At 51.9% G+C, this 136,332-nt stretch overlaps 13 protein-coding genes across 24 annotated transcripts in view; 3 read left to right on the top strand and 10 right to left on the bottom strand.

The window, feature by feature from the left end:
• Positions 1–1,714, bottom strand: part of LOC101403552 (uncharacterized) — a 23,766-nt gene extending 22,052 nt beyond the window's left edge. Inside the window, exons 1-2 of the mRNA XM_087449246.1 lie at positions 1,645–1,714; positions 1,446–1,547 (exon numbers count right to left, since the gene is read on the bottom strand). Coding sequence (XP_087305372.1) covers positions 1,446–1,547; positions 1,645–1,714 — 172 coding nt within the window. The remainder of the gene's footprint in view (positions 1–1,445; positions 1,548–1,644) is intronic.
• Positions 1,715–3,245: 1,531 nt separating this feature from the next.
• LOC101403283 (mucin-3A) lies at positions 3,246–8,744 on the bottom strand. Its single transcript, XM_087417676.1, has 11 exons — positions 8,608–8,744; positions 8,130–8,320; positions 7,042–7,157; positions 6,890–6,948; positions 6,142–6,290; positions 5,651–5,716; positions 5,145–5,307; positions 4,840–5,016; positions 4,662–4,753; positions 4,313–4,365; positions 3,246–4,148 (listed from the first exon to the last, which is right to left on the bottom strand). The coding sequence occupies exons 1-11, from the start codon at positions 8,742–8,744 to the stop codon at positions 4,107–4,109; spliced, it is 1,245 nt and encodes a 414-aa protein (XP_087273802.1). The 3' UTR covers positions 3,246–4,106.
• Positions 8,745–9,720: 976 nt separating this feature from the next.
• On the bottom strand, positions 9,721–12,242 carry LOC147913678 (uncharacterized). Its single transcript, XM_087449245.1, has 2 exons — positions 10,074–12,242; positions 9,721–9,810 (listed from the first exon to the last, which is right to left on the bottom strand). The coding sequence occupies exons 1-2, from the start codon at positions 12,240–12,242 to the stop codon at positions 9,721–9,723; spliced, it is 2,259 nt and encodes a 752-aa protein (XP_087305371.1).
• Positions 12,243–16,235: 3,993 nt separating this feature from the next.
• Positions 16,236–18,655, bottom strand: LOC147913677 (uncharacterized). Its single transcript, XM_087449244.1, is given in 5 exon segments — positions 16,236–16,500; positions 16,673–16,786; positions 17,044–17,048; positions 17,206–18,335; positions 18,562–18,655. Coding segments are annotated over 5 exon segments (1,608 nt in total).
• Positions 18,656–18,755: 100 nt separating this feature from the next.
• LOC147913676 (uncharacterized) lies at positions 18,756–22,051 on the bottom strand. The gene is made up of 3 exons (XM_087449243.1): positions 21,956–22,051; positions 19,392–21,912; positions 18,756–19,162 (listed from the first exon to the last, which is right to left on the bottom strand). The coding sequence occupies exons 1-3, from the start codon at positions 22,049–22,051 to the stop codon at positions 18,756–18,758; spliced, it is 3,024 nt and encodes a 1,007-aa protein (XP_087305369.1).
• Positions 22,052–22,124: 73 nt separating this feature from the next.
• LOC147913675 (uncharacterized) lies at positions 22,125–26,437 on the bottom strand. The gene is given in 9 exon segments (XM_087449242.1): positions 22,125–22,418; positions 22,522–22,526; positions 22,594–22,718; positions 22,812–22,969; positions 23,233–23,339; positions 23,397–24,337; positions 24,339–24,516; positions 24,519–24,911; positions 25,000–26,437. Coding segments are annotated over 9 exon segments (3,639 nt in total).
• A 14-nt stretch (positions 26,438–26,451) lies between these two features.
• LOC147913674 (uncharacterized) lies at positions 26,452–27,601 on the bottom strand. Its single transcript, XM_087449241.1, has 3 exons — positions 27,228–27,601; positions 26,645–27,143; positions 26,452–26,457 (listed from the first exon to the last, which is right to left on the bottom strand). Exons 1-3 carry the CDS (start codon positions 27,599–27,601, stop codon positions 26,452–26,454), a joined length of 879 nt encoding a protein of 292 aa, XP_087305367.1.
• Positions 27,602–76,410: 48,809 nt separating this feature from the next.
• ACHE (acetylcholinesterase (Yt blood group)) lies at positions 76,411–82,042 on the top strand. Of its 2 annotated transcripts, none has more exons than XM_004442892.2 (5): positions 76,411–76,460; positions 77,940–79,029; positions 79,383–79,867; positions 80,611–80,780; positions 81,633–82,042. In XM_004442892.2, exons 2-5 carry the CDS (start codon positions 77,962–77,964, stop codon positions 81,752–81,754), a joined length of 1,845 nt encoding a protein of 614 aa, XP_004442949.1. In that variant the 5' UTR covers positions 76,411–76,460; positions 77,940–77,961; the 3' UTR covers positions 81,755–82,042. The 2 variants fall into 2 exon arrangements, with proteins under 2 accessions (XP_004442949.1, XP_004442948.1); XM_004442891.2 differs by having other exon boundaries at positions 80,887–81,700.
• A 480-nt stretch (positions 82,043–82,522) lies between these two features.
• On the top strand, positions 82,523–83,164 carry UFSP1 (UFM1 specific peptidase 1). The gene has a single exon (XM_004442890.2). The coding sequence runs from the start codon at positions 82,596–82,598 to the stop codon at positions 83,022–83,024; it is 429 nt and encodes a 142-aa protein (XP_004442947.1). The 5' UTR covers positions 82,523–82,595; the 3' UTR covers positions 83,025–83,164.
• A 68-nt stretch (positions 83,165–83,232) lies between these two features.
• Positions 83,233–94,987, bottom strand: SRRT (serrate, RNA effector molecule). Of its 4 annotated transcripts, none has more exons than XM_014797129.2 (20): positions 94,135–94,987; positions 93,755–93,894; positions 90,540–90,668; positions 90,135–90,281; positions 89,690–89,878; positions 87,716–87,885; positions 87,399–87,583; positions 87,087–87,185; positions 86,892–87,009; positions 86,578–86,732; positions 86,166–86,227; positions 85,972–86,050; positions 85,477–85,665; positions 84,965–85,138; positions 84,731–84,884; positions 84,354–84,547; positions 84,007–84,163; positions 83,764–83,865; positions 83,516–83,642; positions 83,233–83,418 (listed from the first exon to the last, which is right to left on the bottom strand). In XM_014797129.2, exons 2-20 carry the CDS (start codon positions 93,874–93,876, stop codon positions 83,343–83,345), a joined length of 2,628 nt encoding a protein of 875 aa, XP_014652615.1. In that variant the 5' UTR covers positions 93,877–93,894; positions 94,135–94,987; the 3' UTR covers positions 83,233–83,342. The 4 variants fall into 4 exon arrangements, with proteins under 4 accessions (XP_014652615.1, XP_014652616.1, XP_014652614.1 ...); XM_014797130.2 differs by having other exon boundaries at positions 83,764–83,853; XM_014797128.2 differs by having other exon boundaries at positions 86,578–86,735; positions 94,135–94,986.
• Positions 94,988–95,341: 354 nt separating this feature from the next.
• TRIP6 (thyroid hormone receptor interactor 6) lies at positions 95,342–99,221 on the bottom strand. Of its 2 annotated transcripts, XM_004442886.3 has the most exons (9): positions 98,733–99,221; positions 98,311–98,438; positions 98,099–98,224; positions 97,431–97,814; positions 97,017–97,110; positions 96,732–96,901; positions 96,126–96,304; positions 95,742–95,862; positions 95,342–95,615 (listed from the first exon to the last, which is right to left on the bottom strand). In XM_004442886.3, exons 1-9 carry the CDS (start codon positions 98,839–98,841, stop codon positions 95,484–95,486), a joined length of 1,443 nt encoding a protein of 480 aa, XP_004442943.1. In that variant the 5' UTR covers positions 98,842–99,221; the 3' UTR covers positions 95,342–95,483. The 2 variants fall into 2 exon arrangements, with proteins under 2 accessions (XP_004442943.1, XP_087273801.1); XM_087417675.1 differs by lacking the exon at positions 98,099–98,224.
• An 85-nt stretch (positions 99,222–99,306) lies between these two features.
• On the bottom strand, positions 99,307–108,528 carry SLC12A9 (solute carrier family 12 member 9). Of its 7 annotated transcripts, XM_087417671.1 has the most exons (15): positions 108,397–108,445; positions 107,770–107,973; positions 107,438–107,659; positions 107,101–107,235; positions 106,456–106,620; positions 105,764–106,072; positions 104,999–105,106; positions 104,758–104,869; positions 104,032–104,189; positions 103,844–103,926; positions 103,546–103,670; positions 103,210–103,402; positions 102,864–103,038; positions 102,513–102,659; positions 99,307–100,571 (listed from the first exon to the last, which is right to left on the bottom strand). In XM_087417671.1, exons 3-15 carry the CDS (start codon positions 107,616–107,618, stop codon positions 99,682–99,684), a joined length of 2,781 nt encoding a protein of 926 aa, XP_087273797.1. In that variant the 5' UTR covers positions 107,619–107,659; positions 107,770–107,973; positions 108,397–108,445; the 3' UTR covers positions 99,307–99,681. The 7 variants fall into 7 exon arrangements, with proteins under 7 accessions (XP_087273797.1, XP_087273793.1, XP_014652630.1 ...); XM_087417667.1 differs by lacking the exon at positions 107,770–107,973 and having other exon boundaries at positions 108,397–108,525; XM_014797144.2 differs by lacking the exon at positions 107,770–107,973 and having other exon boundaries at positions 106,489–106,620; positions 108,397–108,524.
• An 11,013-nt stretch (positions 108,529–119,541) lies between these two features.
• EPHB4 (EPH receptor B4) lies at positions 119,542–135,808 on the top strand. The gene is made up of 17 exons (XM_087417673.1): positions 119,542–120,050; positions 122,840–122,910; positions 123,135–123,422; positions 124,243–124,639; positions 125,624–125,779; positions 125,967–126,299; positions 126,648–126,772; positions 127,175–127,340; positions 128,682–128,784; positions 128,993–129,057; positions 129,172–129,285; positions 129,372–129,619; positions 132,018–132,233; positions 132,539–132,688; positions 133,103–133,296; positions 133,458–133,613; positions 134,711–135,808. Exons 1-17 carry the CDS (start codon positions 119,999–120,001, stop codon positions 134,838–134,840), a joined length of 2,964 nt encoding a protein of 987 aa, XP_087273799.1. The 5' UTR covers positions 119,542–119,998; the 3' UTR covers positions 134,841–135,808.
• The last annotated feature ends 524 nt before the right edge of the window (positions 135,809–136,332 follow it).

Below are 136,332 nucleotides of genomic sequence, written 5' to 3'. Positions count from 1 at the left end.
AGGGGGTGGCGGTGTTGCAGAGGGCTGAGGTCCTCTGGTACAGGGGTGCCACAAACCTAGTGTCAAATGGGTGAGGTCATGTTAATTATTTGACCAGGTAGGTCACTCATCCTCTTGAGCCTCCGTTTCCTGTCTGCCTTCACTTCCTTACACAATCTTCCTTATGAGAGTCATATGGGCTACCTGCTGTGAAATGGCTTTGTACACAACAGAGCCCTCTGAGAGTAGGGGGCAGGCGGCCTCTGGGTATCGCAGAGCTGCTGGAGTCCCCCGGAATGGCCCTGGCCTCCCCCTCCTGACGGCTCTCTGCACTTATCACAGAGAGATGCTTTTTGACTCTTGCATGCTAATGGGTTCGCCTGTGGCAACATTATCTCTTCGTGCAGTTATAAGCGCTTTAGGAACAGGGGTCTTTGCTGGTGTGGGTGGCTGTCTCTAACGCGTGGTGGGGCGCACAGAGTCTTGCTGACTGTTGGGTCCTTCCTCATCGTCATTATCACCACCACCACCCCTCTCCTCAGATAACCTGGCCAAGAGAGGCTGCCTGGGGAGCGGGGACAGGGAGGACCCCTCAGAAGGTTGACCCCTGAAATCTAATAGATCTGTATTATCTGTATTCAGCTATATTACCTGAAAGCTAATAGATCTGTAACTAAGGAACTTTCATAATGTCCCTAAAGCCGCGCGTCATATCCCCAGCCCTGATCCTCTCCCCTCAGCAACTCCAGCCTGCACTGCTGTGCCCCCAAAATGCCTGGATGGGGGAAGGAGGCGTCAGGGCATGGTGGGCTGAGGGGGCCTCTAAGGACCTACGTTCCCTCACGGGTTATCTCTCGGCCCACCCCGCAGAGTGCCAGACACCCCCGCCCCCACCCCCGCGCCCCCTACCCACCCGCCACGCCTCCCTGCACGCCTGCAGCTCCTTCAACTGGGAGCTCCCTCTTCCACCTGGGGCCTGGGGCTCGCTCCCCCACGCCCTCGCCCCAGCGTCCACCCTGCCCTCTCCTTCCCTGGGGCTCTTCCCTGTCTTAGGGGAGAGGATCCAAAAGTCTGTTCTGTATTGTAACCAGTCGCTGCCCAGACAAACGACTGTGACAAAGTTTAACAAGGAGCCCCGAGCCTGTGTCTCCCCGTCAGCCCTCAGCCACTTCTAACTAGGCAGGCTTTCCCCCAAGCAAGTGGGGAAGCTGCCGGACGCCCCTGGACTCCTTCCCTTCCCAGCCAGGGCGGCAGCCTGGACAGTATCTCTATGAGGTGTGGAAAGACCCAGCCCTCCAGGCAGATGCAGCCGGCAGGATGAGGGCAGGCAGAGAGCACCATCCAGGTGAAGAAAAAGTTCCCCTTCATCCCGGGGGAGTCCTGGAAAGAAGAGGGGGTAAATTCCAGCCCCCACTCGGCCCTCAGGCAGGGGCTCAGTATAGGCCGCCAGCTGCACAATCATAGGCCATGCCCCTTCCTCTGCACCTGCAGGTCCAGGGTGACCCCTTTAGCACCCCCAAAGGCAGGGGTCATGGCCTGGGTGTCCAGCCCTTCGGCAGCCCCCTCCTCTGCAAAGTGAGGGAGGGAGAAAATGACAGAGGCCAGCCACCTGCAGCCCTGCCTGAGGCCGGCACACACAGGACTGCGGAGCCAGGTCTCACTCACCTGTCGTTGTCGTCGCTGTGGCAGGCACCCAGAGCCAGAAAGCCAGCGGCAGGATCCGGATCACCAGCATCTCTCAGAGAGCGGGGCCCTGGCTGCAGGGTCTTCCCTCATCAGGAGGGACCAAGAAATGAGCGCCTCCCAGGGAGGGATCAGCTATAAAAAGGACTCTGGAGACCTTTGCCTTGGGGAAGGACAGCGCCTGGCCCAGGGTGGGGATGCGGTGATGCGGCTGGGTGGGTGGCACATGATGACCACAGGGAGTTAGTCAAAGGGCAGCCTGTCAACCTTCCTCCCCTCTAACTCCTGGAGAGCTGACTGCCCTGAGCCAGGGTCACTCCAGCGGAAGCCAGAGCCATGGGTGGGGCCGGGCAAGAGGGAGGGACAGGAGACCAGAGGTGTGAGTGTGTGACGATTACCAAGAAGCCGGGGCCAAGAAATAGCAGGGAGAGGATGATGATGGAGGGAGGGGTGAAAGAGCCCTGGAAAGAGCAGCCAGCCACAGGCCAGGCCCAGTGAAGGACCCTCCACCCCCACCCCCGAGAGGCCCCTCTTTCTTCCACACTGCCTTCCCCGTCATCCACCTCAAGCTGGCCCATGCCAAATTTCCAGCCCCTTGCCCCGGGCCTCCGACCACCAGCCCTTCTCCTGTGTGGGGCTCACATCTGAGGCTTTATGGTCCTGGTCTCTACCCCCAGCCACTGCCAGTCCCTCTCCTGCCCTGGGCAAAGGTCCCAGGGACCTTTCCCAAACTCCCATCCAAAGAACCTCACTCTGTCAGCCCCAACCCTCCTCAGCTCCAGTACGGCAGGCCTGGCTGCCCACAACAGCGGGAACAGGAGAGCCCAAAGCCTGGGCATACCGGCCCTGGTGTGAGTGTGTGTCTGCCACCCGGGCCTGGGGAGGTCAAGGTCTTGGGGAAACCCAGCTTACCCATCAGCGCAAATGGCAGCTGACCTAACCTGGGCCACCCACCTCCCTGACCCTGCCCTGAGCTCCTGACGTCAAAGGGAAAGGGCACGGATGACAAACCTAAGAGGGCCCCACCTGCTGCTGATCAAGAGGCTCCCCTGCCCCCACCCACCCCTAAGAAAATGGGCCCCCCAATCTCTATGTTCCCTACGAAGACAGTTATGGCCCCTGAGAGCTGCCCACAGACCACTTCTTTCCTCGCTAGGAGAAACTGACCCTCCCAGGCCCCCCTACAACATCTTCCCCGGATGTCCCCGTTCTCCAACCAAGTGGAGACACCAGGGAGGGAGAAGGAGAAAGACACAGAGCCGCTTCTTTTACAATAAATGCTATATTGTGTTCACATGGGAGAATTGGAGACTCGCAGACTTCCTGTCCCCAAATAAGACCCTCCTGCAAAGGAGGCTGAGGGCTTCTGGGCTGAGAGGTTACTGCGGGGGTGGGGTGAGACCAGAGAGAGGAAGGCAGAGGAGGAGCTGGGTAGGGGGTGGGAAGGGGGGGGTGAGGCAGTAAGGGAGGGGAGGGAGTTAGGGAATGAGGAGGAGGGGGCCGAGGGAGCTTCCTCGCCTCAGGGCCCCACTTCCCCTCATCCTTGAGGACCTGGGGAAACCCACATCCCACCCCCACCCACATTCCACCCCCACCCACAGGGATCCAGGGCCCTTGGGGGCGAGAGGAAGGGATGGAGCCTCATAAGGGAGGACTAGGGCCTGGGGAGCACCAGCTGGGGGTCCTAAGTTGCCAAGGGCAACTGTACCTAGCTAGGGACAGTGGGGAGGGGGGAGATGATTTAAGACTGGGGCACTGGGATAGAGGTAAGGATTTAGGGTGGAGGGTACAAGGATGGGGAAGGGGAGAAAACAGAAACGGGAGGAGATGTAGGCCTGGGTGCTAGGTGTGGGGAGGAGCGATTTAAGAAGTGGGTTCAAAGAGAAGGGGTAAGGAATGGGGAAAGGGGTGCCACAGGGAGTTTTGTTAGGAGAGGGTAGGAAGCTGGGATGGGCTGCAGGCTGGTACAGGTGCGGGGTAGGGGGAGGCGGGGGTTGGGGAGAGGCAGTAGAGACACACACAGGAAAATAGAGACTGAGGCCTGAGAGGGGCCAAGGACATGGGGATTGGGGATCTGAGAGAGGCCATATAAGCTTGAGGGCTGACACAGGAAGGTGCTTTGGGACAGAGATCTGAGCGAGCACATCTGGTTTTCATAACAGCCGTACGAGGTATCAGGACAAGTATGCTATTCTCATTGTACAACTTCGGAGAAGCTACTGACTTGCCCGAGGTCCCCCAGTGGAAGAGCCCGGATTTCAACTAGGTCTCCAGGTGGGTTTCACCCAAGTTGAAAGAAGGATGACGGTCAGGGGACGGTCTGGTTTTGCCCAAGGAAACCAGGAGACTGAGCTGCACAAGTTCTTGGCCCTCTCTTGAAATGGAAGCAGTGCAGACAGTTCCTTCCTGCTGTCCGGGGCAGGGTGGCGGGGGTAGGGCAGGGCTCACATCGAGGACAAGTCCACTTCGGGCCTCTGGGCGTGCACCTGCCACAGTGCGTGAGAGGCAGTGAGAACAGGAGCCACCCTACTCCGGTTGACTGGGAGGTCACTGGCCCCTGGTGCTAGCCCAGCCCCTGCCCTGGTGGTGGGTGGGGCACCTGGAGCTGGGCCTGGGAGAGCTCCTTACCATCCCCCCTTCACCCTCTCACCTTCACATTGGTATCCACGTTCCCCAAGGCCACCTGGAAGTTTTCATGCTTGACTAGGCAGAGAGAAAAGAGGAGGGGAGAGGGAAAGGGAGAGGGAAGGAAACATGAGGAAGGCAGGGCCTCAGGGGCTCCTGTGTCCCTGCGTTCCCTGTGCCCTGCGGGGATGGCCTGTGCAGAATCTGGCCTTCCCCAGGAGGGGCGCCGGGGTGGGGGGTGGGGAGGAGGAGACACAAGCTCCCTGCCACTAGGTATGTGTCTGTCCCCGGCAAGGGAGGTCCTCCGGTCCTGCCCAGGCTGCAGTGGTGCCCCGGGAAGCCCCTGCCCCCCTTCCCCAGGAGGCAGGACTCACACATTCGGTCGTCCTCAAAGCCCAAGTTTGAAAAAGTCCCCGCCGTGTCCTCATCCCACATCTCGAACCATTTCCCGTCGTCGTCCCAGGACCTGGGTCGGGGCACCGCGCGGTCAGGGCAGGGCCTCCCCGTCTGGGACCCCTGTGCCGCCCTCACTCCCACCCCCAGGGCGCTCACCGGCCTCCGCCTTGGCCGCCCCTTCTCCGCCAGCGCGTGACGAAGACGCTCAGCGCCAGCAGCAGCAGCAGCAGCAGCAGCGCCCCGGCCCCCGCCAGGCCCCCCACCAGCGCCCTCCAGCGGATAGCCACCTCGCAGTGGGGGCCTAAGAACCAGTGCGTGTCCGTGGAGAAGCAGCTGGGGAAGGGGGTCACAGGTCACAGATCCTCACCACCTCCCCAGCCGGGTCAACCAGCCCACCTGGACCCACCCAGTGCTGGCAGGTGGGCGGGGCTCCACCGCAGGGCGTGTGGGCTGGGCCTCACCGGCACACGGGACCGCTCTTCTGCAGAGTGCACTGGCCGTCATTACAGTCTATGGCGCCTTCCACGCCTGGCGTGCAGTTGGTGACACAGCGGAGCTGGTTCTCCTCCAGCAAGGGGAAGTAGAAATCCCCATAGTCCTCGGCTGCAGCGCGACGACAGATGGCTGGGGGGAGGGGAGGGGATTGCAGAGAGACACTACTCAGGAGCCTGGTTACAGTGACTCTGAAAATGGGTGGGAGGACCACATTTGGGAGGGTGGGGTGTCCTGGGGTGGGGTAGACTGTGGGATTAGAAGGGGGAGGAGGGCAGGCCCCCAGGATCTCACCCTCTCCTCACCGTGCCTGCTAGTCCTCAGGTGGAAGCTGTTAACAAGGGCTAGGAAGGGCCACATCACTTGCCTCCCAAAAGGTCTCCCCCTCCTCCGCAGAGAATTTCAGTGGGCAGATGTCCCTGGTGAGAGGGGTCATGGCCTCCTGGGGCCACTCAGCCCTTTGTCCCCCCCTTACCTTCCGGCGTCAGCTCCGTCCTGGTGTCATTGTTCACCTTGATGGAGTCAGGCTTAAAACAGAGGGCTGCGGGGACGCAGGCACAGGGGGAATTGGGGTGGGTCAAGAGGTCGGGGCCAGGGAAGCAGGGCAGGCATGGGAAGGGGCAGAGAAGGCTCTGTCAGTATGGGGGCATTGTGGACAGGCCACAAGGGAAGGCTCCTTTGGCCTGTCTCATCTCCCCCAAATAATCAGAGGTCCTCAGCCATCCTGGAAACCTTGAGCAGAACTGTCAGGGGCCTGTTCCCCAGCACCCAGGTCCTGGCGAGCCCCTCCTTAGCCCCATCCCTGACCCAGTTGGCTGTGGACCTGTGCCCCTTCTCCCAACCTGCCAGAGGTAACACAGGGCTGGTACCTGAGCCCAGGAGGCCCCTGTCTGAGCTGGAGCAGGCTGGGATGTTGGCTGTGACCCTGACCCCTCCCTCCAGCCCAAGGCCCCAGCCTCGGCTCACTCTGGTTATTCTGGCAGCTGTCCCCGTCCTGGGTGACATTCTGGAGCTCGTCTTTCAGGATCGTCTTCACCTTCTCATAGTCGGCCTCCAGCTGGAGGCTGAAGGGCAACTCCAGCAGGACCAGATAGTCTACCACGATGCTGCCATTCCTGTAGGGGTCGAGGGGTTAGGGGGCCTTAAAGGGTTCCCAGGCCTGGGGCACATATGTTCTTAGAAGGGCACCTCCAGGACCAACCACAGGTGCACAGGTGTGGAGGGGAAGGGGGCAAAGGCAATGAGTGGGGATTCCAGGCACATTATTTTCAGAAGGGGCTGCCAGCATCCCTGACGTTGTCAGCCTGGGAAGGTGGGACAAGGAATGATTGACATTCTCTTGCATTGCATCAAGCCGTTACCAAACCAGGCCCTCCTGGGCTCTCTGCCTCGCTCATGCTGACCCACTCAGCAGACCAGGTGCCAGCCAGAAAGAGACCAGCTACAGTCCAGACACTAGGCTTCCCACCAGCCCTCATGCACCACTTCCCTGCATGTTCCATGCAATCTCTCTCCTGCCAACGTGCCTAAAGAGGAGGAGTGGCAGCCTTCTCCAGAGAAATGGCTCCAGAAATTGATTGCTAAAATCCGCATACTCCCTCACCCCTCTATGAAATCTGATGATTCCAAAAGCAAGGGATGGCTTCTCCAGCCTTTCTTTTCACCTCCCTCCCCCACCTAACTCTGCCTCCACAGCCTCAGAAGGGTCTCCTACCTCAGAGACAGGATCTCCACATCCTTGAACCCCTGCACGTTTTGGTAAATCTTCCGCATCTGAAATGCCAAAAATTACTAGGCTCACGTCTGAACCTCCACACCTGAGGGCACCCAGGAGAGGACCTGTGAGTTCCCTCCCCTGCCCCTCACCTGATCCTGGAAGGTGTCGCTGAAATCCTTGTAGGCCTCGGAAGTGTTGTCACTGAGCTCCGGGGAGAAGTCCTGGTCGACAGACACCTGCATACCTACTTCAGCGTCCACAGTTTCTGCACACAGCATGCCCTACTCTGGTCACTTCACCATCCCCTCTTGTCTGACATCACCACCTCCACCCCAACACACAGCCTCCTCCCATGGACCCTCTCCATGTTCCCAGAGGACTGACTGAAGAGCAGGAGAGAGAAAGGTAGGAATTCTGGCATGAGGTGTCCTGAGATGAGGGAAAGAATGGAAGTCAGGATGCACAGCAGTCAGGCCTGTGGTCTCTCCTTGTCTGCTCCAGTGGGAGGCAAATAATGGCCCCCACCGATACCTAGGTCCTACTCCCCAGAACCTGTGAATATGTTATACGACATGCAAGGAGGAATCAAGGTTCAGATGGAATTAAGATCGCTAATCAGCTGACTTTAATATGGGAAAATTAATGTGGACTACCCAGGTGGGCCCCATATAGTCACAGGCATCCTTAGTGGTGGAAAAGGGAGGCAGAAGAGTCAGAATCAGTCAGAAGATGTCACTAGGGGAGAAAGGCACAGAGGTGCAATGCTGCTAGCTTTGAAGATGGAGAGAGGGGGACTTGAGACAAGGAATGTGGGAGGTGCCAGAACCTGGAAAGGACAAAAAAATGGATTCTCTTCTAGAGGCTCTGGAAAGGAGCACAGCCCTGCCAACACCTTGATTTTAGCCCAGCAAGACCCATGTCAGACCTCTAACCTACAGAATTGTAAGATGATAAATTTGTGTTGTTACAGTTGCTAAGTTTGTGGTAATTTGTTACAGCAGCAATTAAAAACTAATACAGCTCCAAGCAGCCCAGACCAGCATGGTCCCAGCCACGCCTAAAGGTGAGGGGGGAGAGGAGGCGTGATATGGGATAGCAGAGGACCTGGGAGAGAAGGCAGGAATGGAGGAATTGGGCAAAACAGCATGGGCACCTCCAGGCTGACCACAGGGCTGGGCCCAAAGAGAGTCAGTGACATCCAGGAGAAAGTGCAGAGGGCAGGGCCCTGGCAACTCACCCACATCAATCTGTTCCACGGCGAACTCACAGTAGGAGCCATAGAAGGTGCTAGGGCAGACACACTTGAGGCCATCCCATTTACCCCCGTGCCAGCATGTGATATCTGTGCGCTCACAGCGGTCTCCAGAGAACCCCAAGGGGCAGCTGCAGTGGTCCTGCATCCAGATGCCATTATTCTCACAGGTGCCTAGGCAGCACAGGAAGAAAGGGAAGTTCAGGACAGGGCCTGACCTTGGTAACACAAGAATTTAGCAGGGGAGGGAGGAGAGGGAACGAGGAGGTAGGAGGTCCAACCTGGGGTGGCGGTCATCTGAGCACTGGTAGAAGTTGTCCTTGGTGACGTACGGGTGGTGGGATTCTGAGGGGTGGCCACCTGAGTAGTGGTCGAAGTTGTGGTCATCTGCGTAGTGGTTGAAGTTGTCCTCGGTGTTGTAAGGGTGCTGGGAGTCTGAGGGGTGGTCACCTGAGTAGTGGTCGAAGTTGTGGTCATCTGAGTAGTGGTTGAAGTTGTCCTTGGTGATGTAAGGGTGGTGGGAGTCTGCGGGGTGGTTGCCTCTGTTCTTGGAGTCTGGCTGGGGGGTGGGGTGGAGCCAGTCAACTTGCTTGAAGTCATCACAGCAGTTGGAACGCTGCTGCTTGGTTTCGTAGTCAGTGAGAGGCTAGTGAAGCCAGGCATATGTGGGGTGGTTACAGAGCTGGTGCTCATCCAAGACCCACTAGTGGGTCTTTGTGTGCTTCTCAAAACTGTGTTAATGGGGACGGTCTCAGAGCTGATAGTACTAGGAGCATCAGTTATGATATTGGTGGGGTCAGGTTCCAGAACTGAAGTAGAAGTGTTCATATGTGTAGGAAGGACAGTTGTCATACTGGTGGAATGAGGAAAGGTGACCATCTCAGTGCTAGAGGGAATGACTGATAATGAGATGGTGGGCATAAAAGTAACTTCACTACTTGGACCCATTTCCACACATGGAGTGGTGGAAGAAGCAGGCACTATTGTAACCGATATAGATTCGGCACAAGGGGTAGTGGAAGAAGCAAAAAAAATGGGGGTGATGGTCGTTTCAGTAGGAATAAGGATTGCAGGAGACTGGGATGTAGAAAATCTTGTAGTAGCAGATAAAGAGGGAGTAGAAGAACCAGTGAAGGAAGAAGGCACTGGATGTTCCATAATGGAGATAGGAGGGGATGGAGGAAGAGAGCTAGTGGTGAGCATTGAACGTACAGTGTGGGAGAATAGAGTAGAGGATGCAACTATTGTGGATGGAGAAGAAAGGACAATAGTGCTAAAGGAGGTAATTATGGCATTTGTACGTGTATAAAATTTAGAGAAGTATGCTAGGGGAGGAACACTTGAAGAAGTCACTGGTGTGGTCCACGTGGCTGTTGTTACCCGGCTTGTGGTAGTGGTGTTGCTTATGTCTAGACTTGAGGCACTGGGGGAAGTGGCTGTGATGGAGAGGGGAAGGCTTGAACTGTCAGTGGGAGTGGTGCTTCCAGTGGTGGCCGCCGTGACACTGCTAGTAGGAGATGCGGTGTTGGACGTGGCGTGGGTTGTAGGCAGTGTGGTAATCAGGGTGGACGGAGGGCTACTGATGGTGGTCAAAGTGGAGACTGGTCCGGTGGTTGGGGCCAGTGAAGAAGACACAAGCACACTTGTGGATGATGTCCCGGTGTTGCTGGTCACTGGGGTAGAGGTGGTGGGTGTGGGAGAGGGAGCTACGTTGGTGGGAGTTATGGATGATGTGATTCGGGGAGGGACTGTGTTCCCAGTCATGGGAGACAATGTAGAAAGGTGAGAAGTAGGGATAAGTGTGGTTTTCCCGGTGGATGTGGCAGGAGAGGTTGTGTCAGTCGTCTTGCCTGTTTGTGTCGTGGCTTCCACGGAGGAGGGAGGTCCCTTGGTTGTGGACATCGTGGATGTATGGGTGGTAGTGGGTACCGGGGAGGACTCTGCGCTTGTGCGCAGTGTATTTGTGCCCGTTGCAGATGAGGTGCTGCTGTCTGGCTCAGTGGTCCTGGCACTGCTGGCAGAGGTGGAAGAGGGGCCTGCGGATGTACCTGGAACACCTGTTGAGGTGGAGGGAGGTGCGGTGCGATGGGAACTTGTGAACGTAGGTGTCGTCGTAGGCGTCGTGGCAGAGGTGGTGGAGACACTGGAGGATGTTGCTGTATATTGGATAGTGGGGGATGAAGGGACGGTAGAAATGGGGGATGCCGACATGCTGGGTTCAGTGAGGGTGGAGGTGAGGTCAGTCGTGGTAGTCAAGGAACCACTGGTATCCACGGAAGTGAGGGTGATGGTCATCGGTGTTGTGGTTGGGATACCGGTACTAATGGAAGACGGGGTGGTGATTGTGGATGGCTGTGTGGTATCAGAGGTAGGGGGGGCTGGCGTTACTGCAGATGTGGTTGTGCTTCCTGTGGAGTGGATGTTTGAAGAAGTGCCCACTGAAGTAGTGTGGAGGGTTGTAAGCATGAGCGTCGTCACCGTGTTTGTGGCAGCAGTCGTGGCAGTGTCCGAAGCTGAGGTAGTAGGGGCAGTGGTTGTGATCAAGGTGGCAGAGCTTGAAGTGTCAGTGGGAGCGGTGCTTCCAGTTGTGGCTGCGGTAACACTGCTAGTAGGAGATGCAGTGTTGGACGTGGCGTGGGTTGTAGACAGTGTGGTAATCAGGGTGGACGGAGGAGTAGTGATGGTGGTCAAAGTGGAGACTGGTCCGGTGGTTGGTACCAGTGGAGAAGACACAAGCACACTCGTGGGTGCTGTCCCGGTGTTGCTGGTCACTGGGGTAGAGGTGGTGGGTGTGGGAGAGGGAGCTATGTTGGTGGGAGTTATGGATGATGTGATTCGGGGAGGGACTGTGGTCCCTGTCGTGGGAGACACTGTAGAAAGGTGAGAAGTAGGCGTAAGTGTGGTTTTCCCGGTGGATGTGGCAGGAGAGGTTGTGTCAGTCGTCTTGCCTGTTTGTGTCGTGGCTTCCACGGAGGAGGGAGGTCCCTTGGTTGTGGACATCGTGGATGTATGGGTGGTAGTGGGTACCGGGGAGGACTCTACGCTTGTGCGCAGTGTATATGTGCCCGTTGCAGACGAGGTGCTGCTGTCTGCCTGAGTGGTCCTGGCACTGCTGGCAGAGGTGGAAGAGGAGCCTGCGGATGTACCTGGAACACCTGTTGAGGGGGAGGGAGGTGGGGTGCGATGGGTACTCGTGAATGTGGGTGTCGTCGTAGGCATCGTGGCAGAGGTGGTGGAGACACTGGAGGATGTTGCTGTATTTTGGATGGTGGGGGATGAAGGGACGGTAGACATGGGGGATGCCGACGTGCTGGGTTCAGTGAGGGTGGAGGTGAGGTCGGTCCTGGTAGTCAAGGAACCAGTGGTACCCGCGGAAGTGAGGGTGATGGTCGTCAGTGTTGTGGTTGGGATACCGGTACTAACGGAAGACGGGGTTGTGATTGTGGATGGCTGTGTGGTATCAGAGGTAGGGGGGGCTGGGGTTACTGCAGATGTGGTTGTGCTTCCTGTGGAGTGGATGTTTGAAAAAGTGCCCAGTGAAGTAGTGTGGAGGGTTGTAAGCGTGAGCGTCGTCACCGTGTTTGTGGCAGCACTCGTAGCAGTGTCTGCAGCTGAGAGAGTCGGGGCAGTGGTTGTGCTCGAGGTGGCAGGGCTTGAAGTGTCAGTGGGAGCAGTGCTTCCAGTTGTGGCCACGGTGACAGTGCTAGTGGAAGATGTAGGGGTGGACGTGGCGTGGGTTGTAGGCAGTGTGGTAATCAGGGTGGACGGAGGGGTAGTGATGGTGGTCAAAGTGGAGACTGGTCCAGTGGTTGGGGCCAGTGGAGATGACACAAGCACACTCGTGGGTGATGTCCAGTTGTTGGTGGTCAATGGGGTAGAGGTGGTGGGTGTTGGAGAGGGGACTACGTTGGTGGGAGTGATTGATGACGTGATTGGCGGAGGTGCAGTGGTCCCTGTCGTGGGAGCCACTGTAGGACGGTGAGTGGTAGGCGTAAGTGTGGTTTTCCCGGTGGATGTGGCAGGAGAGGTTGTGTCAGTAGTCTTGCCTGTTTGTGTCGTGGCTTCCACGGAGGAGGGAGGTCCCTTGGTTGTGGACATCGTGGATGTATGGGTGGTAGTGGGTACCGGGGAGGACTCTACGCTTGTGCGCAGTGTATATGTGCCCGTTGCGGACGAGGAGCTGCTGTCTGCCTGAGTGGTCCTGGCACTGCTGGCAGAGGTGGAAGAGGAGCCTGCGGATGTACCTGGAAGACCTGTTGAGGGGGAGGGAGGTGGGGTGTGATGGGTACTCGTGAACGTGGGTGTCGTCGTAGGCATCGTGGCAGAGGTGGTGGAGACACTGGAGGATGTTGCTGTATTTTGGATGGTGGGGGATGAAGGGACGGTAGACATGGGGGATGCCGACGTGCTGGGTTCAGTGAGGGTGGAGGTGAGGTCGGTCCTGGTAGTCAAGGAACCAGTGGTACCCGCGGAAGTGAGGGTGATGGTCGTCAGTGTTGTGGTTGGGATACCGGTACTAACGGAAGACGGGGTTGTGATTGTGGATGGCTGTGTGGTATCAGAGGTAGCGGGGGCTGGGGTTACTGCAGATGTGGTTGTGCTTCCTGTGGAGTGGATGTTTGAAAAAGTGCCCAGTGAAGTAGTGTGGAGGGTTGTAAGCGTGAGCGTCGTCACCGTGTTTGTGGCAGCACTCGTAGCAGTGTCTGCAGCTGAGAGAGTCGGGGCAGTGGTTGTGCTCGAGGTGGCAGGGCTTGAAGTGTCAGTGGGAGCAGTGCTTCCAGTTGTGGCCACGGTGACAGTGCTAGTGGAAGATGTAGGGGTGGACGTGGCGTGGGTTGTAGGCAGTGTGGTAATCAGGGTGGACGGAGGGGTAGTGATGGTGGTCAAAGTGGAGACTGGTCCAGTGGTTGGGGCCAGTGGAGATGACACAAGCACACTCGTGGGTGATGTCCAGTTGTTGGTGGTCAATGGGGTAGAGGTGGTGGGTGTTGGAGAGGGGACTACGTTGGTGGGAGTGATTGATGACGTGATTGGCGGAGGTGCAGTGGTCCCTGTCGTGGGAGCCACTGTAGGACGGTGAGTGGTAGGCGTAAGTGTGGTTTTCCCGGTGGATGTGGCAGGAGAGGTTGTGTCGGTCATCCCGCCTGTTTCTGTCGTGGCTTCCGTGGAGGAAGGAGGTCCCCTGGTTGTGAATGTCGTGGATGTATGGGTGTTAGTGGGTAGCGGGGAGGTCTCTGTGGTTGTGCATGGCGTATTTGTGCCCATTGCAGATGAGGTGCTGCTGTCTGCCTGAGTGGTCCCGGCACTGCTGGCAGACATGGAAGGGGGGCCAGTGGAAGTAGCTGGGACACCTGTTGAGGGAGAGGGATGTGGGGTGCGATGGGTACTCGTGAGCATGGGTGTCGTCGTAGGCGTCGTGGCAGAGGTGGTGGTGACACTGGAGGCTGTTGCTGTATTTTGGATGGTTGGGGATGAAGGGACAGTAGATGTAGGTGATACCGATATGCTGGGTTCAGTGAGGGTGGAGGTGAGGTCGGTCGTGGTAGTCAAGGAACCAGTGGTACCAGCGGAAGTTGGGGTGATGGTCGTCGGTGTCGTGGTTGGGATACCGGTACTAACGGAAGACGGGGTGGTGATTGTGGATGGCTGTGTGGTATCAGAGGTAGGGGGGGCTGGCGTTACTGCAGATGTGGTTGTGCTTCCTGTGGAGTGGATGTTTGAAGAAGTGCCCACTGAAGTAGTGTGGAGGGTTGTACGCGTGAGCGTCGTCACCGTGTTTGTGGCAGCAGTCGTGGCAGTGTCCGAAGCTGAGGTAGTAGGGGCAGTGGTGGTGATCAAGGTGGCAGGGCTTGAAGTGTCAGTGGGAGCGGTGCTTCCAGTTGTGGCCGCGGTGACACTACTAGTAGGAGATGCAGTGTTGGACGTGGCGTGGGTTGTAGACAGTGTGGTAATCAGGGTGGACGGAGGGGTAGTGATGGTGGTCAAAGTGGAGACTGGTCCGGTGGTTGGTACCAGTGGAGAAGACACAAGCACACTCGTGGGTGCTGTCCCGGTGTTGCTGGTCACAGGGGTAGAGGTGGTGGGTGTGGGAGAGGGAGCTACGTTGGTGGGAGTTATGGATGATGTGATTCGGGGAGGGACTGTGGTCCCTGTCGTGGGAGACACTGTAGAAAGGTGAGAAGTAGGCGTAAGTGTGGTTTTCCCGGTGGATGTGGCAGGAGAGGTTGTGTCAGTCGTCTTGCCTGTTTGTGTCGTGGCTTCCACGGAGGAGGGAGGTCCCTTGGTTGTGGACATCGTGGATGTATGGGTGGTAGTGGGTACCGGGGAGGACTCTACGCTTGTGCGCAGTGTATATGTGCCCGTTGCAGACGAGGTGCTGCTGTCTGCCTGAGTGGTCCTGGCACTGCTGGCAGAGGTGGAAGAGGAGCCTGCGGATGTACCTGGAACACCTGTTGGGGAGGGAGGTGGGGTGCGATGGGTACTCGTGAACGTGGGTGTCGTCGTAGGCATCGTGGCAGAGGTGGTGGAGACACTGGAGGATGTTGCTGTATTTTGGATGGTGGGGGATGAAGGGACGGTAGACATGGGGGATGCCGACGTGCTGGGTTCAGTGAGGGTGGAGGTGAGGTCGGTCCTGGTAGTCAAGGAACCAGTCGTACCCGCGGAAGTGAGGGTGATGGTCGTCAGTGTTGTGGTTGGGATACCGGTACTAACGGAAGACGGGGTTGTGATTGTGGATGGCTGTGTGGTATCAGAGGTAGGGGGGGCTGGGGTTACTGCAGATGTGGTTGTGCTTCCTGTGGAGTGGATGTTTGAAAAAGTGCCCAGTGAAGTAGTGTGGAGGGTTGTAAGCGTGAGCGTCGTCACCGTGTTTGTGGCAGCACTCATAGCAGTGTCTGCAGCTGAGAGAGTCGGGGCAGTGGTTGTGCTCGAGGTGGCAGGGCTTGAAGTGTCAGTGGGAGCAGTGCTTCCAGTTGTGGCCACGGTGACAGTGCTAGTGGAAGATGTAGGGGTGGACGTGGCGTGGGTTGTAGGCAGTGTGGTAATCAGGGTGGACGGAGGGGTAGTGATGGTGGTCAAAGTGGAGACTGGTCCAGTGGTTGGGGCCAGTGGAGATGACACAAGCACACTCGTGGGTGATGTCCAGTTGTTGGTTGTCAATGGGGTAGAGGTGGTGGGTGTTGGAGAGGGGACTACGTTGGTGGGAGTGATTGATGACGTGATTGGCGGAGGTGCAGTGGTCCCTGTCGAGGGAGCCACTGTAGGACGGTGAGTGGTAGGCGTAAGTGTGGTTTTCCCGGTGGATGTGGCAGGAGAGGTTGTGTCGGTCATCCCGCCTGTTTCTGTCGTGGCTTCCGTGGAAGAAGGAGGTCCCCTGGTTGTGAATGTCGTGGATGTATGGGTGTTAGTGGGTAGCGGGGAGGTCTCTGTGGTTGTGCATGGCGTATTTGTGCCCATTGCAGATGAGGTGCTGCTGTCTGCCTGAGTGGTCCCGGCACTGCTGGCAGACATGGAAGGGGGGCCAGTGGAAGTAGCTGGGACACCTGTTGAGGGAGAGGGATGTGGGGTGCGATGGGTACTCGTGAGCATGGGTGTCGTCGTAGGCATCGTGGCAGAGGTGGTGGTGACACTGGAGGCTGTTGCTGTATTTTGGATGGTTGGGGATGAAGGGACGGTAGATGTAGGTGATACCGATATGCTGGGTTCAGTGAGGGTGGAGGTGAGGTCGGTCGTGGTAGTCAAGGAACCAGTGGTACCAGCGGAAGTTGGGGTGATGGTCGTCGGTGTCGTGGTTGGGATACCGGTACTAACGGAAGACGGGGTGGTGATTGTGGATGGCTGTGTGGTATCAGAGGTAGGGGGGGCTGGCGTTACTGCAGATGTGGTTGTGCTTCCTGTGGAGTGGATGTTTGAAGAAGTGCCCACTGAAGTAGTGTGGAGGGTTGTACGCGTGAGCGTCGTCACCGTGTTTGTGGCAGCAGTCGTGGCAGTGTCCGAAGCTGAGGTAGTAGGGGCAGTGGTGGTGATCAAGGTGGCAGGGCTTGAAGTGTCAGTGGGAGCGGTGCTTCCAGTTGTGGCATGGTGACACTACTAGTAGGAGATGCAGTGTTGGACGTGGCGTGGGTTGTAGACAGTGTGGTAATCAGGGTGGACGGAGGGGTAGTGATGGTGGTCAAAGTGGAGACTGGTCCGGTGGTTGGTACCAGTGGAGAAGACACAAGCACACTCGTGGGTGCTGTCCCGGTGTTGCTGGTCACAGGGGTAGAGGTGGTGGGTGTGGGAGAGGGAGCTACGTTGGTGGGAGTTATGGATGATGTCATTCGGGGAGGGACTGTGGTCCCTGTCGTGGGAGACACTGTAGAAAGGTGAGAAGTAGGCGTAAGTGTGGTTTTCCCGGTGGATGTGGCAGGAGAGGTTGTGTCAGTCGTCTTGCCTGTTTGTGTCGTGGCTTCCACGGAGGAGGGAGGTCCCTTGGTTGTGGACATCGTGGATGTATGGGTGGTAGTGGGTACCGGGGAGGACTCTACGGCTTGTGCGCAGTGTATATCTCCCCGTTGCAGACGAGGTGCTGCTGTCTGCCTGAGTGGTCCTGGCACTGCTGGCAGAGGTGGAAGAGGAGCCTGCGGATGTACCTGGAAGACCTGTTGAGGGGGAGGGAGGTGGGGTGTGATGGGTACTCGTGAACGTGGGTGTCGTCGTAGGCATCATGGCAGAGGTGGTGGAGACACTGGAGGATGTTGCTGTATTTTGGACGGTGGGGGATGAAGGGACGGTAGACATGGGGGAGGCCGGCGTGGTGGGTTCAGTGAGGGGGGAGGTGAGGTCGGTCCTGGTAGTCAAGGAACCAGTCGTACCCGCGAAGTGAGGGTGATGGTCGTCAGTGTTGTGGTTGGGATACCGGTACTAACGGAAGACGGGGTTGTGATTGTGGATGGCTGTGTGGTATCAGAGGTAGGGGGGGCTGGGGTTACTGCAGATGTGGTTGTGCTTCCTGTGGAGGGGATATTTGGAAAAGTGCCCAGTGAAGTAGTGTGGAGGGTTGTAGCGTGAGCGTCGTCACCGTGTTTGTGGCAGCACTCGTAGCAGTGTCTGCAGCTGAGAGAGTCGGGGCAGTGGTTGTGCTCGAGGTGGCAGGGCTTGAAGTGTCAGTGGGAGCAGTGCTTCCAGTTGTGGCCACGGTGACAGTGCTAGTGGAAGATGTAGGGGTGGACGTGGCGTGGGTTGTAGGCAGTGTGGTAATCAGGGTGGACGGAGGGGTAGTGATGGTGGTCAAAGTGGAGACTGGTCCAGTGGTTGGGGCCAGTGGAGATGACACAAGCACACTCGTGGGTGATGTCCAGTTGTTGGTGGTCAATGGGGTAGAGGTGGTGGGTGTTGGAGAGGGGACTACGTTGGTGGGAGTGATTGATGACGTGATTGGCGGAGGTGCAGTGGTCCCTGTCGTGGGAGCCACTGTAGGACGGTGAGTGGTAGGCGTAAGTGTGGTTTTCCCGGTGGATGTGGCAGGAGAGGTTGTGTCGGTCATCCCGCCTGTTTCTGTCGTGGCTTCCGTGGAGGAAGGAGGTCCCCTGGTTGTGAATGTCGTGGATGTATGGGTGTTAGTGGGTAGCGGGGAGGTCTCTGTGGTTGTGCATGGCGTATTTGTGCCCATTGCAGATGAGGTGCTGCTGTCTGCCTGAGTGGTCCCGGCACTGCTGGCAGACATGGAAGGGGGGCCAGTGGAAGTAGCTGGGACACCTGTTGAGGGAGAGGGATGTGGGGTGCGATGGGTACTCGTGAGCATGGGTGTCGTCGTAGGCGTCGTGGCAGAGGTGGTGGTGACACTGGAGGCTGTTGCTGTATTTTGGATGGTTGGGGATGAAGGGACAGTAGATGTAGGTGATACCGATATGCTGGGTTCAGTGAGGGTGGAGGTGAGGTCGGTCGTGGTAGTCAAGGAACCAGTGGTACCAGCGGAAGTTGGGGTGATGGTCGTCGGTGTCGTGGTTGGGATACCGGTACTAACGGAAGACGGGTGGTGATTGTGGATGGCTGTGTGGTATCAGAGGTAGGGGGCTGGCGTTACTGCAGATGTGGTTGTGCTTCCTGTGGAGTGGATGTTTGAAGAAGTGCCCACTGAAGTAGTGTGGAGGGTTGTGCAGCGTGGCGTCGTCACCGTGTTTGTGGCAGCAGTCGTGGCAGTGTCCGAAGCTGAGGTAGTAGGGGCAGTGGTGGTGATCAAGGTGGCAGGGCTTGAAGTGTCAGTGGGAGCGGTGCTTCCAGTTGTGGCCGGTGACACTACTAGTAGGAGATGCAGTGTTGGACGTGGCGTGGGTTGTAGACAGTGTGGTAATCAAGGTGGACGGAGGGGTAGTGATGGTGGTCAAAGTGGAGACTGGTCCGGTGGTTGGTAGCAGTGGAGAAGACACAAGCACACTCGTGGGTGCTGTCCCGGTGTTGCTGGTCACAGGGCTAGAGGTGGTGGGTGTGGGAGAGGGAGCTACGTTGGTGGGAGTTATGGATGATGTCATTCGGGGAGGGACTGTGGTCCCTGTCGTGGGAGACACTGTAGAAAGGTGAGAAGTAGGCGTAAGTGTGGTTTTCCCGGTGGATGTGGCAGGAGAGGTTGTGTCAGTCGTCTTGCCTGTTTGTGTCGTGGCTTCCACGGAGGAGGGAGGTCCCTTGGTTGTGGACATCGTGGATGTATGGGTGGTAGTGGGTACCGGGGAGGACTCTACGCTTGTGCGCAGTGTATATGTGCCCGTTGCAGACGAGGTGCTGCTGTCTGCCTGAGTGGTCCTGGCACTGCTGGCAGAGGTGGAAGAGGAGCCTGCGGATGTACCTGGAAGACCTGTTGAGGGGGAGGGAGGTGGGGTGTGATGGGTACTCGTGAACGTGGGTGTCGTCGTAGGCATCGTGGCAGAGGTGGTGGAGACACTGGAGGATGTTGCTGTATTTTGGACGGTGGGGGATGAAGGGACGGTAGACATGGGGATGCCGACGTGCTGGGTTCAGTGAGGGTGGAGGTGAGGTCGGTCCTGGTAGTCAAGGAACCAGTCGTACCCGCGGAAGTGAGGGTGATGGTCGTCAGTGTTGTGGTTGGGATACCGGTACTAACGGAAGACGGGTTGTGATTGTGGATGGCTGTGTGGTATCAGAGGTAGGGGGCTGGGGTTACTGCAGATGTGGTTGTGCTTCCTGTGGAGTGGATGTTTGAAAAAGTGCCCAGTGAAGTAGTGTGGAGGGTTGTAGCGTGAGCGTCGTCACCGTGTTTGTGGCAGCACTCGTGAGCAGTGTCTGCAGCTGAGAGAGTCGGGGCAGTGGGTGTGCTCGAGGTGGTAGGGCTTGAAGTGTCAGTGGGAGCAGTGCTGCCAGTTGTGGCCACGGTGACAGGGCTAGTGGAGGGTGTAGGGGGGGGCGTGGGGTGGGTTGTAGGCAGTGTGGTAATCAGGGTGGACGGAGGGGTAGTGATGGTGGTCAAAGTGGAGACTGGTCCAGTGGTTGGGGCCAGTGGAGATGACACAAGCACACTCGTGGGTGATGTCCAGTTGTTGGTGGTCAATGGGGTAGAGGTGGTGGGTGTTGGAGAGGGGACTACGTTGGTGGGAGTGATTGATGACGTGATTGGCGGAGGTGCAGTGGTCCCTGTCGTGGGAGCCACTGTAGGACGGTGAGTGGTAGGCGTAAGTGTGGTTTTCCCGGTGGATGTGGCAGGAGAGGTTGTGTCGGTCATCCCGCCTGTTTCTGTCGTGGCTTCCGTGGAGGAAGGAGGTCCCCTGGTTGTGAATGTCGTGGATGTATGGGTGTTAGTGGGTAGCGGGGAGGACTCTGTGGTTGTGCATGGCGTATTTGTGCCCATTGCAGATGAGGTGCTGCTGTCTGCCTGAGTGGTCCCGGCACTGCTGGCAGACATGGAAGGGGGGCCAGTGGAAGTAGCTGGGACACCTGTTGAGGGAGAGGGATGTGGGGTGCGATGGGTACTCGTGAGCATGGGTGTCGTCGTAGGCGTCGTGGCAGAGGTGGTGGTGACACTGGAGGCTGTTGCTGTATTTTGGATGGTTGGGGATGAAGGGACAGTAGATGTAGGTGATACCGATATGCTGGGTTCAGTGAGGGTGGAGGTGAGGTCGGTCGTGGTAGTCAAGGAACCAGTGGTACCAGCGGAAGTTGGGGTGATGGTCGTCGGTGTCGTGGTTGGGATACCGGTACTAACGGAAGACGGGGTGGTGATTGTGGATGGCTGTGTGGTATCAGAGGTAGGGGGGGCTGGCGTTACTGCAGATGTGGTTGTGCTTCCTGTGGAGTGGATGTTTGAAGAAGTGCCCACTGAAGTAGTGTGGAGGGTTGTACGCGTGAGCGTCGTCACCGTGTTTGTGGCAGCAGTCGTGGCAGTGTCCGAAGCTGAGGTAGTAGGGGCAGTGGTGGTGATCAAGGTGGCAGGGCTTGAAGTGTCAGTGGGAGCGGTGCTTCCAGTTGTGGCCGCGGTGACACTACTAGTAGGAGATGCAGTGTTGGACGTGGCGTGGGTTGTAGACAGTGTGGTAATCAAGGTGGACGGAGGGGTAGTGATGGTGGTCAAAGTGGAGACTGGTCCGGTGGTTGGTAGCAGTGGAGAAGACACAAGCACACTCGTGGGTGCTGTCCCGGTGTTGCTGGTCACAGGGCTAGAGGTGGTGGGTGTGGGAGAGGGAGCTACGTTGGTGGGAGTTATGGATGATGTCATTCGGGGAGGGACTGTGGTCCCTGTCGTGGGAGACACTGTAGAAAGGTGAGAAGTAGGCGTAAGTGTGGTTTTCCCGGTGGATGTGGCAGGAGAGGTTGTGTCAGTCGTCTTGCCTGTTTGTGTCGTGGCTTCCACGGAGGAGGGAGGTCCCTTGGTTGTGGACATCGTGGATGTATGGGTGGTAGTGGGTACCGGGGAGGACTCTACGCTTGTGCGCAGTGTATATGTGCCCGTTGCAGACGAGGTGCTGCTGTCTGCCTGAGTGGTCCTGGCACTGCTGGCAGAGGTGGAAGAGGAGCCTGCGGATGTACCTGGAAGACCTGTTGAGGGGGAGGGAGGTGGGGTGTGATGGGTACTCGTGAACGTGGGTGTCGTCGTAGGCATCGTGGCAGAGGTGGTGGAGACACTGGAGGATGTTGCTGTATTTTGGACGGTGGGGGATGAAGGGACGGTAGACATGGGGGATGCCGACGTGCTGGGTTCAGTGAGGGTGGAGGTGAGGTCGGTCCTGGTAGTCAAGGAACCAGTCGTACCCGCGGAAGTGAGGGTGATGGTCGTCAGTGTTGTGGTTGGGATACCGGTACTAACGGAAGACGGGGTTGTGATTGTGGATGGCTGTGTGGTATCAGAGGTAGGGGGGGCTGGGGTTACTGCAGATGTGGTTGTGCTTCCTGTGGAGTGGATGTTTGAAAAAGTGCCCAGTGAAGTAGTGTGGAGGGTTGTAAGCGTGAGCGTCGTCACCGTGTTTGTGGCAGCACTCGTAGCAGTGTCTGCAGCTGAGAGAGTCGGGGCAGTGGTTGTGCTCGAGGTGGCAGGGCTTGAAGTGTCAGTGGGAGCAGTGCTTCCAGTTGTGGCCACGGTGACAGTGCTAGTGGAAGATGTAGGGGTGGACGTGGCGTGGGTTGTAGGCAGTGTGGTAATCAGGGTGGACGGAGGGGTAGTGATGGTGGTCAAAGTGGAGACTGGTCCAGTGGTTGGGGCCAGTGGAGATGACACAAGCACACTCGTGGGTGATGTCCAGTTGTTGGTGGTCAATGGGGTAGAGGTGGTGGGTGTTGGAGGGGACTACGTTGGTGGGAGTGATTGATGACGTGATTGGCGGAGGTGCAGTGGTCCCTGTCGTAGGAGCCCCTGTAGGACGGTGAGTGGTAGGCGTAAGTGTGGTTTTCCCGGTGGATGTGGCAGGAGAGGTTGTGTCGGTCATCCCGCCTGTTTCTGTCGTGGCTTCCGTGGAGGAAGGAGGTCCCCTGGTTGTGAATGTCGTGGATGTATGGGTGTTAGTGGGTAGCGGGGAGGACTCTGTGGTTGTGCATGGCGTATTTGTGCCCATTGCAGATGAGGTGCTGCTGTCTGCCTGAGTGGTCCCGGCACTGCTGGCAGACATGGAAGGGGGGCCAGTGGAAGTAGCTGGGACACCTGTTGAGGGAGAGGGATGTGGGGTGCGATGGGTACTCGTGAGCATGGGTGTCGTCGTAGGCGTCGTGGCAGAGGTGGTGGTGACACTGGAGGCTGTTGCTGTATTTTGGATGGTTGGGGATGAAGGGACGGTAGATGTAGGTGATACCGATATGCTGGGTTCAGTGAGGGTGGAGGTGAGGTCGGTCGTGGTAGTCAAGGAACCAGTGGTACCAGCGGAAGTTGGGGTGATGGTCGTCGGTGTCGTGGTTGGGATACCGGTACTAACGGAAGACGGGTGGTGATTGTGGATGGCTGTGTGGTATCAGAGGTAGGGGGGGCTGGCGTTACTGCAGATGTGGTTGTGCTTCCTGTGGAGTGGATGTTTGAAGAAGTGCCCACTGAAGTAGTGTGGAGGGTTGTACGCGTGAGCGTCGTCACCGTGTTTGTGGCAGCAGTCGTGGCAGTGTCCGAAGCTGAGGTAGTAGGGGCAGTGGTGGTGATCAAGGTGGCAGGGCTTGAAGTGTCAGTGGGAGCGGTGCTTCCAGTTGTGGCCGCGGTGACACTACTAGTAGGAGATGCAGTGTTGGACGTGGCGTGGGTTGTAGACAGTGTGGTAATCAGGGTGGACGGAGGGGTAGTGATGGTGGTCAAAGTGGAGACTGGTCCGGTGGTTGGTACCAGTGGAGAAGACACAAGCACACTCGTGGGTGCTGTCCCGGTGTTGCTGGTCACAGGGGTAGAGGTGGTGGGTGTGGGAGAGGGAGCTACGTTGGTGGGAGTTATGGATGATGTGATTCGGGGAGGGACTGTGGTCCCTGTCGTGGGAGACACTGTAGAAAGGTGAGAAGTAGGCGTAAGTGTGGTTTTCCCGGTGGATGTGGCAGGAGAGGTTGTGTCAGTCGTCTTGCCTGTTTGTGTCGTGGCTTCCACGGAGGAGGGAGGTCCCTTGGTTGTGGACATCGTGGATGTATGGGTGGTAGTGGGTACCGGGGAGGACTCTACGCTTGTGCGCAGTGTATATGTGCCCGTTGCAGACGAGGTGCTGCTGTCTGCCTGAGTGGTCCTGGCACTGCTGGCAGAGGTGGAAGAGGAGCCTGCGGATGTACCTGGAAGACCTGTTGAGGGGGAGGGAGGTGGGGTGTGATGGGTACTCGTGAACGTGGGTGTCGTCGTAGGCATCATGGCAGAGGTGGTGGAGACACTGGAGGATGTTGCTGTATTTTGGACGGTGGGGGATGAAGGGACGGTAGACATGGGGGATGCCGACGTGCTGGGTTCAGTGAGGGTGGAGGTGAGGTCGGTCCTGGTAGTCAAGGAACCAGTCGTACCCGCGGAAGTGAGGGTGATGGTCGTCAGTGTTGTGGTTGGGATACCGGTACTAACGGAAGACGGGGTTGTGATTGTGGATGGCTGTGTGGTATCAGAGGTAGGGGGGGCTGGGGTTACTGCAGATGTGGTTGTGCTTCCTGTGGAGTGGATATTTGAAAAAGTGCCCAGTGAAGTAGTGTGGAGGGTTGTAAGCGTGAGCGTCGTCACCGTGTTTGTGGCAGCACTCGTAGCAGTGTCTGCAGCTGAGAGAGTCGGGGCAGTGGTTGTGCTCGAGGTGGCAGGGCTTGAAGTGTCAGTGGGAGCAGTGCTTCCAGTTGTGGCCACGGTGACAGTGCTAGTGGAAGATGTAGGGGTGGACGTGGCGTGGGTTGTAGGCAGTGTGGTAATCAGGGTGGACGGAGGGGTAGTGATGGTGGTCAAAGTGGAGACTGGTCCAGTGGTTGGGGCCAGTGGAGATGACACAAGCACACTCGTGGGTGATGTCCAGTTGTTGGTGGTCAATGGGGTAGAGGTGGTGGGTGTTGGAGAGGGGACTACGTTGGTGGGAGTGATTGATGACGTGATTGGCGGAGGTGCAGTGGTCCCTGTCGTGGGAGCCACTGTAGGACGGTGAGTGGTAGGCGTAAGTGTGGTTTTCCCGGTGGATGTGGCAGGAGAGGTTGTGTCGGTCATCCCGCCTGTTTCTGTCGTGGCTTCCGTGGAGGAAGGAGGTCCCCTGGTTGTGAATGTCGTGGATGTATGGGTGTTAGTGGGTAGCGGGAGGTCTCTGTGGTTGTGCATGGCGATTTGTGCCCATTGCAGATGAGGTGCTGCTGTCTGCCTGAGTGGCCCCGGCACTGCTGGCAGACATGGAAGGGGGGCCAGTGGAAGTAGCTGGGACACCTGTTGAGGGAGAGGGATGTGGGGTGCGATGGGTACTCGTGAGCATGGGTGTCGTCGTGGCGTCGTGGCAGAGGTGGTGGTGACACTGGAGGCTGTTGCTGTATTTTGGATGGTTGGGGATGAAGGGACGGTAGATGTAGGTGATACCGATATGCTGGGTTCAGTGAGGGTGGAGGTGAGGTCGGTCGTGGTAGTCAAGGAACCAGTGGTACCAGCGGAAGTTGGGGTGATGGTCGTCGGTGTCGTGGTTGGGATACCGGTACTAACGGAAGACGGGGTGGTGATTGTGGATGGCTGTGTGGTATCAGAGGTAGGGGGGGCTGGCGTTACTGCAGATGTGGTTGTGCTTCCTGTGGAGTGGATGTTTGAAGAAGTGCCCACTGAAGTAGTGTGGAGGGTTGTACGCGTGAGCGTCGTCACCGTGTTTGTGGCAGCAGTCGTGGCAGTGTCCGAAGCTGAGGTAGTAGCGGCAGTGGTGGTGATCAAGGTGGCAGGGCTTGAAGTGTCAGTGGGAGCGGTGCTTCCAGTTGTGGCTGCGGTAACACTGCTTGTAGGAGATGCAGTGTTGGACGTGGCGTGGGTTGTAGACAGTGTGGTAATCAGGGTGGACGGAGGAGTAGTGATGGTGGTCAAAGTGGAGACTGGTCCGGTGGTTGGTACCAGTGGAGAAGACACAAGCACACTCGTGGGTGCTGTCCCGGTGTTGCTGGTCACAGGGGTAGAGGTGGTGGGTGTGGGAGAGGGAGCTACGTTGGTGGGAGTTATGGATGATGTCATTCGGGGAGGGACTGTGGTCCCTGTCGGGAGACACTGTAGAAAGGTGAGAAGTAGGCGTAAGTGTGGTTTTCCCGGTGGATGTGGCAGGAGAGGTTGTGTCAGTCGTCTTGCCTGTTTGTGTCGTGGCTTCCACGGAGGAGGGAGGTCCCTTGGTTGTGGACATCGTGGATGTATGGGTGGTAGTGGGTACCGGGGAGGACTCTACGCTTGTGCGCAGTGTATATGTGCCCGTTGCAGACGAGGTGCTGCTGTCTGCCTGAGTGGTCCTGGCACTGCTGGCAGAGGTGGAAGAGGAGCCTGCGGATGTACCTGGAAGACCTGTTGAGGGGGAGGGAGGTGGGGTGCGATGGGTACTCGTGAACGTGGGTGTCGTCGTAGGCATCGTGGCAGAGGTGGTGGAGACACTGGAGGATGTTGCTGTATTTTGGATGGTGGGGGATGAAGGGACGGTAGACATGGGGGATGCTGACGTGCTGTGTTCAGTGAGGGTGGAGGTGAGGTCGGTCCTGGTAGTCAAGGAACCAGTGGTACCCGCGGAAGTGAGGGTGATGGTCGTCGGTGTTGTGGTTGGGATACCGGTACTAACGGAAGAAGGGGTGGTGATTGTGGATGGCTGTGTGGTATCAGAGGTAGGGGGGGCTGGGGTTACTGCAGATGTGGTTGTGCTTCCTGTGGAGTGGATGTTTGAAAAAGTGCCCAGTGAAGTAGTGTGGAGGGTTGTAAGCGTGAGCGTCGTCACCGTGTTTGTGGCAGCACTCGTAGCAGTGTCTGCAGCTGAGAGTGTCAGGGCAGTGGTTGTGCTCGAGGTGGCAGGGCTTGAAGTGTCAGTGGGAGCGGTGCTTCCAGTTGTGGCCACGGTGACAGTGCTAGTGGAAGATGTAGGGGTGGACGTGGCGTAGGTTGTAGACAGTGTGGTAATCAGGGTGGATGGAGGGGTAGTGATGGTGGTCAAAGTGGAGACTGGTCCGGTGGTTGGGGCCAGTGGAGACGACACAAGCACACTCGTGGGTGATGTCCAGATGTTGGTGGTCAATGGGGTAGAGGTGGTGGGTGTTGGAGAGGGGACTACGTTGGTGGGAGTGATTGATGACGTTATCGGGGGAGGGGCAGTGTTCCGTGTCGTGTGAGCCACTGTAGGAAGGTCAGTGGTAGGCGTAATTGTGGTTTTCCCGGTGGATGTGGCAGGAGAGGTTGTGTCTGTCATCTTGCCTGTTTGAGTCATACCTGCAGTGGTGGAGGGAGGTCCCCTGGTTGTCAGTGTTTTGTATGTAGCTATAGTAGTGTGTTCTTTAGTGGACTCAGAATTGACAGTTGTGCCACTTATAGTTTTATTTGTTGGAGTTATTGATGTCATTATTGGAAAAGTTGAAGGAAATGCTGTCGTTAAAGTTTCTCTGGGGGTATCACTCACACGAGTAAGTGTCGTTTTCCTCGAGCTCATTGTCGTCCAAGGAGTCATTTGGGGTCTACCTATTTCAGTGTTCGCTTCACTTGTGGTAGATACACCTTGTGTTGTAGCTATTGTGAACATGTTAGTTGAGATCAGAGCATGAGTGGTGGTTGTTGTAAATGTACTATTTGTGTTAGGAAACAAGTTAGTGGTAGGATTCAAGGTACTACTGGCCGTTGGGGAGGTGCTGATACCAGTTACTGTTAAGAAAGTGTTCATAGAAGTTACCGAAGGGGTAACAGCAGAGGTATACATGATTATTGGGGTAGCAGACCTGGTTGTATGGACACTTGCAGTGGTCGGCATAGTCCTTTTTGTGGTACCAGTTGTAGAGGAGATTGGAGTATGGAGGGTTGTGTGTTTAGTTGAGACAGAGGAGGGTGGGGCCATGGTTGTGGGAGTTTTCCCAGGGGTGGCGGTGGGAGAAGAGGTCACAGCTGAGGTGACTCTCTCGGTAGTAATCACGGGATAAGTAGTGGGGATGGTTGTTTCTGACTTCCCTGTCACAGGAATGTCGGTGTAAGAGTTGGTGAAGGACACTTGGGTCACTGTCATGCAGCTGGTGGTGGGGTGAGTGGTGGTGATTATCAGCCTCGTTGGATTGATGCACTCTGTGGTGCTTGTGTAGACAATGATGGTAGGTGGAGTGGTTTCAACCTTGGTGACAAACTTGGAAGTCGGGCTTGTTGAGGTGCTGAAACTGACTGGAGATTCGAGCAATGTTTCAGAAATGGGTTTAAGGTAGGGGGAGGTGGTGAGAGTCATAGATGTGTTTTCCCTCCTGCCAGGAGCAGGGGAAGTGGTTTTGGGGGTGCTGAGTGGCCACCCTGCTGTGCCTTTGGAGCGTGGGGAGCAGCTGAGGGCAGTGTGGGTTGCTTCCACCCTGGGGAAAAGCTCAGTAGAGGCTGATGTGGCCATGGATAAAGTTCCTGTATTGGCTGTAGAGGAGAGGAATTCATTTGTCGTTCATTTTGTCACCGTAACACCACGAAGGTAATTTACCACCCCATTTTCCAGACGTGTATCACAGAAAGTAGGAAGTTCCATCACCTATTCCCCCATCAGAAGCAGTTTGGGGCTGGGCCTTTCAGGTTGTGAAGGCCAAATCTGTCCACTCCTTGAGGCGGCCTCTCTAAGGGGAGTGGGGTGGGGACGCACTTGGTCCCTTGCCCATCTCATCTGAGAGACCAACCTTCCAGCCCCGGGAAGTTCGTTCTGAGCATGCAGGCTCAGCTGAGGCTCCTGCCTCCTCTGCTTACCGCCCCACCCCATCCTCCTCACACACATGCTCTTCCCTTACTCTGCTCCCTCCCCTCTCCTCCACCTGCTGCTCGAAGTCCCTGCCCTGCTGGCTCTCTGCCCCCTCCTTTGGCCCACCTCTGCCCCTCTCCCTGTGACCTTTGCTGTCTGGGCTCACTCTCCTCTGGAAAAAGAACCCAGCCAAGGCCGGGCTGGGGGTGGGGACACATCACGGACTCCAGGAGACGAAGGATCAGATTGGGGAAAGCTGCATAGAGGACAGCAAAGGGGAAAACAGAGATTGAAGCCCAGACTCTACTGAGATTGAGGGACAAGGAGAGAGGACCACACTGACAGGCTGAGGGACAGGACAGACAAGGACACTTCCAGAAAGAGATACTTCAGCAAGCAGGCAGGGGTCCCGGAGGCCTTACAGTTTAGCAGTGAGTGTTAATAATAAAAATAGACATATTTTGGGCCGGCCCCGTGGCTTAGCGGTTAAGTGCGTGCGCTCCGCTACTGGCAGCCCGGGTTTGGATCCCGGGCGCGCACCGACGCACCGCTTCTCCGGCCATGCTGAGGCCACGTCCCACATACAGCAACTAGAAGGATGTGCAACTACGACATACAACTATCTACTGGGGCTTTGGGGAAAAAAAAGGAGGAGGATTGGCAATAGATGTTAGCTCAGAGCCAGTCTTCCTCAGCAAAAAGAGGAGGATTAGCACAGATATTAGCTCAGGGCTGATCTTCCTCACAAAAAAGAAAATAAAATAGACATATTTTCTATCACCTACTCTGTTCCAGCCACTGGGTTAATTAGTTTACAGATATGAACCTCTCACTCTATAGATACTGTCAACCTCATTTTACAGGTGGTGAGAGTGAGGGTCGGAGATCTTGGAATACTGGGAGGGAATGGCAGGGAAGACTCAGGTAGCCATGGCAGTTGCAAGCAGAGAGCCCTGAGACCTCCTGCCCACTCAGTGTTAGCCCCCTCCTCACCTTGGACCCAGCACATCTTTGATCTGAGAGCTGGGGTTTCACTTCTCAGTCTAGCTGGGGGTGTTAGAGAGGTGGAGAGGCGGAGATTATGAAGATTCCTGGGCTAGAACCCTTAGAGCCAGGAGGTGGCCCTGGAGGCAAGTGAGAGGGTGGACCGTGGGCCTCTGGGTTGGGAAGGTCTAGGACTGGGGTTCAGAGAGGCAGAGGGAAAGGGAGTGCAGAGGACCTGTGAGGTTTCTAAGAGGTAGAAGAGAGAAGGCCTGGGAACCCACACCCACTGGATGGTCTCAGACCCACACTTTCGGAGCAATCAGGATCTCCCCACCCCAGCCCTGCCAATGACAGCTGTACCCAGAAACATGGGCCAGGTAGGGGCTGGGAGAGTTAGGGGCAGGGATGGAGGAGGGGGTACCAGGACCAAAGGCGGAGACACCCCAGAGAGAGGAGGGTGCCCCAGGGACAGAGGCTGGGACTCTCGGGAGGGCAGCATTGATGGAAATAAAGGGAGGAATAGAGTCCAGGATAGAGGGAGCACGGGGGCTGGTGGAGGTGGGATGATAGAAGAGGAAGGAGGCTCAGAAAACTGAATCAAACTGGAAAGAGCACCCTTCCGGAAAGAGGTTCTGCCCACCCTCCTGATGCGAGAGCGTCAACCCCTGCAACCAGCTGGGTCCTAGGTGGAGAGCAGCACCAGCTGGACCCAACTTCCCTCTCCTCCCCTGGCCTCAGTTCTCTGTGCACGCAGAGCTCTAAGGAACCCCTCTTCAGTCTCCCGTTAGGCCTCAGAGCCACTCCCCCGACACTCCTGCCCTGGAACATCAGGAGGGTCTCTCCACGTCTCCCCCTACCTCACCCTCTCACCTGTGGCCCCCGGAGAGGTCTTGAGCATCCAGAGGAGGCTGAGGAGCCCGAGCAGCTGCATGGGCCTGGTGCAGTGGCAGCTGGGGGCAGAGCAGATGCCAGCACAGGGGACAGCAGCAGGCAGGCAGGCACAGTGTGCACAGCAGCACGTAGCTTAAACAAAGTCGTGGTTATCTGCCCTGCTGGGTGTGGGGGTTGAGCATAGCTTCACCTTTGCACCGCCCCACCGCACCCCTCTTCCCCCCTTCTCCCTGTATCTGACTTCAGCGTTGTGGGAAGGGAAGACACAGAGAAGATAGGGCAAGCCCAGGAGGTATCAGATGGGGAGAGCTGCTGGTGGTCCAACCCCCAGCCTGCCTGGCCCACTTCTAGCAGTTCCTAGGACACTGCCCTTCCCCTCCTCTGACCCCCACCAAGAACTAGCAAAACTTGGTGGAGAATACAGTTGGCCGAGACCTTGGACTCTGGATTCTGGGGCCAGCTCTCTTTAGTTTCAGTCCCAGCTTCAGGGGAGGGAGGTGGAACCTTGCTCTCCTTCACTCCCTCTGCCCTTTGCTCTTCCCTCTCTTCATCCTGCCCTTAGCACAACTCTGGAGCTGTGACCCCACACCAAAGCCACGGGAGCAATGCAGAATGCAGTCAGAAGTCATTTAAATATCCGAGGATTTGGGCCAAGTGCCAGAAAAGAAAACTACAGATGGTCAATGGAAACAATCAAATGAATGACTAGTTTTGACCCAGCAGATTAGCAACTATTAGGAAGTTTGATTCCATCCAGGGTTGGGAAAGCTGTGAAGAATAAACAGTCCTTATCCAGCTGGTGGGAGTGTAAGTGGGTTGGGCTTTAAAAAGGCAATTTGGTGGCATCTATTAAAATTTTAAATCCACACTCAAGGACCCAGTAATTCCACTGTTCCATCTCTGTGTTCAAGAAGCACTTCAAGGAGGCATTCACGAGGATGAATTAATTGCCATCCAATTTATTGCAATTCCAATAGAGATTGGAAACAACCCAATAACCCTCAATAGGAAAGTAGAAAAATCACACTATAGACTACCATGCTCGAATCAAAAAGAATGGTACCATCATGGAGAAACTTTCGGAATGTCTTGTTGAGTGAAACCAGTAGACACAGTTTAGTTAAAGCACACACACATCTATATATCCTGTGAATACATACACACATGCACGCGCGCACATACACACACATATGTAAGTACATTCAAAATTTGGAAAGAGGCTCACCTACCCCAACAACAGGGGCAAGGTTAACTCAGAGAAGCATGGGAATGATAGTCAGGGAACTTGAGCTCTATCTGTAGTTTTTACCTTTTTACTTTGACAAAGATTCTCTCCTTGACCCAACTCTAGCCAGGCTCCCCTGAATGCTCTTCTCAACTAAGCCTCAACTTTGATCTATAAAGACTTAAACAAATGCTAACAGAGTTTCTAACAGCTCAAGGTCGCATCCCCAGGAAGACCCCGGCCCCCCTTAAAGTGCCTGCCTAAGAAAACTCCAGGCTGCTGAAAGAACCTACCGTCTGTTCCAGCCAGCACCTGAAGGCAGGCCCTGTTCCCCAGCCGCTGTGGGGGGAGGAGCCTAACCTTGATGAGCCACTTAGCAAGCCAGATGGGTTTCACATGGACCAACCCCCCCACCCGCCTTTTTCTAATTTTTCACTTTCCCGACTCTACTGAGCCCCTGCTTGTCCCCCCCTCCTCCCCGCCTCACTCTCCCTGTAAAACGCCCACTCTCCTCTGTGCAAATCAAAGTGGAGTTCAGTTCACACAGGACTCTTTTCCCTACTGCAATAGTATATTACCGATTATAATCTGTCTTTACCACTTTAACTAGTGTCTAGCTTTGTTTATCTTTGACAACTTGGAGACTATATTATGTGTTTGAAGGTAATTAAAAAATCATTTAGAGGAGGATTCTGGGAAGATGGTACAGTAGGACACACCAGGAATCCATCTCCCCACCTAAACAATTATTGCACTGGCAGAGTCTGTCTGGTGTAACTGTTTTGGAATCCTAGAGTCTGTGGAAGGCATGCAACTTCCAGGGGAAGATCTGGATGGCAAAATGTGGTTAATTTTGGTCAATTTCAGCTCTTAGCACAGTAGCAGCTACCCGTCCCACACCCCCAGCCACATGGCAAGTAGCGATGCGTGTGTTCCTGGAGCAGCTTGCACACAGCTTGGGGGAGCTAGGGTAGGCGAAAAGGATCATGTACTCCAAATATCAGGAATCTGTGCTCTGATCACTGATTGCTGCTTCTGATCACAAAGGTGCAGGAAAAGAGGCAACCAGCCATTGTTGTTGCACCTCCCCTTCATTCAGTCAAGCCCCTCCCCCTCCATCTATAATGACTTCTGGGGGATTTAAAGGGCCAGCATTTCCACCTTTCACTTTTTGCTTTTTCTGCTTTTTAGAGTCAGATAAAAAGACTAGGATATTGAAAAACAACTGCATGTACAGGAAAAATTAGAAAGTGACCATGCAGACCCAGGGACAGGATTATAAAAGACCTAAGAAGACTTTAGTTTACACCTCATGCTGGTCCTTGGCACAGAGACAGACTATAATAGTCAAATAAATAAATAAACAAACAATAACAGAAAACAGCAAACCCTGGGGAAGGAGGACCATCTGATTTCCAGAGTTACCACACTATTATATTCAAACATTCAGTGTTCAACAAAAAATCACAAAGCATACAAAGAAACAGGAAAGTATTGCCCATTCAAGGAAAAAAAATAAATCAACAAAAACTGTCCCTGAAGAAAACCTAATGGCAGATATACAAGACAAAGACTTTAAAAACAACTATCTTAAAGATGCTCAAAGAACTAAAGGAATAAGTGGAGAGAGTCAAGAAATGGTGTGTGAACAAAATGGAAATATCAATAAAGAGACAGAAAACCTAAAAAGAAACCAAAAAGAAATTCTGGAGCTGAGAAGTACAATAACTGAAATAAAAAACTCACTAGAGGCATTCAAAGGCAGATCTGAGCAGGCAGAAGAAAGACTCTTCAAACTTGAAGACAGGACAATGGGAATTATTGAGTCTGAGAAAAAGGAAGAAAAAAGATTGAAGAAAATGAACTGTTGAAGAAACTGAGCTGTTTCCTACACCGGGAATGCCCTCTCCATCTCCCTTTCTCTTTCTCTCAGCCTAAGAAAATCCTACCCGTCCTTTACTGCTTTGCTCTTTTCTCTCCTCCACCAAGAAGCCATGTGTGATCAGGAAGTGACCTCTCCCCCTTCTGAAATTTAATGGTGCTTAATACCAATACCTTTCCCACAGCACTTAATTATGATTTAGTGGCAGGTATTACAGTCATTTGAATGCCTGCCCAGAAGGAGGAAGGAGGGGTGATACCTTTGCACTCTGAACTGGGACAGTGGCCACTTTGCCTCGAGAGCAAGGGGAGCCCTCAGCATGCTCAGGGAGGAGATGGTCAAGCTAAGACTGCTGGAGTCCTCTTGCTGCTGTCCAAGAATGCCCCACCCCCACGCTGCGATCCAGGCTTCTTGAGAAAGCTGGAGAGGATGGAAGGAAAGAGACACAGCAACAAGCACTTCAGCTGCTTACCCCACTGTGCTGCACCAGGGCTGGGAAGCACTGCTGTAAGTGTCAGATACAGCCTTTCTGAAGGCTGTCCACGAACAACGGAGACTGAGAGGTGGCTCCAGAAATGAATATGGTCCCAGCCAGAGTTTGAGATGGACAAGAGGGCTGCTAGGGAGAAGAAAGGGGCAGAAGTGGGAAGACTGAGGGCTGAGGATGGAGAAGTTGGCCCAATCATCAATGACACCCACCATTGGGCCCCTTCCCAGCTCCTCACTCCACAGGCAAGGTGACATTAAAGTGGGGTTCATGGAGGGACAGTGAGGAGCACTGGCCTCTCTCCAGGGTCCCACCATTGTCACAGGTGCCTAGGGGAAGATGTGAATCCAGGAAAGTACTGTCTGGGATCATCCCCCAAAGGTGAAGGATGAAGGACAAAGTGTTGAAGATAAGCCCAGGGAATAGGAGTGAGTCAGGGGAGGCTGGGAACATTAGACCAGTGTGCTCATCCTCCTCTCCACTGTGTCATGATCTGAACTGTGGCTCAGTTGTCATTGATGGTGTCAGGTGGTGAGAGTGGAGGTGCTGACCGGAGTTGTCTCTGACGTCATGGTGAGTGGGGTAGGGGACATCGATTTGCATGATGGCAGGTAAAAAGCTGATACGTGGCTTTGCGACAAGTGGAAGCCAGTGATGGTTGATATATCGGTCAGGAGATGTCAGGCTAAGCTGAGGTAACAAACAATCCTAATGGCTCACTAGCTTACAACAGTAGAGATTTATTTCTCACTCATGCTGCTGCCCATCTCAAGGTCCATACTCTCCTCTATGTCATCTTCACTCGGGGACCCAGGTTGATGGAGCAGCCCCTATCTGGGACATTGCCAGTCTCATAGCAGTGAGAAATGACAGACAGCAAAACTGCAAGCTGGCTCTTAAAGCTTCTTTCCAGAGGTGACATGTGTCCCTTCCACCCACATTTTGTTGGCCAAAGCAAGTCACATGTGTGCCCCTGAGTATGACAAGACAGCGATGTAAAATCCTTCATCAGGGAAAGGCACCACAAGTCTGACGCCAAGCCTGATATCAGTGGGGCAGGGAGGTATAATTCGCCCAGGGAGGGAAAGCAAATATGTACTGAACAATAACACAACCTACCACATCTAGGATCCTGGCAGTGGTTAAGGTTTATGCTAATCAAGAACCAGTCAGTGACACCGGCAGACAGGATGGAACCCCTGCTGGGTCTGTGTGCTTGTGAGAGCTGTGCTAATGGAGACAATCCCTGTGATGATGGAATTAGGAGGATCAGTTGGGTGTTGGTGGGCTCAACCTCAACAGTCAAGGATGTTGGAGAACTACCCATTGTTGAAGGAGGGGAACTCCTACACTGGAGAAACTAGACGCTGCAGTTATGTGAGAAAAGGCAGGGGAGGTCTCCCAGGACTGAGATCTGGCAACATACTCATGGAAGTATTGGAAATGACTAATATCAGTGGGAAGGAGGTACCTTCAACACTGGGTCCTGCATCAATAGTTGGAGTGACGTGAGAAGCAGGGATGGTAACAACTGGTGTCATTTCTGGACACTTTGTGGAAGAGATAAGACAGTAATGGAAGGGATTTTGGTACTGGTGGGAGATGGCAGAACAGGATCTTTCACATCTTAAAATCAAGAAATAGGGTAATATTGAGGATATGAATCAATTCACAGAGAACTACATACAGTACAACTCCATTTATATGAATTTTGGGGGTGGGGGGTGGTGAGGAAGATTGGCCCTGAGCCAACATCTGTGCCAATCTTCCTCTATTTTGTATATGGAATGTCGCCACAGCATGGCTTGATGAGTGGTGTGTAGGTCCACACCCAGGACCCGAACCCACAAACCCTGAGCTGCCAAAGCAGAGTGCATGAACTTAACCACTACACCACTGGGCCGGCCCCTATATGAATTTTTAAAGGCTAATCTAAACAATATTTTGATTAAGATTCCATATATGTATAGTAATGCTATAAAGAAAATCAAAGTACTTGTTAATACAAAATTCAGGACAGCAGTGATGAAAGAAAGCAGTGTATGCAATTGGTGAGAAGCATCTAGGGGTTTGTAAAGTATGTGATGTTCAATTTCCTAAGCTGAGTAGTGAGTACATGGATAGTCTTTTATTATGCTTCTTTAATTGTGTGTGTGTGTGTGTGTGTTTTCCACAGTTTTGTATGCAAAATATGTTTCTCAAAAAAAATAATAATTAAAGGGAATAGACACAGTAATGTAACACATTCTAAATAATCAAATACTCAAGCTATTTTTATTGAAATCAAAAACAAGATAGGGATGTTCACTATTGCCATTATTATTTCAACATTGTTTTGGGAATTTTAGCTAATGTAATCAGGTAAAAAATAAAAAGAAATTATTGGCATAAACAATAGAAAAAAGTTTAATGTCCCAATTTTTGCTAATGAAATTGTTGTATAATTAGAAAATCCAATGATGCTAGTGGGGGAAAGAAAACAACTATATTAATGAGAGGCCTTGATAAGGTGGCTGGATATAATATAAAATAAATAATTTTCTCCATTCTAGAAATAACCAGCTAGAAAAAGAAATTGGAAGAAATGTTCCATTCACAATAGAAACTCAAGTGGAAAAATATTTAGGAAAAAATTTAACAAGAAAGAGCATGTCTTGTATGAGGAAATCTATAAGACTTTATTCAAGGGCATAAAGCCAGATGTAAATAAGTGGAAAGGATGTGCCAAGTTCTTGGGTATAAAGATTTTTTCAACAAAAAAAAAGTCAAGTCCCCTAAAATTAATGTATACATTTAATACAATTTTAATTAAGATCCCAACAAAGTTGAATTTTTTTAAATAGATACAATGACTTTAAAGTTCATGTAGATGAATAAATGTCTAAGAATGTACTAGAAAATCATGAAAAGTCATTGTGAGAAGGCTTGCTTTGTCATATACTAAAATATACTATAAAACTACTGCAATCCAAACAGTATGGTGTTGCCATAAGAATAAGCAACAGATCCATGAAACAAAATGGAAAAGCCAGAAATAAATCCATTTAATATACAACAAAGGTGGAATTTAATTCAGATGAAAGAATGGTTTATTTAATAACACAACTGACTGTCTACATTGCAGGAAATAAAGTTAGATCTTTGTCTTGCAACATTAAATTTTAAAGCAAACTAAATCAAAGACAAAAAATAACTAAAAATTCTAGAGGAAAATTTAGGAGACTATGTATTTAACTTGGGAGCTAAAGAAACTATTTTAATCAAAATGAGAAACCCAAAAGCTATAAAAATAAAATTCGACATAGTCCACTATATACCTGAAAAAGTAACATTTTTTTATGAGGGAAAGATACCAAAACAATACAAAGTAGCCAAAGAATAGATTGGGGGAAATTATTTATTTAATTTATTTATTATTTGTTTTTTTGTGTGTGAGGAAGATCAGCCCTGAGCTAACATCCGTGCTAGTCCTCCTCTTTTTGCTGAGGAATACCGGCTCTGAGCTAACATCTATTGCCAATCCTCCTCCTTTTTATTGTTTTCCCCCAAAGCCCCAGTAGATAGTTGTATGTCATAGTTGCACATCCTTCTAGTTGCTGTATGTGGGACTCGGCCTCAGCATGGCCAGAGAAGCAGTGCGTCGGTGCGTACCTGGGATCCGAACCCGGGCCGCCAGTAGCGGAGCACGTGCACTTAACCGCTAAGCCACGGGGCCGGCCCCTGGGGGAAATTATTTGCCATGTGAATGACAGATAAAGGGTTAATATCTGTAATATATAAAGAGAATTTACAAATTTATATTTAAAAAACACAAATTGTTCAACCCTGTCCTCATGGACACTATATATTTAATGTCTCCAAAGATACTTTGAGGATTGACAGTATGCTTTTGTTGGTTATTTAAATATCCTGTAGTATGTTTATTTTGTTTTGTTTTGTCTTATTGAGATATAATGGACATAACATTATATTAGTTTCAGCTGTACAACATAATGATTCAACATATGTATATATTATGAAATGATCACCACAATAAGTCTAGTTAACATCCATCACTGCACATAGTTATAATTTTTTTCTTGTGATAAGAACTTTTAAGATTTAACCTCTTAGCAACTTTCAAATATACAATACAGTATTGTTAACATGTTGTATATTACAGCCCAGGACTTATTTACTTTATAACTGGAAGTTGGTACTACCAGACCACCTTCACCCATTTCGCCCACCTTCCACCCCCCACCTCTGGCAACCACCAACCTGTTCTCCATATCAATGAGTTTGGTTTGGGGTTTTTTTTGCTTTTTTTGATTCCACATATTAAGTGAGATCATACAGTACTTGTCTTTCTCTGAGTTATTTCACTTAGCATAATGCCCTCAAGGTCCACCCATGTTGTTGCAAATGGCAGGATTTCCTTCTTTTTATGGTTGAATAATATTCCATTGTGTTTATATACCACATCTTCTTTATCCATTCATCCATCGATGGACACTTAGGTTGTTTCCATGATTTGGCTATTGTAAATAACACGGCAGTGAGCATGGGGGTGCAGATATCTTTTCAAGTTGGTGTTTTTGTTTCCTTGATAAATCCCCAAAAGTGGGATTGCTGGATATATGGTAGTTCTATTTTTAATTTTTTGAGGAACCTCCATACTGTTTTCCATAGTGGCTGCACCAATTTACGTTCCCACCAACAGTGCACAAGGGTTCACTTTTCTCCACAGCCTCACCAACACTTATTTCTTGTCTTTTTGATAGTAGCCATTCTAACAGGTGTGAAGAGATATTCCTTTGTGGTTTTGATGTGCATTTCCCTGATGATTAGTGATGTTGAGCAGCTTTTCATGTGCCTGTTGGCCATGTGTATGTCTGTAGTATGTTTATGATATAGGAATGTCATGGGTAAATGTTTGTCAATGTATTTTTTGAAACTTCTGTTTCTGTTTTGTGAAGTTTGTTCCATGTGAAATTTTTTGCCATTTAATCTCTTTCTCACTCTTCCTTTCCCTCTCTCTTCCCTCCCCCTCTTGCCCCTCTGTCTCTCCCTCTCTCTCTCCATCCTTGTTTGTTTCATGTGTGCACAGTGATTCCTAGGATAAAATCAAGTGCTTAGCTCACACTATTCCAGAACCTAAGATCACAATGTGGCATTTCAAGAGGCAGCCAGTTCTGTTTTAACTTTCTTATTGGCAGTTTCATTTTATCACCACTGCTTTAACGCAGTTTCTATAAATTCATTATAGGTTTCATGGTTTAATGCAAACACTCTAGCTTGAGAAAAGGAAGTGAGGGAAGGGAGGGAGAGATAGCTTGCTCATTTCTGTTTGCAATATGACTTAATATGCTATTGTTTCTGATTCTAATGAGGACAAATACCCTAATAAATTTAAGTGTGGGATTTATCCTGTTAGGAAGAATGCTCACAATAAGTTAGAGATGAATGCCACCATTTATGGATTTATGGGGTTTTAAAAAAACTCAAAGAAAGCTTGTGCAAACATTTCTCATATGGTAATTGATTTATGAGGATTGTGTATAAGGAAGCCCAGGTCAGCTTGAGGATTTTTCTGAAGGTTCAACAAAGTGTTATCAAATCAGAGAGATTGAATCTTACCTTTTCCTGACATTATTTCTTCTCTCTTACCCAGTCTTTTTCCTTGAGTCTGGTGTATCAGGAAGTTCTGTCAACACTGGCCTACCCCACACAGTCAGTCAGGTAACCACTATCGCTTTCCTATAAACACTGCGGATAATGTTGGCCTGCTCCTTATGGTGCCAACAGAATATTGAACAGTAAATACGCACGGAAAAGGTGACTGAAGCTTCGGACCAAAACTAACGGAACTGAAAGAACCATTTGCCAAGTAGCAGAGGCCATAAGCAGCTGCCCAGTTTTCAGTTCCTGTTAATTACAGTGTTGCTGCTTCCAAATTCTTGGTGTTGATTTTTTGTTTTCTGGTTGGAAAAGTTACTTCTGTTAAAGTAAGTATTTATAAGTTTTCTCCTAGGGTTTTTTGTTTGTTTGTTTGTTTAAGAAATTAGTACACAATTCACCTTTTGGCTTTGGAGAAACTCAGTTCTTGCTGAGTCTTTTTAAGGGGTTGGGGGGTTCAATACTGATCTCTAGATCAACCTCCAACTCAAAACACACTAGTAAATGCTTTTGCCCCTAAACCTCAGGAATGTTTTAGACAGTAAAACTGATTTTCTCCTGTTGGTGATATTAATGAGTGTGCTTAGGAATTTTATTTTAATAGTTCTATACTTTAACTTCAGTCTTAGGTATCTATAGCAGGCTGGACTTAGTGAGTCTGTTGAAGTGTGCATTTTATTCAAAAGTAAAATTTCAGATAAAGTATATACTATACGCATAGATAGCTAGAAAACTTGGTTTGTGGTACACAATGTCGGATCACTAAATAACTGTTATAGGCAGCATTTGTGTAACATTTTTCATTCCTGGATATTGCTTTTAAAATGTAGTTCTACTTTTCTGATGTGAAAGGATGCCATATTTTTTTTAAACATTGCCAGATCCAGTACTATTCTTATACTTTATACTACAGGAAATTTAGTTTAACAGGTTTAAAATAAATAAAACATTGTTAATTGGACTATTAAAAGCGAATCACTTCTCAAGCTTACATGGAACATTCACTAAGATAAACCACATTCTGGGCCATAAAACACACCTTAAGAAATTTAAAAGAATAGAAATCATACAATATCTGCTCTCAGAACATAGTGGAATTAAACTAGAAATAAATAACAGAAAGATAACTGGAAAAATACAAAAATACGTGGAGATTAAACAATACACCTCTAAATAACACATAAGTCAAAGAAGAAATCTCAAGTGAAATTTAAAATATTTTGAACTAAATGAAAATAAAAACACAACTTATCAAAATTGTAGGATGCAGTGAAAACAGTGTTTAGAGGGAAATTTATAGCATTGAATCAATTTATTAGAAAGGAAGAAAGATCTAAAATTAATCATCTAAGTTTCCACCTTAGGAAACTAGAAAAAGAAGAGCAAATTAATTCCAAAGTAAGCAGAAGAAAAGAAATAATAAGAATTAGAGCAGAAGTCAAGGAAGTTGGAAACAGGAAATCAATAGAGAAAATTAATGAAACCAAAAGCTGGTTCTTTGAAAAGATCAATAAAATTGAAAAGTCTCTAGCCAGACTAACTAAGACAAAAAGAGAAAGGATACAAATTACTAATATCAAATATGAAAGAGGGGACATCACTATAGATCCCACGGACATTAAAAGAATAATAAAGGAATACTATGAACACTCTATGCCCACAAATTTGAAAACCTGAAAATATGAAATGGACCAGTTCCTTGAAATACACAATTTGCCAAAACTTAGACAAGAAGAAATAGACTATCTGGATAGGATATCTATATCTATTAAAGAATTGAATCAATAATTAATAACCTTCCAAAAACAGAAAGCACCAGGCCCAGATGGGTTCACTGGTGAATTCTATCAAATATTTAAGGAAAAAATTATACCAATTCTCTACAATCTCTTTCAGAGGATAGAATCAGAGAGAACACTTCCTAACTCCTTCTATGAGGCCAGCATTACCCTAACACCAAAACCAGACAAAGACATTACAAGAAAAGAAAATTACAGACCAATGTCTCTCGTGAATATAGACACAAAAACCCTCAATGAAATATTAGCAAATAAAATTTAGCAATATATAAAAATAATATATCATGACCAAGTGGCATGTATCCCAGGAAACGAAAGGCTGGTTTAACATTTGAAAATGTTAAATCAACGTAACTTACCATATCAACAGACTAAAGAAGAAAAACCACATGTTCATCTCAATAGATGCAGAAATGTACTTGACAAAACCCAACACCCATTCCTGATTTTAAAAACTCTTAGCAAACTAGGAATAGAAGGAACTCCCTCAACCTGAAAAAGGGCATCTACTCAAAAAAATGCTAAATCAATCTGTAAAGCTAAGATCATTCATAGATTTTAGAGGACAGTTCTTTGTTACATCAGGAATAACCTTTCATACGGTATTTCTCACAGACTCCTATTGTCCATTAAACCATACTGTGTATATTTGTAACCAGCATTGTGATATACTCTGTACATATATTGCTAAAAATTAATTACTGATTAATCAATATAGTGTTCCTGCACTCACAGTGGAGGGAAGGGAGGAAAGAAGATGGATAACCCAGTAGGAAAATGGGCAGAGGATATGAATAAGTAATTTACAGAGGGAACTTGAGTAGTCAAAAAACATATGCAAGTAGCTCAACTTCCTAGTGGCAGAGAAATGCAAATTAAAATAACAGTAAAAAATCACTTTATACCATCAGATCGGCAAACTGCAAAAGAGCATAACTACTCCTATTGGTGAGAATTTGAAGGAAAAGTTACTCCCATATATCACCAGCAGAAAAATATGAATTTTTCAGCATTTTCTGAAATAAATCTGGCAATTAGAATAAAAATAAAAATCACCCATTCCCTTCAACACAGCTTTCTCACCTCTGGGACTCTATTCTCTAGAAATAAAAACAATAATATATAAGGACTTTTATGTACAAATTTGCTTATTATATCTGTAGTAATTTAAAATTCAGAAAATGAAGCCACATCAATAAGGGAATGGTTGAATAAATTGTGGAATAATCACACAATAAAATATTATGTAGCTATTAAGAAGAATGTGTTAGATTTATAACAAGTAGCTTGGAAATATTTCCACTGAGTACTGTAGATGAGAAGAGAAAGATACACAGAAGCATATACAATATGAACTCGTTCTGTAAAATAAAAAAGGCATATGTACCATACACATTTGAAAAAGGTTGGAGAGAAGTCCACAAAGATACACACCACGTAGTGAACATCGATTACTGGAGTTGAGGCAAAAAGGTTGAGTGAAGAGCCTAGAAGGGGAGGGAGAAGGTTAAATATGGTTCCAGTAGGTGCACTAACTTGTTCCGGGACAGGGACCACATCTGGAACACGAGCCACATTTGAGGGCACCGCTTGAATACATCGGATAATCCCGAATGATCCATGTCATCTTTCAAAAGCCAGCCATCTTCTGCACTGACCAAACGGAGCTGTTAAATGGGATGTGATAGAAATCACCACCCCGACATCTTTTGAATCTTTTGTGGTTGCATCAACTCTGTGATTCAACTCAGCGATGCAGAATTGCTTTAGGTTTACTGTTTTGGTGGGGGGAAGGGGCTTCCCTTTGTCTAATCCTAACATGAAATTTCTTACTCTACAGATCAGAAAGCCAGTGTGGGGATTCTGCCAGGCGGTGAGGATATTAATCTCAATTTTACACTTAGATACTAGAAAAATGACCATAGGAGGTTTGTGGTCCCAGGGTCCTAGCATGAGGCAAACTCAGGATAAAAACCCCATTTATCATATGACTCCTAGAAAGTCCCATCTAAGGCTAGGTCAGGGAATCACTTTAGCTTATAACCTGTGTTGATACTTCCAGAAAAGTCTAAGTATTTACCTTTTCCCAGTGCACAATTTCCTAAGTACTATCTACAGGTCTCTTTGATGAAGGCTCAGAGGGAAATTTACAGTTTCTATTTATGATGTTATCACGAGATTCTTCCTGAAGCGAACCCAATCCCCAAATCATTCCGAGAGGCTCGGGGTCTGTGACTTAGGTTCACCAGCGGCCATGACTGTCTAGGACGGTGGCCTCAAGGGTTTTTTTTTTTCCCCCATTATACAAATAAAGTAGATGTAGGACCTTCCTTAGCTGCCCCGTTGTTTGGGCCAAGGCGCCCCATGATCAATTAGCCACTGCCAAAGGTCTCTGGGTCTGCCCATTCTGTAGTCTCTGCTATCCACATAGTAACTGTTCCCATTGCAGGATCCTCCCAACTCCCCCAAAACCAGGGAGCTCATTTCTGGCTTCTCAATCTTATTGAGCATGTATTCCGTTTCTAGACGACTAACTAAACCAGCAATTAAAACCACTCCCAGCTGCTTGAGCTAGCTTAGTCATCCACAAGTTCTGGTCAGGGAGCCCGTATGAATAGATTCAACCGGATTTGAAATTACGCTCTTCTTTTCTTGGTTTAGGATGTTCAGGCCCTCCCACACATATTCTTCATAGCTACAGATAAAATTAATGATCTTCTGTTCCTTTTGCTATGTAAGTCTTCTCTGACAGATCTGACTTTGTACCCGACCCCCTTTGTCAAGGTGGGTCTGACTCTAATTGTAGGTCTGAAATACTGAGGGGTGGCAGTAGGGCAGCTGAGGGACAAGGGAGTTACCACATCTTCAAGGGAAGGGGAAATAGCCTTATCAGGGAAAGGAGGAGAGAGGCTGTTGTGGCTAGAAAGGAGGGCTCAGAGGAAATAGGGGAAGGGGAATAATTGAATCCTCTGAATCCTCACATTCCAATTCTCAGGGTCCCATTATTTCCCCATCAGCACCCTAACTTTCACATAAGAGATCTGGCAAAACTACGCAAGTCAGCTGATGTCATAGTTTGGTAAACACAGGATAAACTGTGTCTTTGAACTTTGGCTATCTCAGTCATGAGGCTCAAGAGATAAAGTCACAGAGTCTCTGAGTTTCAGTCCATGCCTTGAGTCAAGATTTGAGTTTGTCCTTCTCCTTCTCCAGGCTGCATTGTTCTGTTGAAGGCAGTCACCCCAACCCTCATGTTTGCTCATGTTCTTGTCGTCATTCTTTTATTGTGACCACTTTGTCCCCCAAAATCTTGCCTTCAGTAGGCACTTTATTCCCAGTGACCACAGATGATCATTGAATTAGCTATTTTTATTACTGCATGATACCAATTCTACCTCTTACTATTTACTAACTGGGTTTTTAATGTCTTCGGCCCCACTAAGCCAGATAACTAATCCCAGCTTCTTCCATTTCCTGAGGGACTGTTGTCTATAACTCACTCAATGACCCCAATTTCTACACTAGACAGTGTTCTTGGTTGCAAAGAACAGAAGCAGAAAATGTATTTATTGGAATGTTATTAAGTAGCTCAGGGAATTTAGGTGGCCAAGACTATAGTCAAATCAGGCAACAGTTAAAGTGTAGTTGGTTGCTTCTCCACCCACCACCAGCGCCACCACCAGTGCCAGGCTTGGGCACTGATGCCACAGCCAGCACCACTGCACCAAGACACAAGATGCCACTGCCACCTCCTACCACCATCAGAATGAATTTCTAAATAATTCCCTGCTTTTTGCAACACTCATTCCAGATTCAAACATCTAATTGGTCAAGTTTAGGTCAAAAGCCCATGTTCTAGCTGCCAGAGAATCAGAAGGGGAACTCTATGCCTCCATCCAGCTTCCATGATGGGATGTGAAGCTGTGATTCCCTCCTATCTTAAGATTTTCCCAAATGAGATTGGATATTTGTATACTTGGCAGCCAAAAGCAACAGATTACCTGATAGGTATGTTTTATTATAGTAAAATCAGAAAAACTAGTCTGTTAAGTAATTCATCCTAAGAATTTTCGTAGAGGTGGTGGTAGTACTAGCTATTGTTTAAGTGTTGAGAAAGTATAAGTGATATCGATGATCGCTGTGGAAACTGTCCATGCACTAGAGATATTGGGAGTGGTGGCCATATCAGTTGTGTATGGAATTCCTAGAATGAGGATATTTGGGAAAAAATTAGTGGTGTTAACAATAAAATACCTGTAGTGGGCTGTTGGTTACTTATTGAACATCTATCCTACTTTTTCCTTTCTAACAGACTCCTTTTTTGTTCACATAGTTGATACGATTCAGGGAAGAGTGACCCCATCCCAACACTATGGGTAGATTCTGAATAGTCGAAGGCAATCAAAGCAATACCATTCCCCTGCCAATGCCCAATATGTGAATGACAAAATTCTAATTGATAAGACTGTGAGGAAAAATCTGCTAGGAGGCTTCTGGGAAAGAGTCTCTAGCATCTGAGAGAGACACAGGAAGGATTATCCCTCTTGTTCCTCTGGATCTTCCAATTCTGGCCCATTCCCTACGTTCAGCCTGAGTTAGGCAGAGAAGAGAATCGGTTAGAACCTGGGGTCTTGATGACATCACTGAGCTACTGACTTGCTCATTCCTAGAGCCTGATCTGTCTTTGGACTTTTTACGAGATAATACATTTCCTTAACGCTTAAGCCAGTTTGAGTCACGATTTCTGTAACTTGCAGCCAAAACATCCCAAGGGATATATAACCAAGGAGACGGTTGTAGGTGAGACAGGTTTGTTTCGCTACTTAACACCAATACGACACTGTTTGGATTACTGTAGCTTCATAATAAGTCTTTTTTTTTTTTTTTTTTTTTTTTTTTTTAAAGATTTTATTTATTCAGTTTTTCCCCCCCAAAGCCCCAGTAGATAGTTGTATGTCATAGGTTCACATCCTTCTAGTTGCTGTACGTGGGACTCGGCCTCGCGTTGGACGGAGAAGTGGTGCCTCGGGGCACTCCCGGGATCCGAACCCGGGCCGCCAGCATCAGAGCGTGCGCACTTAACCACTAAGCCACGGAGCCGGCCCTATAATAAGTCTTGAAATCAGGTAGTGTTAACTCTTCAACTTTGTTCTTTTTCAAAGTTATTTTGGCTATTCTATGTCCTTTTCATTTCTATATGAATTTTATAATCAGCTTATCAATTTCTAAAAACAAAAAAAGTCTTCTGGGATTTTGATTGGAATTGCATTGAACCTACAAGTCAATTTGGGAAGAACTGACATTTTAACAATGTTGAGTCTCCCAACCAATGGACAAGAGATCTCTCTGCATTTGGTTAGGTCTTTAATTTCTCTCAGCAATGTTTTATAGTTTTCAGTGCACAGCTCTTGCATGTCTTTTGTCAGATTTGTCCCTAAGTATTTTACATTTTTAATGCTATTGTAAATGGTATTATTTTTCATTTTAATTTGTTTGTTCATTGCTAGTATATAAAATACAATTGATTTTTGCTTTTGGATTATATTCTGCAATCTTGCTAAACTCATTTATTAGTTCTAGTAACACTTTTGTAGATTGCATTGGATTTTCTATATAGATGATCATGTCATATGAAAACAGTTTTACTTTTTCCTTTCCAATCTAGATACCTTTTGTTTCTTTTTCTTGCCGGATTGCTCTGTCCAGAATCTCCAGTACAATGCTGAACAGAACTGATGAGAGCAGACATCCTTGTCTTGTTCCTGATCTTAAAGGAAAAGCATTCAGTCTTTCACCATTAAGTAGGCAGGTTTTCCATACTGCCTTTAGAGGCTGAGAAAGTTCTTTTCTAATCCCAGTATGCTGAGTTTTTACCAGGAATTGATGTTAGATATTATCAAACGCTTTTTCCAGGTCTATTAAGATAATCAAATGTCCAGTTATAAAATAAATAAGTCAGGGCCGGCCCGGTGGCGTAGCTGTTAGCTGTGCGTGCTCCGCTTTGGCAGCCTGGGGGTTCGGATCCCAGGCGCACACCGATGCACCGCTTGTCAAGCCATGCTGTGGCAGCATCCCATATAAAGTAGAGGAAGATGGGCACGGATGTTAGCCCAGGGCCAATCTTCCTCAGCAAAAAAAGGAGGATTGGCATCCGATGTTAGCTCAGGGCTAATCTTCCTCACAAAAATAAATAAATAAATAAATAAAAATAAAAATAAATAAATAAGTCATGAGTATGTAATACATGGTGACTATAGTTAATAATACAGTAGTCCCCCCTTATCTGTGGGGTATACATTCCAAGGCCCCCAGTGGATGCCTGAAACCGCAGGTAGTACTGAACCCTATATATACTATGTTTTTTCCTATACATACATACCTATGATTAAGTTGAATTTATAAACTAGGCACAGGAAGAGATTAGCAACAATAAATAATAATAAAATAGAACAATTATAACAATATACTGTTATAAAAGTTACTGTACTTCTTGGCAATCTCAGGATATGATTTTTTTAATTTCCTTAATAAGTTGAGAACTTTTACCTTTCACTTAAAAAAGGCACTTTACATCTTCTCTTTGGCATATTCTAATTGCTTGCATCACCATTCTTGCACTTTGTGGCCAGTAAGGAAAATAAGGGTTACTTGAACATAAGCACTGATGTAGGGACAGCTGATCTGATAACCCAGCTGGCTACTAAGTGACTAATGAACTGGTAGCGTTATACAGAGCGGATACGCTGGACAAAGGGACGATGCAAGTCCCAGGCGGGAAGGAGCAGAGGCACAAGATTTCATCACACTTCTCAGAACACTGAACAATTTAAAACTTATTAATGGTTTGTTTCTGGAATTTTCCATTTAATATTTTCGGACCACAGTTGACTGTGAGTAACTGAAATCACAGAAAGCAAAACCGCAGGTAAGGGGGGACTACTGTACTGTTTTGTATATTTGAAAGTTGCTAAAAAAGTAGATCTTAGGGCCGGTCCCGTGGCTTAGCGGTTAAGTGCGTGCGCTCCGATGCTGGCAGCCCGGGTTCGGATCCTGGGCGCGCACCAACGCACCACTTCTCCGGCCATGCTGAGGCCGCATCCCGCATACAGCAACTAGAAGGATGTGCAGCTGTGACATACATCTACTGGGGCTTTGGGGGAAAAATAAATAAATAAAAATTAAAAAAAAAAAAAAGTAGATCTTAAAAAAGTTCTCATCACAAGAAAAAGAATTTGTAGCTATGTATGGTGACGGATCTTAACTAGACTTATTGTGGTGCTCATTTTGCAACATATACAAATTTTGAATCATTACATTGTATACCTGAAACTAATACAATGTTATATATATACCAACTATACCTCAATTTTTAAAATAACTTTTTTAAAGATGACCATATGGTTTTTCTTTTTTAGTTTGTTAATATAGTGAATTACATTGATTGATTTTTAACTGTTAAAACAACCCTGCATTCCTGAGATAAACTCCTCTGGTCATGATGTTTTATCCTTTGAATATAGTGTTGAATTCAATTTGCTAATATTTCGTTTAGAATTTTTACATCTGTGTTCATTTTGGATATTGGTCTTTAGTTTTCTTCTTCTCTTCTATTTTCTGAAAGAGTTTGTGTCCAATTGATATTATTTCTTCTTCTAACATTTGGCAGAATTCACCACTGAAGAGACTTGAGCCTGGAGTTTTCCTTGTGGAAAAATTTTTAACTACAATTTTGATTTTTAAAATAGATATAGGGTGATTCAGGTTATCCATTTCTTCTTGAATAAACTTTGGTAGTTTGTGTCTTTCAAAAAAATTTTCCTATTCATCTAAGTTGTCAAATTTACTGGCATAAAGTTGTTCATAATATTCCTTTATCATTCTTTTAATAGCTATAGAATCTGTAGTGATGCCACTTATCTCATTTCTAATGTTGATAATTTGTCTCTTCTTTCTTTTTCCTGATTAATCTGGCTAGAGACAACAATTTTATTGATCTCCTCAATAATTAAGTTTTTGGTTTCCCTTATTTCCTTGATTTTTTTTTCTCTTTTCTATTTCACTAATATTGACTTTGATCACTATTATTTCCTTTATTCTGCTTGCTTTGGATTTAATTTGCTCTTGTTTTTCTAGTTTCTTAAGATGGAAACTGGGATCCTTGACTTGAGACCTCTCTTCTTCTCTAATATAGGCATTTAGTGATATAAATTTCCCCTGAGATATTCTTTAGCAGCATCTTACAAATTCTGATCTGTTGTGTTTCCATTTTCACTCAGTTCAAAATACTTTTTGCTTTCCATTTTGATTTCTTCTTTGATCTATGGGTTACTTGGAAGTGCTTTATGTCATTTTTAAATACCTGAGAATTTTCCACAGATCGTTCTGTTATTGATTTTTAATTTAGTTTTATTGTAGTCAGAGAACATACTTTGTGTGATCTGAATCATTTTAAATTTACTGAGACTTGTTTTATGGCCCAGAATATGGTCTATCTTGGCAAATGTTCCATGTGCTCTAGAGAAGAATGTTTACTCTGCTGTTGTTAGGTGGAGTCTTGTGTAAATGCCAATCAGGTTAAGATGATTGGTAGTCTTGTTCAAGTCCACTTGATCTTGCTGATTTTCTGTGCAATTGTCTCATTATTGAGAGTGGCGTATTGAAGTCTCTGACTATAACTGTGTATTGGTCTATGTTTCCTTGCTATCAGTTCTATCAGTTTTGCTACATATATTTTGAAACTCTGTTATTAGGGGAATTAAACGTTTAGGATTATTATGTCTCTTGACTAATTGACCCCTTTATCATTATGAAATGACCCTCTTTATCGATATTCTTTGCTCTGAAATCCACTTTTTCTGATATTAATATACCCACGGCCCCTTAATTCTTCCTTCCTCTCAATCTACACCTATGGCTTTATTGGAAGTTCCTTATGACCAGTGAACAGAGGAATAAAAAATTCATGCCTGGTTTACAGATGGTTCTGCACAATGTGCTGGCATTACCCATAAGTGGAGCACTATAGCCCCACTGTGGGGTGGCCCTAAAGAAGCGTGAAGGAAAATCCTCCCAGTGAGTAAAACTTCAAGGGGTGTACCTGGTTTTTGCATTTTTCCTGGAAGGAGAGATGGCCAGAGGTACTGACATACACTTTGTGAGTAGTACCTAATGGCTAGTGGTTTGGCTTGATGATCCAGGGACTTGGAAAGAACATGACTGGAAATTTGGTGACACTGGTGACCAGGAGATCTGGGAAAGAGGTGTATGCATAGAGCTCTTTAAATGGGCGCAGAGTACGAAGATATTTGTGTCCTGTGTAAATGTTCACTCAAGAACAGCCTCAGCAGAGGAGGTTCTGAATAATCTGTGGACGGTTGATCTGTCGAAAAAGATGATCTGTTTTGCAAGCCTCAACCAGCCTCTTTCCCCAGCAGCCTCTGTCTTTGGTCATGAACAAAACGGCCATGTTGGCTGAGTTGGAGTTTATGCATGGAAGCAGCAACACGGACTTATACTCATCAAGGCCAATCTGGCTACAGCAACTGCTGGGTATGTAAACTGTCAACAGCACAGACCAGCACTGAGCCCCTGAAAAGGTGCCATTCCCCAGGAGATCAACCAACACCTGGTGGTGGGTTGATCACACATAGGATCACTTTCAACATGGAAGGGTTGGAGCTTTGCTCTCACTGGGATAGACACTTACTCTAGATAAAGATTTTCATTCCCTACCTGCAAGGCTTCTACCAAAACCACCATCTATAAATTTACACTATTCACCATGGTGGCCTTCCACATAGCATTGCCTATGACCAAGGAATTAACTTTACAGCAAATCAAGTATGACAAAGGGCTCATACTCATAAAATTAATTGGTCTTAAGATGTTACCCAACACCTTGAAGCAGCTGGCCTCACAGAAGAGTGGCCTTTTAAAGACGCAGTTATGGTGCCAGTTGAGTCATAGTACCTCAAGAGAATGAAATAATGTCTTCCAGGAGATAGAATAAACTCTAAATCAGTGATCAATCCTCCCATAGCCAGGACTTGTGGGTTTGGGAATCAAGGGAAGGGAAGTGACTCCTCTCACTATTATCCCCTAGTGATCCACAAGCTTTTCAGTTCCTCAACTTTGAGCTCTCTGGTCAAAGGAGGAAATCTTCCAACAGGAGAACAGTTCAATTAAACTAGAAGTTGAGGCTGCCACCTGGTTAAAGCCAGTGAACCAACAGGCAAAGAAGGAGGTTGTTGTACTATCTGGGGTGATTGATCTTGACTATCAAGGGGAAATTGGGTTGCTATTATTCAATGGGGGTAAGGAGGAGTATTCTGAAATACGGGGATCCTCTGGGGCACCCCTTAGTACTCCTATGTCCTGTGGTTAAAGTCAATGGAAATCTACAACCCAATACAGGCAGAACTACTAACAGCCCAGACTCTCCAGGAATATATATTCGTGTCACTCTATCAAGAAAGAAACCATAATCAGCCAAGGTACATTCTGAGGGAAAACAGAATATGGGATAGGTACTGGAAGAAGATAGCTATAAATACCAGCTATGACTGCATGACCAGTTGTGGAAAAGAGGACTATAATAGCTGTAAGGATTACTTTGTTGTGAATATGCTTATTATATATCAACCATTTTTTTTTCTTCCCCTCTCTCATTCCCCTATCATCTGAAACAACATGTGTTATTAGCCATTAACCATATATTTCAGTATGTAAGTTACAGGATACCAAAGAGGGAAGGTGATTCAGCTAGAAAAGGAATGAACATGACCCACAGATGGATGGATGGGGGACTTTGGATTCTCTTTTGGGGAGAGAATTAGCATGTTTTCAGTTGTGTAGGAAATAATTTAATCATGATAGGTAGAAGCAGGATTTTGCTAATGTCTTAAGTTGGAGTTTAATTTAAAGATGGTTAAAGGAGACGTACATAGAAGATTTCCAGTTGATAATGGGTGGATTGTCATGCATTTTTACTGGCACTCAGCTGAACTGTTTCCTAGAATTCCCTCCCCTGCATAGTTCTGGTTTGCATGGCCACATGACCTTGCACTAGATTTGGAAGGTAGAAGTAAAGTAGTAGCCATATTCCTTTTATGCTCAAAAGGTCTGTGCAGGGAACAAGGCACCGTTGCAGCTTATGCACATTGACAGTGATCTGTAGGCCTACTTCACTGGCATGGGACAGTGGCTGGGCCTGTAGCTCCTGAAGCTCCCGCCCAACCTCTTCCTTCAGCTTCTCTGACCCCTGAGCCAGGTGTGTGCTTAATTCTATGACCTGCTTCTCCTGCAGACCACTTGTAGCATCCAAGTTGGAGGCTTAGAGACTGGGAGAGACAGTCGTGTGATGAAGCTCATCTTTGTGGGCTCCGGTGGGTCCTCGCTCCACCCACTCCATGTTCATCTCTCCTTTCCAGCTGCCTGCCCTGCTGACTCCGGGCCCAGAAGCAGAAGTACCAGCTCTACTGAAACTGTTTAACTTGCTTCCATAATTGTGGAAATCCCTATAATAAATGCCATATTCTATCATTCCTAATGGTTCTATTTCTCTGACTGAATGCTGACTGACAGAACAACCACCCGTGTGGTGAGGGATTTTTCAGACGTGCCATGAGTACCAATGTGTGTTGTTCGCAGTGTGGAAGTTGACAGAGGTGGCGACAGCTGTTCGATGCATAGCTACGACCGTGCTTGAGAAACTGATGAGTCGTGGATGTTGTCAATGAAGTGCTGGTGGTGGAGAAGATGTAGTGGGCAGTGGACTTTTAACTGTACTAGTGGTGCTAGGAAGTAAGAAGGTTTGTCGAAGGACCAGAAGAGAAGGAAGAGTTTATTTCAGTTGTTGATGCTCTCTAATCGGTAACCAGAGATTGTAGGAGAAGAGAGGATTGTAAGTATAGATGGCGTCCTGGTGGGGAGTATGTGGATAGAAATGACACTGATAAAAATAAGTATAGTCCTCATGGTGCCAGTTTGTTCTTGAACTTGGGGCAGGCAAGGAGATGATGATGCCTTGATGTAGGTATTATCAGCATATTGGTGGCAAGGGGAGAAATGGTGTTAGACAAAACCATAAAGATTTTAGAAGAATATCTTCATGACCACAGGTAAGAAAGAATTTCTTACACAAAACACAAAAAGCACTAATCAGAAAGATAAAGATTAATAAATTTGACCACATTTAAATTAAGAACTTTTATTGAACAACAACCAAAAAAAAAGCCACATAGAGAAAATCTCTTCAACATATAATCAAAATAGACTAGTTAACACAACATATAGAATTCCTACAAATTGAAAGGAAAAAGAAAACCCAATAGAAAAACAGACAAAAGACTTTGTCAGCTCTTCACAAAAGAGGAAAATCCAAATGGCTAGGAGGCATATGCATACTTGCTTAACTCCTTAGTAATCAGAGAAATTAAGATTAAAATTACAGCAAGACGGGGCCGGCCCCGTGGCTTAGCGGTTAAGTGCGTGCGCTCCGCTGCCGGCGGCCCGGGTTCGGATCCCGGGTGCGCACCGGGGCACCGCTCCTCCAGCCATGCTGAGGCCGCGTCCCACATACAGCAACTAGAAGGATGTGCAGTTATGACAGGCAACTATGTACTGGGGCTTTGGGGGAAAAATAAATAAATAAAATCTTTAAAAAAAAAAAAAATTACAGCAAGATACTAATTTACCACCCACCAGATTGGCAAAAATTTTTAAGTCTGGAAATACCAAGTGTTGCAAGAATATGAAGTAGCAGGAACTCTCATGCACTGTTGGTGGGGTGTAAATCGGTGTCAGTGCTTTGGAAAACAGTCTATTATTACTTAGTAAAGTTGAGGATGCACACACCCCACATGTCACTTAGAGGAACCTAGCAGCCCTGGTAGTCTAGTGGTTAATATTTGGTGCTCGCTGCCATGGCCTGGGTTCGTTTCCCAGTCAGGGAATACCACCACCCATCTGTCAGTTATTCTGTGGCAGGTGTGTGTTGCTGTGCTGCTGAGTATTTCAAATACCAGCAAGGTCACCCACCATCAGCCCAGACTAAGACAGGCTAGGAAGAAGGACCTGGCCACCCACTTGCAAAAACATTGGCCATTAACACCCTGTGAGTAACAGCACGACATTGTCTGATATAGCCCCAGAAGGTGAGAGGATGGCGCAAAAATCTCAGGGTCTTAATTCTGGGGGAAAATGAAAGCACATTTCTCCCTCATGAAACAAGTCCAGTGATTCATCTTTAACATGTGGTTTACCAAGGGGAAGAACATGGGGAACACGAGGATAGAGCACAGAGGATGAACGTTCTTAAGGGCCAGGCCACACGTGGCGGTTTCTCTACCCAAAAGGAAAGCCTGGGGAAGGTGGCAGCCCTCATCCTAGAGACCTGCTCAGATTAAAGAGGCTAAAGAGTGTCAGGTGGGGCCGGCGTTGGAGAGAAAACACAGCTTTAGACTATAAAGGACAAGAAAGGCCTCCCAAAGCCTCCCACTTGCAGTGAATGAGCTGGCTGGACAAAAGGTCCGTTCAGCCACTCGCTGGTGGAACAGCTAGGTATCCGGGCAGACAGATGAGCAGCAGCAGCAGCTGTGGTCAGGGCAATTATGGGACACTGATCTGCAGAAGGGGCCTGGGAGAGGTTGAGACTCCTGGCCCTTTGTGAGTTCTCTCCAGTGAGAACCCAACAGATTACCCCAATCCACACCTCATCCTGCTGCTTCCAGAAGCCAGGTGGACCAGACAGCCCACACCACCTACCAGCTGGCTCATGGACATCCCATTCCCAGCCAAGAGACACGGAGTTGTTCCCAGCCCCAATTACAGGATTGCCCCTGTGTGTGAAGAGGCCCGGCCAGCCAGCACTGGGCTTGAGCTCTGAGTGTCGGGAATGTGAGGAGCCTGCACACTGGATTGTGCCAGCAGCACCTATGGGATAAATCCAGCCCCCTTGGGGAAAAAAGACAGATATGGTTGTGTTTTGTCTTATTATAAGACAAATACATTCTCATTTCTTTTATAATAAAAAATTAATATAATAAAAGAAAATAAATTTTTGAGGAAAAGCTGTAAAGAAGAAAATTTAAGTCACCTATAGACCCACACATCACTCAGTATGAGTCACTGTTGCTATTTTGGTTCATCTCCTCATACTTTTATCCATGTGAATAGATTTTTTTTCCTGTAAAATAGGATAATACCTAACTTACTGCTTTGCCGTTTTCACTTAACCATATGTCATAGGCATTTTCTTTCATTTTAAAATTTTTTTACTCTTTTTTTATTTTACAAAATATACATAATATAAAATTTATCATTTTAACCATACAATTCAGTGGCATTAAGTATATCACAATGTTGTGCTACCATCACCACTGGTTGTGCAACCATCCATTTCCAGAACTTTTTCATCATCCCAAGCAGAAACTCTACCCATTAAACACTAATTCCCCACTCCCCTCTCCCCCACCCCTGGTAACCTCTAATCTGCTTTCTATCTCTGTGACTGTGCCTACTCTGTCTCTGTGAATTCCACCTCATGTCAGTGGAATCATATACTTACTGTCCTTTTGTGACTGGCTTATTGCACTTAGTATGTCTTCAAGGTTCATCCTTGTTGTAGCAGGTGTCAGAATTTCCTTCCTTTTTAAGGCTGAATAATATTCCATTGTGTGTATATATAAAATTTGCTCACTCATTCATATGTTGATGGACACTTGGATTGTTTCCACCTCTTGGCTATTGTGAATAGTGCTGCTATGAACATGGGTGTGCAAATATCTGTTCAAGTCCCTGCTTGCAATGTCTCTTTTGATTCCAGTATGAAGAGGGGTCAGCAAGGGTCACCCAAAGTACCTAGAGGAACAGGTGCTGAAAGCCTCTTCTCTCCTACAGTTGGGTTTTTTAGGTTTTTTTTTTTTTTTCCACTTAGAATATGTTGTGGGCACCTCTGCATGTCACTGTAACAGCAGCAGAGTGTTCCACAATGTGGACACCTCACAGCTATTGAAGCAGCCCGATTTGGTGGACATTCGGGTCATTTCGTCTGTTGCACCGATACAAACAATGAGGCAATACACTTTCCTCTTTGTATCTCTTGGCAAAGGCGCAAACAATACTTTTTTAATTTTAAGAAATACTCCCAAATTGACCTCAAATTGCCATTTCTCCACAATCTTGCCAAAGCTCTATGGTAAGTTCCAGAGGCTTGTCCAGAGCTTGGAAACTGGGACTTTGCCAAAGAATATAGGAATTGGGGGCCCCAAACTTAAGATGATGATTTTTAACACTGGTCTAGCAAGAACAGGTAGATAAGACAGGAAGTGACAAGATGGCTGACTGTTTTTGACACTCCCCCCCACCCCAACACACACACACATACACACACAAGCCTCCTTAGGAATAACAAAGTTGTGATGCTCGCCCAGGGGCCCAAATGACCATTCCCTCCTCTAGGGCACAGATTAGGTACATACATTGCCCACATGGGACTCGTAGCTGCCCTTCCCCACCCAGCAAGGCCCTAAGCGCTTTTCTATAGCATGGATGGATTCATAAAGGCACCTTTCAATGAGGCTCACAGCTGTGTCCCCATGGAGGGGTCTCCACCACGTGTCCCTGCACAGTCTTGAGTTCCCCATCTTCAATCACTGAATGTGCTAGCTGGCCAGGAAATCTCAACACTGACAGACACTCTGGGTCTTGTCGTGTGGAGCTAATGGGTAGGCTCTGAGGAGGCCTGGTATGGGCACTGGTAAACATGGCCACATAAGCCAAATGCCCAGCCTGACAAGGACAACGAAATCACAACAGGATCATCATCATTCCCAGACCATCCTTGTGTCACCCACCTCCACACGCCATGCCCATGTTCTCAGTGCAATAGAGAAAAGAAGAGCAAGAAAAATATTCTAGATTTAGGCATATAAAGAATCCATTCTGGGGGCTGGCCCGGTGGCGCAAGCAGTCGGGTACGCGCACTCCGCTGCAGCGGCCCAGGGTTTGCCGGTTCAGATCCCGGGCACACACCGATGCACCGCTTGTTAAGCCATGCTGTGGTGGCGTCCCATATAAAGTAGAGGAAGATGGGCATGGATCTTAGCTCAGGGCCAGTCTTCCTCAACAACAAAGAGGAGGATTGGCATCGGATGTTAGCTCAGGGCTGGTTTTCCTCACAAAAAAAAAAAAAAAGAATCCATTCTGGGGCTGACCTGGTGGTGTAGTGGTTAAATTCACACACTCCACTTGGCGGCCTGGGATTCGCAGGTTCGGATCCCAGGGGCGGACTGACGTACCACTCATCAAGCCATGCTGTGGCAGGCGTCCCACATATAAAGTAGAGGAAGATGAGCACAGATGTTAGCCCAGGGCCAGTCTTCCTCAGCAAAAAGAGGAGGATTGGCAACAGATGTTAGCTCATGGCCAATCTTCCTCACAAAAAAAAAAAAAAAGAATCCATTCTACTTTCTTTTTTTCCTTTCTTGATGGTCAAATGTGTGTGGCCAAAATTTCTATTTGTCCCCCACTATCAATTTTTCCCTTCTTCCTTCTTCACTGAATTTTGGTAGGAAACATGGTCACCCAGCCAGAAGATTATTTCCCAGCCTCTCCTGCAGTTAGATGTCGCCATGGACTCGGGCCAAAGAGACATCAGTGAAAGTCCTGTGTGCATCCTCAGGGTCACGTCCTTAAAAAGGGAGCTGTTTCTGTCCACTTCCTCTTTCTCTCCTACTGCTGGCTGCAGAATGCTGATAACTGAGCCTGTGACATTCCCAGATAAACAGAAACTGAGAGAATTTGTCACTAGTAGTCTGCCCTACAGGAAAATAATACAGAAAGTCCTTCAGGCTGAAATGAAGTGACTCGAGACAGTAACTCAAATCTACAGGAACAAATAAAGAGCCCCAGTAAAGGTATCTACCTAGGTCAATATAAAAGACAGTATCGATGTGTATATTGTTTGTAACTCTTCTCTTCTTCTAAATGATTTAAAGGATAACTGCATGAAGCAATAAGTATAAGTCTGTGTTGATGGGCAGATAACGCATACAGGCATATTTGTGTAACAGTAAGAGCACAAACACTAAAATTCATATGGAAATTCAAGGGACCCAGAAGAACTAAAACAATCTTTAAAAAATAATAATAAAAACAAGTTGGAGGACTCATTTCTCAATTTCAAAATTTACTACAAAGCTATAGTAATCAACACTGTGTAGTACTGGCATAAAGATAAATATATAGATCAATAAAAAAGAAGTAAGAGTCCAGAAATAAACCCTTACGTTTACGGTAAATTGATTTTCAACAAGGGTACCAAGAAAATTTGATGGAGAAAGAACACTCTTTTCAACAGTATCTTGCTAGGACATTATCAAGAAAGTGAAAAGATGATTCACAGAATGGGAGAAAATATTGGCAAATCTAATATCTGATAAATGCTAGTATCCAGTATATATAAAGAACACTTATAACTCAACAATAAAAAAAAAGGAACTCAATTTTAAAATGGGGAAAGGATTTGAATAGACCCTTTTTCAAAGGAGATACACAAATAGCCAATAAGCACATGAAAAGATGCTCAACACCGTCAGTCACTGCGGAAATGCAAATCGAAACTGCACAATACTGCTTCTCATCCACTAGGACAGCTAGAACCAAAAAGAGGGACAGAAACCAGTGTTGGTGAGGATATGGAGAAATTAGAACCCTCATATATTGCCGATGTGGGTGTAAATGGTTCAGGTGATGTGGAAAAGAATTTGACAGTTTCTCAAAAAGTTAAATATAAAGTTACTATATGACAGCAATTCCACTCCTAAACATATATCCAAGAGAATTTAAAACATGTGTCCACACAAACACTCGTACATTAATGTTCACAGCAGCATTATTTATAATAGCCAAAACGTGGAACCAGGTCAAGTGTCCATCATTTCATGAATGGATAAACAAAATGTGGTCTATCCATACAATGGAATATTACTCAGCCAAAAAGAAATGAAGTTCTGATACACGCTACAGCATGGATAAACCATGGAAACATACGCTAAGTGAAAGAAGCCAGACACAAAGGCCATGTATTGTATCATTCCATTTGTATGGAAGTCCAGAATAGGCAAATCCATATAGAAAGAAAGTAAATTCATGGTTGCCAGGGGCTAAGAGGAAGGCAGAAGCGAGGGCTGACTGCTCATGGGTGTGTGGTTTCTTTTTGGGGTGATGAAAACATTCTGGAATTAGCTAGTGGTGATGGCTGTACAACTTTGTGAATATACTAAAAGCCACTGAACTGTACACTTTAAAAGGGTGAATTTTATAGTATATCTCAATAAATAAATGTAAAAATAACTAGAAAATATTGCTCTCATGAGCCGTTTTTGAAAGGAAAAAATTACTAAAAGAAAAAGTTCAGCCAACGAAGAGATGAACGAAAAAACTAGTAACTCTGATCACTGAAGCTCTCTAACTGATAACATAAGATTACAAACAATATGGGGATTGTGGTTAAAAGACAATGTGTACATTATAAAACCTAACAATATAAAAATAAAATGTACCGGGAATTGGGAGGGGAATAGGGGAAGAAGGTAGGAGGGTATTTAGTATGCTGACTTCCTCACCTTTTACAGCTGGGGATTTATAGATATTATTTAAAGATAATCAAGTAATAAACTCATAAAAATATTTAACAGTACAAAGGTCAATGTTAAGAAAGATATTAAAATCAAATGATGGCAGAGGAGAGAAAGGCAGAAGAAGGAAAATATATTGACCTCATTATTGCTCCTAGTAGGGAACCAGTTCCTGAAGAAACAGAATTACAGGTCTCGTAGAAGTTACATACTCTATAACAGTAACCATTAGTAACAAAATTTAAATATTCCAAATTATCAGAAGAATCATACACAAAAGAAAGCATAGTCCACACAATGAAGGTGTTTTTAAGTTATAAAACAGAAAGCGTAGGGAAAAAATGTGAGAAAAAAAAAACCACAGCTGTCATATTGTCATATAAAAAAAAGAAAATGAATTAAGCTCACTTACTTTTTAAAAAGACTTTAACATTGAGACACAATGGGAAACCCAAGTCTGTCGTATACAAAAGTCACATCAAAGACAAAGCGATTCAGAAAGATTCCAAATGAATCAATGGCCCAAATTCACTAGGCAAATGTAAACAATAATAAAGCAAGGGTCATAGTATTTATTTATTTATTCTTTTTTTAAAAAAATCCTTTTGGGGGCTGGCCTGGTGGTGTAGCAGTTAAGTCTGCACACTCCACTCCAGCAGCCCAGGGTTCTCCGGCTCAGATCCCAAGAGCGGACCTGCACACTGCTCATCAAGCCGTGCTGTGGCAGGCGTCCCACATACAAAATAGAGGAAGATGGGCACAGATGTTAGCTCAGGGACAATCTTCCTCAAGCCAAAAGAAAAAAAATTATTTTATTCCTCAACTTCTTTCTATAAATTTTGATTATTTTTCTTTGGACTATCTGCCAGGGCACTCAAGGATAACAATGTTAGCAATCTGTGCCAGCACTCTGTGTCAGCAATTAGAGCACAATGTTTTGAAAATAGCAAAGATTCAGCATGTTGATTCACATACATAGTTGCAACCCAAAGGAATGCCAGAAAAATCCAAGGACTGAAGTATATCCTGGTTACAATTCTTCCACTTAAATGACATTGAGATGTAACAGGATTTTGTACAATTTCATTTTTAATCTTATTTGCCATGCCTTAGAATCTTTTCTAAATTAAAAATCAAACAGAAACCCCACGGAAGAACATTTGCTCGGCATTGCTCTGGTAACCTGCGCAACTTGTGTGCAAGTGTATAAATCGCTAATCTGCATCTACGATTTTATATTTTAAGATGCTTCCATCTGTCACTCATCTCAGATTAAATGAAACCCAAAATAAGCATAGGGTTAAAATATGCTAAATTTCCCCACCCAAATTGAGATCATAGAGTAACTCATAAAATATACAACGTATCAAATCCGAACATTATAATGTTTTACTGTGTGCAGTATAATTCCTGTACCAACAGTACCATATAATTCCCACCATTCTTCTCATTTTTGTTGGGAAAGGCAGGCCAATTTCATAAGTATCAATTTTAAAATACACAAAAAATTATCTCAAAAGTGTTTATATTTAATAGAAACAGAGATGGCAACTTCTATGAGGATTTATGTTCAACTAAATTTTGACTCATTAAAATTTGTTTTATTTAACTTTTTAAATTATCATACAGTAAAATTGATTTTTTGGTGTCCAGCACAACGAATTTTAACATATGTATAGATTTGTGTAGCCATCACTACAATCAGGGCACAGAACAGATCTATCAGTCCAGAAGCCTCTCTTGTGCTCACTCTTTATCATCACACTCTCCTGCCACTCAGCTTCTGAAAACTACTGATCTGTCCACTAGGCCTGCTGTTTTGTCTTTTTGAGAATGTCATCTAAATGGACCTTTTGAGACTGGCTTTTTTCATTTAGCATAATGCCCTTTGAGATGCATCCTAGTTACTGGAGTATTGACAGTTCATTCCTTTTCATTGCTGACTATTATTCCCTGGTATGGATGTACCACAGTTTGTTTATTCATTCACCACTGGACAGACATTTGGATTGTTTCCAATGTGTGGCATTTCTGTGTGAACTAAAATTTTCACCTCTCTAGTGTAAATAGCCAGGAGAGGGATTGCTGGGTCATATGGTAAGTGTATGTTTACTTGGTGTCTTGACATGAGTACAGCCATGTTTGGCCTTTCCATTGACCTACAGCCACCAGCACACAAAGAAATATAAAGCTGCTTTCTGCGTGGTGGGAACTGGCCTTTTTCCCAGGAACTGGCCTTTCTCCCACGGAGATAGTTGCAATTTGTAACATTTCAAGGTTCTTTGGGTGTCGCAGCTCGGGGCAGACTGGCCATCTGTGCCTGCTGGGACAATAACAAGGGAAAACAATGCACATACTGCACGTACACAACTGCCGGGCTAGGACAATAGCCAGAAGGCTCAGTGCACGTACACCACTGATAACCATTTGTACATGGGAACACTGAATGCTTGCTCTGTAAACTCTGTAACTGCTTGCTCTGGAAATTACTGATGCTATATAAACTGCTGGAAACTGAGACCTGGTGAGAGTCTCACCTGTGGAGGGTATACCTTGCCCATGATGATCAAATTCCCGCCCAGCCCTGTCAATTGAAGGGACTCTCCCAGGCAGTGGGGCATGGATGTTGGGAGTAACCAATCTGATGTGTTCTCTTTTCCGTCAACCTGGTGTTTCTCTTTCCAGTTGATTTGTGTCATTTCCCTTCAGTCGATTTGGTGTTTCCCTTTCTGATTGAGCTGGTGTTTTTCCCTCTTATTATTTGACCTATTCTGATCTGTTTGCGGACTATCACCTTTACTCCCTCTATATAATAAAATATACCTTCAGTCCATTTGTTTGGAGTGGAAAGTTTCTTTTACGTCTCTGGTCGAATCCCCCGAACCTCTGAAAACATAATTGGCGCTGTGAGCAGGATTCGATTAAGGAGACGGCTTTCCTGTTCAAACAAAAAATAACCAAAACCAAGGTGGAAGACATTCCAGGATGGGAGGACCCTCCCTTTTGCACTCTGGCTGGGGAGTGGGCTCATAGGTCAGGATTATGTGAATCTTGGGATGTTCGTCTGCGAGATATGAATCATTGGATGTGACCAAAGCTTTGCAGATGGTGGTGGAAAAAACAAGAGAGATGATGTTTCTTTTCTGGCCCGGTGAGGTTGGTGTTTATTGACTGCTTATCGTTGGGCTATAGAAGATAGGGATAAAATACAAAGGGAAAAGGTACTGTGGGTGATCAAAATTGGCCACCTTGAAATATATCTCTTTACCTTGATTATTTTCTCTGACGGACATTCGACCTCCCCCACAAACTGCCTAAAGAATTTAACATAAAAATCTGTTCCAGGAAAGAGTTACTGTCATCTGATGGCTGTAATATAATGTAAAATAGATGTTACAATAGGAGAGGCACCAACAAGCCCCTCTTATCAAAAATTCCTGTCTCTCCGGCCACATTCTCTGGGTGGCCCTGGAAGGAGTTGCCAGACAAACACTTACATTTAAAAGGGAAATCTCCATTTGTAAAGGTATCTCCCTCTCTGGGGGGAAGGGGGGATGGCCTCTCTGGAAACTTAGTGTGGAGGATGAGGCCTTAAATCTACATAATAACCTTGCTCTTGTTTACTGTGCTTTTCTGGTAATCTCCCGTAACTGACTCCCCCCACCCCCAACATCCTCCTTTGTCTTTAGCTGAAGATGGTATTTAAGATGAGAATCTCTGCTATTGTGTTGAGAAACTCAGTGACCCTGGTTTCTCCCATGTATACATGTTATTAAACTTGGTATTATTTTGTCCTGCTAACCTGTCTTGTTATTTGGCCAGCCATAAGAACCTTGAGGGAAAGGGCAGAGGGGGATTCTCCCTCTCCCCCCACAGTACTCTTGGAAAAAGAAGTTTCAGATTTGCAGTCCCGGCTGATGTCACCCAAAATAGGAACTCTTTCCTTGCCATGAGCCTGGCATTCTAGTTTTATTTGGCCCCTCTTACGTGACAAATAGAGAGCCTGAATATGTATCCAATAATAATTTGGCGAGCCAGCTGGGAGGATATTTGTCCGTGGCTCGATGGCCCTGGGCCAGGTGGAATGTCCTGGGAAACAGTCCAGCAGCTGCCTAGGTGATTTGCCCTAGGGACTGCTCCCAGTGCTTTCCATCTAACCCGGTGCCACTGACCCTGGGCACATTTTCTTATGATAGGGAAACAGGCTCTAGAATTATTTGTTTGTTTGTTTGTTTGTTTTTGCTTACACGGAGAACTCCCTTCCCCTCCATCTGGGGTCCTATCTCTTTAAGACGCAGGGCTATCCCTACTGGAATGGGAATAATTATAGGACTTTTACCCAGAATCTGTTAGATGCACCTATCCGTTTTGTTTGGGATCCCACTTGACTGTCTGTTCTGTATGTTTGTAATTTTGAAGGGGGGGAATTCCATCTGTCCCAAAGAAAAGCCGTCTGGGCCACCTCTTGGCTAAATGGGCTATGTTCAGCTGTGAGCCCATATCCAAAAAGAAGATGATTTTCTTTGTAACACCACATGGCCACAATGTTCTTTAGACTCCAGGAAAAAAAAATTATAAAAAGACATATGATTATGGTGCCAAAACACAATTGTTACTGTATTTCATGTTGACACTCACAGTTCTTTAATTTCTACAAAACAAAAATATAACTCTCATGCTAATCAGCTGGTGCAGATTTGTGCAACGCACAATCCAGGCTTAGCACAATGGGTCCCCGAAAAGAGTGGACACTTGGGAGAACAAACTTCATACAGGTGGCCACAACAAAGGGGAATCCTTGTCACCCATGATGATATTGCCACTGCAGTACAACAATGTCAATTATGCCAACAGCTAAATAAACAGGGAGTTCCACACCCCTACCAAGGTCATATTCAAAAGGGATTATTTCCCGCCCATAGCTGGCAAATAGATTTTATTGGACCATTGCCAAATTCTTGTGGCTATATTTATGCTTGCCCTGCTGTTGATACATCTTCTGGTTATTTATTAGCTATGCCGGCTAAAGCAGCCACCCAACAGAGTGCCATAAAATTATCAGATATAATTAAGTTATACTGTGAAACACCAAGGCAGATTCAGAGTGACAACGGTTCCCACTTTACAGGTAAGTTGATTCAAACCTATATGAAAGAAAATCATATAAAATGGATTTATCATATACCTTATTACCCTCAAGCTGCAGGCCTCATCCATCCAATGAATGAATGGATTGCTTAAACAACAATAGAGGAAACTCGGTCATGGCTCATTAAAGGAGTGGCACAACCATCTAAGTACTGCTCTAAATATGTTAAATAACAGCCATTAGGCCCCAGTGAGACTCCTCTGTCAAGGTTGTTACCAGCAAAGATTACAGAAGTGGCAGCCACTACCCATGAGCTTATGACCTTAACCTATTGGCCATTGACTCAATCTGCTAAACCGCCTTTTCGTGCCACAGCCGAATCGGCTGGATTGGACTTATCCACTGTTTATTCTATTCATTTGCCCCCTAAGAAGCAATCTATAGTCCCTACCGGGATAGGAGTACAATTTCCCAAAAACACTTTTGGTTTATTAAAGGGACGCTCTAGACTAGCAGCGAAAGGTATTGATGTACTTAGGAGGAGTCATTGATCCAGATTACCAAGGAGAAACAAAATTTATATTATATAATGGTAGTGACACAGTGCTAACTATAAAGTCTGGGAGACGAATGGGACAATTACTGGTACTTCCCCTCCTGACTCCAAGTGTGTCACAAGGATAACCTCCAACTGAATTAACTAAAAGAGGAATGCAAAAATTTGAGTCTACAGATGGATGAAAACCTGAAACAAAGATGTGGGTGACACACCCCCCACCCAATGCACCTTCTCGTGCCGCAAAAGTAGTGGCTCAAGGGCCCACTGCAACACTCATAGTCACGTATCCAGGAAGTAAACAACTATACCATGTTCCTTAAAATTCTGTTTCTTTATGTGAATAGATATTCCTGCTGTGCTCGCTATGCTATGCTGAAACTCCATGTCTGCTGCAGACCTACACACCAACTAATGTCTCCATAGGACAACCTTTGACCCTACACTACTGGACCAACTGCTCTACCCTAGTGGGACCTGTAACCTGGACTATTAATGGCCGAGAAATTTTGTCTAACTAATTATAATTTCTCTGTTACCCTGCCTTCTGCTACCCTCCATAATGTGGGCTGGTATTCTTGTATCAAATGGAAAAAGGGAAATCCAGATTCCCGGTTTCTTAAAGAAACCAATTTGTTAATATCCTTCCTAATGCCACTACTCCTCTTAAAAACACTAATCTGTGGCTACATTTAGCTCATACAGTTCTTAATAAAACTGCTTTTTGTCTTAGAAACAGTAATAACCCTTTTGGACTTCTACAAGCTAATTTGTTAGGCCTAGGTATTACCTTATCTGATGTGTCACATGTTAAAGTCACTGTTCCTCCTTCTTTAATATCTATGCCTATATCAGGAGTAACTTCTGCCACGTGTTATTGTATTAATTATATATATATTCCATTCTATTGTAATAAGGCTATCCCTGTTAGTATTCCTACTCCCTCACGACTACCTACTGGATATTTCTGGTTATGTAATAATACTGCATACTCACACATTCCAACTGACACATCCGTTGCATGTGGTATTGGCCCAATAGTTCCCCTTATAGCTGCCTTCCCTACCAAGAATTCCCGAATAAGACGAGCACTCACTACAGATTGTGACCCTCGTGTTAAATTACTGATGCTATAAAAACTGCTGGAAACTTCTTCCCATCTCTACTGTGGCAATGCTTGCCACCCTTCTACTACCTGATTCTGGCTTAATGGTAGACAACCATTGTCAAATTAAACACCTTTCCTGCTTGTTGACACATGTAATGAATGATACTGTTAAAGCTTTTCTAGCTATATCTCAAAAATTTCAAAAACTGTGCAGAGAGACTGTTATACAAAGAGCTGCTTTAGACTATTTGTTTCTCCTTCACCAAACACTTTATACTAAAATACTGGGTATGTGCTGTTTCAATGTATCAGATCAAACTAATGTTATCTTTGATGCTGTGCATGATTTGCAAGATCAAGTTAATAATATTTCATACTCTAAGGGCTTATTTGACTGGTTACCTTGGGGTTTAGGTCCTTTATGGTGAGATAGTTTTATAAGTATTGTAGTCATTGAATTTTGGGTTCTTGGATGTACCTTATATACTTGTATACAAAGTTCATTGTCTGTGCATATGGTGTCTTATAGTTAATGGAGACGGCCACGGCTGAAAATATCTTGACATGAGTACAGCCATGTTTGGCCTTTCCATTGACCTACAGCCACCAGCACACAAAGAAATATAAAGCTGCTTTCTGTATGGTGGAAACCGGCCTTTCTCCCATGGAGATAGTTGCAATTTGTAACATTTCAAGGTTCTTTGGGTGTCGTAGCTCGGGGCAGACTGGCCATCTGAGCCGGGCTGGGACAATAACCAGGAAAAACAATGCACGTACACAACTGCCGGGCTGGGACGATAGCCAGAAGGATCAGTGCATGTACGCCACTGATAACCATTTGTGCATGGGAACACTGAATGCTTGCTCTGTAAACTCTGTAACTGCTTGCTCTGGAAATTACTGATGCTATATAAACTGCTGGAAACTGAGACCTGGTGAGAGTCTCACCTGTGGAGGGTACGCCTTGCCCAGGACCTCTGATGATCGGATTCCCGCCCAGCCCTGTCAATTGAAGGGACTCTCCCCGGCAGTGGGGCGTGGATGTTAGGAGTAACAGATCTGATGTGTTCTCTTTTCGGTCAACCTGGTGTTTCTCTTTCCAGTTGATTTGTGTCATTTCCCTTCAGCCGATTTGGTGTTTCCCTTTCCGATAGAGCTGGTGTATAGAGCTGGTGTTTTTCCCTCTTATTATTTGACCTATTCGGATATGTTTGCGGACTATCACCTCTGCTCTCCTCTATATAATAAAATATACCTTCAGTCCATTTGTTTGGAGTGGAAAGTTTCTGTTACATCTCTGATCGAATCCCCCGAACCTCTCAAAACACTTGGTAAGAAACTTCCAGACTGTTCTCCAGAGTGGCTGTAGCATTTTGCACCCCCAGCAGCAAGGTACAGGAGTTCTATTTGCTCTGCATCCCTATTACCACTTTACCAAGTGTCAGGACTTGCTCCATTTCAGCCACTCTCCTAGGTGTGTAACGGTATCTCATTGTGGCTTTAATTTGCATTTCCTTAATGACTAACGATGTTGAACACCTTCTGACATTCTTATCTACCATCTATATATCCTCCTCTTTGGTGAAGTGCCTATTCGAGTTCTTTACTCATTTTTTAATTGGTTTGTTTGTTTTCTTACAGTTGAATTTTGAGAGTTCTTTATATATTCCGAATACAAGTCCCTTGTCAGATATGTGATTTGTAAATATGTTCTCCCATTCTGTAGTTTGTCATTTTATTCTCTTAACAGTGTCTCGTACAGAGCGAAAGTTTTTAATTTAGACAAAGTCAAATTTATCAATTTTTTTCTTCTATGGATTGTGCTTTGGGTACCACAGAAGACACTTTTTAATGACAGGGTGCACAATTCGCAATGAAGACATGACAGTTATGAATATCTATGCACCAATTTGCAAAGCATCAACATTTTTATAGCTAAACCTATACAAAAATATAAGAAGAAAGAGAAACACATGAGTAATAGAAAACTTTCATTCATCTCTCTCAGCCCATGATAAATCAAATGGACCAAAAAAGAAATGAATGTAGAGAAAGGGTTTAATAAAACATAAAAAGCCTAAATAACATAGTGAGGCCAATCTAATCAATCTATATAATGAATTCTGTATCCTGAAAACACAGAATAGATCTCTTTGCAGGTCCAACGGAACATTCACAAACTTTACCATGCATCACACCAAAAATGAAAACACATCCCCAAAAGAAGAATTCCACAGCATTTTATCAGTTCTAAGGTGCACATTTTTTCACGTGTTGACGTCTCTAAAATGAGCGTCCATCTTACAACTGACTGTGCCTCACATTTGTCATTGGCAACATATGTTTTCTTTCTTAGTGGCGTTTAAATAATATGATACTTATTAATTACAAAGGGAAAAATAGTAACTTTACAGTTGAGAAATGTGGCAGATACCTCCTTAACCAAGTGAATAAGTCACATCAACATCCTGTACCTCCTGATATGATGTACTGTGAAGGACACAACACCACTTCTGCAGTATTCTGGCCCAAAGTGCATAACCTTAATTTAACCATGAGAAAATATCAGACAAACCCAAACTGAGAGACTTTCTACAAAATAACTGGCCAGTGCTCTTCAAATGTGTCCAGGTCATGAAAGACCAAGAAAGACTGAGAAATGGTCTAAATTCGAAGAAACTAAGGAGACAGGACAACCAAGTGGACTGTGTGATCCTGGGTTGGCTCCTGGACCAGAAATAGGACATTAATGAAACAACTGGCAAAAGTTTAATAGGGTCTGTAGATTTTTTCATAGTATTGTATCAATGTCCATTTCCTACTTTTGATTATTGTACTAAGATGATGTAAGATGTTAACACTTAGGGAAGATGAGTGAAGGATATACAGGAACTCTTTATGCTATTTTTGCAACATTTCTGTAAACCTGAAACTATTTCAAGATAAAAAGTTTAAAATTTCCCAAATTTAAAAATAAAATAATGACATATCTGACAACTATAACATCTTAGATTCAATGAAATATGGTAGTGCACACAACATTCTCTGATCATAATGCAATAACCCTAGAAATTAGTGGCAAATCCATTAAAAAATAAACCCTACCACCCAGAAATTTAAAGCCCTGTCTTAAAAACTCTTGAGACAAAGAGGAGGTATAAACCAAAATTACAGAACATCTAGAAAAATAGAAATTATGAAAAGAATACAGCTAAATGCAATGTTCAGAGGAAAATTCATAGCACTAAAGTAATTATATCAATAAGAAAGAATGAGAATAAATCAAACATCCAACTCCAGAAGTTGTGAAACACTAAAATAAACCTAAGAAAGCAGAGGGAAGATGTTAGTAAAGGCAGAACTTAATTAATAAATAGGAAAACAGAAAAATAGGGGCCCTTAAACACATGAAAAGATGCTCAAACTCACTCATAATAAGAGAAATACAAATTAAGCTATACAGAAACCCCTTTCACCTCTTAAAGGCGCCATGATTTAAAAAAAAAAAATTATAACAGGCTGTGTTGGCAAGGCTATAGGCAATCAGTAACTTCATTTATTACTGGAGATAGTGACTCAGAAACACAAGTCTAGGAATTTATCCCGGGATATACTTGCAACACTGCAAAATGAAATGATTCATGTACAAAGTTTGTAATAGCAAGTAAATAAAAGCAATTTAAATGCCTCAGTGGAAGATGAATTAAATTGTATTACATCCATGCAATGTAAAGTATGCAGCTTTTCTTCCTTTTTAAAAAGCAAGAAAATTAAAAAATGAAGAAGTCTATGTACCAATCTGGAACTATCCCTAAGGTACACTGTTAGGTTAAAAAAAAAAAGTCAAAGTGCAGAAGGAGAGTGCATATAGGATGCTACAATTTATGTACAAATGTGGATTGGGGGCAGAAGAATATCTGTTGCTAATAAATGTCACACGACCAACAGGTACCTTTGCTTCTAGGGATGGGAACTGGGTGTCTGGGGCAGGAGTTAAGAAGGGGACTTCTCACTTTACACCTTTTGAATTTTATGAATTCGTTAGCTGTTCAAATAACAGTGACGTGTGACTTGAGACCCACCTCTTTTCATTTCTTGGACTCTAGAAGTCCCTTTTCTGGAAGTCACAGCAGAGGGGAGCGGCTCTGAAGCACGTCATGCCCATTGCAGGTCAGAGTTCTCAGCCGAAGTCCAGGGCATCCCCTTTCACCAGCTGATGACAGTAAGCAAAAGGCATGTCAGTTTCAGTTTCCAGACTATAAAATGAGGCGTTACTCCCCTGCAATGTTTCGAGTAGGAATTACATGAGGTGATGTTGAGCAGAGTGTTCAGGCCATTGGCTGGCAAACAGGCCCCCGGTAAACGCCCATGTGGAAGTCACACTGCGTCTGGGCAACTCACCAACCCCACTCCGGTGTTCCCAATCTTGTGGACATTCACTTCGGGGCTCCACTGTCCATAGAACTGCTGGCCATGTGGCCAACCTTGCATCCAGCCTGCAGTGTCCCAGGCAAGGAGGGGACCCCAGACAGGCTCTGCCAGCCTCTGCACCACTCCTGTGTCTGATGCTTGGTGTCCCTGGAACCACAGCCAGGTTCATCCGAGGAACCTCTGCTTTGAGATGGCTCTCAGGGGCTGGCTGACACCTGCAGGGCAGCCAGGGGCAGCTGGGAACGTTTTCATGAGCTCTCTGGGTGTCAAACATAGATAGTAACTAGTTTGACCTTGCCAGCTGTTCCCAAGAGGTCATCCAAGATACACTGCTAACATTTAAACTAAAACCAGCATCAGGGTCGGCTGGAGCCTGTGTGAAACCAGGATCTGAGCAGGTAGGGGTGGACACACCAGGGACCCTGGCAGGTGGATGCTGAGTCACCCTCCAGGACCCTGAGTTCCTCCAGGGTTCTGACACCAGAGCAGATGGATGATGACATGGGCTAAATACACTCCCGGTGAATTAAATTACACATTTCACTCCTTCCAGAACCATTACAGCTCATGGACGAAAATCAACCCCAGAAGGATACTGTTGTCTATAATTAACCAAACCCAGCACAAGGATATGAAACCCCCACTCCACCCTACCCTCAGTGAGAAAGTGGGCAAGAATAAGCAAAAGGATGTTTGATGAATTGCATGAAGATTACTGTAATTTGGTTCAATATTTAACAGAATTGTGGGAAAAAAAGAGACTATCCAGAGACGGGGTAAAAACTGTGTGAAATGCTCAAAACTAGCAAAAGAGAAAAAGGTGCAAGCAGGATGGACATATGAGGCTGAGCAGGAATCATGTGAAATGGTGTGACTTGGGTTACATATGAATGTTAGGCCAACCTTCAGAAGGGGTTAGGTGTGGGGAGAGGGGAGGAAAGCCTCCTGCGCGTCTCAGGCTCCCAACTCTGCAGTCAACGAGCCCGCTTAACGGGGGTTGGGGCAGTGGCCTCATCAGGCGCCCTCCAGCCTTAGGTGGCGGCAGCCCCCGAGGGCATCCTTCACCTGAACCACTGCCCCTGCCTTGCTCTGCGCACCGGGAGGGAGGGAGCACCTGGGTCGGGGCGCCGCACGGTCAGGGCAGGGACAGCCCAGCTGGGACCCCTGTGCCGCCCTCACCCCCACCGCGCTCACGAGCTTCCCAGGCCGCCCCTCCTCCGCGAGCGCATGACGAAGACGCTCAGCGCCACCTGCAGCAGCAGCAGCGCCCCGGCCCCCGCCCAGCGCCCTCCAGCGGACGGCCTAAAACCAGCATCGGGGTCGAGATGCTGGCACACGGCCGAGAACCAATGCGTATCCGTGGAGAAGCAGCTGGGGGCGGGGCGCCGACGTCACAAATCACAGAAATCGTGTTCATGAGAGAAGTTGGGGTGCTCCTGAGAGAAGCTGGAATAGGGGGGCGTCGTCCCTGAGTTGAAACATTTTAGAAGTGTCCTGCACTGACAGATGCAAAGGAAGGCATCACGCGGTGTGGCAGACAACGGGCTGTTCCCCCGTACCTGCTCCCTCTTCTTTCTTACTATTAGGACAGCCAAATTTTAGATGAGTACACAGTCATCCAGAACAAAGACCACATCTCTAAACCTCCTGCATAGTCAGTTATGACCCGAGGATTAAGTTGTGGCCAGTGGACTATAAACCAAAGTGCTGTGTGTGTGATTTCCAAAAAAACGTCCTTAAAGGGACGTGTGATGCCCTTCATCAATCCTACCTCCTTCCTGCTGGCTGGAATGCAGATGTGATGGCTGATACTCCAGCATGTCACACCATGCAGTGGGAGCTACATGCTGAAGATGGTTAAGTAACAAAATTCTGTGTAAAGGAACCTGGTCCCTGACATCGACGGCACCCTGCCAACCCTTCATGGCCTGCTTCTGGGTTTCTTTTATGCAAGATTTCATTCTAGCCATTATTGTTTGGTTTTCTGTCTCACAGAGCTGAAATGAATCCTAACCAATAAACAGAGGAGATGAGGATCCTTTTTGTTGGCAGTGGGGCAAGGACTGTAATAGAAATAGGGGTTCCCTGTGTTGGCAAAGGCCGGAGACAGATGCAAGGGAAGTGGAATCGGCAGAACTGGTGGTAGAAGCACTCCTGGATAAACAGACGTGGTGAAAGACGAAATGGAAGACTCGAGAACATCCCGTAGTGGGGTCACAGGGGATGTCTGGGAGGCCACTATGCTGGACTCTGTGGGGAAAGGTGTCATGGCTAGACAGGTGAGGTCCCTGTGTTGACAAAGGTTGGGGAGAGGCTCAAGGTAAAAAGAGAAATCGTTCCTGGAAGTTCTATCCATTTTTAAGAACAGGCTCAAATCCTCGTCCATCTCCCTTCGTGGCCAGGGGTGTCCCTGTTAGTTCTTGTACCCAGTGACTGCTCACAGCACCTCCTGCTGACCCACACAGCCTGCTGGTCCTCATGGGGTCAGTCTGGACTGACTGTAGGGTACCTCATCCACCATTTCTCCTCATGTGGTCCTCAGACCACCAACATGGGACTGCCCTGATGACTTGCTAAAAATGCAGACTTAAGGACCCCACCCAACACCAAATGGATCGGCCCCTCTGAGAGGCCCCTGTGATTCTAACATACACTCAAGTCCAATCCACCATTTTTACACATGGGGACACTGAGGTCCAGACAAGGAGTGTGACTCCCCAGAGGTCTCACTTCCAGTCAGCAGAGCACTGGGCAAGAACCCAGGGATCAGGACCCTCCAGTCCAGAGCTCACTCCAACGCCTTATGCATCTCCCAACACCTGCACCCTTTTTCTTGGCTCTCTCGGTGGTCCTTCTGCTAATTTAAAAACTCTCTGAGATGAAGACACGATCTGCATGGTCTCCTCCATCCTCACAATCCTAGGACAAACTGCAGGCTAAAGACAACCCGTGACACCTCGGCACATCTCCCAGAGCTGCGTGCAGAGCCCCAGCCTCCTTCTGTAGCACCTACCTCGCAGACACAGGGCCTGCATGCCCCAGGACTCCATGCAGACCTGCAGATTCACCTGACTGGACATTCAACTGACCCCTCCCTGACCCAGGGCCTGAGGAAGCACATCAGGGGCTCCAGGAGTGGGACACCCACCTTGGATCCCAATCTACCCCCCTAACTGGCCTGCCTGCCCTTCCTCCCATCTCCCTGTGCCTGGGGAATGGGGAGGAGGGTATTGACGTAAATGGCTGCATCCTCTTCCTGCCCCAGACACTCAAGCATCTTTGAAAACTCCACTTCCCCTTCCCTCTCCTTTGGGCTGACCTCCCATAGCTGTCCTCCCCACCCTCAAAAAGAACATGCAAAGTTCTGACTGCCTTCAGCAGGCTCCACAACCCGCCTTCTCCTTACCTCCCATGGCTGCCCCACAGGTGCCACCCCAAGCAGACAGCAACTGCCCTTGTCCTTGCTCTCCACTCCAGCGCCTGCAGACACATCTGGGCACCTTTTCCTTTAGCTAAATCCATGTAGCCTGACCAAGCTAAAGATAGGGTCTGCCTGCTTGGGAAATTCCAGCCCACCCTGGGTGCCCTGTCCTGGACTCCAGCAGCAGGTCCAGCCTGAGATCAGCACTGACCTCTCCCAGGAGGTCTCTCCTGGGCCAGCTCCTAGAACATGCCCTGTACTTTCACCTTCTAAGCTCAGGTATCATTACTTCACGATAACCCTGGGCTATAGGCTATCCCTGCCCTCCCGCTCTCCGTGGTACAGCCTAGGAACTCCTGATTAGAGAAGTCAGGTGAGGTGCCTGCCTGGCACAGCCCGTTTTGGAGAGTGACAGGGAGGTAAGCCCCCATCACTACCAGGGCCTGTATGGGCCAAAAATCCCTACAACCTTGGGACTGGGGCAAGCCTCTGCTCATTCATTCACAGTTTGTTTTCATCATTCTAATAATTCACAATCACCACGCTCGGAAACCTGCCTCAGATCCTCTTCTCTTGTATCAATGTTCCCTACCCCCACCCACAGCCCTATGCCTGCTCTTCAGGGAGGGGGACTGGGGACGTGGTCTGATCAGTGGGGCGCTCTCAACCAGTGGGATCAGGACGCTGAAGGCCGGATGCAGGGAACCTCGGTGTCCAAGCAGGGGACTGAAGAGTGAACGGCGGAAAGCGGACACGGTGGGAAGAGATGGCGGGGTTCGTCTCCGCAACGTCCCCACCCCATCGCAGTCTCCGAGGCCGGAGCGGCTGCCTACGGCGCCACCTAGCGGCCACCGCCCGAGAACCGAGCGTGGACCAGCTGGGATCCCCGGGCTTGCGGGGTCCGGTTCCTGCGGGGCACGCGGGCGGGCGGGCTGGGGGACGCCCAGCTTGGAGAGCTGGACGCGCGGCCCAGGACTAGGCACGTCTCTGGATTCGGACGGACCCCGCGACGCTCCGCGAGACCTCGAGAGCCAGCGCTCTCCACTCCTCGTGCCGGCAGACCCAAGCCCGGGGCGTCGCGGAGGCGCTCGGCGACCGAGTGAGCGTGCGCGCGCACGCCCCACGCAGCGCCCCGCACGGCCGCGCGCGCGCACGCCCCGGCGCTCTCCCGCGCCGGCCGGTCTCCCACGCAGCGGGGCGCGCGGGCTGGCGAGCAGGCTGTCCCGGGAGACAGAGGCGTTCCCGCGCGGCACCCGAGCGCGGGCGCGCCGCTGCACACTTTCCACTCTCCCCTTGGGCTTGGGGACGCCGCCCCGGCCAAATCGTCCCCATCGGTGCCCCCCTGGAGGGCAGGACGTAGGGGTCCGCGCGGCTCAGGCCCCTCGGAGCAGGTTAGGGACGCCAGGGCCAGGCCGCTCCCACCTGCCGGTCGCGGCGTCCAATGAGAGCCTGGCCTGGTGATGTCATGCCCCGACCGGACCCCGGTGACGAAAGCCCGAGGTCACCCATCAGGGAACCAGCGCAAACCCACCCGCGGGGGTTCCGGAAGTTTCCACTGCGGCGGGCGGCGGAGTGCGGCCTCGCCCCGTAGCCGTGCGCTTGCCGCCACGGTGGCCTGCCTTCTCGGGTGTCCCGGAGTCACCTCTCCCTCCCCTGGGGTCTCCTTCCTCCACGGGGGACCCCTTCATTTCCACTCGTGATCTCATGTCCGTATCTTCATTCCCACAGGTGTGCCCTCATCCTCAGGAGTGTCCCACGTCACCTTTTCTCCACCAGTGCCACCCGGACCCCTGAGGGGGTCCTCAGTCGTATTTTCACCTGCCAGTCCTCCCATGCCACCCCTGCCGTGTCGTGGCCAGGGATGCTCATTTATTCGGCCCCCAGCCCCGACCGAGGCCAGTCAGTGTGTCTGAGTGTGTGCGTCCGTCTGTGAATGTCGGTCGCTACGTTTGTGGCTGTCACTGCATGAGACCGTCTGCGTGTGTCTGTCTCCGCGGGCTTCTGTCCGTCTGTCTGTCACTGTGGGTGTCTGCTCCGCCGCTGCGGGTCTTTAGGTCGTGTCTGTTCACCGCGTGTCTGTCCGTTTGTCGGCGTCTGTCACTGGAGTCCGTCTGGGCCCCGGGGTCTCTGGGTCTGGGCTCCGAGGGAGGGAGAGAGAGGGGAGGTGGCGGCCCGGGGAGGCGGGGAGGGGCGGGGGCGGAGACAGTGGGCGGGGGCGGGCGGGGGCGCCGTGCGGCCCGGAGGGGGTGTGTGCGGGGGGCCGGAGGCGGCGGCTGTCAGAGTCGGCTCAGCCTGCGCCGGGGAACATCGGCCGCCTCCAGCTCCCGGCGCGGCCCGGCCCGGCTCGGCCGCCTCAGGTGAGTCTCCCGCCCCGCCCGGGACCCTCCCCCGGCCCGCGGCCCATTCTGCGTCCGAGGGACACTGCGCTCCCCGTGGGATCCAGGCCCCCAATCGGGACGCCCACCGCGCCCCCGGGCCTGCCCAGCGACGCCCCCCGCCGCCCCACACGCATCCTTAACTCTTCCGTCGCCGCCGCGTACTTACGGTCGCCCGCGCGGGAGCCGGCACCCCGCAGGGCCGGCCGCCGCCTCTGCTCTCGAATTCCAGTGGGGACTCCCGAGCGCCCCTTCCCCCGCTCGCCCCCAAGTCGGGCCACTGGAAGACTCCCCCTGCTTAGGGCGGAACCCGAGCTGCGCAGGTTCCTGGCGCCCGGCTGGCCCCCCCGCCGCCCCGGATCCCGCGAACCCAGCGCCCCTGCGCAGCGCCCAGCCGAAGCCCCCTCCGAGGCCCAGGCGTCCCCCTCCCGCGGGGGCTCCGTCTCTATTTTTGGGGAAGGGGAGGCTCAGCGGAAGCCCCGAGTTATAATTAGCACCACTCGGGTTTCCTAGTTAAGCTCCGGCACCACCACCCCACCTCAGGGCGGCCGGGACTGGGTGAGGGGTGACCACCGGGAGAGGGGGGAGTTCCGACCCGGGGAATTTTGATCCCTTGGCTGGAGATGCCGGAACCGCGGCAGCTGCTGCCCAAAAATAGCGCCCCCGCCCCTGCAGCCGGGGATCTCCGGAGCCCCGAGAACACAGGCGTCCCGGCTCGCCCTTCAGACCTTTCTGCAATGCCCGCGAGCCCTCAGACCCCCGCCCCAAGTTCCCGGCTCCTGGACTCGGGGCGGGGAGCGCCGTCCTTTTCTCGGTCTCTACTGCCCCCCGCTGGCGGCAGCGTGCATCACAGCATCCGACGGATGGGGGACTCGAGTCCTGGAGGGCCAGGGCCGGCGAGTCTGTTCTGAGGCTAGGCGAGCGGGGTGCGCAGCTGACGGGCACCAGCGCGCTGTGCCAGACAGTGGATGAGGCGGGGCAGCGTGGCGCAGGGTGTGGAGTAGGCAGGATTTGGGACCTGCGGCTTCCACACCCTGAATGCCCAACCCACCCCCCAGCCCTGGCCAACACAGGAGAGGCTGCGCCTTCACGCAACCGCAAGGTCCCCCATGGGTGGCCCCGACCCTGTCGGGGGGCCGTGCCCACCCTGCTCACACTGGGCCCAACCCAGACCACCCAGCCGTGGGAAGGAGGGGAGGGTGTAGCTTGGCAGGGCTCAGCTCTGTTCTGGCACTTGTCTGTCTGGGTGTGTGCGTACCTGAGCTCTGTCTCCTCTTGGTTCTCCCTGTCCGCCTGTGTCCTTTTCTCCCTTCCTCCCTCCCTCCGTTTCTCTTCTCCTCTCTGACAACCTGCCCCACCTCCTCTGCAGCTCAGTGATAACCCCTGGGCAAGAGAGTTACCTAATCTCCTCTCTTCTGGCAGCCTCCGGCCTTCATCCTCTGCTTTTCTTTCTCCCAGCAGACGCCTGCCTGCCCTGGCAGCCATGAGGCCCCTGTGGTGTCCCCTGCACACGCCCTCCCTGGCCTCCCCACTCCTTCTCCTCCTCCTCTTCCTCCTGGGAGGAGGGACAGAGGCTGAGGACCCGGAGGATCCAGAGCTGCTGGTGATGGTGCATGGGGGCCGGCTGCGGGGCGTCCGCCTTATGGCCCCTGGGGGTCCTGTCTCTGCTTTTCTGGGCATCCCTTTCGCGGAGCCACCTGTGGGCCCCCGTCGCTTTCTGCCACCAGAGCCCAAGAGGCCCTGGCCAGGGGTGCTGGACGCCACAGCCTTCCAAAGTGTCTGCTACCAATATGTGGACACCTTGTACCCTGGCTTTAAGGGCACCGAGATGTGGAACCCCAACCGTGAGCTGAGCGAAGACTGCCTCTACCTCAACGTGTGGACACCATACCCCCGGCCTGCATCCCCCACCCCTGTCCTCATCTGGATCTACGGGGGTGGCTTCTACAGCGGGGCCTCCTCCCTGGATGTGTATGATGGCCGCTTCCTGACCCAGGCCGAGGGGACTGTGCTGGTGTCCATGAACTACCGGGTGGGAGCCTTCGGTTTCTTGGCCCTGCCAGGGAGCCGGGAGGCCCCAGGCAACGTGGGTCTGCTGGATCAGAGGCTGGCTCTGCAGTGGGTGCAGGAGAATGTGGCAGCCTTCGGGGGGGATCCAACATCAGTGACTCTGTTTGGGGAAAGTGCAGGTGCAGCCTCAGTGGGCATGCACCTGTTGTCACCACCCAGCCGGGGCCTGTTCCACAGGGCTGTGCTGCAGAGCGGTGCACCCAATGGGCCCTGGGCCACGGTGGGCGTGGGAGAGGCCCGCCGCAGGGCCACACTGCTGGCCCGCCTGGTAGGCTGTCCCCTGGGAGGCACTGGTGGCAATGACACAGAGCTGGTCGCTTGCCTGCGGACCCGGCCAGCTCAGGACCTGGTGGACCACGAGTGGCACGTGCTGCCTCAGGAAAGCGTGTTCCGCTTCTCCTTCGTGCCTGTGGTGGACGGAGACTTCCTCAGTGACACGCCCGAGGCCCTCATCAACGCTGGAGACTTCCACAGCCTGCAGGTGACTAGTGGCTGGAGGGGTTGGAGCTGGTTCTTCTAGGCCTGTTCTCCCACCCATCCCTCCCCCTGGGGACCCAGGCATGAGGGCTCCTCAGATCCACTCCCAAAGGCTCTGGCTTCTGTTACCCTGGCCACACTCTCCTCCCTGAGGGCTGAATCCCAGGGTGGTCAGTGGGACAGAGGAAAGGACATGTGGGTATATTTTCTCTCTCTCTGCCCCTTCCCCAACCTTGTACTCCTTGCCTCCACGGTTCTGGGTCTATAACCGTTCATTTCTCTGGCTCTTTGTCCATCTGTTTCTGTCTGCCTGTCTGTCTGTGCCCCTGCCCTTGTCCCTCCATCCTGTCCCCCCAGGTGCTGGTGGGTGTGGTGAAGGATGAGGGCTCCTATTTTCTGGTTTACGGGGCCCCAGGCTTCAGCAAAGACAACGAGTCTCTCATCAGCCGGGCCCAGTTCCTGGCCGGGGTGCGGGTCGGGGTCCCCCAGGCGAGTGACCTGGCTGCCGAGGCTGTGGTCCTGCATTATACAGACTGGCTGCACCCTGAGGACCCGGCGCGCCTGAGGAAGGCCATGAGTGATGTGGTGGGCGACCACAACGTCGTGTGCCCCGTGGCCCAGCTGGCTGGGCGACTGGCTGCCCAGGGTGCTCGGGTCTATGCCTACATCTTTGAACACCGCGCGTCTACACTCTCCTGGCCCCTCTGGATGGGGGTGCCCCATGGCTACGAGATTGAGTTCATCTTTGGGCTCCCCCTGGAACCCTCGCTAAACTACACCATCGAGGAGAGAACCTTTGCCCAGCGACTGATGAGATACTGGGCCAACTTCGCCCGCACAGGGTCAGCAGTGCTGTGGGGAGGAGGGCCTCTGGGAGCCAGGGAGGCAAGGAGGGGACAAACAGAGAGAGAGAGAGACAAGCAGAGACAGACAGAACTGGCCAGAGAGGGAAAAGTTCACAAAGGAAAGGAGACAAAGGGGGAGAGAGAGCCCAACAAAGGAGACCCAGAGAGGAAGGGAGGTGGGATGGCAGATCCTGAAGAGATGAGGACAGAGGTGGAGGGAGGCGAAGCGAAGAGAGAGACCAGGAGAGAGACAAAGGAGTCACCACAGTAGTCAGGAGCATGAACTGTAGAGCCGGCTCAATTGGACCAGTAGTGATTTTATTAACTGTGACTGGGTGTGCACGCACGCACACATACACACACTCTTTACCTGTCTGAAGGAGACAATAAATCCAACATCACTTGGGTGATGTCAAAAGTACAGGTGATGTTTGTAGAGACAGGATGGTTACATAGTAAGGACTCAATAAACCGTAGCAATTTTTTAAATGGGAGAAGCAAAGACAAAGATGGAGCAGAAAAACAGGGAAAGGGAGAGACAGAAAGAGGGAGGGCAGAAGGAAGGGGCAGACTCCAGATGATGCCGGTACTGGAGAAGAGAAAGAAGGGTTAAAGAGCTGGTGGGAGGGAGGGCACGGGGTCAGGAAGCGGCCTGCCCCCTCCTACCCTCCATCTCCCGTCCCCAGCCCCCAGGGCAGGGAAGGCTTGGCTGAGGCTGAGCCTTCCCCTTCCTCCCGCAGGGACCCCAATGACCCCCGGGAACCCAAAGCCCCGCAGTGGCCACCGTACACGGCGGGAGCGCAACAGTACGTGAGCCTGAACCTGCGGCCGCTGGAGGTGCGGCGGGGGCTGCGCGCCCAGGCCTGCGCCTTCTGGAACAGCTTCCTACCCAAATTGCTCAGCGCCACCGGTACGCAGGGGCCAGCGGGCGGGGCTGGGTGAAGGGGGGAGAAAAGGGGAGCGGAGAGAGAGAGGGGAGGAGTCGGCCGGGTATAACCCCTCTCTTCTCCCCCCAGCCTTGGAGGCTCCCAGCACCTGCCCAGGCCCCGCCCACGGGGAGGCTGCCCCGAGGCCCAGGCCCGGCCTCCCCCTGCCCATCCTTCTCCTCCCCTTCCTCCTTCTCTCCCGGCTCCTGCGGCTGTGACAACGGCCTCTTCCCCCTCCGGCCTCAGGGGGCCCCTCCTCTAAGGAGTGGTCGGACCGTGGGGAAGGGCCCCACTCAGGGATTTCCGACCCAGAGCCCCCTCCCTCCTCAAGCCAAGACTCAAATTGGACACGGCCGAGGGCGGGGGGCGGGGAGGGGTGTGACCTACGACCTGTCTCAGGGACACACACGCCTTTGTTGTTTAAATGGAAATGAAAAAGCCAATTTTCTTTTTTTATGAAATTATTCTTTGGAGCCTGAGCCTGGTTTTGGGGGGAGAGGGAGGACCTGGGGCTATTAGCATACCCCAGTGAGGCTATAACCGTCAACCATTTCTGTCTCTTCTCTTTTCCCCACCAACCCACGGATCCTCCCCCTTCTGATCCCGTCTGTCCCCCTGTCTTCTGGTCATTTTCTCCCCCTCCCTCCTCCTCCCCGCCATCCTTCTCGGGCCCCGCCTCTACCCTCATCCTCTGGTCTTCTGTCTGCCGCTTATCCTCCTGATCCTCTCTCCACCATCCCACGTGTCCTCCCTGCACTCACGCCCCCCCACCATGTCCGTTCCTCGACCTTCCCCACGTCCTCCCCGCACCCACTTGCCGGGCGCCCTGGCCGCAGACACGCTGGACGAGGCGGAGCGCCAGTGGAAGGCCGAGTTCCACCGCTGGAGCTCCTACATGGTGCACTGGAAGAACCAGTTTGACCATTACAGCAAGCAGGATCGCTGCTCAGACCTGTGACCCAGGCGGGACCCCCACGTCCCCGCCTTGCCCGTCCCGCCCGGCCCCCTAGTTGTATATACTATCTATTTAAGGGCTGGGATAGAACACAGAGGAGCCCTAGCCTCTGCCCACCCCGACTTTCCCCGGGGCTCCCCGTCCTCTGCATGTCTTGGGCCGAGCCCCTTTCCCCGCGGTGCCTTCGCCCCTCTGGGCTGCCAATAAACTGTTACAGCCACAAGAGTGTGCGCCACTGGGGAGCGGGGGCCGGACAGAATGCCTTGACCAGTGGGGCCGAGTGAACGGAGGAGAGGGTGCTGGAGGCGGCGGACGTGCGGACCGCCGAGGTGGCGCCCGCACGCCGCCGCCGCCGCCCCTTCCCGCGAGGCGGAGCTCGCGCCTGCGCAGTACAAACGGCGGGGCGGGCGCGGCGGTGCATTGTGGGAGCCCCGCGCGTCCGCGTGGGCCCCGCGGCCGTGGGACCGCTTTCCTTTCTGCTGCTGCTTGGGACGGTCCTGCCCGCTGCCAGCCCGAGACCCAGGGCCGAGAGAAAGCGCTAGAGCCCGGAGTTCCCACCGACCTGCCGGGAGGACGCACCTGCCCGGCGCGGCGAGAGCCGCTCCCGCCCACCGCCCTGGAGCTGCTAAAGGACGTCCACCTGGGCCTAGCCCCGCCCGGCCGCGGCCCCGCTCGCGTGGCCGTTCTCTCAGGCCACTACCTCTACTATCACTACGGCTGCGACGGCCTGGACGACCGGGGCTGGGGCTGCGGCTACCGCACTCTACAGACGCTGTGCTCGTGGCCAGAGGGCCGGGCCGCGGGCGTGCCCGAGCTGGGTGCCGTGCAGGCGGCCCTGGAGGACATGGGCGACAAGCCCCATGGGTTCCGGGGCTCCCGGAGCTGGATCGGCTGTGTAGAGGCCAGCCTCTGCCTGGACTACTTCGGAGGGCCCCAGGGGCGCCTATGCCACGTGCCCCGTGGAGCAGGGCTTCAGGGGGAACTGGAGAGGCTTTACTCCCACTTCGGAGGGGGCGGGGGGCCTGTAATGGTTGGGGGGGATGCGGATGCCCGTTCCAAGGCCTTGCTAGGAGTCTGTCTGGGGCCAGGCCCTGAAGCCTATGTCCTGGTGTTGGACCCTCACTGCTGGGGTGCTCCAAAAAACTCCAGTGAAATACAGGCTGCTGGGTGGGTGGGCTGGCAAGAGATAAGCACAGTCTTTGACCCCAACTCCTTCTACAACCTGTGTTTGACCAGCCCTAACTCCAAAATGCAGCAGCATGCCCTGGACTGAGGCTAAGGTCCCAGAACTGTCTCTGGCCCCATACACACTCACCTAGCCGCCTTTCAAAGGCAGAAGCTGCATGATGTCAGGCCCCCAGGAAGTCGCAGCAGAGACTGGGGCCTTTGGGGTCAATAAAGTGGTAAAGAGTCAGCTAACCACGGCCCCAGCTGATTTTTGGGAGAACTGGGGAAGTATATAATATATAGCCAGTCAGGAGTCTGTGGAAGTGCTTTTATTGGCAGTAGGGCTGAACGTACAAAAAATGAGAGCTGGATGGGACAAGGCAGTCACAAGTATAGGTATCAGGAGTAAGGAAAAGTAGGCGGCTCAAAAGAAATCCACGTCATCTGGAGCATCCAGGTCACGGTATTCCACAATGGCCCGTGGGTCTCCACGGACCATCCTGTGAGATGACAAAGAGGTAAGATGGGATGAGAGTTGAGGGCCCCCGACAGAGTCTGAAGAGGCAAGAATGCTTGGACATCTTGGCTCATTCTCACCTGTTTCGAGGTTTCCCAGGATAACCTCCCTGGCCTCGGAAGGCATCATAGTTCCCTCGGCCAGCACCATACGGGGCATGCGGGTATGGAGGCCCTCCTGTGGGGACTGCAGGGCGGACAGCACCAGCTATGAAAAAGATCAGTGTTGAGTTGAAAAACTATGACCTCAACTACATCCTAGCTAAGTTTTCTTTCTGCCAGCCCCTCACAACCACCAAGCCGCCCTTGCAACTCCCTCTTGCACTTACCTCCATAGCCCAAGATGGGGGGCCGGGGCTGACCATAGGGCATCAGGCCCTGGGGAGTCTGGTGTGGGTAGGGGAGTCCCGGGGTCAGGCCTGGGGGGAGTACAACACAGACAGGAACATGAATTACTGCGGGGGGTGGGGAGGGGGCAATGACAACTGGCTAAATGCAAATTAAAAAGAGAACCAGGAGTCTGAATAGTCAAGGGAGAGGAATGTGGCAGACCCTCATGGATCGTATCTTACTCTGCGCAGGGCCAGGTGGCTGAGCTGGCTTGATCTCCGGCAGAGCTGGGCGCTTGGCATCGGTGAGAAAGTTGTTAAAAAACGCCACCTCTTTCTTCACTTCCTCAATTTTCTCTGCATGCTTGTTGAAGATATGTTTGCGTACAAACTCAGGGCCCTGGGTGAAAAAAGAGAGTCAGAACAGAGCGAGCACTGGGGGTTCCCTAAATCCCAGACCCAACCTGGAAGGTAATCAACCACCCCTCCCACCAATCCCACTAAGCAGTTGCCTCCTCGGGCTTTGAGGAGGCTTCCTGGCTCAACCCCCTCCCCCACACTCTAACACACAACTCGCTAACATCCCAGACCTTGAATTTCTTGCCACTGAGAGGGCATAGCCACTTATCCTTGCCCAGTTCCTGGGTGTTAGAGGTGACAAACTTTTCCACTTCCTGCTCAGGGTCTTTGCGACCCATCTTCTGGGCCTCTTCCTCTGAAAGAGATTCCCGCACACTCAGCAGCGGAGTCAGCTTCTCCTCAAATGTCTTCTGCCACTCTAGCACTGTGGTTTGGGGACAGAGACAAGACAGCAGGTTGGAGAAGGGAGCCAGAGCAAGGAATAGGAAAGGAAGGGATTAGAGAAGAGGGTGGCAAAACATTGCTACCAGAGCAGAACTAAGACCAGAGGCAGCTGGGGAGAAAGGGAAACCAAAGGGGAATCAGAAGTGGGGGGCTGGGAGCTTACCTTCTCCATGACTGATGCGGTTGGGTGGCATGGGCCCCCGAACATGGATGATGCCACAACGGTTGGGCATTTCATCCTCATTGGGGTACTCGCACGTGTTATAATAATCCAGGGAATGCACAATGCGCAAATAGAGAAGGAGTTTGTCCAAAACCTAAGAGAAATGAGAAGCCGTGAGTTCACCAAACTCTTGCCCCTTTGCTGCCCCAAGCCAGGCTCTGCTCTCGCCGGCACCTTGATGAGCTTCTCATCCCGCTCCACATTGATCTCCGCTGGGTTTCCTTCCTTAGGAGGCTCCTCAGGGGGCGCCCCCCCACTGCTCCCCAGCAGCTCCTCCTCCTCAGCACTCACTTCCTCGATCAGGTAGTCAGTGATATTCTTCAAGATGGGGTTCTGCGAGGGCAGGCTCTGGCAGGGAGGGAGATGTGGGGCAAGTGAGGCAGAGAAAACCCCTCAGGTTAGGTAGCCTAGGAACCTCCTCATTTGAGAGACAAGGTGAAGGAGGAGTTCAGGGCTCACTCAGCCTAACTAGTATCATTGCCTCATTATCTGTCTTCATTTTTGTATTTGGTCTACCCTAGCCCACAAATGATCACTAATGCCAGTCTGTTCTGTTGGAAGCGAGAGGTGCTGCCCGATAGATGAGAGGCAAACAAGCAAGTGGGTACAAGAGGTCAATGCCAGAGGTGCCCTCAGATGAGGTGGCATCAGCTGCTTTTGAAAAAGTCCCATGGGGAGTGACTGACTGTTGGCAGAGGAGGTGTCCCAGGCTCAGAGGCCCAGAGCTGGGTCCTGTCGTCCAGCGTATGGATCAGCTTGGCTGCCAGCTTGATGTCGTTGCGCACTATCTGCTTGTGCTGGGTGATGCCGTTGATGTTGCGGACGCGACGGGTCAGGTCTCTGTTCACGCCAGGGCTCAGCTCACACTCTCGGAGCTGGAGGGAACAGAGAGCTTACCAACACTTGCCCAAGAAGTAGCAACTCAAAGGCTGGCCCTATTGAGAGCACCAGTGATTAGACTGTGAGCTCCCTGAGGACAGGGACCAGGGGTGTCTTGTTCCAGGTCACAGGCCCAGAGCCTAGCCCAGACACAGGAGTATATAGTTAATGTGAACAGACATAATGGATGAAATAGGGGGCAGAATGAATGAAGCAATCAACAAGCAAAGGAATCAGAGGCGTGTGCAGCATGGAGAGCCCCACTTTCTCTTCCTCAAAACAGTCCCCCTCCCAGCACTCACTCGAATATTCTGCAGGTTCCAACAAATCTCTTTGATGTTAACACTGCGGTCAAAGGTCACCCAGCCACGACGGAAAAACCTAAACAAGGAAGAAAACATCAGCATAATCCTGGGGTGGAGGTGATGTTGGCCATTAACCTCCCCTGCACCTTTTCTCCAAGGAATCCGGGGTCACACTTCTTTCCATTCCTCACCTCCTCTCCGGCTGAGGCTCTGACAGTGCCACACGCATAAAGCCGGGATACCTTTTACAAAGCTGGAAAAGCAGAGGAACAGAAACCCCATTTAGTGATTCTAGGATTCACTTCTTCCTCCAATCCCCATGTTCTCAGAACCCTGGGGAACTGCCTTTACATCTTTACTCAGACAAGGAGAAAGCAAAAAACAGCTTAAGAATTAAAGCACTTGAAAGCACATGGTGCGATTAGGGCCAGCCCTCAAAGGGCATGGGCCCGTGGAAAGGGGGGCTCCCTATTAATGCCCGTGGAAAGGGGGGCTCTCTATTAGAGAAAGAGGAATCTATGTCAGAAGCAGGGCCAGATCGTCTTCTCCCTGCCGTGCCCCTCGATGTCATCTCTGCCTCCAGTACCATTTGTGACCACTCACAGAAATGATCTCAGCCCGGGAGATGTTGGGAGCGATGTTGCGCATGAAGAGAGAGCAAGTCTTATGCAGGGGCCGGGGTTTACATTCCAGCCCAGGGGTGTCCTTAGGCTTCTCCCTTTCTTCCTCCTTGGGCTTCTCCTTTTCCTTGAGCGCTTCTTCTATGCAGAAGTGGTGGGAGTTGGTGAATTTTTACTGGTGATTTTGCAGTGGAGGATAGAGAAGCTGTCAAACTCGCCCCCCCCCATCAATTTCTTACCTCCCCCACCCTTGTTCAGTAGAAAAAGAATGGACTAGAAGCAGAAAATAAAACCTACCAGCATCCTCCTTCTCCTCCTCAGCTTGGCCACTCTCAGACTCCGACTCCGACTCAGACACACTGCCCTCGTCAAAGCTGTCCTCACCACTGTGCTTTCTGTTCCGCTTCTTGCTACTCTGTGATGGCCACAGCAAGAGGAGGTGAGCAGACAACCAGGACCCCTGACACTGACCCCATGCAACAGCTGTCCTACCTTTTTGGCTTCTTTCTCCGAGTCGTCTTTCTTCTCTTCCTTGTCCCCATCACCCTCGGATTTCTTAGTTTTGTCATCACTAGAACTGTCATTTTCAGCCTACAGGTGGAGACAATCACTGGGGATGTCGATGTCCCCTTCAACCTTTATCAGAGGGCCCCCCCACCCTCTACAGCAGAGCCCAGAAGTTCGCCTCTCCTCCACCCAACACACAACCCCCTAGTTCCAGTTCCTCTGGAGCCCACACCACCCAAGCAGCTCTGTTCTCCCCAGGCCCTCACAGGCAGCACCCAGAGGCCCCAGCACTCAGACCTGTTTGCTCTCTTCTTTCTTGTCATCCTTATCATTGGCCTTGCGCTCTCCATCCCCCAGGACTGGTCCAGCCCGGCCTTCCTCTTTCTTGCTGGGCTCCCCGGGCTTTCCTGCCTGTTCTTCCTCCTCCTCCTGCTCCAGGATGCGTAGGTCATTCTCTGTACCTCCTTCCATCTTAATCACAGCTACCAATAAAGGGAGCAGAGGTCAGAGTCCAAGGGCCCTGGACTTCAGCCTCTGGCTTTCTGTCACCCTAATTCTATTTCCCAACCAAGACCTTGGTCACCAGACACCCCCACCTCTCCCAATCCACACACCTGCATCCAGCATCTTGACAATGGCATCAGCTTTGTCTATGTCCAGGAGAAGATTATCAAACCAGCCACTCTCCATGAGGGACAGGAATACCCTCAGTCGGTTTTGCAGGGCCCCCCGGGCCTCCTGCCGACGCTTCCCCACCTCATCTGGGTGGTACTTAGACCGAAACCTGGGAAGGAAGGGGGGAGGGAAGAGACAAAACAGTTACTGGAGGCCAGGGCCAGGACATGGGGAGGGGCCCAAGAAAGTTAGGGCATAGCCCCCATCCTCTCACACCCATAAAAGCAGAGAGATTGAGGAGAGGGGCTAGAACCACCCAGTACCCCCAAAATGAGCCAGAGGTTATACTCTGAGATTTGGGGGAGAGCCAAGAACTAAGAGCTCTGGATCTGGGAAGAGCAATGACTATAGGGGGAGGCCAGGACTGAAGAGGCAGACTGCCTTACGTCTCTGGGAAGCACTAACTTTAAAAAGTGTAGTTTCCCAAAGCTTCTGAGAGGAAGGCTTAAAAAACATAGGCTCCAAAGAACGTCCCTCTCCTTGCCAACCCCAAACTAGAGTCATTAAAAGGACTGCTCCCACCAACTCCCTCCATCCCTAGGTGAAGACAGAGGGAAACCTGAAATGCACCAGATAGGAAAAGCCAGAAAAGGCAGGATACCTTTCTCCCCCCTTGGGAAGACAAGCAGATGGTGAAGGGACAGGGAAAGACCAAAGGGAGAACCAGAAGTGCCCTTATAACCTCAGGTACTGCCCACAGGGAGAGCGAGAGGAGGACGGGGGCAGGGCATGAAAAGAGAACATTTAAAATAGGACCTTGGGGGAAAAAAACAGAAGAACTTAGGAGTATGAGAAAAAGGAGAATGGGAAAGTGTGAAAATCCCAGAAATCAAAAACAAAGGGAAAAACTAAAGACTAGACAGAAACAACAACAAAAAAATCAGGAAAGAAGTATTAGACAGGGAGCAAGAACAGGGACAAAGAAGGAAGGAACGGTACATGAGAGAGTGAGACAAAAAGAGAGAGAAGAAAGAGGGGACAGTGAAAGACGGAACAGAACCACGAGTCGAGCATAAGAGGAAAGGAAAGCTGCAGGCGTCACCTCCAGGATCTTTACCTTGGCCGCTTGGTCAAACAGAGCTCAAGATTTAACTAGCCGCGCCCAGGGCCCATGCTGGCAGGTGGGCACCGGCTGGCTCCTGGCTGGGGCGTCCCGGCCCAGATGCCCCAACCCCGCGGGACTCCGCGGTGGGGGCCCTGACTGACTAACTGCCTGAGCAATCACATTCAGCTAAACCGCTGCATTGTGCACAGCAGTGCCCTGCCTGTCTGCCTGGCCGGGGCAGCGCGGCTCAGCCCAGGGGGCTCATGTATGGGCTGGGTATGGTGGGGGTGGAGGTGGGTTTGCTCCGAGCTCCGTCGATGGGCGGGTGTAGTTCCCAGTTCTGGCTCTTTTCAAGGAGGAGGAGCAGAAAGAGGATGAGGAGGAGGAGCAGGAAGGGGGGAAAAGATGGTTGATTAAAATTAAAACATCCACAAAAGGAAAAAAATTAAAATTCTTTTTCTGTCAAACGACCCTGAGATCTTTGCTTTTCTTGTCTGGATTCACTCGTTGCTTTTGGGAGGACGCCACAGCCACACAGGGTCCCGGCGATCAGGGATGACAATGACCCAATACCAGCAAGTGGGAAGCAGTCTGTCTGCTGCCCCAAGGGAACAGGTGGCTCTGACCAGCTGCCTGGAGGTGTCCCACTCACTGAGGACAGTGGGGAAGGGAGTTTGGGGGGGTGGGGGTGTGGCAGACGTTGAAGTGAGGAGGAGAACCCATCAGCCAATGCTGCTGTACTCCCATCCCCCACCCCCAGGAAGTTCTGGATTGGGGGAAATGGGAAGAGGACAGGGCTGCAGGCTCCACTGGCGGGGCCAGGGGAAACATGCCAGGGAAAAGACAGCAGGAGAGGAGGGGCACTCACCACTCCTCATCTTTATGAGCCAAGAAGAAATCCTGCATCTGCTGCCTTCGGAAATCCAGCTTGTAGTCATTATAGCGCTTAACTGCCTCTGTCTCATCCACAGAGTCATCCAATGACAGGAGAAACTCCTTGAAGGTCTTCATCACCGGTGGTGGCACACCCAAGTCGATCTCTGCAATGCTGCCCAGCCTGGGGGGGGGGCCAGTCAGGAAGTCTTGGTTGTGGGGGAAGAGGGTGGGGGATGGGGGGGCCAAGGTAGCCAGCTGCCCCCTTCCTTTGCCCACCATGGACATCACCCCAGGCACCAACTGCTACCACACCCCCAGGCTCTGCTCTGCGTGCCCAACCCACTTCCTGGCTCCCAACACGCTCTGTAGCAACCCCAATCCATCCCCCAAGCCTACCAACTCCCTTCTCCCGAGAACCCAGAACCCCAGGTCTTTACCTGGCCTGGATAGGCAGAACATGATGCTGCATGATGTGGACGTCTGGGTGGCCCCAGGGCTGAGGGGGGCCATAAGTTGGGCCCCCACCCCCCCCAGCATAGGGCATCTCATAGCCACTGTGGTATGGGTCAGAGCTGTGCTCATCCCTGAGGGTGGGGGACACAAAAGTCACACAGAGAAGGAATCATCTCTCCAGAGCACGAAGGAGAATGTGATGGGGGCGGGGGGGCATTTGGAATATGGTCTCTCACCCAAGGGTTTAAAGGGACAAGAAGATGGGTTTACAGGAAGTTTGAAAAAAGGAAATGACACACAAAGTTCTCAGCAGAAGTGAGGGAAGACAGCTGAGGCCCAAGTGGAACTGAGCCCAAAGAGAGAAGACAGGGACACTGCTGCCATCTCACCAGTCTCGTCTCATGCGCTTCTGCGGGGGGCTGAGCTCATGGCGGGGAGGAGAGAAGCGCTCTCGCCGATTCCGGTCATAGTCACGATATTCACCCCGACTGCGGCGCTCCCGGCCACGGTCCCACTCTCTGGCGATCAGGACAGGTAACAGTAAGGCACAGCTGGATATCCCGAGGTTACACTCCTGGACAGGCCCTTCTTGTCCTATCTGAGACACCAGACTAAAAGCCTAAAATGATAAAACTACCCTCTAAACAGAAGGACTCTTGCCTACTTCCATCACTGTAGCCATTACCCACAAACTGATAACTCTCCAACTCTCCCTCCCTCCAGCCTGGCCTTTTTCCTGAGCTCCAGACCAACATCAACAATCCCCCACTAGATGGCCATTGCGTGTCAGAATTGAGCCTATTATTTCTACCACTATGGGCCCAAATCTGCTTCCATCCTCCTTTCCCACTCTCGGTTATATCAACATATCACCATGTATCCAGTTATCAAGTGTCACCCTCACCACTAATTTGTTACGGGCTTGTTAATCCCCTGTCTCAAAGCCTATTAAAGCTGTCCTCTTCCTCGCCATCCCCACACACTCTGCCCTAGCCTGCGTGCCTCGTCCTGATCGTTTCTCCTACAACTGCAGCACTGGTTTTGTTTTCCTGCTCTGGTCTCTGCCCCTTCTCTACCGTCAAAGTGAATTTTCTCAAACACAAATCTGCTCATGCCATACCCTTGCTTAAATACACAACACTGTTCAAAACCTTTGTTCCTGGGTGTTATTTCAGGCTCTCCACCAGTCACCAGCCACCTCCATCCCCATCTTCACAAAATAAAAAAGAACATCCTTGCTCTAACCCAGTGGTTTTCAAACTTTTTGGTCTTGGGATCCCTTTACACTCTTAAAAATTGTTGAAGATTAAAGAGTTTTTGCTTATGTGGGTTCTATCTACCCCGTATTCTAACCACATGTGAATACTGTATTCAAAATTGGAATAGAAAAAATTAACATCTATTAATTTTGACGTTAAATATTAACATAAACTACATCATTTTATGAAAAATGGCTATTTTCCAAAAAAACTTCAGTGAAAAAACTGGCATTGTTTTTCATTTACAACTCTTTTCAAGGTCTGGCTTAAGAGAGACAGCTGGAGTCTCATATCTGCTTCTACATACAATCTGTTATAATATGGTGTTTGGTTGAAAAATATGAAGAAAATCTGGCCTCACAGATATGTAGCTGGAAAAGGGAATACTTGAATAGCCTTTTCAGATAACTGGGGATATTCTTCTGTACTACCCAAAGCTTGAGAAATAGCTTCTTAAGGGCTAGTTGCAATGCTGAATCTGAAACCGTATCAATGAACATTTTGTACTCTGCTACATTAAAATCTATTGTTCTATCTTGCTCTTTGAATGGATCTTGACACATCTTTTTATATAATATCAAAATATCATACTCATTAGTATCACTTCGTATCTTCATCAGAAGAGTCTTTAAGTAAGGGGAAGCTCTCAAGCTCACATTGGTAGATACAAGTTTTCCAAAATTTTAGTTTTCACTGGAAAGTTCCACTTCCTCACTGGCAACAAAACTGACAATTTTCCTTGCAGTAACAGATTCTCTTAGTTTGTTTTCAAGAAAATGTCTGTCAAATACCCAAATATGAATAACCACTGTTTGACAGTCTTTCATTCAGGTAAAACTGGCAATCCAGGAAAAAAAATATTGTTAGTTCAGCTCACAACTCGATCCCACAAATACTATTCCTCAGGGTGACCACTGTACTCCTATATGCAGAAGTACTTTATGCATCCTTCTCATCCATCATGTGTATTAAAAAGATGTACAGTCAAGAACCCAATTTAATAAAATTAAAAATTTTCACTGCTTCATCAAGGACATTAAGTGAAACTGGATTGGTGCAAAGGCGTTAGCAGTTTAATTCGCCAATGCTATAGCATCACGAGTGCAAATGTCACTACGGTGAAAACGACACTACCTAGTGTTACTATAACAACAGTTGTAACCTCACAGATCCCCTACAGTGTGTGGGCCACACTCTGAGAACCACTACTCTCAAAACATTAGAATATGTGCTCTTTACTGCACACAGCATTATGTCCCCAATTCCAAGCTGTTCACGCCACTTGTGTCTGGGGAATTCCCACTCATCTTTCCAAGTCTTGCTAAGTGTCGCTTTCCTGTAGCTCTCCCCTCCCTTAGAAAATCTGTTCCCTCAACACTTACCATCTTTATAACGATCTCTCATATATACTCATTTGCAGCATACACCCAAGGCCATTTTGCACCTGACTCCAAGCCCCAAACTGTAAACTCCTTAAGGGTAATAACCACATCTCATCCATCTTCAGAATTCAGAAGCGCACCTTTGATTTTCTTCTGACTTTCGTAGAAAATACCAAGGAACAAAGTGCCACATGGAGCGTCCACAGAGAAGAGACTCACTGACAGACTGACTGATTTACTCATTTTTCAAAATGATACTGAAGGAATAAATGTTATCACAATAAGTCACCTCAAACTCTTTTTTTCTGGTAATCTGTATCCAAATTGAGCCAGTGCCATCAGCTCACTGACTGGATATTTGTGATGCCCTTTAGATTAAAAAAATCTGCCACGGTTCCTCTTATCTTGATTACTTTATTTGAAACCACATTAGATGTTTCTTATGTTATAGTTAAGGAAACACCTTAACTGTAATTAACTCAAGAACATCCCAGAAAACTAATCACTAGCCGAGTCAAACCTAATCAATTAACCCAACCATCAGCATCCAAAGAACTCTGATGTTAGCCAAGACAATTACAAGAAATTTAATCACATTCTGCCAGGGAACTGGTCTGACAACCTCACCAGTTAAAGGCAATTCTATGTTGCTTTTTTTTTGAATCAAACTTTTCGAGGTACAATCTACAAACACTAAAATGCACACATTTTTAATACATGTATAAATATTGCTTTTTCATACTCAAACTCTCTTAGCTCTATTGCTTTGATCTTCTGGATATTTCAAACATCAAGCCATACCTAGCTCTTCCGCCAACAGCAAACAGATTGAACCACATGCAACCGTCAAGAATGAGCGATTTCACATGGTTCGCCCTGATAAAATTATAAGCGCAACGCCAGGAGAGTGGAGTACAACAGAATGAGACAGGGGCACAAAACTGAGGAAAAGCAGAGTCTCACCGGTCATTCCAGTCGTCCCCTCGACGTCTTTCATCTCTTTCCCGGGAACGGTCATAGTCGCTGCGCTCTCTTCTAAACTTGTCCCTGCGCCTGCGATCATACTCGTCATCACTGTCACCCATGGCGCGGTCGCAGGGGGCCTGGAGCCCAGACAGGGGCCGTCAGTGTATCGAACAATGCCGGGAGGAGGGAAGGCTCTCCCATCCGTAGCAGCACGCCCGCCCCGCTCCGCAAAGGCCAGCCGGCCGCTGCCCCGCCATCCTAAGCCCTCTGCCCCGACACTGCACTCGCCCCCACGGGCCCCTCGCCACCCCGCCGGCCCCGGGCCACTCTCCCTCCGGCCCGCCCCAGCCCCCTCTCCCGGCCCTCCCCTCCCCCACCTGGGAGCGGCCGCGGCCGTTAGTCTCGCGCTCGGGCGGGCTGGTTTTCCGGGCGACCTGGGCCCGCCTCTGGCCTCGGGCACGCGGCGACGACGGCGAGGAGAGTGAGAGGGAGACGCGGGTCTCTCAGCGAGGGGGCTGAGGAGATGGGAAGAAAGTGGGACAGCGACGATGGGCGGTCGGCGCGCGCCGCTCGCGCTGCGCCTGCGTCACCGGCAGCAGAGCGCCTCGAACCACAAAAGCCCCGCCCCACTCGCGGCCAGAACTGGAACTAAACCAAAGACGGAGAGACGGGGAGCACCGGGGCATGACGGGAAGGGGCGGGGCCCCGGAAGTCTCGCGCGCTTTCCAGGACGAGAACTGCGGGAGCGAGAGGAACTACGGGAAGCCGGCTGGACCAAGCGTGGCCTCGAGAGGGCGGTAGAGCCCTCTGGGCGTGAAGCAGATCTTGCTCGGGCCGAGGTCGAAGGCTGGGATTCCCTGGCTCTGTCCGGAGCCTCTTCCAGTTTCCATCCAGCCTTTGCGCACCCCCCCTCACCTTCCTCTGGGCGCCTCCTGACCTCCTCCTGGGTGGTTTCGCCCCTCTCCGTGAGCAGGGCAGGGGCTTGGCGAATGCATTGGCTTAACGAGATCGAGCAACCATTTTAAAGCATCTCCTCCCACCATTTTGTGCTCCCACTAGATAACCAGCTTTTGTTGGTGCCTCCGTACACGCTACCTGCGAAACCCCTTGTTCCTGCTCTTCTTCGAGAAAGGCGCCCCGTCTTTAAGCAAAACTGGCAAATCTCAGTCTTATTCCCAGTCAGTACTTTGATGAGACAGGTTGTAGGTTGAGCTCCCTACCAATAGGCAGGATTTTGCTTGCCCCAGGTTAAATAACACCATAGGGATACCACGTCCTGTTCAGTGAACTGAGTGTAAAGACTTAAGACTAGGAAATACTGCCTCCCCAGAGCGTGCTGCTGCAGCCTTGCTCCCAGCACCGAGAGGAGGGGTGTCCTTACACCAAACTACATTAAAGAGAGTGTATAGTAGAGTTACAAGAAACTGGACTAGGACTCAGAAGACCAGGTTCTGATCTTGGTTCTGCCATTTGGGAAGCATGCAGTGTGGGGAAGTCACTTCCCAGCTAAAAATGCAGACAGTCGCAACAATCGTGCTTGTGTTGGGCTGCGGTGAAAATCAGATGAGACAACAGACTTCAAAGTGTTTTGTAAACTCTTGAGGGATTGTTATTTCACGATTGGAGGAAGAGGAGATGGCCTTTGATGACAAGGCTGTAAAGGTAGTTGTCAGGGAGCGTGGTCCCTGGGAACGGAGGAGAACACAACAGGTGCTTCTAGGAAGACTCAGCAGTCGGTGGTGACGGTGGCTGAGAGCTCCTGGATGCGCCAGGCACTGCAGGCCTTGCACAAGATGTGCCCATCCAGTGGGTAGCAGCCCTGACACTCACCCTCAGAGGACAGCAGCAGCCCACACTCCTGTGTGAAAAGAGGCAACAGCTTTCCATCAGGCCCAGACCCCTGGGTTCCTTGTCCCTTGTGCTCTACCATACCCAGCACCCCAGACCCTGAGAACCTCTTTTCCCATCGCCCAGGCTCCCTGACCTCACACTTGTAACAGCCAATGTGAAAACTGCGATCCAGAGCAACAATTCGCACCGTCTCCTCCTGACCTGGTTCAGGCATGATGGCCCCACCACACACTGAGCATCGTGGGGCAAACTTCCTGGGGTGGAAGGGAACCAGGAGGCTGTCAAGCCACAGGCTTGGAGAAGACTAACAAGGGAGTCCAGAGAAGGTGGGATGCAGGAGGGAACAGCAGAGGCCAGAGGTATGGTCTTGGATCTTGGGGATGAGAGTGACGTTAACAAAAATGAGACATGGCTAGGGGTGGGAAACAGGAGAGGCTGGTACTGAGACATTAAGGAGAGAGGAGGAAGATAGGAAAGGCCAGACATCCTGAGACAAAGGTGGGAGACCCAGCCTGACCTGTGGAAGTCCTCAATGCAGTGGATCTGGCTGGTGGCATCCACCGTGAAAGGGATGCCATCGAGGCCGCGGTGGCACACCACACAGGTGAAGCAGCCAGGATGGTAGGCCTTCCCCATAGCCCGCAGGATCCGGTCTAGGATGGGTTGGGAGCATGTGGAGCACTTCTCCAGGGTGGCCTGTTGGGAAGGAAGGGAGGAAGGTTGAGGGCTGGGGTGACCCATGGCAGCCCCATGAGCATCCTGCCAGCCCAACCATCTGTTCGTGTATCCACCTGCGTGTGATTCAGTGAAAGGTGGCAAGTCTCAGCAATGCAGCTTCATGGACAAGTTATTTAACCACTCTGAGCTTCAGTTTCCTTCAGTAGTAATATCTGCCTCACAGGGGTGTGGTGGAAATTTAACACTTTCCTTAACTCTAAAATAAATGCCTCACACTTGTAAAGGGACTGTGGTCCTTCCCTCCAGCAGCCAGTATTTAGCTACTTAAGTCCTCCATTCTTCTTGTACATCAGTTTTAGTCCCCTACCTTCGAGTCCTGTTCCTCTTTGGGGCTTGGACATCTAGTTCCCACCTTGGATGGAAGCCCCCCACCCCAACCACTCACCACGTAGCAGCTCTCACAATATGCCCTCCTCTCCACAGCATAGAAATGCTGGCCCCGAAGATGGGCCCGGCACGTAGAACACACAAAGCAGCCAACGTGAAAGACGCGGTCCAGGGCCACAACCCCAGCCCCATCCCCAACCACATCTTCTCCGCAGCCGCCACACCGGCCTGGGGACAGGGAGGGACAGGGTCAATCTGCACAAGCTAGGAAGCTGGATCGGCTGTCCCTCTGACTCTCTAGCCCCACCTCCCCCTTCCCACCCCACCGGTGGGGTCAGCTCACCGAAGTACTCCCCGCTGGGCGGGTGGTTCATGTCATGCACCAGCTTCTTGGTCAGCCTCTCAAGCTCCTCCTCGGGAGGCTGGCTCAGGGGCACCTGGGAAGTGAGAATCAGGGGTTCGGCCCTACCTCTAGCTCCTGACCCTGTGAAAATCGCTGAGGGTGACCAGGCAGTTCTGCCCAGAAAGCTCATCTGAGAACGTCTCAGCCCAGCGTCCAGGCGGCACACCTCGGGGAGCCAGGGTACAGCTCCAGTCCCCTCCGTCCTGTACTTCCTGACCTGCCCACACTCTCCGGGGATCCAGAGCTCCGACACCTCAGACCTCTGACAACCAGGACATTAAACACCACTCCTCACCCTGCCCAATCAGTGTCCAGTTGTCTGTGAGGACCCCAAACCCCATACACGGTGCTTACCTGGGGCCCATACCCGCCTCCTCTTCCTCCTCCTGCATGGCCAGAGACCCCGGCAGCCTCCTCTTTACTTCCCGGCCCTGGCTCTCGGTGGCTCCTATAGCCAGGCCCCCAGACTTCACCTCGGCCTGGGAGAGGAAAGTGGGGGCCCGGCAGGGGCCCGGAGGCCTGAGAGGCCCCCCGCCTGGGGGGGCCACAGCCTCTCACTGGTTGTGCCACCTTCACTTGCACAGGGAAGGCAGGGCCGGCGGGCGTGCTTGCTGTTGTGTAGGAGGCCGGAGTGGGGCCCCCGTAAGTGGATGCTGGGAGCGGTGGGGAAGGAACACCCCCTCCATTCGGCTTCAGGGAGCCCACGCAGTAGGCAGGGGGCTGAGGGGGCTCATAAGCCTGAGGAGAAACGCAGACCAGGAGTGAGCTGGGCCCATTCAGGACACACACCTGTGGAAATGCCCCACCCATGTGTGTGGCACCCAGGTAAGTGCTGGTTTTTGACAAGGGCCCGCCTTCAAGTGGCTGACAACCTAGCAAGCTCTGGTGGCCCAGCTTCTTCCACAAGGTGGAGGTGAGGGGTGGACTGGGTTGAGAATCCAGAGAAGGGACCAGGCTAGGGGGGCGGGTGGGGGGACAGGGGACAGGGAGCAGAGGAGGGACGGGGCAGGACAGGGGGTCACCTGCCGGTCAGGCTGCCGTGGGGCATGACCACGACCCCCATCCAGCTCAGCCAGCATGCTGGTCAGCGAATCTATCTCAGCATCCAGACTTCCTGGGTGCAAGCCCCCTCTGTCTGGGGGGAGCCCCTGAGGATGGAGCAGAAGCAGGGAGAAAGCAAATCACACGGCCTCTTCTCCTGCCCTGCCCTCACCCCCCCCATCCCGGTTCTCACCTGTGAACGCTGGGGTGCTCCATGGCACCCCACCCAGGCCAGCCCCCGATCCTCTGGTCCCCCTGGGGCCTGGTAACACTGCTCAGATGGGAGACGGCAAAAATTGACCCTGGGGTGGGACTGGAGTGCTGCGGTGAGGGAAGAGAGAGGAAGGGTAGATGGGGAAGGAGACGAGGGTGACACTTGTGGAGGCCGCCCTCTTAGGTCCCTGGTCTCCCCTCCCCCTCACCCCCCCTCCCCACCACCCCCCTACCCCCCGCACCTGGGCTCTGAGAATGGGACAGGAGGCGGGGAGGGCTGCGAGAGGGCTGGGGCTGCTAGTCCCAGCCTGGCTCCGGGGAAGGGGCGGCTGGGCAGGCTGGGCAGGAGGCAGGAGCCTCAGGGCAGAGGTGGCCTCCTCGGCCCACTGGGGACTGCCTTACCTGCTCCGGGGGCTGGTGGCGGCCCCGGGGCGCCCCGGGGGAGCACTCTCCCCTGAGGGGCTCTGGCGGGCTCCAGCTGCTTCGGGGGGAGCCAGGTGGGCCCCGACATGGCCTGGAACGGGGGACCTCCAGACCGCGGTCAGGGCCCCACGGAGCCCTGAGCCTCTGGCCTTGACCCCTTCTTCCGTCCCTCGTTTGGGACTCCAGGAAAGAAACTTTTTCTGGCTTTTTTTCCTCTTCCTCCCCAATTTTGGGGATGGCCACGCCCCCTGTGACATCATCGCATTCCTGGGGGAGGGTCACGTGGCCCCCTAGGCCCTAAACTGCTGTCCCTCCCTAGTCAGCCCCCTCCTGCTGAGCGGGGAGGGCTTTCCGCGGAGCCGGCGTCTGGGAGGCTGCAGGCAGCCTCCATTTCCCCGAGTCCCCCAGGCCCTGCGCCCCGCGCCCCAGGTCCTGCCCTTGGCCACCTCAACGCTGGGACGCTCTGGCGCTCCTCTTTCCCACATCCCCCCATACAGATGTCTCCCTCCTCCCGTCCCATCTACCCACCCCCCAGCAGTGCTCCGCCAGCCCGTAGTGTTTTGGTCTTTTATTCACGTTCAGCAGTTAGAAAAATAAAACAGAACACAAATATCACAACCTCAGGGGTCAGTGAGTCTGTTGGGTGAGGGGGAGACTGAGGTAGCCTGAAGTCACGAGCGGAGACCCAGCCCCGGACAAGGCACCGGTGAAGGGAGGGAGGCTGACGTGGCCAGACAGCTGCCCTGCACGCGTGCACCAGGGCCCCTCTCCCAGAGACAGCAGATGCTGCAGATCAGGATCACCTAATACCTCCACCTGGCTCCGTGTACCACGTGTGGGGCAGACGGGGAGGCGGCCCTTCTCCTCCTCATCTGCTACTCAAGGTGGGCCTCCCGGCCTGGGCACCCTCTGCTTTAGGGATGAGGCATCAGAGATCAGTACAAGTGACGGGGGTGACGCCATGAATGAGCAGCGTGGGGCCCAGATCACGGCTCAGAATCTCCAGGAGCGCCAGGTATCGGGGGTATCGGGCAGAATCAGCAGGCGGCCGAGGCAGGTACAGGAAGGTGAGGGCAGTGGCGGGCCCCTCCACACCATTCCCACCCTCAGGCCCACCTGGCCCTCCTCCTCTGCCACGCGCCTGCTGGGCCCGAACCAGGGCGTTGGCGCTGCATGCCAGGGCCTCTGCCTCCGCGTCTCCCCGCCCACTGTTCACGAAGTCCCCTTCCTCCTCCTCCTCAGGCTGCCCAGACCCAGCCCCCTCGCCCCACACTACCTCCTGCACCTCAGCCCGGATCCTCAGCTGGCTCAGCAGTGCCCGGAGCCGCCCCTCGGCCGCCCCAGGGGCCTCCCGAGGCCCCAGGCACAAGAAGATCCGGAGCCGGGCACTGTGCCAAGCAGGCACCATGCCCAAGATGGTTGCCATCTGCAGCAGGAAGAGGCCGCAGACGTCTACGTAGCCAGGCCCACCCCGGGGCCGCAGCAGGTTGAGGGGCCACACGTCCACGTGATGCGGCTGAGAGGTGCCCCCAGACCCCCGGCTCAGCCGCTCAGGGGGCAGGGCCCCACAGGCCCGGGCCAGGACCACATTCTTGTTCATCTTGAGGGCATCTGCCACCGTGGCCACATAGTCCTGGGGAGTGAGAGCCCGGGGGCTCCCAGGAGCCCGGGGAGGAGGGAACAGGGTGCTCAAGGCTGGGGTCCCGCCCTCCTGGGTGCCACCTGCAGGCTCAGAGAAAGCCGGGTCTGTCAGGAAGTGGTCCTGCGGTGCAGCATCATCATAGAAACCCAGGACCAGTGTGTTGGGCTTCATGCCACCTGGGGGCAGACGGGGGAGGAGGGAAGGAACCAACAGGAGTCACACTCACAGGCACAGTCTGCCCCACGCTCATCCCTGCCCACTCGTACACGCTGACAAGGAAATGTGTCAGCCGTCAGGTATGAGATTCGCACCGGGCCTGGTCTCTTAAGGCAACATTATGCACATTTGCATGATGACTTTTCATTTTCCCAAACACTTGCACATGCATTTATTCGATTTACCTCCATGACTAATCTCCCCCACTTAAATAAGCAGAGGCCACCTTGGGATTCTTTTAACTAATGAGCACTTCCGGTCCATGGCAGTCAGATGCATTCGCTCCAAGCTTCTCCCAGCACACCTTTTTCATGATGGGAGATGAGTTTGACTCCCGGGGGCAGACCAGACCCCCTGATTAGTCAAGCTCATGGCCTCAATCCCCAGGGAGACAGCACCCGGATTCTGCTGGGGAAGGATGAGAACTCGGGCTGGGGCTGCACAATGCTTTCATGACTGCAAAGCCCTAATGATGGTGGGTCCAAAGCACAGTCCCCAGAGAAGAGACAGTTAACATCTGCCCACTAACCGGGGGCCACGTGCTGTTGAAAGAAAGCACTTCATGTTTTAACTCATCTGATCCCTGAAGCAACACCACGAGGTAGGGACTATTTACTTCACCCCCTTCTACAGATAAGGCACAGAGCGGTGAAGTCACTTGCCCAAGGGCTCATGGCTGGTAAATATGGGGTCAGCAGGTGAGCACAATGTGCCCAGCACCAGAACCCACTCTCTGAGCCTCTAAGCTGGTGTGTGTACCAACCACAATGCCCCAGTCCCTGCCAGCAGCCGCTGGTTTTTAATTTTTGGATAACCTATATGGAATCAGATAATTCCCTCTTTAAAGGGCTGCGTGTACAAGAAGATGCTGAGACCTCTTCTGAGACCCCTTCTCGTGAAACAAATGAGTTGCTTAAAATCTACCAGGAAATCAAATTTTACTTGCCAGGGGAATTTACTATTTAGAGAAAACCTTTTCCGTTTTATTTGAATCGTTTCCCACAGGATACATTTCATGAAAGTAGTGGTTTGTTTGCACAGGTTTCCCCAAAAAAGGTGGGGCTGAGGAGAGACCAGGCCTTCAGGTGCTCCAGGGTCTGTCTAATAATGCTGGAAAACAACCCAAAACACCTCAGCAGGTGTGAACTCCAGCTGATCTTGCAAATTAAGCTAGTTATACCCCCTCCTGAGCATTTTCCAGGGTTCTGATTTACACCGAACAGGGCAATGTCCAACACTTGAACTTTAGCCAGATTCTAAATGGAGAAGGCAGCATGCACTCAGAGAGGGATTAAGAGAGAAGGAGGCAGCTAAGCACGGATCTGGAGGAAGCCTGGGTGCAAGGTGGGAGGCCTCGGTACTAAGACGCGGTCACAAAGCTGGGAATCCTCCACTCCATCCAAACGCATCAGACCCATGCATCCCCCACATCCTCTGTGGTCTCTGGGGGCCATGTTACATCACTCTCTACTTCTCCACCCCTTCTAAGGCCCAGCTGAGATACCATCTTGTCACAAAACCTTTGCTGGCCACGTCAGCACATGGTGAGCTTCCTTTCTCTGAACTCGGGTGGTTAGAAACCTTCTGTCCTAGATTTGATGGGGCAGCCCCCAGGCTCAAATAATTCTCCCATTGTCCCCAGAAATACAACATGCTCTTCAGAGCCTGTGCCCCAATTTTTGGATCAGAAAAAAATAACAGTTGCCCCATCTTGAGTCCTTAAGCATCTCCTCTGAGGTTTTATCACACACTGTCTGTTAGCTTTGAGGCTGTGTCTTATCTGCACTCGACAGTGAGTACCTTTTGGAGTCTGCAATCTGTGGTTTATTCTCTGGGGGAGGGGAACAGATTGAAAGGGGCCACACAGAGGCCCTAGGGGGCTGGGGGAAGGAGCAGCTCACCAAGGCCCGAGATCCGCAGCAGATGCTGAGCTCCCTGGCGCACGGAGGGCGAGAGGGTGAGGTCCACGAAGGCCTTCACTTGGGCCCGGTCCACCAGGCTCAGCCATGCCCCGTACTGAGGCTGCACAGGGTCCGAGGGCAGGCAGTCTGCGGGGAAGGCAGGCAGCAAATGTGGGCCAAACTCATGTACTTTCTCCTAGAGTTCAAATCCCAAATGGGCAGAAGAAAAAGGTCTAGGCAGGGCTGAGGCTGGCTGGAAGGATCGTTCGGGAAGAACCACGAGCCTCTGGGACACAGAACCCAAAGAGCGTCTGAGACTGAGAGGGAGAAGAGGAGTGGGGGGCAACTCACCGAGGTCTCCCAGGGTGACGTGGCCCAGCACGTAGAGGCCCCCCTTCTTGAGCTGGTTGGCCAACCGCAGCAGAGGCAGGGCACCCCGGGGGTTCCCCACCAGGAGCAGCAGCTGGGGCCGCCAGAACTTCACGTGATCCTTCCGGACATCCAGCCGGAGCAGGTACTTACGCACCTGGGGACAGGAGTGGGGTGGTGGGGAGGAAGGGCTCAAGCAGGCGGCCCCCACTCAACACTTCTCAGACAGGAACCCCAGCTCCAGCCAAGGGAATGGGAGGCCTCCTTCAGGGGTGGGCATTCCCAGACTGCCTCCTCCCCTCCCCACCCTCCTCCAAGCCCCCTTGACCTGGTGGAAAAGCAACGCCTGGCTGACGTAGCCCCAGCTGCTGGGGCCTCCTCGAGCTGTGAGCAGGGCGGAAAGCAGGCCCATGAGAAGCAGGGAGCCGCCAGCAGCCCCGGGGCTGATGAGAAACATCATGAGCAGACAGGAGGCCACCCCCAGCAAGCAGGTGTGCCAGGAGAACAGGCTGAAGGTGGGGCTGGGAGTGGACGGAGAGAAGGAAGGAAACTCAGGGCCTGAACACCATGCCACTCCACTCCATCCCCAGCCTCGCCCTCTCGTCCGTGTCCTTCCCATTCCTTTCTCTTTTTCTGTGGGGACACAGGCATCTTATTCTCTCACCGGAAGTTGGGGGCCGAGGCCCACTCCAGGCTCAGGCAGGACAGGTCCACCGCAGCATAGGCCACCAAGTAGAAGACAGTGACCACAGCAGCCAGTGTATTCAGCTTCCCAGCCAAAAGCACCAGCTAGACAAGGACCAAGAGGCTGGGTGCTGATGCAGCAGCACCTCCCCAATGCCAGTGCATCCTGCCTTTTCATTCACATCTCACAGCCCGCGCCTAAGCCCCTCCTGGTCCTGTGAGCGTAACCAGGAGGGGCTTAGGGTGAGGGGAAGGGCAGCCTGAAGAGGAAGGCTTACCTGCACTAGGGCCCAAGAATAGAGCACGGCCCCCCAAGGGTTTCCCCCTTGGGACACAACCTTGGCCGGTGCCAAGATTACTCCTGTGCAAACAGAAATGCAGCAGACACGTCAGCCTGGGCCAAGCGGAGACAGAGACAGACACGGGAGGGGCAGTCAGAGCTGGGCAGGGGCAGGGGACAACACACCAAAGAGGTCGTCCTGGGCCAGGGCGTGGAGGATGCGGGAGGCGCCAATGAGGGAGCTCATGGAGGCTGAGAGCGAGGTGGCATAGACACCGATGAGCACCAGCGGGGGCCACAGGCTGATGGCGCGAAAGAACCCGTAGTCTTCCTGCAGCAGGGTCCTAGCGAGAGGGAAAGGAGGAGGACACGGATAATAAATGTGCACTCATCCTGGGGTCCTCGTGAACAAGTGCTCACGACACTGTGTGAGGTTAAGAGCTGGGTCCTCTCAGCTGACCCCAGCCTCAATCTCAAGGACCATAGGAACAGATCAAGTGTGCTGGGGGAAAGACTTGGCATTCGTCGGTTACCATTGGGCTGCTTTGGATTTAATCACATGGTGGGCATTCCCAACAGTAGGTGCACAAGAAGCCAACTGTTTCTGGAAATACAAATTGACTAGAAAGCTGTTCCCCACCCCAACCCCAACTCAAGAGCGTATAGCAGTACCAGGGACACCGCAAATGCTGGCTGTGGACTGGCTCTCACCACTTCACCAGCCCTCCCCATTGGTGGTGGCAGCTTCCTCTCTCCCCCAATGCGAGAAACAGTCCCCAATTTCCCTGCACTCCGACAACTTGGGTGCCTGCTCTCTAGCCTGTGTTTCCTTTGGTGATCCAGGTGCGCCAGCCTTGTCCCGACACCCCACTCCACCCCCTCGAGGGCCAGGCTCACCCCCTCCCCAGGCACCTGTCACAGGTGAAGCTGGAGAGGAAGAAAAGCAGGATGTAGATGAAGAAGGTGTAGGCTACAGCGACGATGGTACCCAGAGGAATCGCCCGGCTGGGGTCCTTCAGCTCCCCTGGAACGGAGGAGCAGAGGGAGGAGGTCAGCCCTCCACCATCCCTACATGCCTGAGCCCTCAGCACTCCCGTAGGGGCACAGGGTGGCAGCCCCACACCCCCAGGAGGCAGCAGACAGGTGGTCTCACCTGACATGTTGGCCCCGGCCATGATGCCCGTGCAGCCATTAAAAAGGACGGCAAAGACGCTGGCAAAGGTCATCATGGCCCCCGTGGTATAGTCCTTGGCATAGCCAGCTGAGGAGGGAGCGTTCCCAGGGAGGAGAGGGTGTCAGCATCCCTCCTAGGGATCCAGGCATCATGGCCCTGCCACCTTCTCCTCACATTCCACAATGTGGAATTCCACCACCCTCACCAAGACCCCAGCCCTGAGCCATCTCTGGCCCTGGCTCAGCTGGCCTCCTCACTTCCTGCTCCCCCCATACTCCTCTGTTCCTCTCTCCAGGCCTTCAGTCATGCTCCTTCCCATGACTCCTTCCCTCCTGCTCCATGTGAACTCCTCAACCCACCTGGGCCACATCCAGCTCCACCTGCTCCCCATCTCCCCAGCCCATGCTCAGGTCTCCCTCTGCTCCGCTCCTCTCCTGACTCTTGTCAATTTGACTCACACTCAGTCTTATTGCGCTGTTTGTTTCCTGAATGTACATCTTATCTCTCCAACTAAACCAGTTCCTCTAAGGCAGGGATTGTCTTGTGGTTACTCTCGCGCCCCACTGGGCCACACACACAGTGGCCAACACATGCCCGACAGATTCCCCTGCACTGCTCCAAGTCCAGACCTGCTGCCCCTGATTCTCTCTGACATCTGTTCTCATCCAGGGATTCCAACAGCCTGGCCCCCACGTGTGCCCGCTCCTTGCCCAGAAAGCCCCAGCACCCCTGCGCCCAGCTCACCACCCAAGTTGGCCTTCAGAGTGCTGCTGTTGAAGCCTGTGAAGTGGCCGAACTGGGGCGGCAGAGAGGAGCCATTGGGGCCAGGCCGAGGGGTCAAGGGGATGTTCCTGGGCCCCACAGCCACAAAGCTGACCAGCACCGAGGCCAGGGAACCCGAGACCAGCAGGAATGTAAGGAAGGAGGCGCGGGCGTAGAGGCCAGCCCCTAGGGTGCAGACCCCGCCCACAAGGCCCAGTAGCACGGAGCCATAGAGCAGGCTCCAGCCGTAGCCCTGGGGCAGCACCCGGAGCCCGCTGGACCCTGTGGCATCTGCAGAGAGGAAGGAACAGAGTTAGAAGGCCAGACCCCCAGGAGGGACCCCAACATGACTCAAAGCAGGAACAGACCCCCTCTTTGGCCCACCTGTCCTCAGAAAGGCCACCTTTCCCAAGCCCCCACTCAATTGTACCCCAGCATCCTAGCCCTCCCTGGTGGGTACCACCAATCTTGCTCTGTTGATTTTAGGGGTATTAGCCTGGCCTCTCCTAGGAGATGGTGAGCTCCCTGTGGGCCAGGACAATCTCTTGGACGTCTACACAAGGCTGGCACACAGTAGGAGCTTGAGAACGCCAAGCTAATGGGCCATTTTGCCCTTCTCCTAGAAAGGGCTTCTCTGCCTCATGATCCCAGAATCCCAGACCCTGAAAACCCACAGAGCATCCTGGACTGGGGTGGGGAGCACAGACCAGCCCCAAAGATATCGAGCACAGCCTCCACCAGCCCCAGCAGGGAGACGGCACAACCACAGACGTTTGCCAGGTAGAACATGAGGCCGATGCTGCCCCCGACCTCAGGCCCCAGGGTCCGGCTGATCATGACTGAAAGTGGAAGCAGAGGTGAGTGTTAAGGGAAAAGAAACTGAAATGGAGCACGAGGAAGGGCCCTGGCACAAAGCTCTCTGCAGCTGGCCCTGCATGCCTCGTCTCCTTGCACACACTGGCACTGTTCCCTGCGGCCAGGTGTCAATGTGTCCCAGCACAACCACTCTTAAGCCACGTGGCTTTGCCCAAGTCACTAACACACTTGAGCTCCAGTTTCCTCATCTGTAAAATGAATACTATCTAATTGACAAGACAGTAGAACGAAAATGGCAGCTGGGAAGACACCTGGTGGACTGGAAAGTGGCGCTAACGTGAAAGGCCACGTTGGTCACCTTCCCCATACCAGCCTGCCCACTGGACAGTCATTAGAACTTGCCTCCCTCTTGCCCTGCCCCCCTGGAGATGGAGGAGGGGCCCCTACCTCCTCCCCACAAGACAGAAGAGCCCAGACCCCAGGCCATCGCTGTTGGAGGATACAGTAGGCTCCACCTCCCCGCACAGCTCCGTTGGTGGCGATGGCACAGACAGAGAGGACGGTGAGGGCCAGGATGAAGTAGGCAACCAGAAGCATGGCCAAAGCCTGCAGCAGCCCAGCATGGCCTACCACAAACCCTGGGACAAGAGTGGCAAAGCAGGTCAGAGGGTGGCTCATGCACCCCAACAGCCAACCCCCACCCCACTGGTTGTCAGTTACCCCCAGGCCAGAGCTAAACACAAGGCTACAAGGAGCCCTCTCCCCAAGCCCTTCATCCGCCCACTTCTGCCAGGGCCTTTCCCCGCTGCACCCCCAAGTAAGCCCCACCACCCCACTCACCAATCCTCAGGAAGACAACTATACTGAACATGGACAGGACCGTGGGCACCACCACACCCAGGAAGGTGGAGAGCTTCCGGGCAGATGCCCCTCCAGGACCCCCAGCCCCATTGGCAGGGAAGGCAACCCCTTCCTCCCCCAGGAGCCGGTAAGCCAGCAGAGGAGAGTTCTCGCTGGCCATGGCTGAGACAGGCAGAGGAAGCCACCAATGGGTTATGAGGCCTGCAAAAGGGAGGATGCTGAACGGAAAGCAGCTCCATGGAGCCCCCCAAAACACCTCTAACCAAACACCCAGAAGCCTCCCCAACAGGGAAACACACACACACACTCACCAGCAACTCAGAGTTAGTGGGGGGAAGACTGGTCCTGCCCACTGCCCAGAGAATGGCAGGCTCAAAACCCCTCCGCATTTGGGTACCAAGGCCCCTCCCAGCTCCCCTTCTCCCACATCCCTGAGACTAAGGATGGTTAGTGGTTCTGGAAGGTGCAAAGATCCTCTCCCTTCTTAACTGGCAGTACAAGAGGAAGCAAATCTCCTAAAAGGGAAGTGAGTTATGGGCAGGAAGCCTTCCTCACCCCCTCCTCCAGAGTCCTAAGCTGCCCCCCTAAGTTCCTCTTGCAATCACCTCACCCAAGGCAACAAGAAACTTCTGCATCTTCCAAAGCCCCACCTCCGCCAACCCTCTCCCTCAACCCATCTCAAACCTGCTCCTCCTCTCTCCTCAGCCTCACCAGATTCCTCCCACCCACACGAGGCGCCCCTCAAATTCTACCCACCCCAACACGCCCCTCGACTACCAAAACAAAAACACAGGCCGGCCACACAAGCTGGGTCCTCCTCCCCCCACCCGATTCCTGCCCACTTTCTCCTGGGGCGGGTGGGTGGCGGCCGAGATCTGCTTCTCCCCGGCCAGGCGCACCCCCATAGCCCGGTCCCGGCGGGGCGCTCCTTCACTCACCGGAGGACGCAGCCGCTCGGGGGGATCCCCGAGAGCTGGAGGGGTCCGCTAAAGCGGAGGGGGCACGGTCGCCGGAAAGATAGCTGCGGCTACCGGGATGCCAGGCCAGGAGCCTGCCTCCCCAGCGCACGCGCCCCATTGGTCGCTGGGCAGGCCCCGCCCCGTGGGCGCGCCCGGTGAAGCCCCGCCCCCTCGGGGGCTCCAGTGCCAGCGCAGCTCCCGCTCCACGTGCGCCCGGGACCCTGCCCCGGGGTCGCCCCTCGGGCGTACGTCTCCTCCGGGTGTGGGCCACGGCTCCTACAGCCCCCATCACCCTGGTGCAAACAAGCGCCCGCTGCGCCGGCAGGACCCCACTCCGAGCTCGGAGGCGCCGGGAGGAGCCATCGCTGAAAGGGGCGTGTGGTGGCCGCAGAAGGCGACCTGCAGGTGGGCGGGGCCGCGACACCTGGCCCAGGTGCGTCGCCAGGAACGCGGGGCCACGTGGGTCGGCGCCCTCTAGGGTCCTACTCCTCCGGTCTCTCGAATCCCTGGAATGTCCGCCGGGTCCCGGCTTCAGCCCTCACCCCCGCGAGGGCCCCCCTCTCGCACCGGGTCCAGCCGACCGGCTGCGCTCTTCGCTTCCGCCAGCGGAGGGAGCCACTCGCCGCCGATTCGGCGAGCCCTGGCGGCGCAGGCCACCATCGGTCTGCATCGTCCGCCGTCCGCTTTCTTGCCTCCCGCGCCGTGTTCTCCCCTCTAGCAGAGATTACAGGGCTTGTGAACCTCCGGGAGTTGGGACACCTCCTCACTCTTGACAGGTACTCTCAACATCAGCACCATCAGCACCTCATCTGCAAAATGGACATTAGCTGGAAGCTCCCGCATAAAGCTGCTGTGCGAGTTCAATGAACTAACAGGCGATGAGAACAACGCCGAAACGTTCATTGTTATTGTCTGCATGCAGTACTACATTAAATATGCATAACCACTCTGTGAGGTAGGTACTGCTATGATTTCCATTTTTCATTAGGAATTTATTAATTGACGCTTGCTTCAATTAATAAATTCCTAATTTTTATACCGTCCTTTATGGCGACACCGTCATCTGAACCTCAGGCAATGAACACTGCTTTTCCTGCCACAGGTCTTTGGCTGTAGATTATCTGCAACATTTCCCTAGGAGAGGAAGGGCTCAAACCGGCCCAGATGTGGGACAGGTCTCATGAGCAGTTTAACTGTGGCATTTTCAGAGGTCATCTCTGCTGCCCGCAACACAGAGTTTGGCTCCTGGATCTCTCCAGCACCTCTCCTGGCACAATTTCTGGTGATTTCAATATTCTCATGGATGAGACTTCCAATACCCCGCCTGAAAATTGCTTTTGCCTCTATCTCAGGCTCCACAATACCCAGTGGTTATGCCTAGACTTTGTCGCTACCAACAACTGCAGCCCCTCCCTCTTTCCGTTCACCTCTTCTAGTACTCCTGTTAAGGAAAAAATTAATCTGACACTTGTTGAAATGGTACAGAAGACTTTATTCAGGACTATGGCAATAGGTGTCAAGACTATCATAGTAGGAGAGAAATCAGGCTCAACCCCAAATACAGCCAAGACAGCTGGGGATTTATAGCCAACAAGCAGAGGAGGGAGTCAGTGGATGGAAAATCACTAAGAGGAAACACCAAGCATAGGGGGATTCTAGCTAAACAGACTTAACAGGATTCTTGCTGAAGGCAGGCAGGTGATGAGATATCAAGGGGTGGGGGGGTGTGGATATTCTCTCTAAACTGGGCTAGGAAGGCCCAGAAAGGATGGAGGCCAAGGGCAAGGCCTAGTCCAGAAGAGGGCTCTGAAGGGCCTCACTGAAGTTTGGTCAAGGAGAGGGTCTTTGTCATGCCCTGACCCCAGTGATCCTCCACCTCACTGGACCCCCAATCCATTGGTCCTGCCCTCTTTCCACTGTCCCCCATCACTTCCCTTCTTACCCAGCTTGAGATTCACGGTTGGAGAAAAGCACTCCCTTGCTCCTCTGGCACTTTATCACACCTCCCGGCCAAACCACAGCCCTGGTAAACGCAACTCTCTGTCGACCCTGAGCCTGCCCAAGCAGCTGAATGTGGCTGGAGAAAACACCCAACCACGGTGGCCAGTCTCATTTCAAATTCATGACCGTGAACCTCAGGTGGGCCTTGATGCTGCCCAGCATTCAGACGAGATTTCTCTAGTCCATTCACTCTCCCACACTCCTAGATGACTGTGAAATCTTCACCCCTCTTCAACCCTCCAGTGCTTCCCCAACCGTTCTCACTCTCAGCTCACTATCTTGCTTCCCAATTCATTGAGAAGACAGAAGCCATCAGAGACACTCTAAAAGCTCCTATCCACCCACCACACTTTGCTCTGCCCTCCCTCCTGTTACGAGGGACAAACTGATCATGCTCCAGCTAAGGTCAACCTGACACCAGGATCCATCTCATCATCTTGTTTTCTCTCTCCAATGGATCATTCCTATTAGTATACAAATACACTTTTATTTCTCATCTTTTTTTTTTTTTTTAAAGATTTTATTTATTTTTATTTTTCCTCCCCAAAGCCCCAGTGGATAGTTGTATGTCGTAGCTGCACATCCTTCTAGTTGCTGCACGTGGGACTCGGCCTCAGGATGAACGGAGAAGCGGCGCCTCGATGCGCACCCGGGATCCGAACCCGGGCCACCAGCATCGCAGCGCGCGCACTTAACCACCAAGCCACAGGGCCGGCCCATATTTCTCATCTTAAAAAGAAAAAACTTTTATTGAATCCTTTACTCCCCTCCCCAGCTATTGCTCCATTTCTTTGTGGTTTCTTCTTTATAGCAAAATTTCTTATATGATTGTCTATACTAGCTGTTTTCCAATCCTCTCCTCTCGTTTCTTCTTAAACCTACTACATGTAGGCGTTTGCCCCTCAGCAGAAGAGAAACTGCTCATCAAGTCACCAGTGACTTCCACTTAGTCAATCCAAGGGTCATTGTTCAGTCCTCATTTTACTAAACCACTAGCATCATTTGACACACTTGATCACTATCTTCTCCTCCAACACTTTCTTCACATGGCTTCTAAGACTCCACACTTGCAGATTTCCTCCTGCTCAGTCTCCTTTGCTGGTTCTTCCTCATCTCTCAACTCTGGAGCCCCCCTAGGTGTTGCAGGAACAGCCAAGAGGCCACTGTGGACTGGGGGCTCCATTGAGGACTGGAAGCTCAGTCCTCAGACTTCTTTTCACCATTTACACCCACTCCCTTGGTGATCTCATCCAATCTCATAGTTTTAAATACCATCTCCATAATAGTGCCCCCCAAGGTGTATGTATCTCCAGCCCAGATCTCTACTCTGAACTCCAGACTGTATGTCAAACAACCTACTAACATCTCTGCTTGGATGTCAAATGGGCAACTGGAACTTGGTATGCCCAAAATCAAACGCCTAAATTTACCCTTACAACCTACTCCTCTGGTGGTCTTCCCACCTTGCCAGTTGCTTAGGTCAAAAACCTTGGGGTTATGCTTGAACACTTTCTCACAACCCACATCCAACCCATCAGCAATTCCTTTGGCCTCTGCTTTTAAAATATAACCAATATCCAACCACATCTTATCACCTTAGTCCAAGCCACCATCATTTCTTACCTGCATTACTGCAGTAGCCCCCTAACTGGTTGGCCTGCTTCTGCCCTTGCCCTGACAGTCTATTCTCAACAGAGCAGTTAGAGTGATGCCATTAAAGCAAGCATCAGTTCATAATGCTTCTCTTTTCAAAACTTTCCAGGGGTTTCCCATTTTCCTCAGAGTAAAAGCCAAAGGCCCTTATAGGTAGGGTCACCATACTTTCCTCCGGACTCACAGACTACAGTCCAACTACAACAGCTTATGCCTGTTGCCTTGAGGTAAGTATTAACAGTGTTTCCTTTGTTCAGAGTGACCCAGAGTAGTCCATAGATTATATGGCCATCCTACCCGTGTAGCCCTACCCCATCTGCATCCCGCTCCCACCTCTCCAGGTCTCCTGCTCCTGCCCCACAATGGCCTCTGGGCTGCTCCCAAGAATGCGCTGTGGCGCACAGGGTATGAGCCTGCTTTGTCTTCTGGACTCAAATATTATTTTCTTAGTGAAATCGTCTCCGCCAATCCCATTTAAAATTCAGCCACAGCTTCCCATCCCACTTTCCTACTTTTTTTTTCCACAACACTTAACACCATCTAACTGATATATATCGTTTACTCGCTTATTTTGCTCATTGACTGCCTCCTCCCAACAGAAAGTTAAGCTCCACGAAACAGGAACTTTTGTTTTCTCCGCTGCTGTAGCTCCGGTGCGGCTAACAGTCCCTGGCACTCGGGTGGCCCCCAATAAGGATTCACTGACTGTAGGAGTCTCCGTGGACCTGAGGCTCGCCCCTCACGTGACACCAGCGGCCCCGCCTCGCTTGCTGGGCAGGGAAGATGGCGGCGCCCAGGGTGGCCTCAGAGAGAGGGCAACCAACGAGAGGGCGCTGGCCTGCTAGAGTGTCCCCGCAGCTGCCTTGCCTGAGGTTGCGTCCTGGGAAGGCGCGAATTCTGGGGCTACGTCCTGGTCCTCCTCCCCACCATTTTTTAAGGAAAAAAAAAAAAAAGCCAATCCTCAGAGACGGCTTGGTGTGACCTGCTTCCAGCCTCCCCACTGCTGGGGATCCCCGGGGTCCGAGGCGTGTAGGACCAGGTTGTGGGATTCGATATCTGAGTTTTTCTCCCCTGGTGTTGGCTCCTGGGTCAACGTATTAGGTGACCTCGGGGTGTCCGTCCAGCCATCAGTTCTAGGGATCCCCGAACACACACCTGGGCCGCTCCCCAGGGACGAGGACGCCCAATCCGCCCAGCCCCCCGGGTGCCCTACTCCGAGTTCAGGCCCTAAATGCGATGCTAATTCCCCGGCGATCTACCCTCCCCACCGGGACCGTGATCTTCCCAGGATTGTCTGGTGAATCTGGACCCCCTCCCCCAGGCCCCAGGGGCAGATGAGCCCTTGGCCACCGCCCCTACAATTTCCTGCAGACCCAGCAAACAAAAGGCTCGGGAAGAGAGGCGAGGCTGAGCTGGGCGCCCTTCCTGCAGGAACAGCTGATGGAGCAAAATGGCCCAGGAGGGAGCAGAGGGGAGGGATGAAATTCCAGGGTTCCTGGAGGACCGCAGTGGAGGCCAGACTCCTGGATCCCTGGGAGGGAGGGAGGGAATCCAGCGAAGTGGATGTGGAGGGCCCAGGCAGGACACCTGAGTTTGCTGGGCTTTACCAGATCCCAACTGCCCTGGTGGGGGTGATGTCAACCTTAGGGAATGGAGGTGGGGGGGACACTGGGGTTCAGGTGAGCTCTCAGGTCCCCAGGCTGGAATGGTGGGGGCTGGGAGAGGCCTGAAGCCCAGCGTCATCTCCTTCGGGGCCCAGCCTACCAGCCCCCTGGCCGGACCTGCTACCCTCTGTGCTGGCCCCACCCAGGCCTGGCTTCCTGCTCCTCCCCAGGCACAGAGCTTTCCTTGCCAAGCTCCACGAACCAGCCCCGGGGGGCTTCTTGTCCCTTCAGGACCCCGGTAGCCTAGCCCCCAGCCACGAATAGTCCTTCTTATATTCCCTCCTGGAGCCAATAGCCCTGCCCCCATTCCTGTCAAGGACACAATGGTAAGGGAAGGGCCACGTCCAGTGGGTGGGGGGATGCTGGCATGGAGGGGGGGCTTGGCCTCATATCCTGTCAGGCTGCCAAGGGAAGAGAGGAAACAAAAGACTTCCCTCTGCTGGGACAATGAGCCTCCGACTACCTCCCCTCCACACCTCTCCCTTTTAGCTCTGGTCCCCAGCCCCTTTGCCTCCCTTGTCTTTGCCTTCTTGCCCTCTGATAGCCTTGGCCTCTGCTGTGAGTTCTGCCCTTCCCCTTCCCGCCTTCCTATCTACTGGCACTGATGCTCGCTCCCCATCCCCTGCTCTCCCATCAGTGCTCAGGGTTGCTTCCTCTATCCCCAGTGCCAAGATTAGGGGCTGGGTGGGCAAAGCTCTGGTGAATTTAGGGGATAATCACACCCCTTTAATGGCTAGTGGAATGTAGGGGCTCGCAAGAGAAAGGCTCGAAGGCAGAGGGAGGGAAATGCCCTTTGCCTGGCCTGAGTGAGACAGGAAGGAGGGCAAGGACGTGCAGTGTCCTACAGGCCCTTGGAGGCGGCTGCTGCCTACTAGCTGAGTGCACTGGATGGGTCACTTAACCTTCTGAGCCTGTCTCACCTTTAAAGTGGATGTCATAATAATGCCTATCCTGCCTCTCTAACAAGGTTCTTATGATGACTTAAATACAATAATGTTTATTTTTAAAAAAGAAGAAAGACAAGGTGAGATAAAGCTTTCCTCAGTCTTCCTGATCTGCAGTCTCCTCCACATCCCCCATTCCCACTCCCTGCAGCTTCCATCACCATCGTATGCCAATAACTCCCAAACCTGCATCTCCAGCCAAAAGCTGTCTCAGAGCTCCAGACCCGAAGACCTAGTTGACTTGTGGACCCACTGCCTGAATGGTACACAGGGATCTCAAACTCAACATGCCTGTCATCTTCCTCCTCCGTGGTCCCTGTTTCACGAGCTCCTACATAGCTGCCCAAGTCTGAAACTTGAATCATGCTTGATTTCAGTCTCCCTCACTCCCACAGCCAAGCTGCAAGTCCTGCCTACTCTAGCTCCTTAACATCTCTTGAATCCTCCCCCACTCTCTTTCTCTCTCTCTCTCTCTCTCTCTCTCTCTCTCTCTCTCTGTCTCTCTCACAAACACACACACGCGTACACACACCCCTGTGTCATTTCAAGCCCTCACTGTCATTGGAGAAGTGCATTTGGCTTCTCTGCCTTCAGTCTTGCTCCCTTTCAATCTATTCTCCAAAGTTGTACAAGTGGGATCTTTCTATACAAATCTGACGATGTTACTTCTTTGCCTAAAACCCTTCAGTGGCTCCCAAGGTATTCAGGACAAAAACACACTCCTGGAAGTTCCTGTAATGACCAAGGCTGGCCCTTGCTCACCTCTCCAGCTCATGGTCCATTGTCAGGGTCCTTGCACTCTACACCCAGGCGTTGTGAACTCTGGCAGCTCGGGGACAATCTCACTGTGTCCATCCTTTTGTATTTGCTGCTCCTTCTGCCTTTATTTTTATTTTTATTTTTATTTTTTTCCCTTTTTTTTCCTTCTGCCTTTAAAGCAACCTTTCCTGCCAGTCTCCTCTAGGACTCATTCAGACAGCATCATTTCTCCAGAAAGCTCTCCTTGAACCTGCAGGCTGAATTAGGTGTGCTTCCTCCGTGATCCCATGGGACCCTCTGTATGCCACCACTTACATTCAACACTAGTCTCCTGGGTTCTGTTGAGGTTTCATGGCTATTTCTACCCCTGGGCTGTCAAGTCCTGGAAGGCAGAGGATGACTTTGTGTCCCCAATCCTGTGGCCCATAGTAAATGTTCAATAAATAATTGCTGAGTAAATTAAAGAATGATTAGTCAATAAAGGAATAAATAGTTAAATATTTACTAAGTATTTACTATGGGTCAGACCTGCACTGGACTTACAGTGGTAGCACATGTTGCACCTGCCTTTATGAAACTTAGGACTATGTACAAGTAAATACACAATCACTAATAAATTAATAAAGGCTTTTACACACATGTCTTTACAACGTTGTATATGACGAATTCAGGAAGATTTGTGGTGGTCAGACAAGGAGTGGATTCAGGTTTTGTGGGTCCTGAAGTTTATACAATTTGGGGAAAACAAAATTATGTTTAAGAAAACAAAACAAAATTATGAATATAAAATTAGGTATAAAAGTTAATGTTTATTTAGATTGAGAAATCACAACCAGTTGCAAATGTTAAGGTGACGAATACCATAAATATTACAAAATCTAGAGAAACAACATAATATTTGTATTAAATCAGCAGTGGCACAGCAGTTAAGTTGGTGCATTCCGCTTCGACGGCCCGGGGTTCACTGGTTCAGATCCTGGGCATGGACCTACTCACCATGCATCAAGCTATGCTGAGGCGGTGTCCCACATAGAAGAACTAGAAGGACCTACAAGTAGGATATACAACTATGTACTGGGAGATTTGGGGAGAAAAAAGAAAATAAAAAAGTCTCTGTATTAAATAACTGGCCAAAACACCTCTGTGGTACTTCTATGTCCCACCGTTTCCTTGGATGTGTACTCTTTGACCACCTCTTCATGTGATAATGATTTTGTAATATTATTTTCTGTTCTCTACATCTCAGGCTTTCCTTTAGTATGACCAATTGAATTTTTTTTTCTTTCGTGACTGAGAACTTATAAAAATCTCTTTGAGCTTTACAACACATCATTGGTAATGTCAAAACCTCTAACAAATTCCTTTCGTATAACAGCTGTGAGATTTTGGCCATTTCAAATGTTCTCATGCTGTGACTCACCTTAAAAACCGTTTAAATTGATGGCACTCATTAACCAGGGGTGGTGGGAGGAGCCAGACAGGTGCGGGACCTGAAGCTTAAACTTCATGAGTTTCCAGGTAAACTTAACTCTAGACTTGACAGGGTTAGGTGGGCCAGATGAGAGGGGCTGGGATATGGGAAAAGGAGTGACGATTTCTACAATTTATGGTGAAAAGGGGTGACTTGTTTGTTTATTACATACAGGAAAAGTCCTAATTCCAAGACTGCTCAAAACAACTATAATGATGCGGATGGCAAAACAAAACCCCACCAGGGATTCCTGGGGTGCTCCACACAGCACTGCCACAGCAATAAGTGATAGTGTGTTGATCGTGGGCAGGGGACAGAGGTGACAGGCTAATATTTGGGGCAGGGGGACAGTGAAGTGCTCTGACAATGAGGAAAGGAGGGCCCAAGATTTGTTTGGGCCTGTGGAGCAAGCATGGAACCAGGTAGTGACAGGATGTTCACCCGTGAAATATAATTCAGTGGATACTGAATTAGCTTGCCTGGGAGGTGGTCCTGGGTGGTCAGAGGATGGAGGAAAAGACCTTACACCCACAGGATAGACCCAGGGTGATTCCTGAGCACTAGAGCGAAAATTTCAAATATCTCCATGGAAAGGGGGAATAATGGGATTTCCACCAGATTGTAGATCTTTGAGGTCAGGAGCCATGTTTTACAAATCTTGCAAACTAAAACAGTGATCACCCAGCACATAGCAGATGATCAACAAAGGTTTCATTTTATTCATTCTTTTTTTGGTATATACTAGGTACTAGGAACTGGGTTACACGCTGGAGGGTGGGGGCTGAGGACCCCATGATATAGGATCGGCTGGGTATTTTCTTACCTAAGGCACTCTCTTCCCTTTAGCTGAGGGGGGCCTGGTCCTCAGGGGTCAGAAATAAGAATTCGAGTCTGTGGTGAGCTGTCATACCTCTTCACTTCTCTGTCTCATCAGCCCCTCACTCCATCCTGCCCCATTTCTCTGTGCATCTGGGTCTCTTGCCTCCATTCAGGCCATGCACACACCCTGTAATAATGAACTGCATCCTCCACCAAATGAGACAATTCAAGCAATCAACGGCCTGGGTGAGGGGGATGGGGGTTGCGGGGAGAGCCCAGGAGGAGACAGAGACATAACTTCAGAGGCTAGAGAATCTAAGAGCAGAGTGAGAGCAGGAGAAGGTGCGTGCGGGGAGATGGATAACCTGGAGAAGCTAAATAAGAGAAGGGATACTGGGCTTGGATTAGGGAGGGCGGACGGGATTCCCAGCGCAGGCCTGGTCTGCCTGGCTCCAGCCAAGCCGGCTGTTTCCTGCCCTCAGTGACCCCCCACCCCGGAGCAGGACCCAGGCAGGGCGACGAGGAAGGGCAGGGGTGTGGGGAGCACCACTTGTGGCAGGAAGATAAGTGCGCTGGGACAAGAGGTCACTGCAGGTCTGGCTGTGCTCTCTGGGGGGTTAGAAACGCTTGGCAGCCCCCCACGCATCGAGGACTCCTCTATCCCCCTCTCTTGGCTCCTCAGCTCCTCTAGACTCGTCACCCTTAGACATGTTCTGGGTCTAAGCCCTTTCCTTCCAGCTCTTCCGCTGGCGGACTCCTGCAGCAGCCCCTCCATCCACACCATGACCCACCCTATAGGTGCCCTGACGTAGACGGGGGTTGGTGGGAGGAGCAATGCTTTCCTGGACCCTCCCCTCTAACTGATGGGATGCGGGGGGGCACGGCAATGAGAGGAAGGGCCCTCCCAGTCATCCTGAGGGCCCCCAGGAGCCAGACAGGAAACAGCCTCAGGAAAGACAGCAGCAGCCCGGGCCCCAGCCCCAGGGGTCAGGGCTGGGGGCGGCGCAGGGCCCTCCCAAACGCAGCAGTGAGAGTGAGGCCGATGATTTGGGAATCCCTCCGGACCCCTCACTCCCTCGGACCCACCTACCTTTTATTTACCCTTGCTTCCCCGACTTTTCTAAACCCCTCCCCCTCTCAACCCAGTTGTTCCATTTCCTCCCCACATATTGAGCTTAGGTTGCGCGCACAGAAGATCCCCAGTACTTAATGTTTGTTGAATGATTTTGTGAACGTTCGCTCCAGGATTATCTAAACTGTGATCGCCGCCTCGGGGCCCGCTGGGCCATCCTCCATGCTCAAAAGCTTCCCCAAACATGGTCCCCTGCGCCAACTAGGGGGTAGTAGGCGCAACCTGGAGAAGAATCTGGAGTCCGCAGGACGATTCGAGCGGGCTTCGAGTGTGTGGTGCACTTTTATGCGCACGTCCATGCGGCCCCCCGTGCTGCTGGGTGTGTTTCTCTGCTCCCTGGCTTCTGCCGGGTCGGACCTGAGCCGGGGGTCCCTGGGCCCCGGCCCCGACACGCGCCGTCGCGGCCGGGACGCACGGCCACTGTGCACTTCTGGGAGGTCCCCGGGCTCCGCGCCCGCCGCCCCTCCCCCTTCTCCAAACTTTCTCCCAACTTCCCGACCTGCTCCACTCGGCGTCCTGCCCCGCTTCCCTCATGAATTATTCAGCAGCGCGCGCGTTCCAATCAGCGCGCCCCGGCCCCCTCGCCAAGCCCCGGCTGGGGTTGGGGGAGCTCCCTCCGCCCCCCGCGCGCCCCTCCCTCCCTCGCCAGGCGCTGCCCGGCCCAGCCCCGGCCTGCCCGACCCCACGCTGCAGTCTCCCTCCCTCCCGCTCGAGTCCCGGCTCCGACTCCCACCCTCCTGTCCGGCGCGGAGCGCACTGGGCCTGGCGGCGCTAGCAGCGCCACTCCAGGGAGGGGAGGAGACCACGAGCTGCCGGCCCATCCCCAGCCAGTTGGGGTGGGACCCCGAGGCCCCGGAGGGACCCCGACTCCAGCCACGTCTTGTTCTGCGCCCGCCCCGCGCGGCCACTGCAAGGACGCCCCCCGCCCGCCGCCCCGTGCGCGCGCGCGGTGGGGACGCGGGGCCACACCTGGGCGCCGCCGCCCGGTGCCCAGCGCGCCCTCATGGGCCCGCGCTGAGGGCCCAGACCGAGAGTCCCGCGCGCGGAGTCTGCGTCCACCCGCTCAGGAGGGGTTCAGACCTGGGGGGGCTAGCGCCCCCCAAACTCGGATCGGATCCAACCGAAGTGAGGCGGCGCCATGGATCTCCGGGCTCTGCTCTGCTGGGTTTCGCTCGCAGCTGCTTTAGAAGGTGAGTTCCCATGGGGGCACCCCGCCGCTCCTGGGGCCCCCAAAGTTGGGCCTCGGAGTGGAGGGTCCGACCTCTCTCTTCCCCGACCCCGGCACCCCAACCCCGAACACTTCGGACCAATAGTGCTGGACCGAGCGGGGGGCGGGGAGGAGGCGGCCCAGCGGGGAGTGGAGTTTTCTTTTGTTTAGGAAAGAGATGGAGTCAGGCTCCGTCCCGGGACATGCCCCTGCCCCGGGCCCCCAAACTCTTCCTCCTGACTCCAAACGCCCCTGGCAGCCTTTCGTTTTCCCCCTACTCCAGTCTTCAAAATTCTTTCCAAAGTTTCTGCCCCTCTTCCCACCTCCGCCAAACATGAGGAATCGTTTCTGGAGGAACAACAGCAGACAAGGCAGAACTTTGTGCTAGGCCGTAAAACCACCCCCGCCCCCCATCCCCGGGCATTCACACCTTGATCCTACAATTCCACAGCCTCTGTCGGGATGGCCCCCTTCTCCGTTCACACTCCAAACCCCCAGTCTCCCCCAAAGCCACTGCCGCTCTGCAGAGAGGCCCCCTCCCTGGTTTCCCCAGGCTGCACCCCAGCCCTTTAAATGCTGTCTATATGCCAGCTCTGCCCTAGCCCTGCCTGAGCCCCTTTCTCCAACCCTGCAGCCAGCAGACACTGACCTACACAGCCTCCATGTCGCCTGAACTGAGCCTAACTACCACCTCCTAGTCTCTCTGAATTTCTAATTTTTTCTATATTTCCCCCCAATGTTTCTTCATCAGTGAGTCTCTTCCCTCTCCTCACCCCCTAGAGGGGCAGCTAAGAGTCCCATAAACCCTCCTCCTATGGCCCTAATCTCCTTTCAATGAGCTGGCTCCCCACCCCGCCCCCCCACTGCCTGGAATCAAAGGGGTCTCCAGGGAGTGGGCCATGGGGGGCTGCTGAGGAGGAGGAATCACAGACAGTCATAATCCCTCTCCCGTGGCTGGGCTGTGCTGCTCCCGGCTGCGGATCAAAGGCTGGGTGTGGAGGAGAGGAGACTTGCCCAGCTCAGAGAAAGAGGGGGAAGAGCTATGGGAGAGAGAAGGGAAGGCAAATAGGGGAGAAAAGCCACCAGGAGGAAGTGGGAGATGGACAGAAAGATGCAAAGAGGAAAAGGGAATAATGTTTCTAATTCCTATTACCTGAGTACTTCCCAAGCCCCAGGCCCGTGCTGAGGGCTTTATATTTTCACAGTTCCAGCTACCCTGTGGGTGGGAGGTGTTGTTGCCCCCATTTTACAGATGAGGAGACTGAGGCTTAGAAGAGTTAAGTAATTTATCCAAGGCCACGTGCCCCAGGGGAGGTGAAAGGTGGGAGACAAAAGACAGGGGAGAGAGAGTGACAGAAAGAGAAGTGGAGGCGGAAGGAGAGTGGGAGAGAGAGGTGAGAGGCCAAGAACCAACAGATCAAAGAGGGCGCGGGGAAGGCAGGACGGACATAGGGTAAGAGAAAGTGAGCCTCTCAGAGTGCCGAGGACAGCCCTGAAGCAGAGACAGTGTAAATGGAGACAGGAAAACACTATCCAGGCTGGAACAATGGAGGGTGGAGACGGCAGCCTCTATCCACCCCCTTCCCAGAACCCCAGCATCCTGTCCCCAGCGTGCTGGGCTGTCTCCTGCCACCCATGGGGGCCCGGGCCTCACCTCGGGCTGGCTGGGGTCCCACCTGACCCCTTGCCCTCCATGGACATCACTTGATCCCTAGGAGGTGGCTGCCTCACCTGCCTGCCTTCCCTTCTCTCCTGCGGCCTCCACTGGGGGGGGGGGGTGCTGGTCCCAGGTGTGCTGCTGGCTCCCCTGGGGGCACCTCTCTGCTCCTCCCAGGGCCGACCTTCGGCCCCTCACATTGCCCTGGCCTCCAAGGGGATTCCCCTGCCCTCCCTGCACCCTCCACTGCGGGGGGATGTGCAGCTTCTCCCAATCCCCGCCTTCTGCCAGAGACCCACCCCTCCCCCGACACCCCTCCCCCAGTGCAGGAGCTGAGCCAGGTGTGCTCACCCCCCACCCCATTACACACCCCTAAAATCTCCTCCCTTTTTCCTTCCCTTAACCAAATACAGATGTGAGGCCCTGCAGGCGGGGGCCAGGGCGAGAACCCAAGCGTCCCAGCCTCCAGCACTTCCTCCTCTGACAGCAGTGAGCTGGTGGGGAGGGGGCGGGGGTCAGGGCTGGACCTCAGGATCTGAGCATCACCTTCAAGGGTCTGAAGGACTTGAGTGTTTGGGCCACAAAGGAAGGGAGTGGGGACTTGGAAGAGGAGCAGAGTTGGGGAGAGGGAGGCGGCGACTTTGGATTTGGGGAAGGGACTGTGGAGGCCAGGCAGGCCCTATACGAGGGTGTCCCCAGCCTGCAGCCCTTTGCCCACTGCAGGGTCAGGGCCGGGTCAGGGCTCTAGTTTAACCCTCTCTGAGCTGTCTGTCCTTCTCCTCTTCCAGCATTTGTGTCTCCTCCCCTCCTCCTCCAGGGCACAGTGGTTCACAGAGGCCTAGATCTGGGAGTCCTGAAGGGGCAGCCCTGTGCCTGCCAGCTGTTAGGGCTGGGGTTGGCACTCAGAAAAGGCGAGAAATCCAGAAGAGGGGGGGACACGGATACAGGGGACAGACAGAGGGTAGGGCTTTCTCCCTCTCATCTCGTCTCATCTCAGTCTGCTCCGACTCCTCCAGTTTAGAGCTAAGAGGACTCACCTGTTCCTTTCCCGGGGATCTGGTCTTCCTGGTGTCTCCCCGAGGTGCTGACTGACTCTGTCTGTCTGTCTGTCTTAGAGACCCTACTGAACACAAAATTGGAAACTGCCGACCTGAAGTGGGTGACATTCCCCCAGGTGGAGGGGCAGGTAAGAGCCCACGAGCTGGGGCTCAGAGGGAAACTGACGGAGGAGGGACGAGGGGCACCTGTGCTTACCTGCTTCCCTGCGCCCCCAGATTGCAGCAGCCAGAACAGGTGTCCTCAGCCCTTTCTCAGAGGTCCCCTCCCCCAGCCCCTCCTCACCTTATGACAGACACCCTCACCTGACCTCGCTCCCTCAGCAGCCCCCAAGCTAACCTCCTTCTCCCACAGTGGGAGGAGCTGAGTGGCCTGGATGAGGAGCAGCACAGCGTGCGGACCTACGAGGTGTGTGACGTGCAGCGGGCCCCAGGCCTGGCCCACTGGCTGCGCACTGGCTGGGTCCCGCGGCGGGGCGCCGTGCACGTGTACGCCACGCTGCGCTTCACCATGCTCGAGTGCCTGTCCCTGCCGCGGGCTGGGCGCTCCTGCAAGGAGACCTTCACCGTCTTCTACTTCGAGAGTGATGCTGACACGGCCACGGCCCTCACGCCAGCCTGGATGGAGAACCCCTACATCAAGGTACCCAGGCGCCCTGGGGCATGGCCATGGGCCAGGGTGGGGCTGGGGCAGGCCTGTGGTCAGAGGCAACGGATGAGCTTCCAAGGCCAGCGGATGAGCTTCCAAGGCCGCTGGCGGGGGTAGGGGGTTCTGAGGGCCGGAAGCAGGAAGGTCGGAGGCTCAGGTCTGAGGAGGGAAGAACGTGGTCTGCTAGGTGGAGCAGCAGCCAGCAGCCGGCCTGGCCCCTGGGGGATGTCGTCTTGTCATCTTGGCCACTCTGCTCCACTGTGCTCGGGCCACCCTACACTTCCCCATTCTTCGAGTACACCTCGCTCGCCCCTTTACAGCCCCCTGTCTTTGCACCAGCTGCTGCCTTGCCCTGGAATGCCTCTGTTTGCCTCTTCTACCCACCTCCTACTGGCCTTCTCACTTCCAGCCCCGAGGTCTCCCCGGGACACCTTTGGTGATGTGGCCTGCCCTGGGGTCCCTCCTCTTGTAGCACTCATCAGACTCTCAACTTCTCTGTGTTTCCTTCATGTCTGGTTCCTCGGCACGGAGTTCAGGGCCTGGCTTAGCGTAGGTGTGGATAAATGTTTGTAGGATGAGTGAGTGAACCGAAAGGGGGTGCAGGACAGAGGCTGGACACATCATAGGAGCTCAGCGAGTATTAATGGACAGTGTTGGGGCTTGCAGGAAAGTGCACTTTGGGAAAGGTGGAGAGAAGGTTCTGGAACAGGAACCGAGGAGGTCAGGAGAGGGTGAACTGGGAAGAAGAAGACAGACTCCTGGGTCCTTAGAGAGTGGAGGATGGCAGCAGTGAGGCTGTTCTCCCACCTGGCAGGTGGACACGGTGGCGGCTGAGCACCTGACTCGGAAGCGCCCGGGGGCCGAGGCCACCGGGAAGGTGAATGTCAAGACGCTGCGTCTGGGCCCCCTCACCAAGGCCGGCTTCTACCTGGCCTTCCAGGACCAGGGCGCCTGCATGGCTCTGCTGTCCCTGCACCTCTTCTACAAGAAGTGCCCCCAGCTGACCGTGAACCTCACCCGCTTCCCGGATACTGTGCCCCGGGAGCTTGTGGTGTCCGTGGCCGGGAGCTGCGTGGCGGATGCCATCCCCGCTCCTGGCCCCAGCCCCAGCCTCTACTGCCGGGAGGATGGCCAGTGGGCCGAGCAGCCAGTCACGGGCTGCAGCTGCGCTCCGGGGTTCGAGGCCGCCGAGGGGAATACCAGGTGCCGAGGTGAGGGCTGGTGCCTCCCCCGTAAAGCTTGGCCATCCTTGCAGGGAGGGTCCTGCACCCTGCCCTTGGACCCACTTTTTAAATTTCCATTTCAAACATTCTTCACTCTCCTGGGCACTTGGTTACTGGAGGGCCTGTTTTCAGCGCCCCCAGCGTAGTTCTGAGCTCTTCCACACTCTTCCTCCGAACTGTGGCCAACTCCTTTCTGGACATGGCTGGCCGTCCTGGGCTGCAGGACCGTCCTCAGTGGGGGGACCTTGTTGGGCTCAGAGGACGAAGGTATCCTGGTGTCTTTTCTTATTCATTATGGTTTCCTCTCATTTCCTGATACTGAATTCTCACTTAGCTTCTTCTCTAGCGGGGGTGGTTCTGAATCTGGGTTTTACAGATAGAACGTAGGGGATCTGCGAACTTGGGTGGAGGAAAAGATGACCTCTTATTCTCACTCATCTCCATCTGAAATTGGCCGCTCCTGCCTATGGAATGTCGGCAGCAGAGCCCCGGGGTCGGAGCGGACCTGAGACTTGGGCACCATTCAGATCGTGGGTATTTTCACAGCCCGTGACAGGTGATGCAACAACATCAAAATGCTGTTTTTGCTCATCACAACTTCAGTATTAACAGTGGCCATTAGATTTGCCACTATATCATGTTAGTAAGGAAACGCTTGCTATGTCACAAACTTGTTTTCATCGTTGTGTTTCAACTTACTTGGTTTCCTTTGTAATCCTGTGTTTTTTGTGCTGTGCATTTAAAATCATTATTCTGAGCAGGGGTCCATGGGTTTCACCAGACTGCCATGGTGGGGTGGGGTGTGTGTCAGGGTTAATGAAGGTTAGAACCGCTGCTCTGGAAGGAGGTGTCTCCCTCCTCTTTCTTAGAGGCAAGGTTTCTGAGATCCTCTCTCGCTGCCCCCACTTCGCACTTTGTGCAAACTTAGTTAAGAACACAGCATGTTTTTGATGAACACTTTCTCTCTCTCAGCCTGTGCCCAGGGCACCTTCAAGCCCCTGTCCGGGGAGGGGTCCTGCCAGCCGTGCCCAGCTAACAGCCACTCCAACACCATTGGCTCACCCGTCTGCCAGTGCCGCATCGGGTACTTCCGGGCCCGCACAGACCCCCGAGGTGCACCCTGTACCAGTAAGTGACCCAGTGACCCCTGGGGTGGACCCCCACCCCAGCCCCCATCCTCCCAGGCCTTCCTCCTCTTGACCCTGGCCTGCTGGTGCCCAGGCAAGATGAGAAGTGAGTGTGGCTGCCTGTCTGTCCCACTGCCCCCTCCCCTGCCCGTTTGGTCAGCCTCCGCCTGACTCCTGCTCTCCCGCAGCCCCTCCGTCAGCTCCAAGAAGCGTGGTTCCCCGCCTGAACGGCTCCTCCCTGCGCCTGGAGTGGAGTGCCCCCCTCGAGTCAGGTGGCCGAGAGGACCTCACCTACGCGCTCCGCTGCCGGGAGTGCCGCCCCGGGGGGTCCTGCACACCCTGTGGAGGGGACCTGACCTTCGACCCTGGCCCCCGGGACCTGGTGGAGCCCTGGGTGGCAATTCGTGGGCTGCGTCCTGACTTCACCTATACCTTCGAGGTCGCCGCCTTGAACGGGGTGTCCTCCTTAGCCACCGGGCCGGTCCCATTTGAGGCTGTGAATGTCACCACCGACCGCGAGGGTGAGACTGGAGGCTGAGGGCAGTCTGTGGTGAGGTGGGAGAGATGTTGGTGGGAAAGGCCACCACAGCGTCTGGACAGCCCAATGGCCTGAAGGAAAAAGGCTGCGGCTGGGGAGTGGGGTCCCTGGGAAGTATGCAGGATCAGGGCTTACAGGGAAAGAGGCAGAAAGAAAGAGTGAAGAAGATGCAAAGGAGGCTGGAGAGTTAAGGACGGGACAGAGAGAGCCAGAAGGAATTCCTGAAACAGTTGGAGGACTGAGACAAGTGTAGCCAGCAGAGGAAGAGTTGGAGAAGATAAGGGACAGACCTGCCATGCAGAAGAGCCCCAGCCTGTCTCTTCTCTCACAGTGCCGCCCCCAGTGTCTGACATCCGGGTGACGCGGTCATCACCCAGCAGCTTGAGCCTGGCATGGGCTGTTCCCCGGGCACCCAGTGGGGCAGTGCTGGACTACGAAGTCAAGTACCATGAGAAGGTGAGACCAGGCCTGCCCCCAGGGGTAGGAGTGGACAGTGGGACGTGCTCCGGGCCTGGGGGCCACCTGAATTGCAGGCATCCGGCAGGCATTAGAATTCCAGCTCTGCCATGTACTCGCTGTGTGACTTTGGGCCAGCCCCTTGGCCTCTCTGAGCTCAGTAGCCCCACCGTAAAATAGTTACGATGACGGAATCTACCCCACAGAATTGCTGTGAGAATTAAATGCTATAATTAATGCAAAACACAGGGCACAGTGCATACACAGGTGAGCACAAAGGCCTCACCTGCCACCCAACAGGACCGAGATGCTAGTGATGGAGGCCCGGCACGGGGGAAGCCGGGAAGAGCAGCAGAAACTGGGGGCCCTGTTTACAGCCAGCCCCTTCCCCCCCCCGGACAGGGCGCGGAGGGCCCCAGCAGCGTGCGGTTCCTGAAGACGTCAGAAAACCGGGCAGAGCTGCAGGGACTGAAGCGGGGAGCCAGCTACCTGGTCCAGGTTCGGGCACGCTCTGAGGCCGGCTACGGGCCCTTCGGCCAGGAGCACCACAGCCAGACCCAGCTGGACGGTGAGCGGTGGAGGGGCAGGGCGTGGGGGGGGCTGTTGCCCCCAGCAGGCAAGAGGCCTGGCCTCTGCCCCCAGAGGACCCCCAAAGTCATATTCACATGCTCCTCTTCCTCTCAGCCATGCGGCATTTTGGCCTGGTGAGGAGGGCACGGGATGTAGAAACCAGAACACACAGCTGGGAGTGAAGACCCCCTCGCCGCTTTCCAGCTGTGTGATCTTGAGCAAAAACTTGACCCCTGAGCCCCAGCTCTGTCATCCAAAAAATGGAAATATCCCGAGGCCTCTCTCACAGGGCTCCAAGGATTAAATGAGGTGACACCTGTGAGTTGTAATATGCTGGCCCCTGGTTTTCTAAACCTTTTAATTTTTTTAAGTTTTATTGAGATATGATTTACATACCAAATAATTCGCCCATTTAAAATGTACAGTTCAATGGCTTTTAGTATATTCACAGAATTGTGCAGCCATCACCACAAGTAATTTTAGAACATTTCAGCACCTCAAAAAGAGACCCTATACCCCTTCCATCACCCCCCAGCCCCTGGCAAACATTAATCTACTTTCTGCCTCCATGGATTTGCCTGTTCCGGACATTTCACATGAATGGAATCATACAGTACATGGTCTTTTGTGGCTGCTGCTTCACTCGGCATAATGTTTTCAAGGTTCGTCCCTATGGTAGCGCTTGTCAGTGCTTCATTCCTTTTTATGGCCAAAAAATATTCCCTTGTATGGCTACAGCGTGTTGTATTTATCCATTCATCCCTTGATGGACATTTGAGTTATTTCCACTTTTTAGCTGTAAATTTTTTCATTTTTAGCCTTTGGAACTTTTCATACAAATGGGACTTTTTTTTTTTTTAATTTATTTATTTTTCCCCCAAAGCCCCAGTACATAGTTGTATGTCATAGTTGCACATCCTTCTAGTTGCTGTACGTGGACGCAGCCTCAGCACGGCTGGACAAGCGGTGCGTCGGTGCGCGCCCGGGATCCGAACCCGGGCCGCCAGCAGCAAAGCGCGCGCACTTAACCGCTAAGCCACGGGGCCGGCCCTCAAATGGGACTTTTTGTGGTCACCAGTATTTACGACAGAACAAAATCAAACCCGCTCTGGCAGTAATAAGGTTGGGAAATTTCCTCCTTTGCCCTGAGGGACTTCGGCCTCCCCAGGGGCCGGGGAAAGCAATTCGAAAACCACTGTGCGTGCTCTGCCTCTCCTCAGTCCTCCCCGCACTTGCGCGCTGTGCTGGGGGCCTCTTAGGGGTTTCACAGCCTGTTCCTCAAGGCTGTGCGGGGCCCCAGGGGCTGTTGGGCTCTCTGATCACCACTTTCTCTCCCCAGAGAATGAGAGCTGGCGGGAGCAGTTGCCCCTGATTGCAGGCACGGCAGTCGTGGGTGTGGTGCTGGTCCTGGTGGTCATCGTCATCGCTGTCCTCTGCCTCAGGTGAGGGCTCTGGGCACCTGGGGGCCCCTGCAAAGCCCCGTGTAGATGGCCACCTGCCCTCTTGCTCCAGGGCAAGCCTCCTTCGATGCCCTAGGAGCCTGTTTTCACTTGGAATCTTTTCCAATCTCCGCTCCTCTCTTCCCATCCTGTCCCTCTGGGAACATAGAGATGGTGACTCAGTTTATCTTTTCTTTCCCATTGGCTCCAGGAAGCAGAGCAGCGGGAGAGAAGCTGAATACTCGGACAAACACGGACAGTATCTCATCGGGCACGGTGGGTAGGCCTATTCTGAAGGAAGGGGGGCCGGGCAAGAGCTGTGAGCCAGGAATCAGGGCAGCTGAGTGCGGGGGATGTCACTTGGCTGACGGGCTCTGCGTGATTCCTCAGGTACTAAGGTCTACATTGACCCCTTCACTTACGAAGACCCTAATGAGGCTGTGAGGGAATTTGCAAAAGAGATCGACGTCTCCTATGTCAAGATTGAAGAGGTGATTGGCGCAGGTGAGGGGAAGGATGCCGGCTCCCGGGAGGGAGGGCAAGGCCAGACCAGGGCAGAGGAGAGCTGACCCTCGGTGTCCTTCCTGAAGGCGAATTTGGCGAGGTGTGTCGGGGGCGGCTCAAGGCCCCAGGGAAGAAGGAGAGCTGCGTGGCCATCAAGACCCTGAAGGGCGGCTATACGGAGCGGCAGCGGCGCGAGTTCCTGAGTGAGGCCTCCATCATGGGCCAGTTCGAGCACCCCAACATCATCCGCCTGGAGGGCGTGGTCACCAACAGCGTGCCTGTCATGATCCTCACTGAGTTCATGGAGAATGGTGCCCTGGACTCCTTCCTGCGGGTGAGCCCCCCTGCCCCCAGCCTCCCACGTCCGTCCTCACTCCCCCAGTGCAGCCAAGGAGCTCGGAACCCAGGGCAGACGGTGGGTCCCACGTCACTCCCCCTCCGCCCTTCATTCTCCCTGCAGGAAAGGTTGAGTTCTTAGGACTGGCCTTTTGTTCGGCCGTGGGTGGACCTGGCCTCTATCGGGCCAGCTGACCCCAGGATATAAAGGGTCATCCTTGTGACAAATATTTCCTGAGCACCTTCTATGCACCAGCCACCATCCTAGGCTCCGGAGTAAAGCCAGGAACATCTGCTCTTGGGGAACTGACAGTGTGATGGGGAGACTGAGAATTAACAAGTAAACAAGCTTCTATAAAAAGTGAACAAAGAATTTTAGACGTGAAAACAGTTAAACAGGATCATGGAAGAGTGGCTGCAGTTGAGGGTGAAGAGCCTATTTTATTTTTGTAACTTGAACAGGTTTTATTGAATTTTATTATTTTGTTAACTTTACAATGCAATTTTTAAAAAAACTCAAAACATTTTTCCACATAGCAAAATGACATTGCATGTAACAGAATTAACAACAATTCCTTGGTATTGTCTAATACTGAGTGGATATTCACATTTCCCCAGTTGTCCCCAAAATGACCCTTACTGCGGGTTTATCCAAACCAGAATCCAGGATCAAGCATTGCACCTGGTGGTTACTGTTTTGAGTGTCTTCAAAATCCAGGACAGTCCCTTGTCATGACACTGACGTGCTGAAGAGCTAAGCCACTTGTCGCCATCAATGTCTCACTTTCCGGATTTATCGGATTCTTCCCTATGGACTCATTTAGCTTGTTTCCCTGTATTTCCTGTAAGAGAAGCTATATCTAATGTTTTGATAAGTTCAAAATGAAACGTCTGTGGCCAGTCTACACCGGGGGTGCTGTGTACTTCACACGGCACCCCATCAGGGGAGACAGGCTGCATGGCTCCCACCATGAGTGATGCTGAGGCACAGCCTGGGGTACTGCGATGGCAGCCTGACCTTCCCTTGTGGACACAGGAGTCTGCTCCATTGGCACCGGACAAAGATCCAGTTGCAGGGAGGGGAAAGGAGTCTCTTGGCAGCGATGACATTTGGGTGGATGAGAAAGAGCCAGCCCTGAGAAGATGGGGGGAGAAGCGCATTGGGGCCAGAGTGTAGAGACTCAGAGTGGGCAGGAACTCACCATGTTCAAGAAGCAGAAAGGCCCATGAGGCTGAACCTGGCGAGCAGAGGAGTGATGGTAGAGCGTGATGTAGGTGGTGGCCAGGCCACGTGGGCCTCGTGGCCTTAGTCAGGAATTTGGATTTGATGAGAAGTTCAAGGGGAAGCCTTTGGAGGGATTTCAGCAGGAGTGTGGTGTGAGATGATTTAAGGAGATCCCTCTGGCTGGTGCTGGGGAGCAGGAGCAGAAGCCAGGAGCCAATGAGGAGCGTTGTAGTCATTCAGGCCGTGGGGGTTGCAGTGGGGTGCAGAGGGGTGTGTGGTTGGATTTGGGATGTGTTTTGGAAGCAGGCCCAGCAGAACTGGCTGAGGGATTGTAAGTGTCAGGTGAGAGAGAGAAAGGAAGGAATCAGGGAGACTCTGAGGTCTATACCCTGAGCACCTGGCATGTGTTGTTTCCACAAACTGAGTTGTGAGGCCTGGGGTAGGTGCAGGCTGGGAGGACAGATTCAGAATTTGGGTTTTGGACTCTGTCCCTGGCCCTGCGGGGCTGCCCAGGATCCCCTGCATGCTAGCTGAACCCAGAAGATGGGATTAGTTAACTGTCCATGACTGGCTGGCTTACCTGCTAAGGACAAACTCTGAGGTCAAGGTCGAGATTGAGACCCTGCTTTTGGCGCTGTGGTCACTGGTCACGCCCCGATTCCTCGCTGTTCTCTTGCACACTACACACAGTTGGTCCAAGAGGGCTGAGCAAGATTGCATCTGGGTTAGCACCAGTGCATCTCCACCTGTGGACAGATAGCACAGTGAGCGCAGAGCACTCCTAACCATCAGAACTCTGTTGCTGTAAAATAAAAAGAACAGATTGGGTCAAAAGCATTTGTTGAGGATTTCCTGGGTGTAAAGTACTATACTAGGTTAAATGGAAGAAATTTTTAAAATATCTCCTTATAGATCTAATTAAGAGAGACTGAATGCATATATTTGAAATGGGAACAATTATAAGCAGTGTGTCATGATACTGTAGTAAGGGCTGAAAGAGCTCAGGATAAGGGAAAGGGGAGGAGGGCTTACCTGGGAAGTGGGCAGCCCTGCCCTACAGGTGAGCATGAGATGGATCTGGAAGTGGCAAATACAGTTTAGAACGTGGAAGGAAGATCAAATGGTGGGTGAGCTGTCCTAACCATGCCCGCCTCCCTTCTCCCGTCTCCAGCTGAACGATGGACAGTTCACAGTCATCCAGTTGGTGGGCATGTTACGGGGCATCGCCTCGGGCATGCGATACCTTGCCGAGATGAGCTACGTCCACCGAGACCTGGCCGCCCGCAACATCCTGGTCAATAGCAACCTCGTTTGCAAGGTTTCAGACTTCGGCCTTTCCCGATTCCTGGAGGAGAACTCCTCTGATCCCACCTACACAAGCTCCCTGGTGAGGCTGGGGGACGGGCATATGAACTAGGTTCTTAGGGCCAGGTGGGGAGGGAAGGTTGGAAAGGTGGGAGGCTGAGGGACTATCAGCTCTGGTCCAGTGACAGGGTGTAGGAGCAGACCACGGAGGGGGCGCTCAGCTTAGGGAACCTGTCTTCTGGGTATCTAGGAAAAGTACAGAGTTGGGGAGCTGTGCGCTGGGGTCCCAGAAAGAGGAGGCCTGAGCCAGGGGGACAAGTGAAGGCAGGGGGCAGAGTGCCTGGTCCTGTGAGTCCCTCAGCTCACCTTCTCCTCCCCCATTTTTAGGGAGGAAAGATTCCCATCCGATGGACAGCCCCTGAGGCCATTGCCTTCCGGAAGTTCACATCTGCCAGTGATGCCTGGAGCTACGGGATTGTGATGTGGGAGGTCATGTCATTTGGGGAACGGCCATACTGGGATATGAGCAATCAGGATGTAAGTGTCCCATGGTCCTACCAAGCTTTTCTGGAATGTTCTCTCACCTGGGATATGGGGTGGGGGGTAGGGTTCCCAGAGCACTCATCACTGCTGGGTGCTTGACACAGTGAGAGTGGCACAAAGAAGAGCTGGTCTTTGTATCCAAGACTTTGGTACAGCAGGTCTGGTCACAGAAGGACACAGAGATGGAGAGCAGGGTTGAGAGGTTACATGTCTGGATTATAGCCCAAGAGCTGCTGGTGCATCGAGCCACAGCCAGCCTCGCCCTGGCCAGGAGGACCCCCAGATCTGCTGTTCTGGGGGGCTGTGGCACCCTCCCAGCATCTGCTAAGTCACCATTTCCTTGGGGTCCTTTCACATCCTTGTTCTCCCCAGACGTCTTTCACCCAGTGGTTCTCCTTGTCATTGCAGGTGATCAATGCCATTGAACAGGACTACCGGCTGCCCCCGCCCCCAGACTGCCCCACCTCCCTACACCAGCTCATGCTGGACTGTTGGCAGAAGGACCGGAATGCACGGCCCCGCTTTCCCCAGGTGGTTAGTGCCCTCGACAAGATGATCCGGAACCCTGCCAGCCTCAAAATCATAGCCAGGGAGAACGGCGGGTGAGGACCTCAGAGAAAGAGCCTTCCTGCACTCTGCCACACCCCCCACCCTGAACCTCCCTTTCTCTCCAGAAGTATCCGTCTTTTTGGTGGTATGTGGGATGGTCCCTGTCTGCCTCTCCGAGGTTGGGCTCAGCATCCTCCCCATCCTTGCCTCCCAGGGCTTCACACCCACTCCTGGATCAGCGGCAGCCTCACTACTCAGCTTTTGGCTCTGTGGGTGAGTGGCTTCGAGCCATCAAGATGGGAAGATACGAAGAAAGTTTTGCAGCCGCTGGGTTTGGCTCCTTCGAGCTGGTCAGCCAGATCTCCGCTGAGTAAGTCGTGGCAGGGGCTGGAGGTGGGGGTGAGAGCCGAGCAGTCAGAGCAGCGCCTGAGGACCAGAATCAGGGCCACAGTTTGAGCAGGAGCCTTTGAGGTCAACTCCTGGTGACAACTCTGTTTTGTAGAGTCCCTCAAAGCAGTAACAGCTGCTGGGGCTGAAAGCCAGGGAATCCTCCAGACCAGCTGTGCCCGCCTCACCCCCTGGCACCATCTTAGCCCTGGGCCATCTCGCTTCTGGCCTCACAATCTGTATCTATCTTTGTGCATCTATCTGCATTCCAGACCCTGCTCTCACATTAACAACGTGTCAAGTCTGGATGTTTTCCCACCCATAAAAGGAGAAGGTTGGACTGGGTTTGGGAGATCCTTTCCAGCTTTAATATTAAATGGTTTTATGATTCCAGCACCTCCCGAAGACTGTCTTTCCCTAGTTGGCCTCTGCTGGTACTCCTCCTTTCTGCTTTCCCATTTCTCTCCCAAGGACTCTGCTTGCAGGAGGTTTGAATAACAGAAATAGAAGGCACAGAAACCCGGGCAGGGCAGGGTGCTCTCCTCCCTGACTAGTCCCAGCTTGGCCTTGTCACAGGTTCTTGCTTCCCACCTCATCTTTTTTCCCTTATCTCAGTCTCCAGGCATCAGGATGGAGTGGGGCGCAGTTTGGTTTCGCCCCTTCCCTCCCCTTCCTTTCCACCCAGCCATTTCTCTCTGGCCTTTTCCTTCTGACTTCTTTATGCTTGGAAGCAATCTGTGCAGCCCCTTCCCCCAACTTCATTTTGTGGGCTTTTTTCTCTCTCGTTCCTCCCTTTCTCTGATTCTCCTTTTCCTAATCCTTGCTAGAGCATCCAGGCCGCAGCCCCCACCTCCCGCCTCTCTGGCCCCTGCGGGATACCTAGCCCCACCCCCCCACTGCGGCTGCGCAGTTCTGCGGCCTGGCTCCTAAATCCTGCCCGGCAACTATTGACGTATGCCCCCCTCTCCCGCTGGCCTTCCTGATTGGCTGACAGTCCCGGTCGGGACGGTTTCTGGAGCTAAGCTAAGAGACCTGCCCCAGGAGCCCTATGGCCTCACCTAGCTCTCCATTCTTCCCTAGGGACCTGCTCCGAATTGGAGTCACTTTGGCGGGGCACCAGAAGAAAATCCTGGCCAGCGTCCAGCACATGAAGTCCCAGGCCAAGCCTGGAGCCCCAGGCGGGTCGGGAACGCCAGCCCCCCAGTACTGACCTGTGCCTCCTCGCCTGGCCCCACAGCTCTGGAGCGGCAGGAGCCCCCAAGCGGGGGACACAGCTCCCCATCTTCCCTGGGGCAGAGTCGGGGGGCAGGGATCCAAGAGTCCCCCTTCCGTGTGCCCCACTGGATTGCACTTTGAACCCATGAGAGTGGGGAGTTGGCAATTTGGAGACACAGGATTTGGGGATTCTGCTATATGGGAGTATAGAAATCGCATGCGCCCCAGGCGGGAAACCCCACACCAAGGGTGTGGAGCCCTTCCCTCAGGATTGGGTGTGACCAGAGGAAAAGGAAGTGCCCATGCTCTGCCAACTTCCCCTGGGAGTGGTGGGGCACGATCCCCACAGCCTCCCTCTGATCCCCTTTTAGGGCCCCCAGGTGCCCCTCCTCACCTTAAAGGGCCACGGCCCTGCAGACCAAAGAAAAAAGTGGCCAGCCTGCGAGCTCTGGAGTGGAGCGCCCCGGCGGGGGGTGTCGTGGCCCAGTGACAGAATCATTGGACTCCGGTGTCCCGACCTTGCTGCTGTCTCCACCAAACTCAGTTTTCCCTTGTAAATGCCCCTCCCCCATCTGCTGCCTTCATATTGAAGGTTTTTGAGTTTTATTATTTGTTTTTGGTCCTGTTTTCCTTTTCCCTTCCCGTTTTTTTGTTTTTGTTTTGTTTTTCTACCGTCCTTGTCATAACTTTTTGTGTTGAGAGGACCTGTTTCATTATCGCCTCCTTTGCCCAAGTTGAAGCAGGGACCCATCATCGTGTCTGTTTCCAGAACAGTGCCTTGGTCACACCACAACCCCCAGACATTCCCCTGCCCCCCCAAGTACCCCCGAGCTGTGTCCATGGTGGGGGGTGGGGGGTAAGGTAGTGGTGTGGAAACCAGAGACAGACACCGGTGCTTGGAGGGGTTCTTAAATTATATTTAAAACAATTTTTTTGTATAAATAAAAGAAAATGGGAAGTGTCGCAGCTCTGGGGGTGATTGGGAGCGGAGGGTGGGATTTCTGAGGAGAGTGGGGTCTGGGTATGGAGGAGCTTTCCAGCTGGCCAACTGAGAGGGGTCGGAGGTCTGGAGACAGGACTGTGGGGGGCTGGGTGCTTGGTTCCCACTCCCAGGGTGTGTTTGAGGTGGTGGGGTGGGGGCAGTGGGAGATGAGTCATTGGCAGCTGCTTGTAACGGCTCCAGATGGCTCTGCCAAGAGCCTGGGGCACCTCCGGAGTGGGGCTGCCCACTCCCTCCCCTGCCCTGGTTCCCTGTCCCTGACGGGGCTGTGTGAAGCAGAGGAGGCCTTGAGCTCACAGTCCCGCCCTACAGCACCCTGAAGGGGAAGACAGAGCATCCGCTGGGGTGGGGTCCAGTCAGATGAAGGAGACAAATGTGGGCCAGATGTTGACAGCTGGGGTTGGTTTAGAGGCAATGGGGGAAGCGTGTCTGCATTGTCTGTGGGGGAGGGGCAGAGCTGGCATGGAGGCCATGGACCCCCCACGTG

Source organism: Ceratotherium simum, chromosome 26, assembly GCF_057802395.1.
Source record: "Ceratotherium simum simum isolate JZ-2026a chromosome 26, ASM5780239v1, whole genome shotgun sequence".
Classification (NCBI taxonomy): Eukaryota; Metazoa; Chordata; class Mammalia; order Perissodactyla; family Rhinocerotidae; genus Ceratotherium; species Ceratotherium simum.
The sequence above is the reverse complement of the archived record's forward strand: the minus strand, read 5'-3'. Positions and strand labels throughout refer to the sequence as shown.

Coding starts and splice junctions, on each gene's coding strand:
- LOC147913678 (XM_087449245.1), bottom strand. CDS start 12,242: ATGTCCACAACCAAGGGACCTCCCTCCTCCGTGGAAGCCACGACACAA. Junction 9,811..10,073: donor CAAGCGCAGAGTCCTCCCCG/GTACCCACTACC, acceptor CCCAGTGACCAG/CAACACCGGGACATCATCCA.
- TRIP6 (XM_004442886.3), bottom strand. CDS start 98,841: ATGTCGGGGCCCACCTGGCTCCCCCCGAAGCAGCTGGAGCCCGCCAGA. Junction 96,902..97,016: donor GCCCAGCGGGGAGTACTTCG/GTGAGCTGACCC, acceptor CCCTGTCCCCAG/GCCGGTGTGGCGGCTGCGGA. Junction 96,305..96,731: donor ATTGTGAGAGCTGCTACGTG/GTGAGTGGTTGG, acceptor CCTTCCCAACAG/GCCACCCTGGAGAAGTGCTC.
- LOC101403283 (XM_087417676.1), bottom strand. CDS start 8,744: ATGACTTCAAGCAAGTTGACTGGCTCCACCCCACCCCCCAGCCAGACT. Junction 6,291..6,889: donor GTGGAGATCCTGTCTCTGAG/GTAGGAGACCCT, acceptor CGACCCCTACAG/GAATGGCAGCATCGTGGTAG. Junction 5,717..6,141: donor CAGCTGCCAGAATAACCAGA/GTGAGCCGAGGC, acceptor GCGTCCCCGCAG/CCCTCTGTTTTAAGCCTGAC.
- LOC147913674 (XM_087449241.1), bottom strand. CDS start 27,601: ATGGCCACATCAGCCTCTACTGAGCTTTTCCCCAGGGTGGAAGCAACC. Junction 27,144..27,227: donor ACCAGCTGCATGACAGTGAC/CCAAGTGTCCTT, acceptor TTATCCCGTGAT/TACTACCGAGAGAGTCACCT.
- ACHE (XM_004442891.2), top strand. CDS start 77,962: ATGAGGCCCCTGTGGTGTCCCCTGCACACGCCCTCCCTGGCCTCCCCA. Junction 79,030..79,382: donor GAGACTTCCACAGCCTGCAG/GTGACTAGTGGC, acceptor CTGTCCCCCCAG/GTGCTGGTGGGTGTGGTGAA. Junction 80,781..80,886: donor CAAATTGCTCAGCGCCACCG/GTACGCAGGGGC, acceptor TTCTCCCCCCAG/CCTTGGAGGCTCCCAGCACC.
- SRRT (XM_014797128.2), bottom strand. CDS start 93,876: ATGGGTGACAGTGATGACGAGTATGATCGCAGGCGCAGGGACAAGTTT. Junction 87,886..89,689: donor GCTCATAAAGATGAGGAGTG/GTGAGTGCCCCT, acceptor CTTCCTTCCCAG/GTTTCGGTCTAAGTACCACC. Junction 85,666..85,971: donor GGAACCTGCAGAATATTCGA/GTGAGTGCTGGG, acceptor TGTTCCCTCCAG/CTCCGAGAGTGTGAGCTGAG.
- SLC12A9 (XM_087417667.1), bottom strand. CDS start 107,618: ATGGCCAGCGAGAACTCTCCTCTGCTGGCTTACCGGCTCCTGGGGGAG. Junction 107,236..107,437: donor AGTTGTCTTCCTGAGGATTG/GTGAGTGGGGTG, acceptor CTCTTGTCCCAG/GGTTTGTGGTAGGCCATGCT. Junction 103,403..103,545: donor GCCTCGGCCCCCAACTTCCG/GTGAGAGAATAA, acceptor GTCCACTCCCAG/CCCCACCTTCAGCCTGTTCT.
- LOC147913676 (XM_087449243.1), bottom strand. CDS start 22,051: ATGACCGACACAACCTCTCCTGCCACATCCACCGGGAAAACCACACTT. Junction 21,913..21,955: donor CTCCTACGACAGGGACCACT/GCACCTCCGCCA, acceptor CCACCAACGTAG/TCCCCTCCAACACCCACCAC. Junction 19,163..19,391: donor CGAGTGCTGCCACAAACACG/GTGACGACGCTC, acceptor CTTGACTACCAG/GACCGACCTCACCTCCACCC.
- UFSP1 (XM_004442890.2), top strand. CDS start 82,596: ATGGGCGACAAGCCCCATGGGTTCCGGGGCTCCCGGAGCTGGATCGGC.
- EPHB4 (XM_087417673.1), top strand. CDS start 119,999: ATGGATCTCCGGGCTCTGCTCTGCTGGGTTTCGCTCGCAGCTGCTTTA. Junction 128,785..128,992: donor ATCGCTGTCCTCTGCCTCAG/GTGAGGGCTCTG, acceptor CATTGGCTCCAG/GAAGCAGAGCAGCGGGAGAG. Junction 132,689..133,102: donor GGGATATGAGCAATCAGGAT/GTAAGTGTCCCA, acceptor TTGTCATTGCAG/GTGATCAATGCCATTGAACA.